Source organism: Antechinus flavipes, chromosome 4 (genome assembly GCF_016432865.1).
Source record: "Antechinus flavipes isolate AdamAnt ecotype Samford, QLD, Australia chromosome 4, AdamAnt_v2, whole genome shotgun sequence".
Classification (NCBI taxonomy): domain Eukaryota; kingdom Metazoa; phylum Chordata; class Mammalia; order Dasyuromorphia; family Dasyuridae; genus Antechinus; species Antechinus flavipes.
Window position 1 is genome coordinate 178,493,574 of NC_067401.1, and position 144,179 is coordinate 178,637,752.

The 144,179-nt window shown below is 34.6% G+C and overlaps 1 protein-coding gene and 1 long non-coding RNA gene across 5 annotated transcripts; one reads left to right on the top strand and one right to left on the bottom strand.

Moving 5' to 3' along the window:
- Positions 1-9,290: 9,290 nt before the first annotated feature.
- TEKT3 (tektin 3) lies at positions 9,291-49,959 on the bottom strand. 4 transcript variants are annotated; one of them, XM_051995596.1, is made up of 9 exons: positions 49,885-49,959; positions 43,026-43,632; positions 39,655-39,738; positions 25,893-25,963; positions 21,645-21,788; positions 19,481-19,703; positions 16,626-16,780; positions 11,502-11,573; positions 9,291-9,623 (listed from the first exon to the last, which is right to left on the bottom strand). In XM_051995596.1, exons 2-9 carry the CDS (start codon positions 43,602-43,604, stop codon positions 9,407-9,409), a joined length of 1,545 nt encoding a protein of 514 aa, XP_051851556.1. In that variant the 5' UTR covers positions 43,605-43,632; positions 49,885-49,959; the 3' UTR covers positions 9,291-9,406. The 4 variants fall into 4 exon arrangements, with proteins under 4 accessions (XP_051851556.1, XP_051851554.1, XP_051851555.1 ...); XM_051995594.1 differs by lacking the exon at positions 49,885-49,959 and adding an exon at positions 49,753-49,875; XM_051995595.1 differs by lacking the exon at positions 49,885-49,959 and adding an exon at positions 47,387-47,567.
- On the top strand, positions 33,620-107,563 carry LOC127560768 (uncharacterized). The gene is made up of 3 exons (XR_007953401.1): positions 33,620-33,706; positions 101,068-101,282; positions 107,185-107,563. It is a non-coding gene; the product is annotated as an uncharacterized LOC127560768 (long non-coding RNA).
- The last annotated feature ends 36,616 nt before the right edge of the window (positions 107,564-144,179 follow it).

The window sequence follows — 144,179 nt, forward strand, 5'->3', positions numbered from 1 at the left end:
AAATCTGAGAGTGTAAGATTGAGAGCTCCCACTATTATAGTTTTGCTGTCTATTTCTTCTCGAAACTCTCTTAACTTCTCCTTTAGGAACTTAGATGCTATACCACTTGGTGCATATATGTTTAATACTGATATTGCTTCATTGTCTATAGTACCCTTTAGCAAGATATAGTTTCCTTCCTTTATCTTATTCTGAAAGTGCAATATTGAGATTTCCCACTATTATAGTTTTGTAGTCTATTTCTTCTTGCAACTCTCTCTCTCTCTCTTTTTTAAATAACTTTTTATTGACAGAACCCATGCCAGCATAATTTTTTACAACATTATCCCTTGCACTCTCTTCTGTTCCTATTTTTCCCTTCCTTCCCTCCACCCCCTCCCCCAGATGGCAAGCAGTCCTATACATGTTAAATAGGTTACAGTATGTCCTAGATACAATATATGTGTGTAGAACTGAACAGTTCTCTTGTTGCACAGGGAGAATTGGATTCAGAAGGTAGAAATAACCCGGGAAGAAAAACAAAAATGCAAGCAGTTTATATTCATTTCCCAGTGTTCTTTCTTTGGGTGTAGCTGCTTCTGCCCATCTTTGATCAATTGAAACTGAATTAGCTCTCTTTATCGAAGAGATCCACTTCCATCAGAATACATCCTCAAACAGTATCATTGTTGAGGTATATAATGATCTCCTGGTTCTGCTCATTTCACTTAGCATGAGTTCATGTACGTCTCGCCAGTCCTCTCTGTATTCATCCTGCTGGTCATTCCTTATAGAACAATAATATTCCATAACATTCATATACCACAATTTACTCAACCATTCTCCAATTGATGAGTATCCATTCATTTTCCAGTTTCTAGCCACTACAACCAGGGCTGCCACAAACATTTTGGCACATACAGGTCCCTTTCCCTTCTTTAGTATCTCTTTGGGGTATAAGTCCAGTAGAAATACTGCTGGATCAAAGGGTATGCACAGTTTGATAACTTTTTGAGTATAGTTCCAAATTGCTCTCCAGAATGGCTGAATGTATTCACAATTCCACCAACAATGTATCAGTGTCCCTGTTTTCCCACATCCCCTCCAACATTCTGCATTATCTTTCCCTGTCATTCTAGCCAATCTGCCAGGTGTGTAGTGATATCTTAGAGTTGTCTTAATTTGCATTTCTCTGATTAATAATGATTTGGAGCATATTTTTATATGACTATAAATAGTTTTAATTTCTTTGTCTGAGAATTGCCTGTTCATATCCTTTGACCATTTATCAATTGGAGAATGGCTTGATTTCTTATAAATTAGAGTCAATTCTCTATATATTTTGGAAATGAGTCCTTTATCAGAACCTTTGGCTGTAAAAATGTTTTCCCAGTTTATTGTTTCCCTTCTAATCCTGTTGGAATTAGTTTTGTTTGTGCAAAAACTTTTCAATTCGATGTAATCAAAATTTTCTATTTTGTGATCAGTAATGATCTCTAGTTCTTCTTTGGTCATAAATTCCTTCCTCTTTGACAGTTCTGAGAAGTAAACTATCTTATGCTCTACAAATTTATTTATAATCTCATTCTTTATGCCTAGGTCATGAACCCATTTTGACCTTATATTGGTGTACGATATTAAGTGTGGGTCAATGCCTAGTTTCTGCCATACTAATTTCCAATTTTCCCAGCAATTTTTGTCAAATAATGCATTCTTATCCCAAAAACTAGGGTCTTTGGGTTTGTCAAATACTAGATTATTAAAGTTCTCGGCTGTTTTGTCCTTTGAACCTAACCTATTCCATTGATCACCTAGTCTATTTCTTAGCCAATACCAGATGGTGTTAGTAACTGCTGCTTTATAATATAATTTTAGATCTGGTATAGCTAGGCCACCTTCATTTGATTTTTTTTTTTCATTAATTCCCTTGAAATTCTTGACCTTTTGTTTTTCCATATGAACTTTGTTGTTATTTTTTCTAGGTCATCAAAATAGTTTTTTGGGAGTCTGGTATAGTGCAAAATAAATAGATTAGTTTAGGTAGTATGGTCATCTTTATTATATTTGCTTGCCCAATCCAAGAGCATTTAATATTTTTCCAGTTGGTTAGATCAGACTTAATTTGTGTGGAAAGTGTTTTTTTTAGTTTTGCTCATAAAGTTTCTGATTTTCCCTTGGCAGATAGATTCCTAAATATTTTATACAATCAGTAGTTACTTTAAATGGAATTTCTCTTTGTAACTCTAACTGTTGGGTTTTGTTAGTGATATATAAGAATGCTGATGACTTATGGGGGTTTATTTTGTATCCTGCAACTTTGCTAAAGATGTGGATTGTTTCTAATAACTTTTTAGTAGAATCTCTGGGGTTCTCTAAGTATACCATCATATCATCAGCAAAGAGTGATAATTTGGTTTCCTCATTGCCTATTCTTATTTCTTTAATCTCTTCCTCAACTCTTATTGCCAAAGCTAGCATTTCTAATACAATAGTAAATAGTAATGGTGATAGTGGGCAACCTTGTTTCACTCCTGATCTTATTGGGAATGGTTGCAGTTTGTCCCTGTTACATATGATGCTTACTGATGGTTTTAAATAGATGCTACTGATTATTTTAAGGAAAAGTCCATTTATTCCTATACTCTCAAGAGTTTTTAATAGGAATGGATGTTGGATTTTATCAAATGCTTTTTCTGCATCTATTGAGATGATCATTTTTTTTTGTTCATTTGGTTATTAATATGGCCAATTAGATGGATAGTTTTCCTAATACTGAACCAGCCCTGCATTCCTGGTATAACTCTTACTTGATCATGGTGTATTATCTTGAGAATGATTTTCTGTAGTCTTTTTGCTAATATCTTATTTAAGATTTTAGCATCAATATTCATTAGGGAGTTTGGTCTATAATTTTCTTTCTCTGTTTTCAACCTTCCTGGTTTAGGTATCAGTACCTAATGTCTGTGTCATCAGTACCATGTCTGTGTCATAAAAGGAATTTGGTAGGACTCCTTCATTCCCTATTTTTTCAAATAGTTTATAAAGCATTGCGGCTAATTGTTTTTTGAATGTTTGATAGAATTCACATGTAAATCCATCTGGTCCCGGGGATTTTTTTTAAGGGAATTGATTAATAGCTTGTTCTATTTCTTTTTCTGAAATGGGACTATTTAAGCAATTTACTTCCTCCTCTGATAATCTGGGAAGCCTATATTTTTGGAGGTAGTCATCTGTTTCACTTAGGTTATCAAATTTATTGACATAAAGTTGGGCAAAGTAACCCCTTATTATTTCTTTAATTTCCTCTTCATTGGTGGAAAGTTCTCCCTTTTCATTTTTAAGGCTACTAATGTGATTTCCCTCTCTCCTTTTTCTAATCAGATTTACCAAAGGTTTATCAATTTTATTGGTTTTTTCATAAAACCAACTCTTAGTTTTATTTATTAATTCAATAGTTTTTTTACTTTCTATATTATTAATTTTTCCTTTTAATTTTAGAATTTCAAGTTTAGTATTGATTGGGGGGTTTTTATTTGGTCTTTTTCTAGCTTTTTAAGTTGCAGGCCCAATTCATCGATCTTCTCTTTCTCTATTTTATTCAAGTAAACTTCTAGGGATATGAAATTTCCCCTTATTACTACTTTGCCTGCATCCCATAAATTTTAGTATGATGTTGCAGTGTTGTCATTATTTGAGTGAAATTATTCATTGTGTCTATAATTTGCTGTTTCACCCAATCATTCTTTAAGATGAGATTATTTAGTTTCCAATTACTTTTTGGTCTATTTACACCTAACTCTTTGTTGAATGTAGTTTTTATTGCATTGTGATCTGAAAAGAAAGCATTTACTATTTCTGCCTTCCTGCATTTAATTTTGAGGTCTTTATATCCTAATATATGGTCAATTTTTGTGTAGGTTTCATGAATTGCTGAGAAGAAAGTATTCTCCTTTCTGTCACCATTCCGTTTTCTCCAGAGATCTATCATACCTGATTTTTCTAATATTCTATTTACCTCTTTAATTTCTTTCTTATTTGTTTTGTGATTTGATTTATCGAAGTCTGAGAGTACAAGATTGAGATCTCCCACTATTATAGTTTTGCTGTCTATTTCTTCTCACAACTCTCTTAACTTCTCCTTTAGGAAGTTAGATGCTATACCTCTTGGTGCATATATGTTTAATACAGATATTGCTTCATTGTCTATAGTACCCTTTAGCAAGATATAGTTTCCTTCCTTATCTCTTTTAATGAGATCAATTTTTGCTTTTGCTTGATCTGAGATAAGAATGGCTACCCCTGCTTTTTTGACTTCACCTGAAGCATAATAGATTCTGCTCCAGCCTTTTACCTTTACTCTGTATGCATCTCCCTGCTTTAAATGTGTTTCCTGTAAACAACTTCTGACTTTTGATCCAGTCTGCTATCTGCTTCCTCTTTATGGGAGAATTCATCCCATTCATATTTATGGTTAAAATTACTAATTCTGTATTTCCTGCCATCGTAATATCCCCAGATTATGCTTTTCTTTTTCTTGCCCTCCTTTCCTCCTTCCCTAGTATTAAACTTATTGGTTCCACTTGCGTCACACAGTTCTCCCTCTTTAGTATCCATCCCTCCTCCCTTTGAATCCCTTGCCCTTTCTTGTACCCCTCCATTATTATATTTTTTTTCCTTTTCCCTTTTCCTCTCCCACTTTTTAATGAAGTGAGAGAAGATTCTCTGTAAAACAAATATGTCAATTATTTCCTCTTTGAGCCAACTTTGATGAGAGTAGGATTCACATTATGTTCCTCCTTCTCTCTAAGTTCCCTCAGATTTGATAGGTTTCCTTTGCCTCATTGTTGCATGTAGTTTCCCTCTTTTTATCTCCCTTTTCCCTTTTTCTGACACTATCCTCTTTCCATTTCTACTTCCCTTTTTTATGTTATATTGGTAAAATCAAATTATACATGTGGTTTTTATGTATATCCACAGTAGAAATACAGTTCTCAAGAGTTCCTTTTATCTTTTTCCACTTCTCTTGAGTCCTGTTGTTGGAGATCAAATTTTTTGTTTAAGACTGTTTTTTCCCTAGAAATAAATGGAATTCCTCTGTTTCATTAAATGTCCATCTTTTTCCATGGAAAAAATACTCAGCTTAGCTGGGTAGTTTATTCTTGGCTGCATTCCAAGTTCTTTTGCCTTTCCGAATATCTGATTCCAGGCCTTTTGATCCTTTAATGTTGAGGCAGCCAGATCTTGTGTGACCCTTACTGTGGCAGCTCGGTATTTGAACTGTTTTTTCCTGGAAGCTTGTAAAAATTTTTCTTTAGTCTGAAAATTCTGTAGTTTGGCCACAATATTCCTCGGAGTCTTCATTTTAGGGTCTTTTTCAGAAAGTGTTTGATGAATTCTTTCAATGCCTGTTTTCCCTTCTGGTTCTATTACTTCTGGGCAGTTCTCTTTGATGCTTTCATGTAAAATAGTATCTAGGCTCTTTTTTTTCATCATAATTTTTGGGTAGTCCAATGATCCTCAGGTTATCTCTCCTAGATCTATTTTCCATGTCTGTTGTTTTTCCAAGTAAATAGTTGACATTTTTCTCCAATCTTTCATTTTTTTGGTTTTGCTTGACTGATTCTTGATGTCTCAATGAATCAGTCACTTCTAATCAGTCAGTTTTGATTTTTGGTAAGTTATTTTCTTCATTAACTTTTTGTACTTCTTTTTGTATATGTCCAATTGAGTTGTTTTGCTCTATGGAATTTTTTTTCCATTTCACTAATTTTTTTTTTTTTTTTTTTTTGTTTAGTGAGTTATTTTCTTTTTCCAATTCACAAATCCTACTTTCTTGGGAATCTTTTCCAATTCATAAATTCTGTTTCCCTGTCCTTCTTGGGAGCTTTTTTACCTTTTCCAATTCTTATCTCAGGAAGTTGTTTCTCTCTTGTGTAGCTTCTCTTTTCTTTCCCCATTTTCTTCTAGTTCTCTTTTAAGGTTTTTAAACCTTAAACTCTCTTCTAGGAGAGCCTTTTGTGTTGGGGACCAACAATTATCTGGAAACTGTCTTCGATTAGTCTCCTCGAGGTTGAAAACCTGTTCTCTTTCTGTATAGAAGCTATTGATTATCCTTTTGATTTTTTAAATCATTTTTTAAAAATCCTGTAGGGTCTGCCTTCAGGGCCAGGAGATTACCAGCTTCCTCTGCAGAACATGGATAGGTGTATGGAAGGGTAGCTGTCCTGTGAACTGGTTACAAAGAGCAGCAAGGTACAGGTGTGCTCTGAGAAAGAATTCCCCACCAGAAGTAACTCATGCCTGCTGAGCTGCAGAAGTGCCCTGTGAAGACCCCTGTTGTGTGGGTTAATGACTGCTCTGGGGCTAGAAGTTGATCAGTGAAAGTGTCACTCTCCAGGCCAAAGCCTGCCTTGGGGCTATGAGTTTTAGTGGCTGATTAGTGAATAGTCCCATACGGACTGCAGTGTCCCTGTCCAGGAAAGCATGGTCATGCTGCAAAAATTCTATTGCCCCAGGCTGATCCCCCCACTGTGCAGATTAGAGGCTGCTCCGGGCTGTGCCCCTCTGCCGTGCAGATTTGTAACTGCCCCCACAAAAACCCCATACTGCAGAATGTGGCTGCAGGGCTATGTTATAGTCTGTACTGAGTCAGTTCCAGTTTTGGGTGTTTATAACCAGATCTTATTAGGTTCTGGCATTTTTTAGAGAGTACCCTCTGTCTTTGGCTTTAATTTCTCTGCTGGTTTACTGCTTTATAATTAAATAGAGCCTATGGGAGCTTAATTAAATAGAGCAGGGCAATGAGCCTATGGGAGAGTCATCTCTAGCCACAGAGGTCAACTCCACTTCTGGTCCGTTCTGTTTTTTTCCTATCTCTCTGCCTGTGCTGGTCTGTTTCCACCCCTCAGGACAAATCTGCTCTGATGATCTTTCAGATTATTTTCGGCTGGTAAATTGATGTGCTTGTAATCTTCATGAATTTTAGCAATCAAGTGCTATTTTTGAGACTGAATTTAATAGTTGGTCGTGAGGGTATAAGAGGAGCTTAGAAAGTCACATGTGCCTTTACCATCTTGGCTCGGCCCTCATTCACATTTTTAATAGTGTTTTTATTTTTAAAATATGTATGCAAAGATAGTTTTCAACATTTATCCTTACATAACCTTGTTATCCAAAATTTTCTTCCTCCCTTCTCTCCAACTTCCTCCCCTATGCAGCAAGTATTCCAATATATCTTAATCATGTACATTTCTTCTATACATATGTCCACATTTATCATCCTGCACAAGAAAAAGTAAATCAAAAAGGGAAAAATGAGAGAAAAAAGCAAACAACAAAAAAATATTAAAATACTTTGTGATCCATATTTGGTCCCCAAAGGCTTCTTTCTGGATGCAGATCCCTCCATCACAAGTCTACTGGAATTGGCCTGAATCATTTCATTGTTGAAATGAGTCATTGGCATCTTTCAATGTCACACCATCTGGTGCCACTACCAAATCGTCCTGACTCGTCATCACCTCCCTGAGGAATTTGGCACATGGTCTTTCTAGGCAAAATATATGTCACAGGAAGTAACAATGCCCACCAGCTTTCTTCCCATGGTGTCTCTCTCAGTTATTGAGATGTCTGAGAAATCATGCAACATCTTGGCCTCTAGAACATCACTGTGAAAAGTTCACCACCACCAAATCTGTGGTAAAACCCAATTCAAATTTCTTGATTTTGCACACCTTGTTGGCCTGAAACTCAGGAGTACAGTTATTGTAGATAAAATCAGTGCCATGAAATCCACTTCATCAGCTATGAAGTCTGTGAATCCTAGCAGGATCAGGAAATCATTGTAGATGAGGCCATTGGAAATGGCAAAGAGTTGCTGCACTGTGAGCCTGGACTTGGACACAGAGCCAGTGCTGCTGATGATAGAGTAGATCACCATGCCAGGTTGTGTTGGGATTATCTATAGTGGCTAGTGGCTTGGACAGGCTAGGACTGCAGCCCTACCTCTAATTCTCCCAGAGGCTCCTCAATTCTAGCTCCACATTGCACATTCTTTTGGATTTATTTTGTTTCTTGATTTCTCATAGTCATTAATTTCCATTTGCTCAATTCTAATTTTTAAAGAATTATTTTCCCTCAGTGACTTTTGTACCTCCTTTCCCATTTGGTCAATTTTACTTTTTAAGACATTCTCATTTAGCTTTTTGTACTTTTTGCATCGCTTTCATTTCTCTTCCCAGTTTTTCCTCTGCCTCTTAATTTTCAGAATTCCTTTTGAACTCTTCCATGGCCTGAAATCATTTTTTTTTTGGACACTTTGGATAGATTTTTCAGAGATTCTTTTGGGAACCTGTACTTTTTCAGTTCTTCTAAGATGATATGATCTCAGGAGAAGTGTGTTTTAAGTGACCACAAGCACTCTCTTCTTCCCTGATATTGTGAAGAGGGTCCTGCTCCATTGTGGTTGTTAAGTTCTAATGTGCGAAAAATAAGAGAGTCCTTCCTCAGTGCTAGTAAAGAGACTTTCTTTGGACAAGTTCAACCCCCTTACCATCTGTTAGCTGAGATTTCTGGAAGCTACTGCTGCTGCTGATTCAGTGGCTCCTAAGGTCCACTATTAGTTTCCTAGGACTCAATCTGTGCTGGCATTGATTTTGCTGGGCTGAGCTTCCCTGTCCTGCGTGACCACCTTTCCTGCCAAATTTCTAAGTGGTCTTTGGTGTCTGTGGGCTGAAAGGTCTGGAAATCACTACTGCTGCCACCGATTCAGAAGCTCCCAAAGACTTCTAGTTTGTTGGTACTGGAACCATGCTGGTACAACCTGTGGTACTGCATTCTCACCCTGGTTTAACAAATTTTTCCTGTGATCTAAGTTATCTTCATCTGGAAAATTGTTTTACTCCCAACTATCACTATTCTTTGAAAAGTTTTAAATTTCCTATCTTTGCACTTATGTTGAAAGTTTTCCCTGCACCTGGACTGCTCTCTTTTTTCCACTTTATAGATTCTACTCATTCTTTTCAAGGTTTCACTCAAATTCCAAGTCTTTCATATTCACCTTCACTCACTTGCCATTCCCCCCAATTCTACTTACCACCTATCACACTTATTTAGCATTATTTACTGCCTTATAAGTATCTTCATATGTCTATGACTTATTTTGCAACTAGATTATAAGTTCATTGAATGCAAGGTTGATTTTCATACAGTTCCTAGAGCCCTTGAAAACTTTAGTAGTCACTAAAAAATACCTCTGAATGCATTTATCTTGAAAATAACAAAGAAAAAGTAATAAAAGGCAGAATCATCTATTTTGTATTGTTTTCTTTAATGAGTCAACATTCTCACACTGTTTTTTATAATCTTGAAACAGAACCTTCAGAATCTTGTTTCAGTTTAATGGTATTAAATGCTTGGGTAAACACATTTATGAATATCCTGCCAGTCTGAGTGTGCTAGGGTAGCTTTTGCGCATTCCCATGCATTTTTCCTGGTCAATAAAAAGAGAATTTGATTTGACAATTAGGTCATGTTCCAATGTAGCTTTGGAACGGACCAATGCTTGTAGGATGTCCTCAGAATCTCTTAGTCGCTGCTGTAGACACTGGATTGCATCATCAATTTCATGAACCTCATTAACAAGGCTGTGAAATAATAATAAACAGAAGTGATATGGTTAGGAACTCTACAGTCCCATGGCTGGTTTCCATTTAAATTTCATGTGATCATAGGATATATAGTTATTATTGTTCTTGTGTGTGTATAAATAAATAAAACATGTGTGTGTATAAGAAACAGCATTTCATAGTGTTTTGGGAACACACAAGCATTAAAAAATGAGTCAAAGGAAGAAAGGAAGATAATATGGTTTAGCAGAAAGAACACTGGACTTGAAGTCATGAAACCTCAGGCTAAAACTCCAGTTCTCTGACTCAAATCAAAAATTTGCTCAGAAAATTCTCTGATTAGCTTTTCTTTATATTTTTGAACACTGTGTTATATTTAGCTTCCCTGGACTAAACTAAACATCTTTACTAATACCCTTGGGATTTGGAAGTTATTTTATTTTTGTATTTTTTTCTGTTGATGCTTTTTTATTGTCCATCATAATTACCCACATGACATTTATCATATCAGGAACACAGGTTAATATTAACTAAAGAGACTTTGGAGAACATCTAATTCCTTCTCAACTTGAAAAACTGGAGAACAGAGAGAATAAGTGGCAGAGCTAGAAGTTGAATACAGGAACACTGACTTCATACTTTGTGTTGTTTCCACTATGCCATGCTGGCTTTTTACCACAAACTACCCTCAAGATAACTAAAAGCTTGTTTCTTTAAGATTCAATGCCTTAGTCTTACTATTTAGGAGTTTTCCATCACGGATCTTGGATGGTAGATCTTCCAGAAAAGTTGGGGAACATCAACTACTTAGATATCACCTACCCTCCTGAGGCTTTTAGATTAAAGGTTCTTTACCTTTTTGTGTCATTGACCCTTTGGCACTTGGGTGAAACCTATTGACTCCTCAGAATAATATTTTAAATGCATAAAATAGAACTTGTAGATTTGCAAAGGAAACTAATGATAATGAAATATTGTTAAGAAAAAAAAATCAAATGTACAACCCCAGATTAAGAACTCCTGTTTGAGTTTTTGTAGCCTTTTATCATAAAAGCGCCTTTTTTTTCTATTTACAGATGTTAGACAAAAGCCCACATGGTTCAGTGGGAAGATTGACCAGTGAAAAGATTAAAAGATTTTTAGTCCTTTCTGGTTGATCCTACAAGTAATAAAGATTTGTCTCAAAGTTTGAGCCACACATGTCTAACGTATAAGCAACTAGTATAGTACAAATGTGAATAGTTCGCTTACCCATTACAGTTTGTTTGAAAATACACCTCACCCTCCAACTTTGATATCTGTGATAATTCTAAATTGAATATATACTGATAAGTGCTGGCCTATTGGAAAAAAATTAAATTCCTAGGAATCCAAAAAAAAAAATTCCTAGCAACCATACTCCAGATCTAGAGCTTCAAAGTCAAAGATGTAAACATGCAGCAAGTTCAAGAAATGAGAAGCCACAATCAGGATCACAAAAAAGTGTAGTGGCCATTCCTATGAGGGAAAAAGAGCGTATAATATAATTTTCTAAGAGACGAAGACATAGGCTTATAATCAAGAATAATTTACCCAGAAAAACCAATATAATCTTACAGGAGAAAAAATGGATCTTTGATAGAATAGGGACTTTTCTTATGCTTCGATAGGTATTTGTATTTAGACACAATCAGTTCCTTCTGTGGGTATGGGCAGCATTTTTCATCATAATTCCTTCACAGTTGTCTTGGATCGTTGTATTGCTGAGAATAGCAAAGTCATTCACAACTGATTATCTTACAATAGTGCTGTTACATTATACACAGTACATTTCACTTTTCATGAGCTCACATTCTTCTGAGAGCATCCTGCTCATCATTTCTTATAGCACAATAGTATTCCATTATAATCACATACCACAATTTATTCAGCCATTTCCCAATTGATGGGCATCCCCTCAATTTCCAATTCTTTGCCACCAGAAAAGAGCTGCAATAAATAAAATAGGGACTTTTAAACATTCCTGATGAAAAAAAAAAACAACAAAACAAAACATGAACTGAATAGAAACTTAGAAATACAAACAAAAGAATCAAGAGAAATATAAAAATTGAAAATAAAAATAAACATTTAGAAGGGACCATACAAAGAAGGAAGTAGTTTTGTTTCTTTCTCCCTGTTAGAATGCAGTTTCACCTAAGAACAAAATGTCAACAGGATTAACAGAATGAGTTACAGTGAGATAAAAGCCTTTGGAATAGTTCTGTCATGTTTAATCTTAAAATAGGAAAGGAAAGGGAAAAGGAAAAATGGTAGGGGAATTTATTATCTTACATAAAGAGTATGAACAAATAAAGCACACATTACCCCTCTCACTCTGAAAAATGGATGAGGCATTGAGTATTACTTAACCTTACTTTCATATAAACTAGTCAGAGTAGGATAAAACACACGCAAAATTTAATATAGACATTCATTCAATTGGAAGGAAAAAGGAGGAGAAAGAAGTAAGAAGAGGGGTTCATTTAGGGATATATCAGTCATAAAGAAAATAAACTCTAAACAGAGAAGGTTGGTTGTGAAGAGAGGTTTCCAAGAAAAAAACGAGTGATACTGAAATTGAAGTTTGGGTGAGAGGAAGAAGTAAAAGGAGTGGAAATAAAATTACATCAAATATAGATTATATTTCTTCTCTACCATTATTCTTGTCTTTGTAAAGATGGGATTAGAGTGCAAAGAGAGGAAAAAGTATTAACAATCATAATTTCTTTGAATTATTTCCATAATTCCTTGGAATAGGAATAAGATCAACCCATCTATAAAACAGAAGAGAAAGGAATATTAGATTATAAAAAGGAGAATCCAACAAATATTATTCATAAGAAACACACTTGAAACGAATATTTGTGAAGAGTTAAAACAAGGGGTAGGAACAAAATTTCTTATGCTTCAATTGTGCCACATGCAATAAATTATTACAATACTTACGGCTTATGTACAGTACAGCATCTAAGTATAATAAACCTATATAAGTTGGAGAGCATGACATACTTCTTGTAGAATTACACAAATCCAGCAACAACAACAAAAATAAGAAATAAAATAAAATTTGTTAGATATGATAGCTCTCTGGTAATTAGTGAACAGGAATAGAAATGAATATAATTATTTCTCAGCTCTATATGGCACCTTTATAGAAACTGATCATTCCTTAAGGTATAAAAACCTCACAAATTCAGAGAAACATATTAAATCTTTTAAAGACAACAGGGTAAAAACAATTATGATCAAGAGAAAACACCTGAAGAAATAATTTAAAATAATTAACCTAAATCATTAAAACTAAAAAACTTGTTTACCAAAGAAACAATCATAGAAAAGAGTTAAATAAAAAAAAATAATGAAAATTATTTCACATCACATACAAAAAATTTGGGGAGCAAGTTATATCTCTAATGAATTTCATCAACAAAAGGAAAAAGATCAAATCAATGAACTGCACATGTAATAACAAACAAAAACTCCTAAAAAATCTGAGGAAAAAACCCTTATAGAAAGTAGAAATTCTGAAGAGATTAACAAATCAAAATAATAATAAAAAACTATTAAATTAATAAAACCAGGAACTTAAAAAAATAAACAATTTGATTTTAAGAGACAAACCAAATCATTATTAAAATGAAAAAAAATCAGAATTATTAGAAACTATTTTGTCCTATTACATGTCAATAAAATTGATGAGGTGAGATGGATAAATATATACAAAAATACAAAATGAACAGATTAACAGTACAATGGAAAAATAGAAGAACCTAATTTCAGAAAAAGACATTAAACAAGCTATAATGAACACTGAAAAAAAAATGTAGGTTCAGATAGCCTTACAAATGAATTCTATCAACCATTTAGAAAACAATTCCAATATTATTCAACTTACTCAAAAAAGCTTAGGAAAAGGAGGGCATCAACCAACTCTTTTACATGCTATAAATATAGTCTTTGGTTATTTAAATCAGAAAAGAGTCAAATCAGAGAAAAAAAAAACCATAGATCAAAAGTCCTAATGAACATTAACACAAAACATTTAACTAAAAAATAAAATTGAATATAATTAAGATACAGCAACATTTAGCAAATATTATATACTATATTCATGTTGAATTTATATCATGAATGCAGAGTTGTTACAATATTAGAAGGCTCTCAATGTAAAAGATTACATCAAAAATAAGAATAACAAAAATCATACAATTATATAATAGAGGAAGGAAAAAGCTTTCAAAAAGATGCGATACATGCTCCTCTTTTAAAAAAAATAGACCAGGGTCCCCTCATCCCCTTATTTCTCTACCACAGCAATTAATTTTACCAAGGGAACAACTAAAGTGTCTCTGAGACCTGATTTGCTAAGGTCTCCCTTGATACATGTTTTGGATTATTTTAGGGCCCATTAAAATGAATATGATGCCCCTTTAAGTTTGCCTTGAGTATCTTTTTATATATCCTTGTTGATAGAGCTGACGTTATTTTTTAACTGTTCAGTGACTTTCAACTACCTCATTTCATTCTAACATCAAACCTGAACTAACAGGATGCTGGTATTATGCCCACCAACAAAATTAAATGGAATTTTCCTTAATACTGTATTTATTATCTATCTAAAGTGAAAAGCCAGCATAATAAATAATAGGGATAAACTAGAAGTCTTTCCAATAAGATCAAGGATAAAGCAATCATGTCCATTGTCAATACTACTAGTTGACAGGGTGTTAGAAACATAAGCAATAGCAATGCCAAATAAGAGAAATTGAGGGAATAATCATAGGCTAAAAGGAAACAAAAATACTGCTTTTTGCTGATATGATGCTTTACTTAGATAAGTCTAGTGAGTCAAGGGAAGTTTAATTGAAATAATTTCACCAAACTTGAATGATTCAACATAAATCCATATAAATAATCATCATTTCCATATTTTCTGAACAAATCTAGCAGAACAGATGAAAAGAGAAATTTCATGTATAACTTGCTTAGAAGGATACCTACAAGGATATAAGGAAATGATATGACTCAATTCTAGGAAACAGGCATAAATAATCTAAGATTATTAATTGAGTAGGCTGAGTCAATAAAATAAAATTACCATACTATTTGAATTAATTTAGTTATTTAGTGCTGTATCAATTGAACGATGAAAAGAATGCTTTAAAGAACTAGAAATAAAATTTTTCTGGAAGACTAAAAGAATGAAGAGAATTAAGAATTTCAAGAGAAATAATGAAAAAAACTGAGAAAGGAGGTCTAACAGATCTAGATATCAAATTATTTTCACATGCACTAAACTTCAAATTAATTTGGTACTGATTAAGACATGGGGTGACTGGAAGAACTGTGTATATAATGTACAAAAAATATGAACATAATGGCCCAGTTTTTGTTATTTCTAAATACTCAGGCTACTGGGGTACGAATTCACTCTTCAATAAAAACTGTTGGGAAAACCATAAAGCAGCCTGTCAGAAATTAGGTATAAATGCCATTTACCACTTACCACGAAAAACTTCAAATGTATATATGACTTGAACCAAAAAGATGAAATTATAAACAAATTGGAAAAATAAGGAAATTTCTTTTTATACTTATGAATGGGAAAACAGTTTGTGACCACACAAAGAAAAAAGATCACAAAAGATTAATGAATATCTTTGATTACATAATTTTTTAAATGACAAAAGCAATGAAATGAATGAAGGGATGAAAGTTCACTGGAAGAACCAACATTGGGGGCAGCTAGATGGCGCAGTGGATAGAGCACCAGCCCTGAAGTCAGGAGGATCTGAGTTCAAATCTGATCTCAGACACTGTCTAGCTGTGTGACCCTGGGCAAGTCACTTAACCCCAATTGCCTCAGCAAAAAAAAAAAAAAAAAAAAAAAAAAAAAAAAAAAAGAACCAACATTGAACCTGAAGCTTAAATATTTTAGCCACATAAGAAGAAGATAGGATTCATTGGAAATGAGTTGGGATGCTAATAAAGATTGAAAGCAAAAGGAGAAAAGAAAGCAGAGGATGAGATGGGTAGGTAATGTTATGGAAGTAATGAACATGATCTTGGACAACCTTTGGGAGATAGTGGAAAACAGAACAGCTTGGTATGGATGGTCTATGGGGTCACAAAGAGATAGAAATGACTGAACAAATACAAAAGAATAGTTTAAGAGAAGCTGGAAAAACTTGTATAAACGAAAATCAAAACAAGTTATATACATCTGTTAGTACAATTTTAAAAACACAACACAAAGACTTTAAGAACTCCTATCATTAGACCCATGGTCCATGGAACAGTTTATGAAACAGAGGTAATAGATTCAGAGTGTTAAATAAGACATTTCTTTTGATACAACCAATGTGATCATTTGTTCTGCCTGACTGAATATTTGGTACAGTAATTTTTCCCCCCTCGGTTGGAGAATGTAAGAAGCCAAGCAAATAATCATTCATTATTTCATATTTCCATTGAGTGCAGAATAAATTGAAATAAGTTTAAAGTACAAATGAATTCAGGTTAGATATGAGAAAGAACTAAATGACCATAAGATTTGCTAACTGTTAAAGTTGATCAGAAAGTCTAGATTTGTAAATCATCCTGAAATGTTTAGTGTATCATAGGAGTTAATGTTGAATTGAAATACTATAAAATTTATGACACTGTAAACCACACTTAAAATATCCAAATTGAATTTCTTTCTAGGAAAATCCTATAATTCTAAAAACTCAAACTGAGATTTATGATTAAGTCATTTCAATCAAGATTTCATCAAATGAAGCCAAACTACTCTTACCTTCAAAAAAAGTTTCACATTTAATATTTCAATCTCCTTCCAAATTTTTAATTCTTCTTTAGAAAAAAATCATTATAAACATATAGGCATATGCACAAAACTACAATCAACAATGACTGGTGAAGTCAAATATGAATGAAAAGTATCACAAGTACTTTCTCCATTTATAAGTAGTCATTTTGCACCATGAATTCTTGCCTTACCGTAGTTGGGCTGTATCTCGGCACAATTCTACATTTGGTCTTCTTGTACGCTCATCTAGTCTAGTGTGTGCCACCTTCAAAGATGCTACTTTGTCCTGAATGGCTTTTCGGATTGCTTCTATGGCCATTTCAGATTGGAAGAGTTCTTGTAATGTCTAAAAGATTATAAAAATATAAATGTTAAATTCCATTTGGAATTTTCTCCCAGCTCATCTTTCCCCCTAATCAGCAATAACTGTATTGCTTCTCCATGTCAAGTGCTACCACTGTTTTTCTTCTTTACCATGTAAAATATGGACAAGGAATACAGGAATTAATTTGAGAGGGGAAGACATTAGCAATGACATGAATGAAAGATATGTGCAGGAGGGTAGCAAAGGAAGAGTAAAAGGAACCAGGAAAGACTACTTAAATGCAAAATGTAGTATTTTATATGAATGTTGGAGGAAGCCAGGGAAGCAAGGAATTGGAGGTGTGGAAAAAGAGTTTGGGATAGGGGACAGTAAGTGTAAATACAAGAGGCTGAGAGATGAAATCTCTTGTGAAAAGAAGCTAGGTCACAGATTGTGTGCATAGGAGTATAATAAATATAATAAGTATAACAAAGCATAATAAAACCAAAAAGTAAGAAGAATCTAGGTTAGGAAGTATTTTAAAGGTGAAATAAAATTTTTTCTGGATAATAGAGAGTAATGGGAGTTCATTAAGCAAATAAATGACATGGGTATATCTAGGCTTTAGAAAAATTACTCTGGCAACTAAGTGGAGAATGAATTAAAATGGAAAGAGATTTGAGGTACACTAATTAGAAAGCTATTGCAGATTTTTCTAGGTGAGATATGGTGAAGTCCTGAGCTAGAATGGGTGCCTATAAGAGTAAAGAGAAAAAAAAATGTATGTGAAGAGATGTTATGAAGGTAGAAATGACAAGATTTAGCAGCAAAAAAGATATGTGGAGTGAATGAGGAGAAGTCAAACGTCATACTAAGGTTGCAAGTCTGTTTGATTGGGAGGAAAGTGCTATCTTCAACAGTAATAAGAAAGTAGAAAAGAAGAGAAGAAGGTTGGGAATAGGGGGAGAAGATAATGAAGTCTTGCTTTCAAGAACAAAAAAATCCATTACTCTATAGCTAATTTGGTAATGGACCTTTCCAAATTTAGCTCAGTTGCTCTTTAGTTGACAGATAACATCTGTCACTATTAATGCTCTTTCTCATTGGTAGGACTTGTTAGAATTTGCAATCTGTTGACATTTCTTTCATGATCTTAGGGTCACCACCAGGAATCACTTAAAGGAGCCACTTAAAGCTTCAGTGAGAGCTACTTGTTTAATCAGCTCTGTGAAATAGTGCTACCTATTTTCATTATTTTAAAAATTGTTTAAATGTTGAATAAATGAATCCATTTTTTGATGAAGACAATAATATGACTACTAGAGGAATGCATTTAAATAACAGGTTTAAAAAAGGACAATGAGATCTGTTTTATACATGTTAAATTTGAAACAACACAAACATTCAGCTTGAAATACAAACATAAAAAGGCAATTGAACTATATGACTATAGTTCAAAAGAGATGATAGGGTTGTATATATAGATCAGGGTATCATCTTCATATATAGAACTGAATCCATGAGAGCTGATGATATCACCAAATGAGAAAGTGTTGTGAGAAATGCTGAAATGTTGCAAGCTTTGAGGTAGTGTGGAATTGGGATAGTGGGTACCACTGACCAAGAGGTTTTCAGAATGTGAGAAGTTAAGGAAGATTAGGATTCATAGAACAATTAAGTGATCAATAAAAGCCTAGAGAAAACAAGAAATTGCGGGGCTAGGAAGGCACAGGTGGATCCAGCCAATCAGAAAGAATCTTGTGGTTTTGAGAAAACTACAAACTTAAGATCATAGCCCATCCAGCCCAAACTAATAAGGGTCAATGACCTGGCTTGATCAAATCACTACTGCCCCTGTTTAATAGGCTAATTGAAAATTAAACAACACACCCCAAAGGAGTAATTTCCCACCATTTTTGAACATGGGATGTATGATGGGGGGGGGCATGTTTTATAGATATTAAGGGGAAACATGTAGTGGGCTTATCAGAAAGACTGGAACCCGAATAAAACAGACCAATCTGCTCTCTGAAGGGAGGAACTGTGTCACCAATCTGCTCTCTGAAGGGAGGAAGTGTGTCACACGAGCAAGGAAACTAGAGAGAACATTGACCAACAGAATCAAGTGATGCAATGAAGTCAAGGATGCAAATTGAGAAGAGATTTAGATCTGGCAATGAAGTCACCACTGTAACTCTAACGGGAGTAATTTCAGTTGAATGACAAGGTCTGAAGCTGTACGAAGAGTATTTAAAAGTAAATGGGAAAAAAGGAAATGAGATACCTAGTTTTGATGGCTATCTCAATGAAAAGAGAAGGAAAGTTAGAGGATCATAGGAATTTTAAGGAATGTTAAGATCAAATAACATGTATCCTTTTAAGGTCTGCTGTATAGAAAAGATACAACAATTGCTTCTTTAATGTAAAATATATATTAATTATTGGTTATAGCATTTATTTTTGAGGTATTTTGCTCTATTTAAGTAAACACAATGTCATTTTCTATCTCTCTTATTTATACCTTTAGTGGACAAGTTTGGGATTTTTTTACACATTCAGGATAGATTTGTACTGATTCATAAATCTTTTTGTGAAAAATAGCATGTGTTTCTGGGAGATCTGACTTTGTTTTAGATAAAGTGATGACAATTGAGCTGCATGATGACAAACTCAGGATTCTTGGCTTATTTATTTCATACTGTGATCAAATGAGTAATTAAATACTAAAAAGAGCTTGTTTACCTTTGCTAAATGCCCCTGAATCTTATTTTTGGCATCTCCTGTCTCAGCAATGCGATTGGTCAATGCAACATTGACTGCATTGAACTGATTCCACATCTCATTTGCAGTCACAACCATTAGGTTTTCTATATCATTTCTCAATTTGGAAGAAGCTGCCCTCTCACTGTGAGAATGCAGAATGTTATCATCAGTAAACTTGGCCCATGATTCTGGCACTGAGATCCTAAGAGAATTAAGCAAAATCAATGTTGAAGTAGTTCAGACAGGCTCTAGGCAATTATATGTTGTATTAATAAGGCACCCAGATAAAAATTACAATTGATGTTGATTACATTTTAACATAATTAATTTCAAATTATTTAAATTTATTTAGAACTAGGATAGCTGAAATGAGACTAGAAATGAAGGATGAGGAATAAACCACAGAAGTTGGCATTGGAGAGCTCCTGGAAACCCATGGTCAAGATACATATAGAAGAAAGAAATGAAGAGAAACCAAGCAAACAGTTATAGTTCAGGGTACATATATGCATTGAAAGCCTAAGAAATAAGGCAAAGAAGATGGGGGGGAAAACAAGCTGACATGGGCCATGGGACCCATTTGTACATGAGGTCAGGGTCAGTTAAGGGCTCTGAACAAGTCTGAACTAATTAATATTTAGTTAGATTGTACATGTATAAACTATATTAGATTGCTTGCTGTCTTGGGGTAGGGGAAGGTAAGAGAAGAGGAATAATAAATTTGGAAGTCAAAATCTCATAACAATGAATGTTTAAAACTACCTTTATACAGAATTGGAAAAATAAAATACTATTGAAAAAAATTTTTAGTCAAAGAAAATACTATTTGCTTTGGAATGAGAAGACCTGGGCTCAAAACCTATTTCTGATACTTACTCTTACTGTGACCCAAAAGTCAGGTCACTTAATCTCTGTGGATATCAATTTTCTTATCTGTAAAATTAGAATTAAGAATAAACAGCCTCTGAGTTTGCTTTGTCCAAAATACATGAGGTATCCATAAAAATTAGGCCAAGGCCAGGTAATGGGTTATAAAATAAGGAAGCAATTATAAACCAAGAAAGTAAAAAAAAATAAAAGTTTTAAATAAGACAAGTTGATGGTGATTAGACAAGTAGTTAGGAAATGGGGACATGGAAGTGCTGGAGATTAAAGGCAAAAGAACTAGGGAAAAATCAGGGAAACAATGAAAAAAAAAGATCTTTAAAATGAGGCAATTGGTGGCCTCAGACACTTAACATTTCCTAGCTGTGTGACCCTGGGCAAGTCACTTAACTCCAATTGCCTCAGAAAAAAATGAGGTAATTAGAAGTTTCAGGTTAAAAAAAAGTGTCACTACCAGGGCTCAAACAAACCAGAGATGGCAGGTAAAGAAAGAGTTGAGCTAGTTCTAAAAAAGATGATCATTGGATTCAATCTGGCTAAAGTGGGAAGTGGAAAGTGTGGGGTCAAAGAAAAGGACAGATACAAAATTATAAGATAATTATTATTATTAATAGCAATAATAATATATAGTATTTTATATAGCAATATGTTAAAATATACTTTCTAAATATATTTATATACTATATTTAACATGTTTACATATATTAAATACATTTATACATATTATATATATTATCATTTGTAAGGCATTATACTTATTATGATTTTATTTTATCTGCACAACAATATTGGGAGCTACTATTATTATCCTTATATAATAGATGTTTAAACACTGCACAACCATTTGAGGCCAAATTTGAACTCAGGTCTTCCTAACTTTGGGTCCACTGCTCTCTATTCACTAGCTAGTTGTTACATCATAACATTGGTTATTCTCCAAACAGTCTATATAATAAACTTTCTTTGAAAAATTCTAACAATGATGATTAATGTACTAATTCAATTTAGAAATCATCATACTACAGGACTAATATTCTTATACTATGATTTACATTAGTTGACATCAAATCTTTTATAAATCAAGTTTATGGAAAAATATATGACAGTATAATTTGACCATTTTATTGGAGATGGAGATTATTCTATAAATTATTTGGCTATACCAATTTATGTTATTCCTAAAGACTATTAGCAATGGCCACATAAAATCCTTGCTTAATCATCAGGGATAGTCACTTCAAAAACATATTTGACTTACGCGGCATCAAAATGTTCCACACCTCTATAATAACTAATACCATCTGAAGTATTTCGAAGGTGATGATTCTTATCATCAATCCGAAAGGCTGCCTGTTTATCACTGAGATCTTTCTCGAGCTCATGTTGGGCTGCTCTGTTAGCTCTGAAACAAAAGAGGAAAAACTTCAGGATTTATGTTAAAATTGATACAACTAAATGTGATTACAAAATTTGTATCTTAATGAAATTTTCTGTCACATGATTTCATTGCTCAAATGTAATTTACCTTTTAGCTAAAAATAGCCCTATTTGGAATGCAAATATTTACATACACATAATCTATTTATCCCCTACCAATCCTTCTCCAAGATATACTTTGGTAAAGTGTTAAAAGTAAAGAAGCACCTTCCCACAACTTGCCCTCTTCCAAAAGACTTAGTAATTAAAAACATAGTGTTATGCATTCTGTTCCTTCTCCTTTCTTGTTTTGTTCTCCTTTCCTTACTGCTTGAGTATGGTTCACTTCTTATCTCTTAATACTTCATTACACCATTCTCAAACTTAAATATTTGCTTGCTTAAGAGGGGAGTTAAGGAAAGGGAAAGACTACCCTGAAAGGAAATGGCTGGAAAAATCCAAAATTGGGCCAATTAGAATGAAAAGCTCAACATTTCTACTATAAGTTACAATCAATTAAGTATAAGAAATATTGTAGAATGAATATCTATACTAAATAGCAAGTGAGGCTATATGATCCCTAAGAACTTTCCAACTCTGGATTTTGTGATTCTTTTGATTTTTAAGACAAATTATTGGCAATAATGTTGTGATTCATATAAGGAGAAACTATAGCTCTAGGATAGAATATAATCATATAAAATACAAACATATTGCATTTAAGATCTTTTTATATTTTTTTCCCAAAATGCATTAAAACATTTCTTTCAGCAACTCTGCAATACAGAAAAAGTGGATAATATTTCAGATGTTGATACTAAAAGTTCAGGGAAGTTAAGTAAATTGACCAACATCCCTAGAATGTGTCAGATTTAGGATTACAAATCAGTTGTCTTAGGTCCAAGTCTTCTTTTTATATAATTTCATGTAATCTGTTTTTATATCATTTTACTTCAAGTCTGGTTCTGCCATAGAAGCCATCTCAGCAATTCAATCTTGTTTTTTACTATTCCTATTTCTATGAAGCTTTCTCCATTACTCTTAATTCTTTGAATTCTCATAGCACTTTAAATCTATACATAACACTCTAATTAAGATATTAAAACAAAAGAGATTCCAATTAATTTATGGAGATCCAAATGGTTCTTGCCAACTTACTTGGAGAGTCATGAGAATATAGTGAGAGAAGAGAAGTTGTTTTACTCCTGTCCTTGTTGATCACTTAATTGAGATGGTGCTCATTATCCCTATAATAGTTATCCATGTTATTTTATATTTTTCTCTACTTTGTATAAGGGAAAGTCTTTAAGAGTAGAATACATACTCTTTTTATATCTTCCACAGCCTTAGCTGTGTTGAACACATAACCAATCACTAATCAAGATTATATTCAAAGCAGTAATTAGGGTCTAAATTATTCACATATACATTTATGTGTGTATATATTTGTATGTATACATACACATATATATATATGTATGAGTGTGTATGTATACATATAGCTATAACTATATATCTTCTAAAATCTTCTTAAAACCAAACAGATAAAACTACCTATTTACTGACTCACTACTAGGTATTAAGGACACAAAAGAGATGTAAGACTGTCCTGTCTTCTAAAATCCTACAATTCAATTGGGGAACAAGTACAGTACATATTAAATAGCTAAACAAAAATGTAAGGTAGTATATAATTTGATGTTAAATGCCAAGCTAGGTAATAAATAATTACTGCTAAAGGAATTAAGAAATTTAGATCAACACAGAATTCTCTGGTCAAGGAAATCCTCAGAGTTAGCTTATACCCACCCATACCTATTTACCCACACATACATATTTGTATGTACATATGTAGACACACATGTTCTATATATCACATTTGTCATATATTTCTATGTGTAATACTACACATACTATAAATATGCAATTTGTGCTGCATATATATTTATTTCTGCATATAAATTATAAACTTTTTAATGGCATGTCCTTTTTTGTTTTTGCCTTTATGTTCCTTATGCTCAGTACAGTGTCTGGCTTATAATCAGAGCTTAATAATAATTGTTTATTTACTGAAGGATAGGTAGGATTTGTAAATACAGACAGGAAGGTGAAAAGCATTTCAGAGAAGGAATAGGCCATAAGAGCGTAAACCTGTTAATATTCTGGTACAATAAGAAGATTGGCCTGGCTGCAACAAAGTATTCATGCTGGGGACTAGTGGGTTAGGGTGGATCAAAGTTAAAGAAAGCCTTGATTGCCAGATTAAATAGTCTAGATTTTACTGTAAGCAACAGAGAAGAACTGGTGATTCCTGAACAAAGGAATAACCTCTTATTGCTGTTTTAAGGAAATTAGTCTGGAAATGATATGTAAAACATGTTAAAGGGAGGGGGGAGAGACTAGTTCCCGTGGGAAAAGAAAGGATGGAACAGATGAAAGAGATATTTAAAGGGAAGTATCTAAATAATTGTTATTAATTTTATAATAATAGGGCAAATTTCTATAGGATTTCAAAAATATCTTCACAAAAATCTTGTGAGGGTAAATTGTACAAGTTGGTGGCTTCCTTATTTTATAGATGAATAAATGAGGGGTAAGAGAAGTCATGCCTAATATAACTATAAAAATTAGCATCACAATCAGGTCTTACACTCAAACCATCTGAATGAATTTTAGTGCTTTCCCTAAAATACCACTCAATAGGGTAAGGATAGAAAATAACTTTCTTCAGTTTCAAACCATTTAAGCAGTCAATTCAATGTATTTTACATAAGCAGAAACTTTCAAATGGTTTCCAGGATTTTTAAATTCAGAAAGCTGAGGGGTGGGTTTTCAGTAGTAGGGAATAATGTATTTGCAAAAGAAATTCCTAATTATCTTAAAGACTGGTTACAGAAGAAAAGAGGTATAGGAGAAGCTAAAAGTCAGATACTGAAAATTTTCCCTTGAAGGACTCATTCATGGGATAATGGAGAAAATGTAAAGGAGAGGGTGAAGGAGGAGCATGTAAAGTTATTTATCGCTTGAATTTTCCTTTAATAAAGAAATACATTTCCTATAGTTGAGTATGAGTCTATTTTGAATTAATTCTAGAGCTTTTGTTTTCAGGTACCCCACATGAGTAACCCAGGAAATTCTGAACATTGAGAAACTTTCTTTGAAAAATTCTAACACTGATGATAAATGTACTTTAAATTTAGAAATCATGAGAATGACTTAAACTCATATGGATCAACATTAGCAGGGATAACTAACATGTTAGGTGATATAATTAAGAGTCAAAGAAATATCTGATTTGAACTTTGGGCTAAATTTAATAGGAATAGTTGTTAAGTTTTACCATTATGTTAAGAAAAATTAACTTCACAAGTACAAGAGAATGAACTATGAATAGTACTTCAACTGAAAAAGCATTAAAGATTTTAGTATAATAAAAACTCAAAATAAACCAGAAAAAGAATATGAAACTTTAGGCTGAATTAAAGAAGCACAATACCTAGGATTAGGACATGCCAATCCTTTTACACTTTTTCTAATCAGGCCACATCTGAAGAACTGTGTTCATTTCATATTTTAGAAACAACACTGAATATTCAGAAAAGAATAATGGAGAAGGTGGAAAATAGCTTTAAAGACCTTGTCATATGAGGATCAATTGAAAGAACTGGGTAAGTTTAGTATGGAAAAGAGAAAATTTAAGGGATATGTGTTCAAATAAATTTTATCTTGTGGAAAAGGGATTAGATTTATTCTTCATCTGACAGGGTAGAACTAGAAACAACAGGTGGCAGTTATAAAAGAGATATAAATGCAATATAAGGAAGAGCTTCCAAACAGATGAATCCAAAATTTAAATGATCTGCTTCAATGAAAGTAGGAAGTAGGTTCTCTTCTTTCTAATAGTCTTGATTGGATGATTCAAATTTCTTTGTAAGCAACAGATTATTTTCAACTATAATGGGCATATTAGCTTCTTGTAGAATTTTATTATATTTTTGTATTAAAGTTGAAGAGATAGAAGATTATTTAAAAATATAGATTGCAAATATAAAAATCCACTAATAAAAGCAAAGGTAAAATTCTTTCTTACGCAAGTTGAGCAATAATCTTCTCCTGATGTAGCCTCATTCTTTCTTGACAACATTTAATAACATCAACTTCCTACTCAATTGAAAGAAAAATATCATTAATGCCTTCTATTATCAATTTACATATTATTCAAAATCATTTAACAGAACATCAGCAATAAAAAAGGAACAAATTTATTTCACCTTACCAACTAATTAAATACAAGTAGTTACAATGTCAAAAGTTAGGATCATAACCTCTTATTTTCATTTGTACATACTCTTCTGAAATAGGTCCCTTGGCCTGAAAAGAAACCATGATAGAAGTCATATAATTCACAGGTATTCCCTTTTCTGAGTTCTGCTATTATGGCTGGAACTAAGTAGAAGGAGGAAATGTTATCATACCTACAATTTCTAATAGCTACAAGATGAAAATGATAGTTCTAAGTATAATCTAGTATAGCTATGTTATGCTGAGTATACCTGTATAGCTAAAAGTTTAATTCTTAACCTCTTCTTTTCCTCCATCCATATTTTTTCTGGAATTGTTCACTTAGACCAAAAGAAAAAACAACAACAAAGAACCTGGTGTTTTCAGCAAAAGACATTGGTCTAAATTTTTCTGACATTGCTGGGTAGAGAAAGAATTGATAAAATAATGTGAACAAGAAAACAAAATTTCAACATTTAACCATGTTTGAATTAATGAGAAGGAAAATTTCCTCTTTCATTTCCACAGAAACTCCAAAAAAAGAATCTAAGAGCAATGATGGGAGTCTTTTAAGGATACTGATGTTAGGGTACCCATAATATTTAATAAGTAACACATATCAATATTACATTTCAATACATAATGGCTAATTTCAGGAAAATTCTCCATTTCTCCATTCTCCAATACCACTATAGGTATTGATTCCTTCCTCCTAACTGTGATCCTTACAAGTACAGTTGTAATTTATAACCATATCATTTCACGTGACTCAGTTTATGATTGTCCAATTTTGATGTGCTTTGTGTATCCTACAGTATAACTTTTGTTTATGCTAGTCATTTTTTTCTTGGATTATAATGTGCGCTTATTGAGAATTCCTGATTATATTATAGAAATAATACTTTAATGAAGCTCTTGGAGTGACCACAATTTTTAAATAATATGAATATTAATAGTGATAGAAATTTAAGAACAGAGAAGTTAGTGGAAATGGGAAAAGTTTAAACCCCAAATCTTGAGACGCGTATTTCTATTCTATTAAAAAAAAATACTTCTGTACTACTTACTTGAATATAAAGAGGCTTAATTACCATGAAAGAACTCTAAATTAGTGCTATGTTGCCCTCTTTAGAAATTGTTTTAGGTTGCACAATGAAGAGAGCACTGAACCTAAAGAGTCAAGAACACTTGAAATCAGCTTTAGATACTGTGTATCCTAGGGCAAGTCACTGTCTATTTCAGTTTCCTTATCTGTAAAATGAACATAATAAAAATACTAACCTCCCATAGTTTTGTGAGGATAAATGGACACATTTGCAAACTTAAAGTGTTACATAATTGCTAGCAATTGTTATTATTGAGTTTTTTTTCTTGTTATATCAATTTGGAAATCATTTGTAAATCTACAGAGCAGTAGCAATATGTATCCCTGCAGTATCTTAACTAAAGAATGATCTAAAGATTTCTTAAAGGTGAAAGGGAATGGTAGTGGTATTGAAATGTGAAAATAGAACAAGGATCTAATTATATGTTCTGTGACTAGGATAGGATCATTTCCAAAAGGCTGTTATTAAATGCTTGCATTTGGTTAAGAGTAAGACAGAAAAAAAGGAAGATAATAGCTAATACTTATATGGGCAGATGGAATTGAGGTGGATCTATAATTTCATTAGTATAGGGAACTCCAATGAGGAATATGTATATATTCATAAAGTATTTTCTAGTTGTCTCCCAGTTGTATAAACACTCTGTAGTTATTTTGAATGGAATTATCCTTTCTGCTTCTTTTCTTTCGTAATAAACAGAAATGTTGATCAAATTGTGTGGATTTATATATATTGCAACTTTACCTAAATCATTATTTCAACTAATTTGTAATTGATTTTCTATGTTTCTCTAAATAATGGTATTACCTATAAAAGGTGATACTCTAGTTTTCTCTTTCCCTAAGTTTATTCCCTCAATTTCTCTTTCTTGTCATTGCTATACCTGGCATTTTAAATATTATATTGAAGCAGTGGTGGTGATAATGGACATCCTTGCTAACCCTGATCTTAGTGGGAAATCTTTTCATTTGTTCTCATTATATATAATGCTGGCTCTTGGTTGCTGTTGTTTTTTGTTCATTTATCTTGGTTTCAAAGGAGTACACTGGAATTCACAACTATTATAGTTTTCCTTTCTTCTCCCTATAACTTATATTGCTTTTACTTTAAGTATTTTGATACAATACTATTCAATCTTTACATATTAAGTATTGATATTATCTATGGCCTAGTTTCTTAAATTGCAATTCATACTCCCCATATAGGGTCTTATAAATGAATGTAGGGATTGTATAATTATGATTTGTTTTCAGTAAATGTTTGATTGGTATATTTTATATATTGTTTTGTTATTGTATTATTGTATATTATATATTATATATTTTATATATTGGTATATTTTGATTGGTATATTTTATATACCTATGTATCCAGGATCATGTAAAATTTTTTGGATGAAAAAGGGTTAGCAAAACATATATAGGATTGCTTGCCATCTAGGGGAGGAGGTGGAGGGAGGGAGAGGAAAAATCGGAACAGAAGCGAATGCAAGGAATAATGTTGTAAAAAATTACCCTGGCATGGGTTCTGTCAATATAAAGTTATTATAAAATAAAATAAAATTTTTTGTATTATTTTATTTTATTTTATTTCATTTTTTAATAACTTTTTATTGATAGAACTCATGCAGAGTAATTTTTTACAACATTATCCCTTGCATTCACTTCTGTTCCAATAAAATAAAATATTTTTAAATAAAAGAAAGAAAAAGGGTTAGCAAGTGATAAAAGATTAAGAAGCCTTTATGGGTTCTTTTCAGTCAGTTAACTTTTTTGTTTAATCCTTTTTAAAATCAAAAGCTTATTTTTGCTATTGTCTTGTCTAAGATATTGATAATGCTGATCTTTTGAGTTCAATAGAAACAAAATAGATTTTTTAGTCTAATTTTAATTGTGTGTAATCTTTGTTTCAAGTTTGTTTCTTATTTTTAAAAAAGTATTGCTGCATTCTGTTTCCTAATCAACCCTGCTTTTTTATATTATTGGTAAATTCATACCCTTCATATTCATCATTAGGATCATTGTCTATGTCATATGTTTTCATCCTATTCTCATCCTTTCTTTTCTCTGCTTTTTCATTCTCTTTACAAAAAAGAGTGATGAGACAAAAGTATTTTCAGTATCTCTAATTGATATTCTTCTGCTCCCCATTGCTCTTCTAGATCCCAAATGGTGATCTTAAACTTTTTCTTTTCTTTTTAAATTATTCATGATTAGTCACAATATTAGTTAGTAGTTAGTAGATTAGTTAGTAGATACTCAAGTTAGTATTTACTCTGCTTATGATGAGACTTTCTCCCTTTTTCATTCCCTCCTCTTTCTCTATGGAGTTAAATATGTTTCTACATCAAATTCTTCATATGTATGTATTTGTAGATTCTATCCTATTTTGATTCGTTCAGATGAACCATAATAATGAGCCCATAGCTTCCCTTCTCATTTTTCTTTGTTTGTATAATCTGCTACATGTATATTCTGATTATATGATATATATTGTTTCTTCCCTTTTTTCTTCCAATTTGTTAGAAAATCACATGAATACTCCCAGATCAAGGTGACAGGAAAAGATAATGATAAATATTGGAAAGGGTGTGGGAAAATTGGGACACGAATGCATTGTTGGTGGAGTTGTGAAGTGATCCAACCATTCTGGAGAATAATTTGGAAATGTGCCCAAAGGACTATCAAACTGAGCATGCCCTTTGATCCAGCAATATCTCTACTGGGTCTGTAATCCAAAGAGATCATAAAAAAGAGAAAGGAAATCACATATGCAAAAATGTTTGTAGCAGCCCTTTTTTGGAGTTAAGGAATTGGAAACTGAGTGGCTGCCCCTCAACTGAGGAATGGCTGAATTCATATAGTATATGAATGTAATGGAATGTTATTGTTCCATAAGAAATGATGAACACGCTGATTGCAGAAAACATGAACTGATGGTGAATGAAGTGAGCAGAACCTACATTGTACACAGTAACCACAAGATTATGTGATCAACTGTGATAGACTTGACCCTTTTCCATAATGAGTTAATTCAAGACAATTCCAATAGATTTGTGATGTAAAAAGCCATCTCCATCCAGAGAGAACTTTGGAGACTGAATGTGGACCAAAGCAAAGTATTTTCATCTCCTTTTTTTTTGGTTGTTGTTTGCTTGGTATTTTTCCTTATTTTTTTTTCCCTTTTGATATGATTCTATTTTCTAGTCCTGCATTCCCTCCAACATGTATCATTATTGTTTCCTATTATTTTAACCAAATTGAAAAGTATAAAGTGGTACCTCAGAGTTGTTTTAATATGCATTTCTCTAATCAATAATCATTTGGAGCATTTTTTATGACTATGAAATGTCTCCAATTTCTTCATCTGAAAATTGTCTGTTCATATCCTTTGACCATTTATCAATTGCAAAATGACATGTTTTATTATAAATCTGAATCACTTCTCTATTTTAGAAATGAAACCTTTATCAGAAATACTGGCTGTAAAATTATTTTCCCAGCTTTCTGCTTTCCTTCTAATCTTGGCTGCATTGGCTTTGTTTGTACAATTTTTTTTTAATTTGGTATAATCAAAATATCCATTTTGTATCTCAGAAGATTATCTATTTCTTTTTTGATTATAAATTCCTCCCTTCTCCACAGATCCAATAGGCAGACTATCCCTTGCTCTACTAATTGGCTTAAAGTATCATCTTTTATGTTTAAATCATGAACCCATTTTGACTTTATCTTGGTATAAAGGATTAGGTCAATGCCTAATTTCTGCCATACAATTTTCCAATTTTCTAAGCAATTTTTGTCAAATAATGAGTTCTTATTCCAGAAATTGGAGTCTTTAACCCATGTTCTCTCCAATAATTACTTTAATTTATTTTTCATTGGTGATAAGTTCACCCTTTTCATTTTTCATACTGGCAATCTGGTTTTCCCAATTTTTCTCAAACATATTAACTTTTCTAGATTTTTCTCCTTTTCGGTGTATTTACATGTCAAAGTTTATATTCAACTCTGGTCTTTTCACAAGACATATTAAAAACCCTCTCTATTCTATTAAAGATCAATTATTTCTTTTCTAATTATAAGGGGTATATGTTGTTATGGAATTGTTTGGACCATGCTGGTTTCACACACACACACACACACACACACACACACACACACACACAAGGATCTTGCAAGGAGGCAAAAGTAGAAATTTCCTAGCACTTCCCTCTTTACATTCTTCTCCAAAGAAAACTTTGTTTTCTTCCAAGAGGAGTACTAGAAGGTTGGGGCCAGAAGTTGGCAACTCTGCTTTCCTTGAGGTGGTGTGTGTCTGGAATTATAACTACCTGTTCCACTAAATATTATTAGTCTAGGGTTGAGGAGGAAGGTTTTGGGCTCAAACAGCAGCTTCTGATCATTATTTCTTAACAGGAAGGAACATTTCAATCTCTGTTTTGAAGGAAAACAGTTCCACAATGAATACACACAGAATATAGCAAATAACCTCATTTATCCACACAGATTAAAAAAAAAAACAGAAATTAGAGAAAGTATATCTCTATATTAGACAATATAAATTGTATGAGTAAGATAATTTTGGAAGCAAAGTAATTGGGCTCAACTAAGAGATAATCCCAGATCTCACCTAAGAGAAGTTCCTTAAAGTCTTAAAGGAAGGTAAGGATAGGGGTCATCATAGAGAATGCCAATTCTTCTTCATGTCAATTTCTTCTCAGAGTCGTTCTCTTCCTCTAATGATCTCTGGGATTTGGAATAGTGCTTCTTCTTTCTCAAAGCTGGAAGCTACAAAACCCTAAATCTCTGTTCTTTTCCCTTCCCATTATGTCTGCCTGTCACTCAGGAAGGCATGAGGCATTGTATAAACAATTTTCACCAATGATGACAGAGTCCCATGATATATTGGCCCTTTGAGCCAAGAGTTTCATAGTATGTTCACTCTTGCCTATTAAATTATGCTTTCTGTAATTTCTTTTTCAAAGATTTTTACAATGATAGCTCTTGAAAATATCAAGTTCTTTTTAAATCACATAACATTTAAATAGTAAGCATTTTATATATTATTTCATTTGATTCTTTTAACAACTCTGTGAAATAAATATTATTTTCTTCATCTTATAGGTGAGGAAATGAGGCTTTGGTGGGTAAAATGACTTGCCTATGGTCAAACAACAAAATGTCAGAGGCAGGATTCAAACTGAATTATTTCTGTCTCAAAGTCATTTTTCTCATCCACATGCTATTTCCCCTAACTTTTTAAACTTAAACAATTCTTTCATCCAATCATCATAGAACATGATCTTGAGTTTTTCACAATCCTCATTGTCTTTCTTCTGAACATCTCTAGCTTCACCAATATGCTTCTTAATGCCATAGGACACACCATTAAACATAATTTTTTGAAAACATCCAATGAGGGCAGAGTATTGAGTAACTGATACTTCCTTATTCCTGGAAACTATGACTCCTTCAATGCAAGTTCAAATCTCATAAGCTTTTTTGGTTGTTACATAACACTAATAACTCATATTGAGTTTGCCATTCACTAAAATGCCCAGATTCTTTTCAAATTGTTGCCAAGCAATGCCTTCCCCATTCTTTACTTACTAAGTTGATATTTTTGAATGTGTCAGTGCCTACATTCATCTCTGTTGAATTCCATCTAATCAGATTCATTTCAATACTTTTTGATCAGGGGATTTTTATCTTTAAGTGACTTGTACTCCTTTGGCAATCCATGAAGCCTCTGGGCCCCATTTCAAAATAAAACATATAGGATAATAAAGGAATTGCATTAAAATAGAATTATCGAAATATTTTTTAAAAACATGTTTTAGCAGTTAATTTTTTTTTTTTTGGATACTAGGTTTTAACTATTCCTTCTTTCTTTCCTTCTTGCTTTTCTTTCTTTCTTCTCTCTCTCTCTCTCTCTCTCTTTCTTTTTGCTGAGGCAATTGGGGTTAAGTGACTTGCCCAGGGTCACACAGTTCGGAAATGTTAAGTTTTTGAGGCCAGATTTGAATTTAGGTTCCCCTGATTTCAGGTCTGGTGCTCTATCCACTGCACCACCTAGCTGTCCCCATTTATTGATGATAATGATAAATAGCACAGTGTCAAATATATATCACTGTGTGTTACCTTAATACTAAACTAGATACTAAAATATTATTCTTTAAATCTGGCCACACACCAGTCCTTAATTCATTTAATTGTATGTTCATCAATTCTATATCTCTCCATATTCTTGACAATAGTATGAGATATTTTATCAAATGCTTTGCTAATGTAGCTTCTTTTCTGGGAAGGTTGCCAGTGAGATTCACTAGTGCCAAATGTATCATGGCAACAGAGTAGACTTTTACCCAGAATACACAGCAACTGTGACATTTTGAACTTGGTATTGAGAACTGTGGGAATAAGAATGCAAAGAATCCATTCTGATAAAACCACACAAAGCAGCAAGGCAGACTGGGGTAGAGTTCAAGAAGGCAGACTGATACTTCTCTCACAAGGTATTTTGTTTCTGTCTCCACGTTTGGTTGTTGTCACTGATGATGGTTATCTGAACTGAACTATTGGTCCAAAGAGATAGCCTAGAGTTGGTGTGATAGGGATGACGAGATTGAAAGAAGTTACTGAGATACACACATACCCCAAGACCCCAACAATTTCCTTCCCTTCTGTTCTTTGTCCTCTGTCCCTGTAGGAAAGGCAACCCTCTATTAACTGCACAAATGATTCAATTCCTGCCTGCCTCCCCACATCCCAAGAGAAATTAAGGGAAAGAAGCCTATTCTATTTTCTCCTGGCTGCAAGGCCCACCAGCTGGCATTCCAAACAGTTATTTCTCAATTGTTTACACTTCTTTAATTTCTAATAAATTTATTCCTATTATGATAAAAGAAAAAAAAAGTAAACAAACAATCTGCTGGTCACCAAATTCTGATTAGCTAATGTGCTTTTATTTTCTGGCACAGATGGAAGAGTTTTTGTCCTTAAAAAAAAAGGAATATTCTTCAGTGGAAGGTGGTTTTGAATCATGAGGAGGGGAGGGGGGGGGGGAAGAGGGATGGTTGGGGAATGAGAGGGAAAAGTCCTAGTGTGTATGTAATCATTATCATTCTAGATCCAAATTCAGAAATCCTGCTGAGCCACAGCATGTCTAATTAAGGTGAATCCTGGAGAAGTGAAATTGCTGGGGCTTTCTACTATTTTAGCCTAAGGCACTAGTGCTACAATGTTATTTGGGGACTAAGGCTGCTTGGCTATGAAACTGCTAATGCTGGCTAAAACTTTTCGCTTTGCTCTTAACAATGAAAGGATTTCTGTTTACCCATGCCCTAGTTTATGAGGAGCCATTTAGTCTCCAATTCTTTGCTACAGCAAAATGTGCTGTTACATTTTATGCATTTTGCCCTTTTCAAGTCTACTGGTAATATAGGACCGAGGATATACTTCTTTAATTTTCATTTTAATAATTATATTTAATAATTATAATAATAATTAAGTACCATTTTAAAAAATTATCTGTTTTCCCACTACAGCATCCCATAACTAAATCATAGCTAAATCAAATCCAAACAAATCACTCAATATGTGGTTACATAGTCAGATAAAACAAACTTCCTCAGGTCTGAAAATAATCAATCAATATTAAGTACCTGCTATGTGCCAGGCACTGTGATAAGCATTGGAATTAAAAAAAAAAAAAGGCAAAAGACCATTCTTGTCCTAAAGGAACTTATAGTCTTGTCAAGAAGACAACATGCAAACACATACATATAAAGCAAGTTAAATACAAGATAAAGAGGAAATAATTAGGAGAAGTAAAATACTAGATTTAAGAAGGGATGGGGAAACCTTCTAGTAGAAGAAAAGATTTTTGTTGGGACTTAAAAAGCAAAAAAGGTCAGAAGGTGAAGTGGAGGAAGGAGAATATTCTAGGAATGGAGGACAGAGAAAATGCTGAGTCAAGACATGGAGTATCTTGTTTGTAGAATAGCCAGGAAGCCAGCACTGCCAGATCAAAAAGTATTTGCCAGGAAATTAAGGTGTAAGAAGACTGGAAAGGTAAGAAGGGACTAGGTTACAAGGGCTTTGAATGCCAACGAGAACAGTTGATTCTTGATTCTGGTGGCAATAGGGAGCCATTAGAGTTTATTGAGGGGGCTGCTAGAGGACTTTTTAGAAAATCACTTTAGGGGGCAGCTATATAGTGGATAGAGTGCCAGCCCTGAAGTCAGGAGGACCTGAGTTCAAATCCAACCTCAAGACACTTAATACTTCGTAGCTCTGTTACCCTGGGCAAATCACTTAACTCTTAATGCCTCAGCCAAAAAAAAAAAATCACTTTAGTACCTAAATGGAGAAGAAGTTCAAGTTTATATGGGCTTGCTCTAGAGTGGTTCCCAGTGCCAGAAGAGATAATGTAGTGTATTTGAGAGAGATGCTGCAAAAGTGAAACTGACAGGTCTTAACAACAGATTGGAGTGGGGGTGGGGTGGGGGGAGGGAGAGAGAAAGAGAGAGAGAGAAAGAAAAAGAGAGAGAGAAAGAGAAAGAGAAAGAGAGAGAGAGAAAGAGAGAGAGAGAGAGAGAGAGAGAGAGAGAGAGAGAAGAGAGAGAGAGAGAGAGAGAGAATTTTTTTTTTCCTGTAAAGGTTGGGTTAGTGTATAATATTGTTTCAGTTCTCTTCATTTCACTCAATCTAAGTTAGGTCATAAAGATCTTCCCAGTTACCTCTGAAATTGTTCATTTCATCATTTCTTATGGTAATATTCTTATGGCAATATTCTATTGCATCATTTATCACAATTTAGCCATTTTTCAATATAATACTTTTTAGTTACCAAATTTTGGTTACCATAAAAAAGCTGATATATTTTTGCATATATAGATTTCTAACCTCCCCCTCCCCCCACACACACATCTTTTTTATTTCTTTGGAGTATAAACTTAATAGTAATTTAGTTGGATCACTGGGTATATACAATTTGCTAATTTTGTGGGTATGCTTCCAAATTGCATTTCAGAATGACAAAAGTGCATTAATGTATGTCTTTTTGCACAGCTTGACAACATTTATCGTTTTCCTCTTTTGTCATCTTTTCTACTCTGATATGTGAGAGATAGAATTTCAAAGCTGGTTTAATTTGCATTTCTCTAATTGTTAGTGATTTGGAACATTTTTTATATGGTTGGATTTCTTCCTTTATTGGGGAATGGATCTTATAAATTTGAATCAGTTCCTTATGTATATTGGAAATGAATCTTTTATTAAAGAAACTTACTGCAAAAAATTTCTCTCCCAGTTGTTTGTTTCTTTTCTAATTTTTACTGCATTAAATTTGTTTGCAAACAATTTAAAAATCATCAAAACTGTCCATTTTGACTTGGGACCTGCCTTAACTCTTTTTTGAATTCTTCTCCTACCATAGATCCAGAAGATAATTTCTTCCTTGTTCCTTTAGTTTATGATGTGATTTAAAAATATATTTAAGTTCTGCATGCATTAATGAGCAGGACTAGGAGATGATTATATACTTCAACAACAATACTATATGATGATCAATTCTGATGAATGTGGCCCTCTTCAACAATGAGATGAACCAAATCAGTTCCAATAGAGCAGTAATGAATTGAACCAGCTACACCCAGCGGAAGAACTCTGGGAAATGAGTATAAACCACTACTTAGAATTCCCAATCTCTCTATTTTTGTCTGCCTGCATTTTTAATTTCCTTCCCAGGTTAATTGTACACTATTTCAAAGTCTGATTCTTTTTGTACAGCAAAATAGCTGTATGGACGTGTATACATATATTGTATTTAACACATACTTTATTTTTTTATGTTAAACTTGGTAGAGATATATGTTAAATCCAATATATACATACATATTTATACAATTATCTTGCTGCACAAGAAAAACCAAATTCAACCAGAAATAAATGAGAAAGAAAATAAAATGCAAGCAAACTTGTGAGCCACACTCAGTTTCCACAGTCCTCTCTCTGGGGATAGATGGCTCTCTTCTTCACAAGCCTATTGGAACTTGTTTAACATATACTTTAACATATATGTTATGTTATGTTATGTGGGGGAGTGGGTGGGGGGAAGGAGGGAAAAATTGGAACAAAAGGTTTTGCAATTGTCAATGCTGAAAAATTACCCATGCATATATCTTGTAAATAAAAAGCTATAAAAAAGATCATTGTAATATATATTTATATATGCACATATTGAACTTAAGATATATTTTTACTATGTTCAACATATATTGGGTTATTTGCTATCTATAATATATAATTTGGTTATTTGGGAGAAGGGGTGGGGAGAAGAGAGGAAAATTGAAACACAAGGTTTTGCAAGGTTTAATGTTGAAAAATTATCTATGCATATCTTTTGAAAATTAAAAAATTTTAATTAAAAAAATAAAGTTCTTAAATAAAAACAAGTAAAAGGGATTACGATGATCAACTTTGAGAGACTTAACTTTTCTCAGCAATATAGTGATCTAAGACAATTCCAAAAGACTCATCATGGAATATACTATCCACATCCAGAGAAAGAACTATGGTGTCTGAAATTAGATCAAAGCATAGTATTTTCACTTTTTTTTTTTTTATTTTTCATGGTCTTTTCCTTTTATTCAGATTTTTCTTTTACAACATGACTAATGTGGAAATGTTTTATATGATTAACCTATATCAGATTGTTTGCTGTCTTGGAGAGGAGTAAGTGAGAGTGAGGAAGAAAAAATATTTGGAAATCAAAATCTTTTAGAAGTAAATGTTGAGGGACATCTAGATGGTGTAGTGGACAAATCACCATCCCTGAAGTCAGGAGGACCTGAGTTCAAATCTAGCCTCAGACATTTAACACTTCTTAGCTGTGCACTAGGCAAACCACTTAACTCCAATTGACCCAGCAAAAAAACAAAAAAACAAAAAACAAAACCCATATGAATGTTGAAAACTATATACATAGTTATTATATACATATAATAAAAAAATTCTATTAAGTGAGGAAAATAAATTTTTAAAAAGAAGTAAATGAAGGATTTGGAAGAATTTATTTTACATATCCAAAAATCATGATAAGTGTTTGCAAAAAGAGCGCCAGAAAATAAATATAGTTGGTGTAACAACATTGGCCACAGAGGAGGAAAAAAAATTCTACAGACATTAATTTAAAAAAAAAAAAAAAAACTCCAAGTCCTTAACTCTCATGTTAACTAATGAATGAGAAAAAAACTAGACAACTTAGTACAAAACATATATATTAGGCCTCAAGAGCATATTATACCCTCACATCCTATCCAGTCATCTCTACCAGTCCATTTTGTTATGTGCCTCCTGCTATATTTATCATTCCCCTTGCCATTGTACTTCTCTTCTTGCTTTCCACCTCTTGCTCTGGATAAAGTAATCAAATCAATGTATGTATGTATGTATGCATAATGCATATGCATGTATTTATATACAAAGGCACAAACATTCCATTATACATTTACATGCACATATATCTACATTAATGTAATACAGATGTGTATATATTGAAACATATTGAAATATATGTGTATATATGTATACCTGCATGTTCATGCATGTGATGTATATCCAAAAATATACTCATACAGTCTTCTCCTACTAGATTGTCAGCTCTTTGAGAGCAAGAGCTTTCTTTCTTTTTGACTTTGTATTCCCAGGGCTTAGTGTACAAACTGGCACATAGCAAATGCTTAATAAGTGCTCTTTTTCTATTCATTCATACTATATGTAAGCACATTTATATTTTAGATAATGATTAGATCTTTTATTTATTTTCTGCTAAATAGAGCTAATCCTAGTTAACATAATAGAAATGATAATAGTAGACAGTTTGTCTTCTAATTGCCAACTTTCTTTTTCTGTGCCTTCAATCCTTTTTCTTCACACTTCCCTCCTACTCCCTTCCCTCTCTAACAATGCTTAATCTTGTCACATTCATTTTCCCTTTTTATACTTGTTTTCTGTAAAGGTTATTAAAATTATATTCATACTGAAGATGTAAATGATCAATGAAGTTTATTCTATTGTCTTTCTCAAGAATGTTTGCATTTCATGGAAGATAAATCCAAATAAATGAATTTCCAATAGTGGACTTGCAGTGGGAAAGGTAGCTTTAGGGTATGGCATTCCTCTCTCATACCCTGAAATCAAATATGAAAAATGTTGTGTGATATTATTTTAAATAGCTATGTATACTGAACTGCTATATGTATTTTGTTAGATAGTTAACAGTTTTTAAAATTAGTAGCTAAGTGCCTTATTGTGGTGGTGTCTTTGATTGCCTAAAGTTTTAGATATCTACTATGATGGCTCATCATCTTTTATTGAAATAAAATTCTATTTTCCATAATAAATAATTCCACTAATATTTTCTTTTAATTGTTGGCTTAAAGGAGTAAACAAAACTTACCATCAAGAGTTGTTTTTCCACATCATCATGAACAAGATCAATGCCCATTCTTTTCTCTCTATGAAATAAACATTCTTCGGCTACCTATAAATATAAAAGGAATCACTGAAGAATATTATCCATATGATAACTTTTACCTATATGATAAATGAATAATGATTTTTTTAAACTTTTTTTTTGCTCAGGCAATTGAGGTTAAAAGTGACTTGCCCAAGGTCACACAGCTAGGAAGTGTTAAGTGTCTGAGGCCAGATTTGAACTCAAGTCCTCCTGAGTTCAGGGCCAGTGCTCTATTTACTGTGCTATCTAGCTGCCCCATTATTTTACTTTAATAATAATTTTAAAAATCGATTCCAATCTATAGGAATTATAAAAGATTAATTTTTTAAATATTAATTATGAAAGTTTTTATCAATCTCTAATCAATTTGATGACCCCACATACACACACCACCCTACACTCCCCAGTTAACTTGGTGAGATTAGAAGGTATGGACCTTTATTAGGAAGGATACTTCTCATAGAGGTAGATATAAACCTTAGCTCCATGACTTCAAGATGATTGGTGACTAAGAGCCAAGGAGGAAAAACTCCAGCTAAAAGTACCCATCAAGGTAAGCTGAGGGGCCAGCTTTGCCTTTTGTATTCTATGTCCCTTGGACCTACAATAAGGTGAAGAAGAGGTGATTTCTTTTCTCTATGTTGAAAATGGCAACTAAAAGGAAAAACTCACAGTTATCTGCTTGTGCTTTTTTATTCATGAGGCCTGAGAGGAGGTTCATAGACTGAATTCCTGGTTACTTTCTCCTTTCTATTTCTTTTTTCTTCCTTCCTTTCTTTTTTTTTTTTAAGAAATGGATTACCTTCCTAGGAAATAATCTTATGAGTATGAAAAGCCAGGAATTCTTGAATTGGCATTAATATTCCAATAAGAGATGTTCCCTGCTACTAAACCATTTCTCAGATGAGAAAATAACTGTCAGCAGTATCATTCTGAACTAGAAAAGAATGAAAGACCACACCTGGATGACCAAAAGATCTAGACCTTGAATGTTATTCTTAACAGTAAAAAAGTAAAATAAATGTTCACATGTGCACTTTAGTCATTTTTTGATGGAGGAGATAAATAGCTGTGCTATACCTGATCGCTATATTGTATTATGAATCTGGCATCTGTTAGGATACCTTGTTAAGCCTTTGGGAAGATACCATTGATATGAGCCATATTTATTTTAGAGATAAATTTTCCCTGTAGTTCTATTCCTTGGTGGAGACATAATAAACAAAAGAGGTGAAAGAAGCCTGATACCACCTCTTTGCCATTGGGTTGTCTTTAGAATGAATCTGGTTCCTGAGCTCAAGACAGAAGTTGTGGAAGAGCTATACCTCAGATTAGACAGAAAAAAGAAAGTTTATTTTTGGAGGGGGGAGTACAAAGTGCAATTAAACCATCTCTTTCACTACCACTGAACAATGTATGGCAATTCAGTGGATTAAGTGAAATTATTTTTTGCACTTTGTAACGTGGTGTGAAGCACAAAAAGACCCTTAACAAAAATCAAAACAAAAATCAATCCAGGTATAGTTGAAAACTGATTTATAGCTAATGATTATTTGAGATAATTAGAGAACATTATTTGATATTTGATTTTTACCTTCTTTCTGAAGGAACAGAAAAATTAATGATTGTGTTTTCCTATAACAAAATTAATTTTTTTCCATAGAAAAAGTATCCAAGAAATTGTCATGTAGATATGGTTGATTAAATTTTTGCAACAATGAGAAAATATAGATATAAAATTAATTATATGTTAAAATAAATTTCCTCTGATAATGTCATGGAATAGGAAATGGAAATATTTATTTAAAGTGCCTGGTGCATGTACCAGGTACTGTGCTGAGCACTTCACAAATATCATCTCATTTGATCTTTACAACAACCTTGAGAGGAAGGTGCTATTATTATCCCATTTTGTAGTTGAAGAAACTGAGGCAAACAGAGGTTAAGTGACTCTTCACAGAGTTACATAGCTAGTTAAATGTCTGAGGCTGGATTTGAACACAACCTCCAGGCCCATCTACTCTATACAAGAGGCATCAGACACTTAAGAGGCCTGCAGGCTTCATTGCATCTACCATACTCTGGAATTAAGATGTAATTAGGATATATTTAACTAATTAAAAATGCAACACCACACAGATAATATTGAATAATATTACAATTTAAGACTAAGGAAATACACAACCTCTAGCAATCTTTATGTAAAGATTAGGCACTCTGTTACTATACTGTACCACCAGTACTGTACTGTAGCACCAAGCTGAATATGAGAACCAGTAAGAACTGTTTAACACTGATGAAAAGTTAACAAAGGAAAATTTTGAACTAAATTAAAATAAAATATTGGTAATAAAGTAAAAATTCCATTTGGAATTTGCCCAAGTTCACAGAACAAGTATCAAGAGTAGTTTATCTAACTCTGGCAGTTTTGTAAAGTTTATGTAGAAAGATGAATTAGGTCAATGGTTCTCAATATGTGTCTGGGAGATTATACTAATTGTCTATAATTACAAACATTGATAATACATAGTATTTAATAATTTTTAAGACATCTATGTAAAAAATAAAAAAAACAGAAAAAAAATCTCTCCCCCACAAAAATTTGTGTACCAGAAAAAGCAATGTTATTTTTTCCTTAAATTCTGGCTTGTATTTGTGAGAGAGAAAACAATCTCCTTGAATTTTGACTTATATTTGAGATTTTTATCATCTGACAGTAAGCAACAATAAAGATCCTTAAGTTTTACATATATGTATGTATGTATATATATATATATATATATGTATATATATATATATATATATATACATATATATATATATATATATATATAATCTGATAATGAAGACACAGTTTTAAATTGCAGACTACAGAAAGGCAGAGATGACTTAAGCAGAAGAGAAAGAATTGAATAATTAAGCCTGATTATTTAATGTTTTATATTGTGCTAAACATGACATTAATACTATTGTATGTATATACATCTCATGTAGCAGATTATATTTTTCCTCAATATACTATCAGAAAGGATTATGCTAATTTTGTTTCATTGTATGATATAACAGTGAATCTTTTCTCCATACTCGAAGGCATATTTGAGTAATTCTTCTGTATCCTCCTAATCTACAAAATTTACACTATGTAAAATGGATTAGATGATAGTCATTTTAAGTTATGGTAAATTATAATTAAGTGTATTATTTATGCTATCATTAATTTACTTAAAATATTTCAGTAGATACAAGAAAGTAATCTACTGGATTGCAGTATGTAACATAGAATAAATTTCACCACCAAATATAATATTTACCTGAAGAGGTGCTTCTGTTTCAGCCACAGCTCTCTCCAGCTTTTTCTTAATATCTGTAAGAGCATTTGTTTCTCCAATCATCTCATCCAACTCACGAATAATTTCTGATTTCCAAAATCCTATGTCATTGACTCTTTCTCCTAAGTTTTTGGTGCTACCTGATTGGGTAGTTCTTGTTTGTTGATCTTTATCTTGAATCATCCGAGATGTATCTACTCTTAGTTTTTCTGCATTATGTCTGGAACTTTCAGACTCTTTGTAATTTGTTAGACTGGCTTTGTACCAATCATCTCGTGTATATTTTGTGAAAAGTCCTGCTCTATTAGAAACAAAGGGAAGCATCCTTTTCTCACCCAATCCCTCAGTTCCTCTGGATAATGTAGCTAAAGTAGGTGAGTGAGAAGTTCCTTTACAATATGTGCTTGGTCTCCCTGAAAGGCTCAAGCTATGAGTCAAGGCATAGTTAGGAAATCGATTCTTATAACTTGAAGCCATGGTACTGATGGCTGGTAGAAAATTGGGAGGTGTTGGGCTAGGTTGGGCATAAGTTGCTGTTAAGGTAGATCCTAAAAGCTCCATGCTGGGACAGTCGTTATCTAAGTCTGTCCTGTATAAACCAAAACAGAAAAAAAGATTATTTAGTTCACAATAATCTACAGTTAAAAACTAACATTTTTATCTTTATGCTGTATGGTAATTCCTATTATTATTATGGGGGTTATATAAAGCTAAATATAGGTTGGAAAAGCAGTTTTCTTCCTGATTATTACCTCTACTTTGATCATTTGTAACTATATCCCAAATATAAACTTTGAATTTCTAAGTACTCTTAATATGAAAATAGCATTTACTCACCAATATAATTAGAAAAAATTCTATTGAATTAAACACAAATATATCATATTTTTCTTTAGAGCACATGTAAATAATTTACTTTGTGGTCAATAATAATTGTGATTAGTTACTTCAATACAATGTCTAATCCTATACTATTGAAATGTGCTTAAACCAAGTAATGCTGAATATATGAAAAAAAAAGTACAGTACAACTTTTGTCTTTTTCAGCTAATCCTCCCCTGAGTTGATGATCTCAAATACTTTTAATTTAATTTTTAAAATATTAATAACTCCCTAATATGTTTAAGGCTCCACACAAAACCAAAAATTTATAACAGTCCTTAACTTCAATGAAATCACAGTACATCCTCTACTTAGACAAGTTTTGAACTGTGGCAAAGACTAAAAGTGCCTCTGTTAAACTATTTAATTTTATTTCAGAAATTTAAGATTGAATACTTGGCTTTTGGACCGAAGAGCACAAAATCTCATAGCCTGGGAAATAAGTTAGGACCTACCTAGTTTATATCTATTTGAACAAGAACCCCATCTCCAAGAAGTAGACATCCAGTCTTCATTTAAAGATTTTTACAAAGGGAGCCTAATTCCACTTTTGGATGTTTCTAAGGGTTACAAAGTTTTCCCTGGAAAAGTCTACCTGTCTGTAACTTCTACCCATTTTTTCCATCGTCTGTCTTCTCACTCAGGTCAAGCTTAAATATCCTCAATTTCCTCAATTGGATGCTTGTGTGTTATGATCTTCAAGTTTTCTACCAACTTATTCTCTTCTACATGAATAGATGAAGTACTCACAATTGAACATAGTACTCCAGATGAAGTCTGACCTGAGTAGAGAACAATAATTCCAAACCATGATCCTCTATCCCTACCTCCTCACAGGAACCTTGAACTCTGAAAAACCTCATACCTAGTGATCCACCATCTGAAAGGAATATGCCACAAGTTACTCAGAAGAAATTGTTAAAGGTGAAAGTTTGTATCTGGGAATGAATTAGAAGTTAGATCTTGGCCTCTGCTTAAGGTAGGATCCTTCTGACTCAATAACCCAGTGGTATTCTTTTGAATAAGAATCCACTTGATTATTCCCGTGTCTGCTTAAGGTGGAATTGTTAAAATTAGGACAGTTACCTGAAGTAAAACTGAGTTAAGGATACTTTATCCCATAGCCTGTATGTGTTTTCAGGTCAAGACCTAAAGGACTTCTTTTGATGCTATCATATCTCTGCTTTTTTTTTTCTCTAATAGCAAGTTTTTATAATCAGGACAATTGGTCAGTACAAGCCATGAGCACCATTCAAAAAAAATGTGGTCATTATATTCTAAAGTGAGTGTTGACCTTATCATCCATCTGTTGTTAGGTGCATATGTTTGTCTATTTTAACACCTCTGTTGTTGCTGATTTTTGTGGTGGGAGTTGAAAACATGTATAAACTTTGGTGTGAGAAGCTTTCAAATGAGGGGGGAATTGAATGAAGTGAACTATGAAAGCTGTCTCACAAGATAGAGACAGTGTTCTAAAGAGTGAGTGAGGGTCAGCTAGTGCCCCAGGGACAGGTTTCTCTCTCTAGAAATCACATGGGTTACAAAGAGTGGGACCTTTTCTTTGTGAGACTAAGTTGGGGCCACCTTGGTATTAAAATTCCCAAATAAGGTAAATTAGTAATTCTAAAGATGTGGTTAGGTTGAAAGTTTTCCTCATCCATGATTTAGAATGTGAGGTCATTTGTCCTGGCTAATCAGGGCAAAGATCCAGCCTATAGGGAATGTTAGCCAGGACCCTATATAATTCTTGTCTGTTAACTGGGCTTTGTCTCTCCTTGCCTATCTGCTTATGTGGGGAAGGAGACACCCTTTCTCATGAGATTGTAATAAAATTCCTTTCTGCTTTTGCCTTGAGGAAAAAAAAATCCTCATATCTAGTGTCTGTCTCTCCCACTCTGCACTCCCATTCCCTTAAACTCTTAAAGGTGAGCTTTCACCTTATCTTCTACAGAATATCTATTGGTTGATAATATGATATCTTACATGAAAAATCCTAGGGAATCAGCAAGGCCACTAATTAAGAAAAATAATATTTTAATTAAGTTTCAGGCTTCAAAATAAATTATCAAAAATCAAAAACATACACATAATACAATAATACTAAAGGGAAATTTTTATTTAAAATCACTATAAAATATATCAGTTATCTGTGAATCAATCTACCAAAATATACAACATGCCTGTATAGGTTTCATTACAAAATAATCCTCAAAGAATGAAGAACAATTAAAATAACTAGAAAATATTTAGGGTCCCTGGTTGGGCTGTGGCAGAGTAATAATGACAATACTGGATCCTCTGCTATCAATGATATAAACATATAAGTGAAGCAACTCTCTCTACCAATGCATATCAATACTTTCTTTGCAATTTGTAGTTTCAGATGAAGTGACTTGCTGAAGGTGACATAATTAACAGTATCAGAGGTGGCACTTAAACCTGGATCTTCCTGAGTTTGGGGTCAGCTCTCTATCCATTATGCCATATTATACCAAAATAAGTTGTCAAATATTTGAAAATAACTACCATATGTAGGAGGAGTTAGGAAAAGTGAGTCCTAATTCCAGCTTTGACCTAGGAAAAATCAGTTTTACCACCATAAGTCAGTTACATCATGCAAAATGGGGTGGGCTACATGATTTCTAAAGGTCTTTGCCTTCAAGGAATTTATATTATATGCATTCTAATAAACAATAATTATAATAAAAATTTACCTATAATCTTTACTAGCCCTAGGTCATCAATGGAAAGGTCTAGTTATACATACAATCATAAAAGTATTTTTAACTCTCATTCTTTCTACCAATTTTCCAACTGATAAAAATCTATGGATTTGCACTTCCTTAAAAAGAAGATAAATACAGAAAATCTAAGTCACTTGTTTAAAGTTCTATTATACAGCAATTGTTACTCCAAGGCCTTTCCTTAGTCCTCAGACTGGTGGTGTAGTGGGTAGAGAACTGGTTCCCGGAGTCAGTACCTGACTTTAAATATGGCCTTAATTGCTTAGTAGCTTTGACTCTGAGATCAGTCACTTAAGTTCTGTCTGCTTCCATTTCCTCAACTATAAAATGGGAATAGCAATACCCAACTATAAAATGGAATAGCACCATCCTCCCAGGGTTGTTGTGTTAAAATGAGATATTTGTAAAGTATTTAACAAAGTGCCTGGCACATAGAAGGTGCTTATTAAAAGCCAGTTTCCTTTCTTATTATATTTCTTAAGATGCTAGCATTTAAAGCTGCTCTATTATTTATTTGCATGCTAAATAAAAATGAAAGGTATTGGCAGAAACCTTGCCCCTTTGGAAAATTATTTATTTGCTTAAAATAAAAATATATATTAACTACTGCTAAACTATTTTTACAAGTTACAAAATTTAAAGATAAAAGAGATAGGTTTGACCTATGCTAATAAACAAATGTGGAAATCAGACTGCTACATTAAGAAAAGTTTTTACCTGAAATAACTGGATAGGTTATCTCAATATCTTAATTGTTATATACTAGTGTAGCTCTTCTCTTTGCTTTAGTTGAGAATGAAATATAAAAAGGCAGTATACTTGAAGTTTTACTTGAAAGGTTAAAATTTATAACATGTTGTGTCCAAATCTATGTAAATAATTATTTAGGTATCTTTTGATCTATAAGGGGGCTGATGAGAAGTGTAGTTTTTCCCCAGACAGAACTAAAGATCACAGAAGGCAGAAACCTGGAACTTACTAGCTTAGATCTCCTTGGCAACCTGAATTCAATATAGTCATGAGAAGTCTGGAGCCTGGTCTGGCTTGACACACTTTAAATAGAGTTCTCTTCTTGAACAGACTTTGCTTTCTCATGGGAATCTGATTATTTCCTCTTCACTTTCTTCTTCCTCCTTTATCTTACAACTATTTGACAAATTGGCATTGTGAATCCTCATAGTTTCCTATTCTCTTATATCTTGCTTATTTGCTATCTGTAGTTTTATAATGGGTTTGTCTCGAGATAAATATAAGCTGATTTTTATTACCTTCTGAACAAGTGTTTACTATAAATTAAAGAGAATAAAATATAATGGACAAAGAAATCAAGCGGAGTGAAGAGGAAAATGTATTGGGAAATAACTAACAAAAGAAAAGCAATAAAATATTGGTGTTACATGGTTTTTTAAGTGATTAAGTGGTAGCAGGAATCCTGATATATGGTTTAGTGATCCCCATATCTATTTGTTTGATATCAGTGCCTTAGACTAATAACATTAGATGTCACCTACACTAAAGTCCTATTCCTCTCGACTTTCTGTATCTGTCTCTGTCTCTCTCTCCCCCTTTCCTTCCCTTGCCTCTGCCCCCCCGCCAGAGTTTCATGTATAAAACAAGAAATGTGTATTATATGAATAGCTCTGAGATGCTATTTCAAAAGAAATTTTATTTTAAATGCATATAATACTTTGATCACCTCAGTAATGATTAAAGAGAATATGTTCCTGTGATGTATTATATACAATTTGATTGTTAACCTCTCCCCTCTTGTGTCTATAGAAAGTGTAATATAGGTTGACAATTTTTTTCTACTTAAGCTTCACAGGAATTGGCTTCATTTAAATGTGAGAATAATGAAAATATATTCTTCATATCTCCTCCTCCCCATTTCCCCTTCTTACCCATTCCTCTATAGAAAACACACATTCAGAATGCAATAAAAGTGGACTTATCTTTACCTAGAGATAAAAAGATACTTTAAAGGTACAGATAGAAAATAAACAAAGTTGCAAAAAAGGGGGCAAGAAGAGGTAATTTATCTTTCCCTATGCTTCAATCTTTCCTTCCCATTAGAAAGGTAAACTTACTAGCAACATCAACTGCCAATATGGGACATTCAGAAGAGGAAAACAAATAGATATTACATCCCATCCCGATTTCTTTTTGTCTTAAGCAATAGGGGGAAAGAAAAATAATACTGCTAGCTGCTTTTAAAATATGCTGAGTTGGAGGCTAAAAAATGTCATTCTGTGATTTTCTCTCCTTGTTTCAAAAAATAACGAACAACTGGATAATCTCTTATTAAAATGTTGTCCACAAATGCAAATTTAAAGTTATAAGGAAAAGAAAATGCAATGGATTTAAACAGACTAAGGGAACCTGGAATTGGTAGGAATAGGGACTCTAGTAGTTTTTAGTTGGCAAAGCAAAGTGGAAGAATTTGCGGGGGGGGGGGGGAGGAGGGAGGGGGGAAGGGGGAAAGGAGGGGGAGAAGAAAGTATGTAGATTATCAGGAAATGCAGAGATTTTTACAGAACAAGAATACGAAGCCAATGATGAAATAACGCTCAAGATTACATAGACAATCAGTAGCAGAATTAAGTCCCAATTTGGTAAAATGGCATGTATAGATAGATAACCAGACTTGGAGGGAAGAAGACCTGGATTCAAATCCCTTTCAAGCCTTCTTGGTTTTATGACTGGGCAAACCACTGAAACTCTCTCGTGACTCAGTTTCTTCATCTGTGAAATGAGAACGGTAGTCTAGATAGCCTCTGATATCTCTTCTAGTTCTAAAATCTGAGATCTGTGACTCTCTAGATTCAAATATCTTTCCATTAAAGTCGCTTCTGTTTTGTTTTTCGTGTATAAATCGGGCTCTGTCCAAGTCAGGGTCAGGTCTGTGTGGGTTGGAATTGTGGGGGAAAGGAATGTACTGCCCTTAGCAATAGATTTGGGAAGAGAAAGAACTGCTCTACGGGGCCTCACAAGAGCTCCCTGTAATGTGATTCCCGACACTCCTTGCCCCAGGAAGATAAACTTGGACGGTTTGAGGAAAGCTGGTGTCATCTGGGGTCACTCACCTCTCAGCAGTTTCACCTCTAAGGTGTGACCAAGAAAAGGAACGAGACAGAGTCAACCACCCCCCTATGCCGGGCTTGTGGCTCCCTTACTCAGGGATGCCTCCCAGCTCCCTCAGATTGAGATGAACCTACTTCAGCCAGTCTCCTACTTTGTGACATTAGGCTCTGTGGAGTATTCAACTGTCTCCCACGCGCAGCACTGGCGAGGAGCCGATTGGTCAAATGGGAAAGAAGGGTGGAGGGGGGCGGGGCGAAAACTCTGGACAACGAAATAGCAACAACTGTGGCAGTACAGGAAGCGCCCCCCTTCCCAATTGAGAAACACATCTAAAAGTAATGAGTTCAATTAGGGTATAAATAGGGAGCTGAGTTTACTAGTTTCCTCGATCCAACATTACTGCAAAACAATCTCTTGCTAGAAACTCTCATCTGAATGGATTTTATTGTATCTTCACAGTATCTCTTGTATCATTCTTATGCTCGCAACTCAACTATTTCCTTTGTTGAAGTCTTGTCATTTAGATTATTACAATACACTGCTCTGTACTCCAAACCCTTCAGTCTCTTTCTCCCGGCTGTCTTCAGTAACGCTGCCCAAATATCTTCCTAAAATATCATTTGATTATAATGTCACTTCCCTTCTCTAGAACCTTGAACTGGTCCCTATTGTATCTAGGACAAAATAGAATTAAAAGCCCTTCAGAATATAGCCATAGCCTACTTCCAACCAAAATGAAATTTGTAGTTAGTTAATTTTTCCAAGTGTAGCTTTCCATTTCCATTATCCAAGCATTTAAAATAGCATGTTTCTTAATACCTGGAAAACATTTCTTCCTCTTCTATATCTCCAAGAATACTTAGTTTCTTTCAGGTATTACCTTCTGCAGGATTTCTTTCCCAGACCCTCAGTGGTTAGTAGTGTTTCCCCCTTCATAAAACAAAAGCCCTTAAAAGGAGAGTATTATACAATTTCATAAACAAATAATGAATTAGAAACAAAGTAATGCATTGGATGCAAAACTTTTTTAAAAATCTAGGAAGATAATAAATAAAAATCCATAACTAAACATAAAATTGATACTTAAAAATCAAAGAAAAGAAGGGAAAAACTCAAAAAACTAACATAAAATAGCTGAATTTTAGTGGAAAAACTGACAAAATGAAATATTCATTAAAATGATTTAAGAAGAGAAAAGAAAATCAAATGATCTATATCAAAATTGAAAAAAGCCTCAATAAATGAAAAGAAAATTAAGGGAATTTAAAAAATGATTATGTAATTAAATGCCAACAAAATTGACAACTCAACCGCCTCAAACTAACAGAGCAAGAAAAAAAATGATTACATTGAATTTGTCAGGGAAATTAATAAACATAGGGAAGAACAAATTTATTTATTTTTCCAAGTACATGCAAAGTTAATTTTCAATGTTCATCTTTGCAAAATCTTGTATTTCAATTTTTTCTCTATCTTTTCCCTCCTTTCTATTCACTGAGACAGCATGCAATTCTTGATTAAACATGTGCAATTCTTCTAAACATATTTTTATATTTGTCATTCTACACAAGAAAAATCAGAGCTAAAGGAAAAAAAACAAGTAAACAACTAAAATGTGAAAATACTATGCTTTGATCTATATTCAGAATCCATTGTTTTCTCTTTGGATTCAAATGGCACTTTCTATTGGAATTGCCTTGAATCACCACATTGTTAAAAAAGAGTCAAGTCTATCACAGTTAATCATTACATAATCTTGTTATTGTTTACAGTGTTCTTTTGGTTCTTTTCACTTCACTAAGCATCAGTCTTTCCAGGCTTTTCTGAAATCAGTCTGCTCATAATTTCATATAGGATAATAATAAGGAATAAATTAAATAACTCATTTTTGAGGGGGGGAGTATTAAGCTATAAAGGAAATTACAAAGGGGGAAAAATCAAACCAAATTTTGTCTAAATGAATTCTGTGAAACATTCAAAGAACAATCAATTCTAATGTTACATAAGCTTCTGCAAAAAATCATAAAAGGAATCACACCAAATTCCTTCTATAGTGTTCTTCTCTAAAATATAATCATTCTCTGTGAGCAGCTTTCTTGGGGGGCTTCTAGAGGCTACCTTAATTTCAGTTCAGTGTAATAATCACTCCAAATACAGCCAGGAGTTAAAGTCCAGTCCTTTTTTGTCTCTTCCAAAATAGCCCTGTTAGCTTTCTTAGAGGCCTAACTCTCTCCCTGGTTCTGAGAGCTCTTGCCATTTGTCCTTTGCCTCTGCCAACTTTAGCCTCTAGCTCCCTCTGAATCCAAAGCCTCCAGCCAGCACAAAGGTGGAAAATGGAATGAATGTCTTGCCTCCTTTAGTGGGCTCCTCCTCTAGTAGGCTCCTCCTCTAGTGGGCTCCTCCTTTAGTAGGCTCCTCCTTTAGTGGGCTTGTCCTTCTGACTTGTGAATCTCTTGCACTTGTGACTCTCTTGACTGAATCCTGACTTATGAATCTCCCAGAGTCCCTAGTGGGTTTGTCCTTTAGTGGGCTCCTCCTTATATAAACTCTCTTAAAAATGTGTGAACTCTCCCAAAGGTGTGAACTCCAAAAGTGTGAATCAAGTACATAAGCATTGTTTCTATCAATTCCAATGACTTAGCACCTCGTTTCAAGTTCTGGCCCATAACACCTTCTAGGAAAAAAAATGACTTTGTTATCTAAATGAAGAAAAGATAAAATAAAGACCACCATTTCTAGTGAATATTTACCAAAAATTACTTAATAAAATCCATTAGTAGTAGACATCACAGTGGAGACATCACAAAACATTTAACTTTTTCTACTATTTAGTTCCTTCTAGCAAGAAATAAAACTATCCAGCAGGCCTTGCTAATATCCTCCTTGGGGAATGGTATGACTTACTTGGTTAATAATCTCCTTTCAGTCTTCTCTTTTAGGTAAGAAGCTGTAGATTTGATGAATCCCACCCCATGATAACAATAAGCTCACTTCTAGTCTGGGGACAGTATAATGAGCCTCAGGTCCATATGATACTTGTCTCTAATATTGTATAAGGCTTGTTTTTTGTCCTTTGTTTTTGAAGATTAATGATATTGCAAAATATCTTGACTCATGTGAACTGTATTTAAATGAGGCAAAGTTGAACAAAGTTGCCAGCTTCACTCTCCCTTTCACAGTCATGAAGTCAAACAAAAGTCTGATTGGTAATGGACCAGAACGTAGTAGATGATCTTAGCATTTTCAGTGTCTGAACAATCTCTAAATGCTCCATAGTAACAACTTCAGCACCTGTTTTCTCAAAGACTGTGAATCTTCTTCAAAAGTACTAAGTATAAATCCAGTCTATCTTTTGTATTAAAGATGATGGTAGTTCAAATCTCTCTCAGAGTTGAATGGGAATGCTCATTACTCTGAATTCCAAATCCCAAAATGTTAGCACATTTTATTACACAAATACTAGCAAAGAATTTCTATCAGTGGTTCAGGTTTGGTTCCATGTTAGGAAAACAACATAATGTGATCTATTGATCACATCAATTTCAAAACAAAAGTCTGAAAAAAATTCAATGGCTATTTCTTCCCCAAAATACTAGGAATCATAAGAATATATAGACCTTTTCTTAATATGATGCATGCTATCTATCTGAAAGTGAGAGCTAACTTTATATTCAATGGTGATAAATGAGAGGTCTTTCTAATAAGATTGAGAGTGAAAAAAGAATTTCATAATCACCAATGTAATTCAATCGTAGATATGCTATATTTGTTATATGCTATAACTGTGGCAATAAGAAAAGAAAAAGTTATTGAAAGAATAAGAATGGGTGGAGAGGAAATGAAATGATCATTTTTAATAGATGTTATAATATTTAAGTTAGAGAAACCTAAAGATTAAACTAAAAACTGAGACAAAAAAAAGAGCAGGATAGCTTACATAAGTCCTTAGCTTTTCTGTTTATTACAGGAAAGAAAAAAACAGAAAAAGAAATTCCATTTAAAATAATTACAACTGGAAACTGAGTCGATACCCATCAGTTAGAGAATGGCTGAATAAGTTATGGTATATGAATGTTATGGAATATTATTGTTATATAAGAAATAATCAGCAGGATGATTTTAGAGAGGGCTGCAGAGACTTACATGAACTGATGCTAAGTGAAATGAGCAGAACCATTGTACAATAATCAAATCTGATGAACGTGACTCTTTTCAACAATGAGATGATTCTGGTCAGTTCCAATGATCTTGTGATGAAGAAAGCCATGTATGTCCAGAGAGGACTATGGGAATTGAATGTGAACCACAACATAACATTTTCACTCTTTTTGTTGTTGTTTATTTGCATTTTATTTTCTTTCTTATTTTTTTTCTCTTTTGGATTTGATTTTTCTTGTGCAACAAGATAATTGTATTAATATGTATGCATATATTGGATTTAACATGTATTTTTTTAACCATGTTTAACATATATTGGATTACTTGCCATCTAAGGGAAGGGGTGGGGGAAAGAGGGAGAATTGAAACACAAGGTTTTGTAAGAGTTAATGTTGAAAAATTATCCATGCATATGTTTTGAAAGTAAAAAGCTTTAATAAAAATAATAAAATAAAATAATTACAAACTGTATAAAATATTTAAGATTCCAACTACCAAGATATACATTGGAATTCTATTAATATAACTACAAAACAATTTTTTAGACAGACCAAAATAATTATATAGAAATCAGTTGCACATAGCTGATCTCTTCCTATACTATAAAATTACATTATCTAAATTTATTCACTAATACTCAATTGAGTCTTGAAGGAAGAAGCTAGAAAAGACAAAAAGTTGAAGGAGGGGAAGTATTCCAGGCATAGATGAGAAATAATCTATGAAAAGGAAGTCAGGAGACAAAATCTTGTGGAAGAAACAGCAAGGTCATTGTGGCTGTAGGGTAAAACATTCAGAAAGGGAGAAAGTATAACAAAACTAGAAATATAGGAAGAAGCCAGGTTGTAAAAGGAAAAAAAAAAATCGAGGGTTTTATATTTGATCTTGGAAATAATAGGGAGCTATTGAACCTTCTTGGGCTGGGGAGCTCAGGTAGAGTAAACTGGTCAGAACTAGAGTTTAGAAAAATCACTTTTTTTCTTTTTTTATTGTAGCTTTTTATTTACAAGATATATGCATAGGTAATTTTTCAGCACTGACAGTTGCAAGTCCTTTTGTTCCAATTTTTCCCCTCTTTCCTCCACCCCTTCCCCCAGATGGCAGGTTGACCAATACATGTTAAATATGTTAAAGTATAAGTTAAATACAATATATGTATACATGTCCAAAACAGGTATTTTGCTGTATAAAAAGAATCAGACTTTGAAATAGTATACAATTAGCCTGTGAAGGAAATCAAAAATGCAGGTGTTCAAAAATAGAGAGATTGAGAATTCTATGTAGTAGTTCATGATCATCTCCCAGAGTTCTTTCACTGGGTGTAGCTGATTCAGTTCATTACTGCTCTATTGGAACTGATTTGGTTCATCTCATTGTTGAAGAGGGCCTCGTCCATCAGAATTGATCATCATATAGTATTGTTGTTGAAGTATATAATGATCTTCTGGTCCTGCTCATTGCACTCAGCATAAGTTCATGTAAGCCTCTCCAGGCCTTTCTGAAATCATCCTGCTGATCATTTCTTACAGAACAATAATGTTCCATAATATTCATACACCACAATTTATTCAGCCATTCTCCAATTGATGGGCCTCCACTCAGTTTCCAGTTTCTGGCCACTACAAAGAGGGCTGCCATAAACATTCTTGCACATAGGTCCCTTTCCCTTCTTTAAAATCTCTTTGAAATATAAGCTCAGTAGTAACACTGCTGAGTCAAAGGGTATGCACAGTTTGATAGCTTTTTGAGCATAATTCCAAATTGCTCTACAAAATGGCTGGATGTATTCATTATTCCACCAACAATGGATCAGTGTCCCAGTTTTCCCACATCCCCTCCAGCATTCTGCATTATCTTTCCCTATCATTCTAGCCAATTTAACAGGTGTGTAGTGGTATCTCAGAGTTGTCTTAATATGCATTTCTTTGATTAATAATTACTTGGAGCATCTAGAAAAATCACTTTTGCATCTTAAATGTCAACTGTGGTAAACATTCTTACTTCAACAAAAACTGCTAGGGAAATTAGGAAGAAGTCTGGAAGAAATTAGGTTTAGAGTACCATCACATACCACAAGTTTCAAATTGGTGCATGACTCTTCTTCTGAGATCTATGATCTTTTAAGTTGTCACTTCACAACTTATCTTTGAGATCAACATGTTTTGCTTGTATGGAAACAATTTTTTTTTCTTTTAATGTTACTACTTTTTATTTTTCCTTCTTGGAGATGAACCCTCACTTCTGTGTGTTTGGTAGAGAGTTTGGGAGAGAAAGAAATCTTTATGCAAGATATTAAGATCCTAGAATCAATAATATTTGGTAAATGATTGTATATGAGAAAACAAAGAGAGTGAGGCATTGAGAATAACCCTATGTAATTGACCAACTGTGACAATATATGTAATATTTTCCTATGTGAGCAAGGTGGACAGCTTTGTTCTAAAGTTATTCTGGAAATGCATAAGGGCTCAGATTGGCTCAGAAATATTTGATTGCTACAGTACACATATGTATAAAGGAGTGTTCTTTCTCTTCTTTCTTTCTTCTTCCTTTTTCTTCTTCTTTCTTCTTCTTCCTTTTTCTTCTTCCTTCTTCTTCCTTCTTCCTCTTCTCTTCCTCTTCTTCCTCTTCTTCTTCTTCTTCTTTTTCTTCTTTTAGTCTCAAAAAAAGGACCTTGAAAAAGGTGACTGAAAAGAGAGGTAAGGCATAGGTTTTAAAATGGTGAATTGGAGTCCTAGAGTCAATCAATTTTTATTTATTTATTCATTTGTTATTATCATGTTTATTTACTAAGCTTTAACGATATGCCAGGCACTGAATGTACCACTGGATCCACAGATATGTAGAAGAGCTGGCCCCTCAGGTAAATGAACTTCCAGGGCATGTGTTACTAGAAAATAGATTCTTCTTTTTGAGATAATTTTCTCTTTCCTATTTTGAGTCTCTCTCAGCAGTCTGCCAGTCTGCCAGTCTGACTTCAGTGCTGGAGACAAGAGAGCCACCACAATGTTGGTCAAAGATAGAATGTCTGTGACTGACTTTGTCCTCAATTTAAATACCCTATTACAATTACATCAATTGTAGAACTATTACATCACCACGCTAAGTACTAAGTATATGTAAACTAGATAATCATTGTTTCATCAATTCCATTGAGTTAACACCTTGTTTCAAGTATACTTTTCCAAAGTTCTGCCCTCTACAATCCTTGGGTGGAATAACAATAGAAATTTGTTGGAGGACATGATCAAGAATTTCATAGGATGGGCTATGTGTGAATTTGGTCTTCATTGTTAGAAGTGCTACACACATCAATGAAATAAGACTCACATACTTTAGTGGAGTCTAAAATATTCCCTTCTCTTTGTGTAGATGAGATAGAGTTTAAACTACCTTGGTTGATGAACTGGAAGACAGGGTGTCTAATGGGAGGTTGAAGTAACTTTGGATAGAGAGGAATTCCATGAAACAAGAACTGACACAAGAAATTGTGAAAGGAGGCAGTTTGACCTAGAGGTTTATAGATGACAAAAAGGATTTAACAGGGTGATAGTTGGAGGGGATCATAATGGAGAAGATTTGCTAAGTGCTAACAGCAGAGGTATCTAGAAATGTCACTGGGGAATGAGAAATATGTCAGCTTCTCGTTCTAGCTCAAAATATTGTCATAAATAAGAGGAAAAAGAAATTAGCACTGGAGAGGCTGTATCATCAGATACAGTGTCATCCTGAAAAAATTAGTTTTCTATGAGTACTAAGAAATAGAATGTAAAAGAAAGAGATCTGCAATGAATTGGAGTTTGTAAACGATGGGAGTTTTTCTAAAGAGAGGAGAGAAGAAGGAATTAAGGAAAAAGGCAAATTTAGAAAAGAAATGAGAATGTGTGTGTGTGTGTGTGTGTGTGTGTGTGTGTGTGTGTGTGTATGTATAAAACTGACCACAGAAAGATGACTTTAATGGATCACAGAGTGAGTAATTACTCATATTACCCGTATGTGAGAAATTTGGTTTTTGAAAGGACATAAAAATCTTTGTATTAAATAAAACATTAAATTAATGTGTGGAATATATAGAGTTCTGCTCCTTTTGTGTATGGATTGGTTTTCTGATTGGGGAGAAAGAGAAATGAAAAAAAACATAAAGTCTGTGGGTGAAGAAATACACATTTCCCACTAAAATATGAGGAGACTCTTATGAGAAGAACCTAATAGAGAACAATCTCCTCAGATAAATAGACTAAGAGGAGCTCACAATCTAATGGGTTGGATTTCATGAGTTTTATATTACAAAGGAAATATATGTCACTTGCCACCCATAGGCAAGTCATTAGATACAGAGGAAAAAAACCAGCAAGTGCAGAAAAGTTAAGAACATAGAAGGAAAGGAGGTATAGAGATGCCAGTAGATGCTATCAGGTGACAGGAAAGCTTCATTGCTTGTCATCTGATAAGAAAAGTACTGTTTTGCAGATTGGTTATAGAAAAGACTAGGAGCCTGCTAGTGTAGGAAAAATGAGCTTTGTAGACATTTCAGTTACTTTTCTTTTTTATTTTTTTTTCATAATTATAACATTTTATTGAAGAACCCATGCCTGGGTAATTTTTTACATTATCCCTTGCACTCACTTCTGTTCCGACTTTTCCCCTCCCTCCTTCTACTCCCTCCCTTAGATGGCAAGCAGTCTTATACATGTTAAATATGTCACCATATATCCTAAATACAATATATGTGTGCAAAACCAAACAGTTCTCTTGTTGCACAGGGAGAATTGGATTCAGAAGGTAAAAATAACCCGGGAAGAAAAACCAAAATGCAAAGTTTACATTCATTTCCCAGTGTTCTTTAAAGAAAGAACTTTCTTGTTCTTGTTCTTGTTTCTTGGGTGTAGCTGCTTCTGTCCATCATTGATCAATTGAAACTGAATTAGATTTCTTTGTCGAAGAAATCCACTTCCATCAGAATACATCCTCATATAGTATTGTTGTTGAAATGTATAATGATCTCCTGGTTCTGCTCATTTCACTTAGCATCAGTTCATGTAAGTCTCTCCAAGCCTCTCTGTATTCATCCTGCTGGAGTCAGGAAAAGTTGAGTTTAAATCTAGACATTTACTAATTGTATGACTATGGACAAGTCACTTATTTTTATCTCAGTTTCCTCATCTGGCAAACTATTCAAATATCTTTGCCAAAAAACAAACAAACAAACAAATGGAATAATGAAGAGTTGAACATAACTAAATTATAAATAACAGTAAAAAAGCTTCTCAGAGATGTCTATTTTTCCTGTCACCCTCTTCTTATTTGAGAAAAAAAATAGAGAGGAAAGACTCTGCAGTAGTTTTGCTATTAGTTATATAGGCTGGATGCTGATTTAGAAGTTTTACTGTGAGTTTGGTTTTGTAACAAGACATTAATTACTGATATATAATTCAATTGAGAGAGGAGCAATCTGATCGTATATTGCCCACAGAGACAATTTATGATGTTTTGAAGTTCTCTGACTTGTTTGTTACTATATAATATGATAACACTTGTTTAGTATGTTTTAAAGGGTAATTGTGAGTAAAAATAACTTGTCGTTGCTTTGTGAGTTAGAGAGTAGAGAAGAGGGAGATTTATCTAACATGAGAGGAATGAGGAACAAAAAAGGAGAAACTAGCAAAGAAGTGGCTTAATGTGGGGACAGATTTTTCATGAGTAGACTAAAATGTTAACACCTATAGTCCAGAGTTTAAGTTAAGCTGAACTCATGGGTTTTCTTTACTCATGTATCTCTGTTAGGTTAGTGAGATTGTATTAGACAGACACATGTATAGGTAGGAAAGTTTAAGACCCAAAGTTAAAATATCCAAATATATGTATACACCATGAGTTACTGAATATGCAATACAATAAGCATTTATTAAATGTCTCCTATGTTCCAAGAACTGTGCTTAGCAGTAAGAATGAAGATAAGAAAAGAAAAGACAATTTTTGCCTCAAGGAGCTAATGGAAAAAGACAATATACAAAAGCTAGCTAAAATGGGGAGAGGGAGAGGAATCAAGGATACTGTTATTTATACCTGTTGAAGGCCTACCTGCACTCTCACTTGTCACTTCTCAAATAATTTTCCTAATGCTTAATGTGTTACTCAAGTCATCAAAAACTTATAAACTTTGTTCATTGCCTAGAGAATAATATATAAATTCCTTACTCTACATATTGCCAATTTAGGTCAATAAGTATTCATCAAGCACCTTCTATGGGTAAGATATCATGCTAGATGCTGTGGATTCAAAGAGAAAAATAAACATATACTGTAATGTTCGGGCTAGCTTTCTGGAGGTCCTCCAGAAGGGCCTTGGTCTCAGAAAGGCAGGATAGACACCATGAGAATGGACAAGAATAGAGTCCAAAGTCTTTATTGCCTCTTACACAGTCTGTGTCTATCATAGTCTGACCCAGTCTCCTCTAGCAGTCTGCCAGTCTGACTTTTGTCTGACTTCTGACTTCCTGTCCCCAGTTCTTATATACTATTACAATTACATCATTACAACATACTGAATATGTATGAATTAGAGAACTATTACATCACCATGCTAAGTACTAAGTATATGTAAAGTAGATAACCATTGTTTTGTCAATTCCTCTGAGTTAACATCTTGTTCGAAGTATACTTCTTTCAAGTATACTTTTCCAGAGTTGTGACTCTCTAGTGAAAGAGCATGATATTGGTAGAGTCAAAACCAAGCAAACTAGCTAATAGAAGATGAAGAATTGTCTGGAAATTCTGAAACCTCTATAAAAGGAGGCTTGGGGAGTTTTCTGTTCTACACTCTAGAATTAATGAATATATTTATATTGAATAGCTGTACAGTTGTAATTATTTTTGCTTTTGCCTTATCATTTCTTAAACATTTTATGTTTAAAAGCTAAAAGTGTAATAGTGATTGATTTTTTAAAATAACATACCATATCCAAGTAGGGCTTATGATCCACAATGGCAAGTATTTGGAATGTATTTACTCCTACTTTACTCAAATCCAATAATGTTACCCCTAAAACTCAGAAAAAAACCCAGAATACCATTGTGGGAGTAGATTGGGATAAGTAAGCTTATTCCAAATAGCAAACAGTTCAAGTCAGTGATAGAATCATAGATTCAGAGCTGGGACTCCTATTTTTTTTTTTCATTTAAGTTAAATACAATATATGTATACATGTCTATATAATTATTTTGCTGTACAAAAAGAATCAGACTTTGAAATAGTGTACAATTAGCCTGTGAAGGAAATAAAAAATGCAGGAGGACAAAAATAGAGGGATTGGGAATTCTATGTAGTGGTTCATAATCATCTCCCAGAATTCTTTCACTGAGTATAGCTGGTTCAATTCATTACTGCTCTATTGGAACTGATTTGGTTCATCTCATTGTCTTCAACAATGAGATTATTAATCTTCAAGGGCCTCTTCAAGGGCCATGTCTATTAGAATTGATCATCATATAGTATTGTTGTTGAAGTATATAATAATCTCCTGGTCCTGCTCATTTCACTCAGCGTAAGTTCATGTAAGTCACTCCAGGCCTTTCTGAAATCATTCTGCTGGTCATTTCTTACAGAACAATAAAATTCCATAATATTCATATATCACAATTTATTCAGTCATTTTCCAATTGAAGGGCAGCCACTCAGTTTCCAGTTTCTGACCACTACAGAGGGCTATCACAAACATTCTTGCACATACAGGTCCCTTTTCCTTCTTTAGTATCTCTTTGGGGTATAATTCCAGTAGTAGCAATGCTGGATCAAAGGGATCCAGTTTCATAACTTTTTGAGCATAGTTCCAAATTGCTCTCCAGAATGGCTGGATGTATCAGTGTCCCAGTTTTCCCACATCCCCTCCAACATTCCATAATATCTTCCCCTGTCATTCTAGCCAATCTTACAGGTATGTAGTGGTATCTCAGAGTTGTCTTAATTTGCATTTCTCTGATTAATAATGACTTGGAGTATATTTTCATATGGCTAGAAATAGTTTCAATTTCTTCATCTGAGAATTGTCTGTTCATATCCTTTGACCATTTATCAACTGGAGAATGGTTTTATTTCTTATAAATTAGAGTCAATTCTCTATATATTTCGGAAATGAGGCCTTTATCAGAATCTTTGACTATAAAAATGTTTTCCCAGTTTATTGTTTCCCTTCTAATCTTGTATGCATTAGTTTTGTTTGTACAAAAAACTTTTCAATTTGATATAATCAAAAATTTCTATTTTGTGATCAATAATGATCTCTAGTTCTTCTTTGATCATAAATTCCTTCCTCTTCCACAGGTCTGAGAGATAAACTATGCTATGTTCTTCTAATTTATTTATAATCTCATTCTTTATGTCTAGGTCATGAACCTATTTTGACCTTGTCTTGGTTTAAGATGTTAAGTGTGGGTAGGACTCCTATATTTTAAAGGAAGTCGAAATTCTGAGAGGTGAAATGACTTGCCTAACTTTACATAGATGGTAATAACCAAGCCAGTATTTAAACCCTGATTCTCTGAGTCCATATTCTACTCTTTCTACTCTTAACACATTGCCTCCAGGGATAGTATCACACTTCATGAACTAGAGATCACTACACACCTGTCAGATTGGCTAGAATGACAGGGAAAGATAATGCAGAATGTTGAGGGGGATGTGGGAAAACAGGGACACTGATACATTGTTGGTGGAATTGTGAACACATCCAGCCATTCTGGAGAGCAATTTTGAACTATGCTCAAAAAGTTATCAGACTGTGCATACCCTTTGATCCAGCAGTGTTTCTACTGGGCTTATACCCCAAAGAGATACTAAAGAAGGGAAAGGGACCTGTATGTGCCAAAATATTTGTGGCAGCCCTGTTTGTAGTGGCTAGAAGCTGGAAAATGAATGGATGCACATCAATTGGAGAATAATTGAGTAAATCGTGGTATGTGAATGTTATGGAATATTATTGTTCTGTAAGGAATGACCAGCAGGATAAATACAGAGAGGACTGGTGAGACTTACATGAACTGATGCTAAGTGAAATGAGCAGAACCAGGAGATCATTATATACCTCAACAACGATACTGTTTGAGGATATATTCTGATGGAAGTGGATCTCTTTGATAAAGAGAGCTAATTCAGTTTCAATTGATCAAGGATGGACAGAAGCAGCTACACTCAAAGAAAGAACACTGGGAAATTGAATATAAACTGCTTGCATTTCTGTTTTTCTTCTCGGGTTATTTATATCTTCTGAATCCAATTCTCCCTGTGCAACAAGAGAACTGTTTGGTTCTGCACATATATATTGTATCTAGGATATGCTGTAACCTATTTAACATATAAAGGACTGCTTGTCATCTGGGGGAGGGGTTAGAAGGAGGGAGGGGAAAAATCAGAACAGAAGTGAGTGCAAGGGATAATGCTGTAAAAAATTACCCTGGCATGGGTTCTGTCAATAAAAAGTTTAAAAGAAAAAAAAAAAGGGTCACACTTCATGATATGAGAAGAATATGTCAAGCTCCTTTTGCACAAATTTCTCCATTTGTAAATAACTGTCCTAGATCAGTTTTGCAAAAGGTCAGATAATCTCGTAGGATTATTCAAAACAAACTGAATTGTCACCTTTTGAAATAGGATTAGGTATTGCACCTTTGATTTCATAAGTATAGAATTTATCAGTTAAACTCAGTACCTTTATATAAACAATTTTCTGATGAAGAAATGGAAACCACCATAATCATAGGAAAAATATTTTAAATCACTATTGATTAGAGAAATGCAAATTTAAAAAAACTCTGGGGTATTATCTCATATCTCTCATATTGGCTAAGATGACAAGAAAAGATAATGATAAATGTTGGAGGGAGTGTGGGAAAACTGAAGCATTGTTAGTGAAGTTGTGAAATGATTCAAACATTCTGGAAAGCAATTTGAAACTATATCCAAGGAGCTATAAAACTGTGCATACCCTTTGATCCAGCAGTGCCAATCCTGGGTCTGTATCCCAAAGAAATTATAAAGAAGGGAAAAGGATCCATATGTGCAAAAAATGTTTGTAGCAGCTCTTTTTGTGGTAGCAAAAAAATGGAAAATGAGGAGATACCCATCAATTGGGAAATGGCTAAATAAGTTATGGTATATGAAGTTAATGGAATGTTATTGTTCTATAAAAAATTATAAACAAGCTGATTTTAGAAAGACCTGGAAAGATTTCCATGAACTGATGCTTGGTGAAACAAGCAGAACCAGGAAAACATTGTACCAAGTAACAGCAAGATTGTGTAATGATCAACTATGAAAAACTTGGTTCTTTTCAGGGGTTCAGTGATCCAAGGCATACTTTGGTTTAAACTTTAATAAACTTTGTATCTATCCCAATTTCAATGGTTTCCACCGTATCCAGAAAAAAAAATTGTGGAGATTAAATGTAAATCAACACATGTTATGTTCACTCCTTTTAAAATTTTTTTTCTGTCTCATGATTTTTCCCTTTTGTTCTGATTTTTCTCTTCCAACATGATTCATAAAAAATGTGTGTTAAAATAAAGTTAATAAATAAAACAATTAAAAAATAAACTCAGTATCTTTCTGGAACTTCGTTCTTTAGAGAGTTGTCTTGAAGAGTTATCTTTCATGTTTGAGATGATTTATCCAAGGTTATGCAAATAGAGGTGTCATAATAGAACTTGAATTCATATCTACTTGGCTTTGAGGACAACTCTCTATTCTTTGAAATATTAATAAAAATTCCTCTAACTTGAATAAAGTAACATCAACCCAATAATGAACATTTTACAAGGAGGTATCATTTTGGAGAACTTGACTCTGATAATTTTGCAGGAGGAATTGCTAAAAATCATCTTCCACTTGGTCAGAGGATGTGTTAATGCTTTTAAAATCAGGTTCTAATGGTTCTAGTGATTATTTTAGACAATCAGAATCAATCCAATGATTCCCAGTGGGATATATTTATTAATTTATATACAGGTTTTCACATATAAGATATCTTACCTTGATTGAATTTAATCTGCTTTCCCCCAAAAGTTTGTAGATAAAGAAAGATGGTATTTTTTTTTTTGCATATCAAAAGCACAAATCCTACAAATGGTGTCCAAGAACTAGGAAACAGAAATTGACATCTTTTCCCAGATGCAGAACTTAATAAAAGAAACATTGACAGTTTTGATAGCAAATCAGTAAAGAATCAATGCAATGTGGCATAGGAAAAATATAAGGGGATTTTTTGTTCCAGCTGTAATTTGCGCATTCCAGCAAAGCCAGTGCTTGAGCTCAGGACCTTTATAGAATGGTCTTTGTCAAAATACTCCCATAGAAAATTTCAGACAGTGGGAGTTACTATATAGGGCAGAGAACTGAATGTAGATTCCTAGATATTTCTTTCTGTGGTTAACTATGCCAGGAATTCATATTTATGGTTTCTGCAGAGAGGCATAAGAAAACATCTTCTTGAAAAAAGGTATGATTTTCTAAGTATCTATCCACAAGGACTGGATATAGACCTAGGTAAATTGTGTTCCAGGAGTTCAATATTACTTTTTTCTTATAGGAACAATCACTTGGGGACACCAAAATGGAGAAAAAAATTATTTCTTGAATTGGATTTGGGTTTTGACTTGTGCCAACTGTTTTATACATACATATGGGGACACACATACACATTATACATTTGTGTATATAAGCATATATATCCAATATATAAAAATATATTTCTTCTTCTAAATATAATTTATAAATATGCTTATGTGTACATTATGCATATATATTATAAAGATGAGGCATAAATATGTGCATATATATTTATATTTATCAATAGATATAGTTCTTCATCAAACTGGCCTACGACTACCCACAATGTGAGAATAATTTTCTGACAGTTCTATGAAGAATATAGCCAAAATTGATCTTTACCTATAGACACTAAAAAACAGACAAACATCAGAGATCCCACCAGCAGAGATACCCAGCCCTTGCCACCTTCCATTTCCTTTGATTTATGGAAGTTTTAGAAAGGTTATAACTATACTTTCAATAGGCATATTTCATTTTTATTTTTGAAATAGTTTTAAGGGCTCAGATCAGGCCATTATATAGTGTAGTGGATAAAGAGAAAGGAATAGAGTCAGAAAGACCTGAGTTTGAAACCTGCCTCAAAAACAGTTATATGTCCCTGGGAAATTTAATTTCTGTCATTTCTTTCCACTTTTCTAAAATGGAAATGATAGCACAGCTACCTGATAGAAATATTGTGATGATTAACTGGGATAACATATATAAAATACTTTGCAAGACTGTTTACTAGCTAGGATGATGATGATCATGATAATGATGATGCTGATGATGCTGGCAACTCATAGTTTACATAGAAGTCTGAGATCTTTTTAGGTTGAATGAGGCTCACATTCCCTCCTCCTCCCATCTTTAAAATGAAACTGTGAGAAAGAGTTGCTTATAGAGTTAAGAAAGAGGCAGAGCCAAGATGGCGGAAAGGGCACACATTTTTTCCTGACCCTCTCCTACAACCTTCAGACTAACTAGCAAATCCAGCCTCTGAATTAGTTCTGGATTGGCAGAATCCATGAATCAATATTCATGGGAATGTAACAAATTACCAGCAGAAGATAATTTTGAAAATCACCAGAAAAGGTCTGTTTCAATCAGAATTGGAGGGAGGCGGGCCAAGTGCAAGCAGGCTGAGCACAGATGCCAGTGCAGATAATGCAGAGCCAGGGCAGTGCAGACTCTGCAGGATGGTGCAAACTCCACACTGAGGAGAAGCTACAGCAGTGTTGACAACTCTGCCCTGGTTTCAAGCCAGTAGATCAGCAGAGAAGTTATAAAACATCCAACACAAACACAAAAGGTAAATAGTGAACCCCAACAGGCTCTAATCTCATGGGACCTGGCCATGCCCACTCAGCACCGGGAGTGAGTCAGCACAGGCTCAATGTAGCCACTGTTACTTGTAGATGAAGCTTGGAAAACCTCCCCTGCCCAACAAAGCAGACCTTAACTTTTTAAAAAATGAGTTAAAAAGCAAAGAGAACTTTCACCATAGACAGTTTTTATGGTGAAAGAGATACACAGATTTCAAACCCTAAGGAGACTAAAAGCCCCTCCAGATGAAGCCCCAAAAGATGATATAATCTGGTCCCCATCACACAACACTCTCCTCAAAGAAATTAAAAAGGATCTTAAAAGACAGCTAGAAGAAAAATGGGGAAGGGAAATGAAAACTTTGCAAGAGGGTTTGGAAAAGGCATATAACTCATTAAAAGATAGAGTTGATAAAAATTAAAAAAGAAAACAGCTCCCAGAAAAACAGAATTTATGAAACAGAAAAGTCAAATAACTCCTTAAAAAACAGAATTTGTATTTAACATGTATAGAACTGCTTGCTATCTGAGGGAGGTGGTGGAGGCAGGGAGGGAGGGGAAAAGTCAGAACAGAAGTGAGTGCAAGGGATAATGTAATTACTCAGGCATGGGTTCTGTCAATAAAAAGTTACAATTATTTTTAAAAAAAACAGAATTTGTAAAATGGAAAAAAATTCCATAGAGCAAAACAACTCATTTAAAAATTCAATTGGACAAATACAAAAAGAAGTTTAAAAAAAGTAAATGTAGAGTTAAGAAAGACACTGTCATCTTCTGTAATTCAGGCTGGCTGTCTTACTATTCCACAAACTGTATTTTCTTCCTTTACTCACCAGCGATCTTCTTACATGCTTCTTAGGTTGTGCAGCACTAACTTTGGAGAACACTGGAGTAAAGGAATTGCTTAGGGTGTGGTGGGGTTAATTTGGGACTTAACTTTAATAATTTTTTAAAAGAAAATTTCTTAGCCAAAAGACTATTCCTTAACTTATTAATAACTCTATCCATATTAGACTGCTTATTGTTGATGCCCTAAATATCCTTTGAACCTTCATACTTTTGTGCCTTTGTTTACATGGTTTTCTCCACCTGAAATGTCTTTAATATTATATCTTAAATACTGAAATACTTTAAGATTCGTCTTAAATGTTTCTCTGTTCATGAAGTTGAAAATAATCTTTCTCTCTTCTAGATCTCTATAAGATTTTTTTGTTAATACAACTCATGAGTAATTGTCATGGGTTTCTTTGTTCTTTCTGTGCATATTTTATCTCTCATATTAAGTTGTAAACTCCTCAAGGGTAAGGATCATGGGAATGCAGTACAGTGATTTAAATAGTAGATTTAATCTGTGGGAGGCTGGAGGAAAGGATTGGGAGAAAAGAAGAAGATAAGACAATTGTACATGTTGTCCAATGATTTTGAGATGAAGAGCAAGGGCGAAAGGGAAGCAAATAGTTTTATAATTATTTCATTTAGTTATGCAAAGTATTTCCCTAGGAGTTTCATATAGTGCAAAATATGTGGATTAATGTAGTGGGATAATAATTTTTATTATATTGGTATGTCCTGGCTATGAACACAGAATATCTTCTCAATTATTTAATATTTTTTCTAAAAAACATGTTTCATACTCTTATTTTTAAGTTCTATGTGTATCTTGGTAGTTTATTTCCCCAAAATTGTATACATTTTGTAATTATATTCATAGAATGTCTTCCTTATTTAAAAAAAAATTGGACTGAATGTGTGATTTCTTTCATGTAGGAAATTCTCTTATAAGGAACTCTCTCAGTCATGCATATTAGTATACCTATTTTTCAACTTATAGTTTTAGATATTTTCCTGAAGCGCTTGGGAGTTGTTTAAAGTCACATAGCCAGTATATGGTCTTTTTGACTCTTAAGTTCAGGTCTATAAACCTTTTAATAATTGTTATTTTCATGTGGATTTATGCCATTAATTCCCTTAATATATATATTTTTCATTTCAAGCTCCAGGTTTTTGTGAAGAAAAAAAATTCTCTAATTTCTGTGATAGTTTATCTGAACGTAAATCTTTACTATTAAAGATCAAAATTATATCAGGATTGTCTACCGTCACTAATAGATTTGAAACCCTAATATACGTCTCTATATCCATTTAGCCTTCTCTGAGACTTAGTTTGAAAATCATCCATTTACAAATATTTGAGAGTCTGTCTTGTTTAGTGAATTAGGATTATAGGATTTATTTAGAGCAGAAAGGAGATTTTTATACCATTTTGTCCAAACTCCACATTTTATACATAGAGAAACCAAGGCCTAGAGAAGATAAATGACTTATTCAAGATCCTAAGGATAACACATAACAGGCAGGATTTAAATCTATTTAAATGTATTAACATTTCTACTTCCATACATTTCACATTTATCCCCTTTCCCCCACTCCTACAGCTATCACCTTAGCTAAGATTTTCATAACCTATCAACTAAATAGATCACTCTCTTGCCTCATTTCTCCTAAATGTCCAGTACATGTTGCTAAACTAATTTACTTAAACATAGATCTAACCATGTGACTTCCCTACCCAATCATCTCCATTGGTTTCCTATTGCCACTATGATAAAAGATAAACTCCTCTTGTTAAGCTTTCAAAGCCCTATACAACCCATCCTCACTATATCTTTTCTGACTCTTCAGATATTAATCCCTTCCCTCTGGTTAGTGAGTCACCAAGACTGGCCTTTTCTTTGTTCCTCACATATGATACTTGATCTTCTATACCTGTGTACTGGCCATCCCACATGCGTAGAATACATTCCCTTCATATCTCTACTTCACAGAGTACTTCTAAGACTTTTAAGATTCAGATAAAGCACTATGTTCTTGAAGCATTTCCTAATTTTCCCAAGGACTAGGCTTATCCCTCTCAAATTATCTTGTATTTCACTACTTTGTCTATATGTATATTTATGAACTTTATATTTATTATATTTATGTTTTATAGATACTCATTTTCTTATTATAATGCAACCTTCTTATGAGAAGTAGGAATTGTTTTATTCCTTATATTTGTATTCCTGGTGCCTCACACATAGTAGATCCTTAATAAGTACTTATTGTTATTTATATGAAAAACACTCCATGCCTCTAATAAGAAATGAAAATAAAATGTATGTATTACTTCACTCAGACTGACAAAGATCATGATAATGAATGTTGGAAAATTGTGGAAGGACAAACAGGTCTAATTATGATGGGAAAAAATTTAGAATTATGAGGGGAAAGTTGGTAAATTCACAACGCTAGCTCTTCCAACCCTTTGTTTTTCTTTCCCATATCTTTAATAGTCTCTTGTCTAATCCTCTTGTCACCTTGAAATATGATAACTTTTTCTCATATTTCACTGAAAAAGTGAGGCTATTTTTCAATTATTCCATGTTCTCCTTTCCTCCTCATCTCAAATCATTTAAATGCCTTCTTTATGATTTCTCTCTGGATATGTCTAATATAAGAAATGACCTTTCTCCTTGCAAAGGCAAACCCTTTCACATGTGCAAGTCATTTCATTCTATTCTGTTTTTTCTAGTAGATTACATTCTTTATCTTCCTTACTCTTTAACAGTTGGTTGAGTCTCTATAAACATGTCTATATTAACCTCACTTAATCCACCTACTACTTAGCATCCTTTATCCTCCTCGATTTCATAGCTAACCACTTTGAGAAGAACATCCATAATCAGTGTCTCTATTTCCTTTCTTGTTCTTAACTCTGCATCTAGCTTTTAAATTCATTATTCATCTGAAATTGCTTTCTTCAAAGTTATCAAAACTATCAAGAGCAATATTATCTTTTAAGTTTCTCAGGTTTGCAACCTAAGTATTGTTCTCAATACTTCATTAACTTCCATGTTCCAATATCCAATCTGTTGCCAAAGCTTGTAGATTTCATCTTTGTAATATCTTTTGAATAAGTCCCCTTCTCTCTTCTGATGGGTAACCTGAGGTGGTGCAGGCTCTCTTCACCTCACATTTGGACTATTACAATAGTCTGCTGGTGGGTCTGCCTGCTTCAAGTCTTTTTTCACTTCAATCCATTCTCTTTGAGCCATTGAAGTGATTTCTGAAACTAATATCCTCTCATGTCATCTCTCTACTTAAATATTCTGATTATCAAAGCCCAACATTACCTAGCACAGATTTTCTTTAATCTTTTTATACCCTACTCCTGCAATGACATTAGTCTCTTTGCTATTCTTTGAATGAGATATTCCATATCTTGGTTCTAGGTGTTGTTACTGGCTGTTTCCCATGCCTGGAATTCTCCTTCTCCTTATCTCTGAATGCTGGCTTAACTGGCTTTCTTCAAGTTTCTGCTAAAATCACCTTTTCAACAGGAAGGTTTTCTCACTCTCTCTTAATTCTAGCACCTTCTCTCTCTTAATTATTTTCTGTTTATCCTGTAGTTAATTATACAGGACATTTTTTATTGTCTCCACATTATTAGAATGTGAAGTTCTTGAGGTCAGAGAAAATTCTTCATCCTCTTTTTTAAAAAAATAGATTGGGGATTCCAGGAATGAAGGACAATCTAGATGAGTAAAAACAAAAAACTAACATTAAGAGAAAGCATGATATTTATGAATTTGTACAAAACATTGATTTACAAAATAGGAGTGTAGAAACAACTTAAGTATCATGTCTCTCAGAAGAGCAAAACAAATTAAAAAAAAAAAACTCAACACCATAATGCATATAAAAATACAAGATACCTTCCCAGAACTTTAAAATACACAAAATAAAGTGCCAACCAAAAGAATACACAGATCATATAAATAAAAAAATTTAAAAAACCCAAAACCCTTATTCTGAAAACTTCAAGACACAGAATAAATTTAATAGTTCCAATGACAAATAACAACTTTGAAAGTGACCAGGAGAATGACCTCCAAACAAAAAGGAAACTAAATATGAATAAAACAAAAACATTCTATACCTCCTTTAAACAAGAGAAGGAAATGGAGCATTGTATTTCAAAGAGCAAAACTACTCAAGTTGCAACCCCAGGTGATATATGGTGCAAACTTGAGACTAATCATCAAAGCAAAAAGATGGATATTCAATAAGAGAGAGGTATTTGAAGCATTCCCTCACACAAAAACAGAGACTTGAAAAAATTGCTTGATTTCCAAATACTTTAAAAAACAAAGTCCAAGAAAGGTAAACAAATAAACAAATGCAGGGGAAATATATATATATATATATATATATATATATATATATATATATATATATATATATATATATATATATATATATATATATTCACCTCCAAGAAAAAAATAGGGGGAATAAAAGATACTATTAGACTTAAACAAGAACAAAACAACAGAGAGACAACTAAGGGGTTTCTTTCTAAAAAAAAAAAAATACTTAAGGATATAAAGGCAAATGAAAGTGCAACTTAATGGAAGCACAGGCCTGAAACATGAACTAAAACTCATAACCACACAATCTACATGGAAATAAATATTTGTTGGAGAACTAAATTGAAGAATGGTAGGTCACGTAAAATTGCAGAGGAAAGAAGGAAGATAGTGGGGATGTGTGATGTATCATAATCAAGTCACTGAAAAATGTTAAATGAAAACATTTTTTTCTGTAGTTTCTATAGTATCTCAGGAAGAAGATGGCCTATAGACTACTGGGTGAGGTGGCAAAGGGAGAGACTGAAAAAAGGAAAAGGAAGAAAGAATTTTCAATTCATTAAAGGGAGCTGGTCCTACTGATGTGTAATCCCATAAGGGGATAAAAGTTTTCTATAAAGGAAGATGGGAATTATATAGAAGTTATAATTTCAAGGGTTTTGGTATTTAGAAATATCACTATCTCTGAAATATTGTTTGTTTCTATAAATAGGATTCTCAAAAGAAAAGAGGAATCAGAATTCCTAGGGGAAACTGACATTCAAAAGAGTATGGTCTCAAAGAGAATTTTCATGACAAATGGGGGAAAAATCATCATGGGAACTATACAATTGGAGACATGTAAATTTTAATGGCATAATACTAGTATCTTCTCTATCTTTGCAGGAACAAATAATTTTGTGTGGAATAGAACAGGAAAAAACAAATAGTGGGCATATTAAAAGGCAATTACAGAAAATGTTGAAAAGAAGGAACTAAATATTGGTATTTTTAAATGCTTTGATTTCATGAGGAATACAGAGACTAAAGAAGAACCATTAATCAAATAATAAAAGATTAAAATACACAGAAAGGGAAGAAAACTAGGGAAATATTCATTTTAGAAGACAGTTCAGAAAATAAAAATAAGTTGAAGGGAGAGAAAGAAAAATTTTACTTTAATGCTTAATTGAGAAAATGAAATAAATTATACAATTAAGTAAGTGGAAGAAAGAAAATTAATTTTAAAAATTACATAAAACTTTAAAACTAAGCAAAAGAGTGACAAGAGAGAACAGGGGGAATGAGATTTCCTTAATATAGGTTAAACAAAAATAACTGAACAAAGTACTATCATTATAGAAAAAGATGAAAAGGAGTTCATCAAACAATTCAAGGAGTATGTGTGAATGTGTGTGTGTGAAATAGGATTTTAAAAATCCAATAAAATGTAAGAGTGACAGATAAAGAGAACAAAGGCTATAATCTGTTACTTATAATAAACTAATCTAAAAGAGAATAACATTGAGAAAATATTGTTCATCAAATGAATTAGAAAAATGAAGAGTTACAACTATAATTTCAGATAAAGCAAAAGCAAACATTCATAATATAAAAAAAATAAAAAAAATAAATTATTCTAAAAAGGAATTTTGGAAAGCAAACCAATATGAATATTAAAATTTCATCCAATTACTTGGCATCTAAATTAATGAGTTCAAAATTTCAAAGAGACATAACACAATAATAACAAGTGACCTTAATGTCATTTTCTTGTCTTAAAAAATCTAACAGAAAGATAACTAAAAGGAAAATATACAATTGCATAAATTATTGGAGAAATTAAAGCTAAAAGACTTATGGTGGGGCAGCTAGGTGGCACAGTGGATAGAGTACCAGCCCTGAAGTCAGGAGGACCTGAATTCAAATCTCTTCTCAGACCTTAACACTTCTAGCTTTGTGACCCTGGGCAAGTCACTTAATCCCAATTGCCTCAGCAAAAAAAAAAAAAAAAAAAAAAAAAAAAAAAAAAAAAGACTTATGGTATCTTCTGAATGGGACTACTAAAGAATATACATATTTCTCAGCCTTATATTAAAACTTTACTAAAGCTGACCATATGGAATATTGAAAAAATGTTAAAAAAGCATAAATAGTAAACAATTTATCATAATAATAACAATAGTTAACAGTTCAAGGAGCACAAAAGACCCAGATGAAGACTTAACAATGAAATACCAAATAATGACACAAATACACACACACACACACACACACACATACACACACACTATGATAATGAAAATGATAATGGTGAAACCACATGTCAAAATATATGGATATAGCTAAAGCATTTCTTAGCATAAAAATTATATCCATAAAAACAGATATAACAAAATAGAAAACAGATGAAATTAAAGAACTGTTTTAAGATTTTTAGAAAACCAACAAAAGAGGAGATATTAATCATCAGAAGAGAAGCAGATAAACTGAAAATGAAAGAAACACTCACAAAATGATAAATTTAAAAGATGATTCTTTGAAAAGATTAATGAATTGATAAACCTGTAGCCCAGTTGATTAAAAAAGAGACCAGAGACTTCCAGGGGCGGAGCCAAGATGGCAGAGAAGGCACACACGACTTTCTAAGCTCCTCTCATTCCCCTCATAACCAACTATTTAATTCAGCCTCAAAAACAGCTCTTCACTGCTTAAATTCACGAAGATCACAACCACTACAACTTACTGGCCAGCCGAAGTCAATCTGGAAGCTCGCCAGGAAAGGTTTGTCCTGAGGGGCCAGAAACAGACTAGCAGAGGCAGCGAGAGACTAGCATCCTGAGCAGACCAGGGGCGGGAGTGATCTCTGTGGCTAGAGAAGTTATAGAGACAATTCTGCTATAGGCTAACTGCTCTGCCTTGACTACAAAGCAGTAAACTGGAAGAGAGATTAAAGCCTAAAACAGAGGGTACTCTAAAAAAAAAAAAACGCCAGAACCTAATGAGATCTGTCTGTAACCACTCAGACCCGGAAGTGACTCAGGGAGACTTTAGCGCAGCCCTGCAGCCACATCCTGGAAGAAGATGGACATTTAATGAAACAAAGGAATTCCATTTGTTTCTAAGGAAAAAAAAAACCTGACTTAAACAAAAAATTTGATCTCCAACAACAGGATTCAAGAGAAGTAGAAAAAGGTAAAAGGAACCCTTGAGAATTGTACTTCTGTTGTGGATATACATAAAAACCATATGTATCATTTGATTTTACCGATATAATATAAAGAATAATAAAAAGAAAATAACTCACTAAAAATCAGAACTGAACAAATAGAAATGACTGATTCATTGAGACATCAAGAATCAGTCAAGCAAAACCAAAAAAATGAAATATTGGGAAAAAATGTCAAATATTTACTTGGAAAAACAACAGACCTGGAAAACAGATCTAGGAGAGATAACCTGATGATCATTGGACTACCTGAAAATTATGACAAAAAAAAAAAAAGAGCCTAGATACTATTTTACAGGAAATCATCAAAGAGAACTGCCCAGAAGTAATAGAACTGGAAGATAAAATAGGCGTTGAAAGAATTCATAGAACATCTTCTGAAAAAGACCCTAAAATAAAGACTCCAAGGAATATTGTGGCCAAACTTCAGAATTTTCAGACTAAAGAAAAAATTTTTACAAGCAGCCAGGAAAAAAACAGTTCAAATACCAAGATGCCACAATAAGGGTCACACAAGATCTGGCTGCCTCAACATTAAAGGATCGAAGAGCCTGGAATCAGATATTCCAAAAGGCAAAAGAGCTTGGAATTCAGCCAAGAATAAACTATCCAGCTAAGCTGAGTATTTTTTTCCATGGAAGAAGATGGACATTTAATGAAACAAAGGAATTCCATTTGTTTCTAAGGAAAAAAAAAAAACCAGACTTAAACAAAAAATTTGATCTCCAACAACAGGATTCAAGAGAAGTAGAAAAAGGTAAAAGGAACCCTTGAAAACTGTACTTCTGTTGTGGATATACATAAAAACCATATGTATCATTTGATTTTACCCATATAATATAAAAAAGGAAGTAGAAATGGAAAGGGGATAGTGTCAGAAAAAGGAAAAAGGGGAGATAAAAAGAGGGAAACTACATGCGACGATGACGCAAAGGAAACCTATCATATCTGAGAGAACTTAGAGGGGGGAGGAACACTGTGTGACTCCTACTCTCATCAGAGTTGGCTCAAAGAGGAAACAATTGACATATTTGTTTTACAGAGATTCTTCTCTCACTTCATTAAAAAGTGGGAGAGGAAAAGGGAGAAGGAAAGAGAGTAATAAGGGAAGGGAACAAGAAAGGGGAAGGGATTCAAAGGGAGAAGGGAGGGATACTAAAGAGGGAGAGCTGCGTAACACAAGCAAGACCAATAAGTTTAATACTAGGGAAGAAGGGAAGGAGGGCAAAAAAAAGAAAAGTATAATTTGGGGATATTAGGATGGCAGGTAATACAGAATTAGTAATTTTAAGTGTAAATGTGAATGGGATGAATTCTCCCATAAAGAGGAGGCAGATAGCAGACTGGATCAAAAGTCAGAACAATATGTTGTTTACAGGAAACACATTTAAAATAGGAAGATACATACAGAGTAAAGGTAAAAGGCTGGAGCAGAATCTATTATGCTTCAGGTGAAGTCAAAAAGCAGGGGTAGCCATCCTTATCTCAGATCAAGCAAAAGCAAAAACTGATCTAGTTAAAAGAGAAAAGGAAGGTAACTATATCTTGCTAAAGGGTACTATAGACAATGAAGCAATATCCGTATTAAACATATATGCACCAAGAGGTATAGCATCTAACTTCCTAAAGGAGAAGTTAAGAGAGTTGTGAGAAGAAATAGACAGCAAAACTATAATAGTGGGAGGTCTCAATCTTACACTCTCAGATTTAGATGAATCAAATCACAAAACAAATAAGAAAGAAATTAAAGAGGTAAATAGAATATTAGAAAAATTAGGTATGATAATCTCTGAAGAAAACTGAATGGTGACAGAAAGGAGCATACTTTCTTCTCAGCAGTTCATGGAACCTACACAAAAATTGACCATATATTAGGACATAAAGACCTCAAAATTAAATGCAGGAAGGTAGAAATAGTAAATGCTGTCTTTTCAGATCACAATGCAATAAAAAGTACATTCAACAAAAAATTAGTTGTAAATAGACCAAAAAGTAATTGGAAACTAAATAATTTCATCTTAAAGAATAATTGGGTGAAACAGCAAATTATAGACACAATTAATAATTTCACTCAAGATAATGACAATGGTGAGACATCATACCAAAATTTATGAGATTAAGGGGAAATTTTATATCCTTAGAGGCTTACTTGAATAAAATAGAGAAAGAGAAGATCAATGAATTGAGCCTACAACTTAAAAAGTTAGAAAAAGACCAAATTAAAAACCCCCAATCAATTACTAAACTTGAAATTCTAAAATTAAAAGGAGAAATTAATAATATAGAAAGTAAAAAAAGTATTGAACTAATAAATAAAACTAAGAGTTGGTTTTATGAAAAAACCAATAAAATTGATAAACCTTTGGTAAATCTGATTAGAAAAAGGAGAGAGGGAAATCACATTAGTAGTCTTAAAAATGAAAAGGGAGAACTTTCCACCAATGAAGAGGAAATTAAAGAAATAATAAGGGGTTACTTTGCCCAACTTTATGCTAATAAATTTGATAACCTAAGTGAAATGGATGACTACCTCCAAAAATATAGGCTTCCCAGATTATCAGAGGAGGAAGTAAATTGCTTAAATAGTCCTATTTCAGAAAAAGAAATAGAAGAAGCTATTAATCAACTCCCTAAAAAAAAAAAAAATCCCCAGGACCAGATGAATTTATATGTGAATTCTACCAAACATTCAAAGAACAATTAACCCCAATGCTATATAAACTATTTGAAAAAAAAGGGAATGAAGGAGTCCTACCAAATTCCTTTTATGACACAGACATGGTACTGATACCTAAACCAGGTAGGTTGAAAACAGAGAAAGAAAATTATAGACCAATCTCCCTAATGAATATTGATGCTAAAATCTTAAATAAGATATTAGCAAAAAGATTCCAGAAAGTCATCCCCAGGATAATACATCATGATCAAGTAGGATTTATACCAGGAATGCAGGGCTGCTTCAATATTGGGAAAACTATCAGGATAATTGGCCATATTAATAATCAAATTAACAAAAACCATATGATCATCTCAATAGATGCAGAAAAAGCATTTGATAAAATCCAACATCCATTCCTATTAAAAACTCTTGAGAGTATAGGAATAAATGAACTTTTCCTTAAAATAATCAGGAGCATCTATTTAAAGCCAGCAGTAAGCATCATATGTAATGGGGACAAACTGCAACCATTCCCAATAATATCAGGAGTGAAACAAGGTTGCCCGCTATCACCGTTACTATTTAATATTGTATTAGAAATGCTAGCTTTGAAAAAAAAATAATAAAAAAAAAGAAATGCTAGCTTTGGCAATAAGAGTTGAGAAAGAGATTAAAGGAATAAGAATAGGCAATGAGGAAACCAAATTATCACTCTTTGCTGATGATATGATGGTATACTTAGAGAACCCCAGAGACTCTACTAAAAAATTATAAGAAACAATCCACACCTTTAGCAAAGTTGCAGGATACAAAATAAACCCCCATAAGTCATCAGCATTCTTATATATCACTAACAAAACCCAACAGTTAGAGTTACAAAGAGAAATTCCATTTAAAGTAACTACTGATTGTATAAAATATTTAGGAATTTATCTGTCAAGGGAAAATCATAAACTTTATGAGCAAAACTAAAAAACACTTTCCACACAAATTAAGTCTGATTTAACCAACTGGAAAAATATTAAATGCTCTTGGATTGGGCAAGCAAATATAATAAAAATGACCATACTATCTAAACTAATCTATTTATTTAGTGCTATACCAATCAGACTCCCAAAAAACTATTTTGATGACCTAGAAAAAATAACAACAAAGTACATATGGAAAAACAAAAGGTCAAGAATTTCAAGGGAATTAATGAAAAAAAAATCAAATGAAGGGGGCCTAGCTATACCAGATCTAAAATTATATTATAAAGCAGCAGTCACTAAAACCATCTGGTATTGGCTAAGAAATAGATTAGTTGATCAGTGGAATAGGTTAGGTTCAAAGGACAAAACAGCCAATAACTTTAATAATATAGTGTTTGACAAACCCAAAGACCCCAGTTTTGGGATAAGAAAACAGTATTTGACAAAAATTGCTGGGAAAATTGGAAATTAGTATGGCAGAAACTAGGCATTGACCCACACTTAACACCATACACCAAGATAAGGTCAAAATGGGTTCATGACCTAGGCATAAAGAATGAGATTATAAATAAATTGGAAAAGCATAGAGTAGTTTACCTCTCAGACCTGTGAAAGAGGGAGGAATTTATGACCAAAGAAGAACTAGAGATCACTATTGACCACAAAATAGAAAATTTTGATTATATCAAATGGAAAAGTTTTTGTACAAACAAAACAAATGCAGATAAGAGTAGAAGGGAAACAATAAACTGGGAAAACATTTTTACAGTCAAAGGTTCTGATAAAGGCCTCATTTCCAAAATATATAGAGAACTGACTCTAATTTACATGAAATCAAGCAATTCTCCAGTTGATAAATGGTCAAAGGATATGAACAGACAATTCTCAGACGAAGAAATTAAAACTATTTATAGCCATATGAAAATATGTTCCAAATCATTATTAATCAGAGAAATGCAAATTAAGACAACTCTGAGATACCACTACATACCTGTCAGATTGGCTAGAATGACAGGGAAAGACAATGCGGAATGTTGGAGGGGATGTGGGAAAACAGGGACACTGATACATTGTTGGTGGAATTGTGAACACATCCAGCCATTCTGGAGAGCAATTTGGAACTATGCTCAAAAAGTTATCAGATTGTGCATACACTTTGATCCAGCAGTGTTTCTACTGGACTTATACCCCAAAGAGATACAAAAGAAGGGAAAGGGACCTGTATGTGTCAAAATGTTTGTGGCAGCCCTGTTTGTAGTGGCTAGAAGCTGGAAAATGAATGGATGCCCATCAATTGGAGAATGGAGTAAATTGTGGTATATAAATGTTATGGAATATTATTGTTCTATAAGAAATGACCAGCAGGATGAATACAGAAAGGACTGGCAAGACTTACATGAACTGATGCTAAGTGAAATGAGCAGAACCAGGAGATCATTATATACCTCAACAACGATACTGTTTGAGGATATATTCTGATGGAAGTGGATCTCTTCGATAAAGAGAGTTAATTCAGTTTCAATTGATCAAGGATGGACAGAAGCAGCTACACTGAAAGAAAGAACACTGGAAAATGAATATAACCTGCTTGCATTTCTGTTTTTCTTCTCGGGTTATTTATACCCTTCTGAATCCAATTCTTCCTGTGCAACAAGAGGACTGTTCGGTTCTGCACACATATATTGTATCTAGGATATACTTTAACCTATTTAACATATAAAGGACTGCTTGCCATCTGGGGGAGGGATTAGAGGGAGGGAGGGGGAAAATTGGAATAGAAGTGAGTGCAAGGGATAATGCTGTAAAAATTTACCCTGGCATGGGTTCTGTCAATAAAAAGTTTTTAAAAAATTAATTAATTAAAATTGGAAAAAAAAAAAAAGAACAAGAAAAAAGAAGAGATCAGAAAAACCAACAAAGTAACAAATGAAAAAGGTGAAATTACAACAAAATTGTAATAAAGAGAATTATCAGAAACTTCTGTGCAGTTATATGCTAACAAAACTGAGAATACAACGAAAATGGAAAAATGCCTTCAAAATAGGAAATACCCAAACAAATAGAAGACAAAATAAACATTAAATAATATTAATTATCTACTCTTTTTTCTTTTTTCTTTCCTTTTTTTTTTTTTTTTTTTTTTTTTTTTTTGCTGAAGTAATTGGGGTTAAGTGACTTACCCAGGGTCACACAATTAGGAAGTGTTAAGTTCCTGAGACCAGATTTGAACTTAGATTCTCCTGACTTCAGGGCTGGTGCTCTATCTACTGCACCACTTAGCTGCCCCTATATCTATGTCTATCTCTATATTTATCTATATGTAATCTAGTCTCTTAAAGGAAATAGATATGGTACATGTTTTCATGGGAAAAAAACATTAAAAAAAAAAAAAGGAAAATAGAGTTGGCAGGAAAGGAACTATGAAAAGGAAAAATAAATCTCCTAATCCTAATGGTTTTGAGAAGCTATCAAACATTTTAGTAGTTTTGCCAAGAAAACCCTGTGATGTAGTCTAATACAACTGAGCAGCTCAATAACAACAATAGACACTATGTACGAGATATTGTGTAAAAAGCTAAGTATTAAAAAAAAAGATAAAAGCTGTCACTTCTCTTGAATAGAAAATATCAAATATATATATATTTTTAAATTATGTTACCCACTTACAAAATTTGGGGGGTTATACATGTACATTCTATTTTTTTAAACATATTTTCTTATGAATCATGTTAGGAAAGGAAATTTAGACCAAAAGGGAAATACCATGAAAGAAAAATAAAAATAGAAGAAAAAAAAAGTGAACATCACATGTGTTGATTTACACTCAATCTCTGTAGTTTTCTCTCTAGATGCAGTTAGTGTTTTCCATCCAACGTTTATGGGATTGTCTTGGATCACTGAAACACTGTAAAGAATCACGTCTATTATAGTTGATCATTGCACAATCATGCTGTTACTGGGTACAATGTTTTCCTGGTTCTGCTTGTTATGCTCAGCATTAGTTCATGTAAATCTTTCCAGGATTTTCTAAAATCAACCTATTTATCATTTTGATAGAATAATAATATTCCATTAAAATCATATATTATAACTTATTCAGGCATTCTACAATTGATGGATATTTACTCCAATTCTTTGTCATCACAAAAAGAGCTACTACAAACAATTTTGCACATGTGGGCCCTTTTACTGTTTTTATGATTTTTTATGATTTAGTAGTGGCACTACTGGATCAAAGGTTATGCAGTTTTATAGCCCTTTGGGCATAACTCCAAATTGCTCTCCAGAATAGTTGGATCACTTAAAAACTGCACGAACAATGCGTTAGTATCCAAATCTTCTCATTAGAGGATTTCTGTACCAGCCCAAACAAATCCTGATCATGGGTGAGGAATAAAGGAGCGGAACTCACAAGGAGAGTCATATAGGTCTGTTTATTCAAAATTTTCTCAGCCTTATATACCCCCAATACACTTATATAACTATAACTCACTGCATGTGCTAAGTATAGGATACTGAACATGTAGGACCACATAAATAACTTGCTATTATGTGCAGATGTTTCCTTGCCACTTTAGTATAACTCTGCTTTAATTATAACACAGATTGTTATACCCTCTGACTTCTCAAGAAGGCCAAGATGCTCTTAAAGGGAATGGGGAGCCAAACCAGACACTGTCAGTAAGGTTCCTTACTGGACTAAAGGGTCTTATACCTCACCCAGGGTTCCCCACTATCTGTGGTTCTCTACACATTAATATCCCATTTACTCACATCCTCTCCAACATTTATCATTATCTTTTCCTGTGTCATCTTAGTCAATCTGAGATGTGTGAGGAAGTATCTCAGAGCTCTTTTAATTTGAATTTCTCTAATCAATAGTGATTTAGAGAATGTTTTTGCATGACTATAGATGGCTTTAATTTCTTCATCTGAAAATTGTCTGTTTATGTCCTTTGACCATTTATCAATTGGGGAATGATTTGTATTCTAATTTGATTCAGTTCTTTATATATTTAAGAAATGAGGCCTTTATCAGAAAGACTAACTATAAAAAAATTTCCCCAGCTTTCTGCTTCCCTTCTAATCTTGGCTGTAGTTGGCTTTGTGCAAAAACTTTTTAATTTAATGTAATCAACATTTTGCATTTCATAATGTTCTCTAGTTCTTCTTTGGTCATAAAATTCCTCTTTTCTCCAAATATCTATTACGTAAATTATTCCATGCTCACCTAATTTCCTTATAGTATCACCTTTTATTGCCTAAATTGTATATCTATTTTGACCTTATTTTTGGCATGGGGTATGAGATGTAGATCCACACTGAATTTCTGGCATTATTTTCCAGTTTCCCCAGCAATTTTTTGTGAAATAGGGAGTTTTTATCTCAGAAGCTGGAGTTTTAGGGTTTATAAAACAATAGATTATTATAGTCATTGACTATTATGTCATGTGTATTTAACCTATTTCACTGATCCATCACTATTATTTAGTCAGTACTATATGTTTTTGATGACTGCTACTTTATAATAGAATTTTAGATCTGGTACTGCTAGGCCACCATCCTTTCTAATTTTTTTTTCATTAATTCTCCTGATAGGCTTGACCTTTTCTTCTTCCAGATGAATTTTATTAAGATTTTGCTAGCTCTATAAAATGATTTTTATTTTATTGAGTAGACATTTTATATTAGCTTGGCTTACCTTTGATATTTTTCCAATTGTTTAGATCTGACTTTATTTGTGTGAAAAGTGGTTTGTAATTGTATTCATATAATTCCTGGGTTTGTTCTGCAGATAAACACCCAAATATTTATTTTCTCAACAGTTATTTTAAAATGGAATTTCTCTATCTTTTGCTGTTGGTTATTATTAGAAACAGAAATATTGATGATTTATTTGGATTTATTTTATATCCTGCAATTTTACTAAAGCTGTTAATTGTTTCAAGTAGGTTTTTGGATGATTCTCTAGAATTGTCTAAGAAAACCATCATATCATCTGCAAAGAATGTTAGCTTTATCTTCTCATTGTCCACTTAATTCCTTCAATTTCTTTTTCTTTTCTTATTGCTAAAAACCAACATTTCTAGTACAATTTTGAATAATAATAATGATAATGTCATCTTTGTTTCACCCTCCCGATCATACTGGGAATACATATAGTTTCTTCCCATTACAAATAATCCTTATTGATGGTTTTAAATAAATGCTTATCATTTTAAAGAAAATACTATTTATTTCTATGCTTGCTAGTGTTTCTTTTTTTTTAAATTTTTATTTAATAATTACTTTATATTGACAGAATCCATGTCAGGGTAATTTTTTTACAACATTATCCCTTGCACTCATTTCTGTTCCGATTTTTCCCCTCCCTCCCTCCACCCCCTCCCCTAGATGGCAAGCAGTCCTTTATATGTTGGATATGTTGCAGTATATCCTAGATACAATATATGTTTGCAGAACTGAACAGTTCTCTTGTTGCACAGGGAGAATTGGATTCAGAAGGTATAAGTAACCCGGGAAGAAAAACAAAAATGCAGATAGTTCACATTCGTTTCCCAGTGTTCTTTCTTTGGGTGTAGCTGCTTCTGTCCGTCATTTATCAATTGAAACTCAGGTCTCTTTGTCAAAGAAATCCACTTCCATCAAAATATGTCCTCATACAATATCGTTGTCGAAGTGTATAATGATCTCCTGGTTCTGCTCATTTCACTCAGCATCAGTTCATGTAAGTCTCGCCAGTCCTCTCTGTATTCATCCTGCTGGTCATTTCTTACAGAACAATAATATTCCATAACATTCATATACCACAATTTACCCAGCCATTCTCCAATTGATGGGCATCCATTCATTTTCCAGTTTCTAGCCACTACAAACAGGGCTGCCACAAACATTTTGGCACATACAGGTCCCTTTCCCTTCTTTAGTATTTCTTTGGGATATAAGCCCAATAGAAACACTGCTGGGTCAAAGGGTATGCACAATTTGGTAACTTTTTGGGCTTGCTAGTGTTTCAATAGGAATGTGTGTTATATTTTTTCAAAAGCTTTTTTTTTGCATCTATTGAAATTATCATATGATTTCTGTTAGATTTGTTATTGATATGGTCAATCATGCTGATAGTTTTCCTGATATTGAACCAGCCCTGCATTCCTGGTATAAATCCCAGTTGGGCATATTGTATTATCTGACTGATAAATTGTTGTAATCTCTTAGCTAATATTTTAATTTAAATTTTGCATTCATTTCATTAGGGAGATTGCCCTATAATTTTCTTTCTCAGTTTTGGCTTTTCCTGGTTTAGGTATCAGCACCATATTTATGCCAAGAAGGAATTTGGCAAGATTCCTCCTTTACCTATTTTTCCAAATAGTTTACATAGTATTAGAATTAGTTGTTTTTTAAATGCTTGATTGAAGTCACTTGTAAATCCATTTTGCCCCGGCCTGCGGGACAGAGAGTGTGTGTTGGCCCTGAAAGAGAAGAAAAGGGGCAAAAGACAGGAGACGCGTAGAATGGAGACAAGACAGGCTTTCTGATCAAGTCTCATTTATTGTGAGCAAAAGTACAAGTATTTATGGTGGGTTGTAAGGGAGTGGGGGTCGTGCGAACTCAGTACAGAGGGAGCCCTAGACAAAGGATTTATTTTCTGCCAAAAGATGAATTGATCAGGGGCCTTTGATGATGTAGGAAGCTCCAGGAGGCATCTAGATGTCTATTTATTCAAGGTTAGAGTAGTCTTAGGAATGTGGCCTTATCACCTGTAGATTAGTGCTGGCTCCCCACAGGTCCCCATTTTAGTATTTATATAAAGAATCAAATATAGAATTTTTCATTTCCCAACCTGTGCCTGGCTTAGGTTGTCCCTATGGGGAGAAGTCTTACCTGTCATAGGAAGGATGTACAGAAACACCTCTTCCTGGCTTAGGTTGGCTCGTCCTTGAGGAATCTTACCCGTCATTGGCTAACCAGGTCTCGATGTTTTTTGGAAATTTTTGTTGCTCATATGAGCATCAAGGGGGTCATCATCAGTCTCAAGGCAGTGATAATGTATGTGGATGGGTTTTGCTAGTGCACTATCTATCTGGAATTTTACAAAGGACGTGATTTTCCGGAAAGCCCAGGGTCCAAAGGACAAAAGTACGAGAAAGCCAATTAAAGGCCCAAGGATATAAGGGAGGATCCCATGGAGCCCACTCCAAAGAGGGTTATCAAACAGTTCTTGGAGCCACTTAATCAAATCTTCCTGGAGTCTCCTAATTTTGTCTCTAACAATACCGGATTTGTTTGCAGAGAAGCAACAGCATTCTTGGAGGGCTAAACTTATCCCTCCTTGTTCTGCCACAAGAAAATCCAAACTGCGTCTATTTTGTAATACCACTTCTGTCAAGCTATCGATTTGATCTTGTAGGTCATTAATGGTACTAGAGAGTGCCAGAATATCATCAATAATCTGATTTGAAAGTTTGGTATTTGAATGCACAACAATCCCTAAACCCGCTGACCCAACTGTGCCAGCTATACCAAGGCCCACCAGGTAATGGTATGAAAAGGGCAGCTCTTTTTGTCCTGCCACTGATGGAATCGAGGCTAGGGAGGGGGACTGGTTCATCCCCCGGAATGATGTCAATATCAGGAAGAATAACAGCTCGAACACAAGTTCCTGTCCAATTTACCGGTAGGGCTGTGAAGGCTAAATTACCTCTGCACACAAACACTTGACCGGCCGCAGGGCAAAGGGGGGCGGGGGACTCAGGGAATACAACAGAAACAATTGAGGAGCAATTTGCAAAGGTTACAAACCCCACATCAACATCAAAAGAATTATTGTGAGGGGCTTGTTCTAAGCATTCTGATTCTATGAAGCCTACAGGTTGTACACGAAAAGGGAGCACAATAGTACTATTTTCTTCAGGCCGATAGCTATTTGTATTATTTACTGGGATAGCGATAGGCATGGGGGTACCAAGGGTTATGCATAACCAGCAGTCTTTGGCTAAAGTGGGATTGGTTGCGTTTAAGTGTTCCAAACCCGGCTTCTAAAATGGAGGAGGTCTGGGTGTCTAAGTCTATGGTCCGAGACTTTGGTAGTTGTAGAGGGTGGTAGTGTAAGGTGGGGTACATTTGCCTGATAAGTTCTTCTATTTGACGTTGGACTATGGCTTCCCTTACCATATCAGTTGGACCTCCCCCTTCAGAAATATATATAGGCATGGTAACAGGCCAACAGATATCTTTTCCAATAGTACCCAGACAGGAAGCCTGCTGATAGGGGCTGTGGCCAGTAGGGTTAGAAAAATCCCAATCCCCAATCCCCATGATCTTTGGAGTATAGCTGTGAGATAGACTTTACTGTCCGTATGAGTACATTGTTGAACATGGTCATAGCAGGAAGAATGCATTGCTAGTGCAAAATAGCAATGGGTGGGACACAGCTCAGGGCAATCATTGACGGAGGGATGATAGTGGGTTTCTTCATGTACTTGTAGCTGGTCCACGTGATAACACCTCTGGAGAGGGTTTCCATGGTCAGGTGGGCTACGTGAGAACCGCAATCGGTGCCTCCAAAATGATACCGAGGTTTGACTGTCGTGTATCCCCCTTTGCATTTGCAAGGAGCTCCATACAGCTGCCTGAGCAGCTTCTCTCGATCTGGTGGTGGAGTGAAACTGCCATAAAGGTAGGGGAGGGCAGAGATAATCATAACAAGCAGGATCAGGTAGTGAGACATTCTCAACACTGTAGGAGAAAGGAGAAAGAGGTATCTCAGGGAGAATCATCTTCCCTGGAGGGTATGAAGTTATTTCCTGAGTTGTCCTCAATCTGTTTAACCAGACACTCTGGTAACCACCTGGCAGATTTTAGTTCTTTGGAATAAATGCAGACAGAGCCTCGTCCCCAGATAAGGACCGGATCAGGGCCCTGCCATTTGTTGGTTAGGGGATCTTTCCATAGCACTTTGGCATAGCTATAAGCAGTATTAGAGTGCCAAAAGCGGTCTGCTGCAGTTTTACCCTTTGAATCCAGGTGTAAAAAGTTTAAAATGAATAGGGCATGATTAACAAGGTTCCGTGGGGACCCTTTTTATAGGATATAGGATAACCCTTTTAATCTTATAATAATGTTTTTAAGGGTTTGATGAGCCCTTTCCACCATGCCCTGGCCTTGGGGGTTATAGGGAATGCCAGTGACATGCTGAATGGAAAGGGTAGCACAAAAGGCTTTAAAGGCTTGACCAGAATATCCTGGACCATTATCAGTTTTAAGAGGTAGGCAGGCCCATGACCAAAAGGCAGGCCAATACATGGGCAATTACATGTTTACAAGCCTCACCAGTTTGAAGTGTAGCAAAAAGGAACCCACTGAAAGTATCAATAGTCACATGAAGGAATTTAAGTTTCCCAAGGTCTGGTAAATGAGTGACATCCACCTGCCATATCTCATTAGGGAATAATCCCCATGAGTTAACCCCAAGATGGGGTGTGGGTAGAAAAGTGACACAAGCAGGGCACTGCTTAACTATTTGTCAGGCCTGTTCCGGAATAATCTTGAATAGAAGACGTAATGTATGAGCATTTAGGTGATGGAGAGTGCGCATGCTGTGCCTCATGTAAGGCAGAGGAGAGGAGAATGTAGCATGAGCAGGTACCAATGTCAGCAAGAGCATTTCCTTCTGACAATGGACCAGGAAGGCCGGTATGAGCACGGAGGTGGCATAGATAAAAGGGGACAGAACAGGAGCGAATGGCGGCCTGTATTTGAAGGAATAAATCTATAGCAGTGGAGGCGGGTTTGATATATGCAACAATTTCAAGGAGGGGGACAGATTGGGCAATATAAGCACTATCGATATAGATATTAAGGGGTGTTTGGGGGTATGAACGGAGTACAGTGAGGACTGCAAAAAGTTCAACAAGTTGAGCAGAGGTGTAGGGTGTAGGGATGGAAGTGATGCGGCCATGGACAGCATAGGCAGCAATGCTAGTACAAGAGCTGTCCATGAATACAGCTAGAGCTGAAGGCAGGGGATGGGAGGAGGTTTTATTTGGGAAGACAAAAGGGTGAATTCTGCAAAACTGCAAAAGCTTATCAGCAGGATAATGATTATCAATGACACCAGGAAAGGAAGCACAGGCAATAGGCCAAAGATCAGTGGTCTGGAATAGTCAGTCCACCTCTGCTTTTGAATATGAATGTATGACCATATACCAAGATAAGATCAAAATGGGTCCAAGTCCTAGGTATAAAGAATGAGATTATAAATAAATTAGAGGAACATAGGATAGTTTATCTCTCAGACTTGTGGAGGAGAAAGAAATTTGTGACCAAAGATGAACTAGAGGTCATTACTGATCACAAAATAGAAAATTTTGATTATATCAAATTAAAAAGCCTTTGTACAAACAAAACTAATGCAAACAAGATTAGAAGGGAAGCAACAAACTGGGAAAACATCTTCACAGTTAAAGGTTCTGATAAAGGCCTCATTTCTAAAATATATAGAGAACTAACTCAAATTTATAAGAAATCAAGCCATTCTCCAATTGATAAATGGTCAAAGGATATGAACAGTCAATTTTCAGATGATGAAATTGAAACTATTACCACTCATGAAAGAGTGTTCCAAATCACTATTGATCAGAGAAATGCAAATTAAGACAACTCTGAGATACCACTACATACCTGTCAGATTGGCTAAGATGACAGGAAAAAATAATGATGAATGTTGGAGGGGATGTGGGAAAACTGGGACACTGATGCATTGTTGGTGGAGTTGTGAACGAATCCAACCATTCTGGAGAGCAATCTGGAATTATGCCCCAAAAGTTATCAAACTGTGCATACTCTTTGATCCAGCAGTGCTACTACTGGGCTTAAAAAGCCCAAAGAGATACTAAAGAAGGGAAAGGGACCTGTATGTGCCAAAATGTTTGTGGCAGCCCTGTTTGTAGTGGCTAGAAACTGGAAATTGAATGGATGCCCATCAATTGGAGAATGGCTGGATAAATTGTGGCATATGAATATTATGGAATATTATTGTTCTGTAAGAAATGACCAGCAGGATGAATACAGAGAGGCTTGGAGAGACTTACATAAACTGATGCTAAGTGAAATGAGCAGGACCAGGAGATCATTATACACTTCGACAACGGTATTGTATGAGGATGTATTCTGATGGAAGTGGATTTCTTTGACAAAGAGACCTGAGTTTCAATTGATAAATGATGGACAGAAGCAGCTATACCCAAAGAAAGAACACTGGGAAACGAATGTGAACTATTTGCATTTTTGTTTTTCTTTCCGGGTTATTTTTACCTACTGAATCCAATTCTCCCTGTGCAACAAAGAGAACTGTTCGGTTCTGCAAACATATATTGTATCTAGGTTATACTGCAACATATCTAACATATATAGGACTGCTTGCCATCTAGGGGAGGGGGTGAAGGGAGGGAGGGGAAAAATCAGAACAGAAGCGAGTGCAAGGGATAATGTTGTAAAAAAAAATTACCCTGGCATGGATTCTGTCAATATAAAGTTATTATTAAATAAAATAAAATATTTTTAAAAATGAATATGATTGTATGACCTTGTCAGGGTCTTTTACAAAATGCTTTATACTAGATTCTCTAGCCAAAATAATAAACTTAGCAACCAGAAGGTAGTAAGGTATAATGACTTTGTCAGGAGTAGCAGAGAGATGGATCCATAAAATAGGAGAGGACTGCCAAAAAACACCTATGGGAGTATGGGGGGTGGCACAAATGACGAATCGGAGGAGTTCAGAATAATTTATAAAGGTGACAAATTGTTTTTGAATAGCATGTTCTCCTCTAGACAGGGCTTGGTATACCTTCTTTAATCAGACTCCTAGGTGACTTAGGGTCTGGTTCTCCCTTGAGTATGTCAAATAGGGATTTCAAGTCTCCTGTGGTAAGTTTGAGGTAGGGGCGGATACAATTAATATCTCCAAGGAGCTTTTGAAAATCATTTAAAGAAATCAGGTGGTCAGTTCTGATCTTAAGGTTATGTGGCTTGATGGCTGTTTTATTGAGGTCAAAGCCTAAATATGTATAGAGGTCTTTGAGCTGAACCTACTCAGGTGCCACTTGAAGGCCTTTTAAGCGGAGATTTTGCATCAAAGCATCGCAGCAGGCTAGAAGTTCGGAGCCATCCCTTCTGGCTATAAGTATATCATCCATGTAATTAATGAAGGATATACAGGGAAGGCCAGTGGTCCCTTATGGGGTTGACAGCAAGCGCCACAAATTTTTGGCACAGAGTAGGGCTATTTGCCATTCCCTGAGGAAGGACTTTACATTGAAAACGGGACATGGGTTTTTGAAAATTAATGGCAGGGAGGCTGAAAGCAAAACACTGACGATCAACAGGGTGAAGGGGTATAGTGAAGAAGCAGTCTTTAATGTCGATTATAATCTTGAGAAAGTTATGGAGAATAGCAACTGGAGAGGGCAAACCTGGCTATAAGGTGCCCATTATGACCACTGTTTTATTCACTGCTTGAAGAAGACATCATTTCCCCGATTCTTTTTTATCACAAAAATAGGAGTATTCCAAGGAGAATAACTGGGCTCTATGTGACCAGCTGCGAGTTGTTCCTGCACTAACTGTTCAGCAGAGGTCAGTTTTTCTTTAGGAAGTGGCCACTGATCTACCCAAACAGGTTCGTTGGTTTTCCAAGAGATTCTATCTGCATGGGGAGAAGGCTCATCAGTGACCATTACAGAAAATTTCCCAATCCTAGGCGGTCGAGGTGGCATTGGATTGTTAAGGATTTCTTTATGCCTTGTGAGCACCTGCTGAAGCCTTGGCCAGGCAGGAACCCTTGCCTAAGCATCTGGGAGGTAACATTCTCATTGGGACTAAACATAACCAGGCTAATTTGGGAAAGGAAGTCCCTACTCCATAAATTATAGGGGAGGCCAGAGAGGACATAAGGTTGTATAGTGCCTGTATTTTTCTCAGAATCCTCCCATATAAGCATTTTAGAGCTTTGTTCAGGATTAGTATTTTGTCCAATGCCCTGAAGGTGAGTAAGGGCAACAATTAATGACCAGTATTTAGGCCATTCTTCCTTTCTTATGACCTTGCATCCTCACCAGTATCTATAAGGCTTTTAAAAGATCTGCCATCAAGTTTAAGCCTTAGCAGGGATTTCTGAGGGAGAATATTCTGAATCCAATAAGCTTCTGATGAGCCTAAACTGCCTGTGCCACAATGAGTGGTCATGATAATCCCACAATCATTATTGATAAGCAGGAGGAGGAGTTGAGCAATCCTGACTCCTGCAGGGACAGATACAGGGAAGGATAGGGCTCGAAGCAATGAGTTTAATTTCCCCCTGAAAGTCTTTATCTATGACTCCTGGGTAAACACTAAAGCCAAGCAAGAGAGGAACTGGCTCTTCCAAGGATTAATCCAAAAAACACTTTTGGGCGGGGCCTAACACCCCCGTGGGCAGGACCTGAGGGCCCATTTCTGGAGTTAGTACGGCTTGGGAGGTGGAACAGAGGTCCAATCCTGCGCTTCCGGGGGTGGCTCTGGTGAGCTCAAGTGATGCCACGAGGGTGGGCTGGACTGAGGTGGGGATTGTCGAAGTGTCCCAGCCGATGCACCCCAAGGTTGGGTCCCTGACTCACTGACGGGGCCTGGGGTGGGCCCCACAGGAAGTTTTCCTGCTCCTGCAACAGTTGGCCATTACTATCGGGTTTTGAGCCGCACTGAGAAGCCCTGTGCTTTCCTTTCCTGCACCTAGGACAAATGACGGGGTGCTCCACAGTTCCCTGTCTGGGGAAAGTACATTGTTTTGCGAAATGATCACCACCTCCACAATTAAAACATTTACTCTGCGTGGGGCAGAGATAACCCCCACAAGAAAATCCTGGATAGCAGCCCCAATGGCAGCACCTATTTGGCTACTAGGTCCAATGTCAGCACACTGTCGACTATAATCAGAAAGTGTGCCCTGCCTTTTGAAAAGACGAATAGCGGCCTGACAAGCGGAATTAGCATTTTCAAAAGCCAATCGGTGAATAAAGCCAGCCGCTTCAATAAGACAACTGATAGAATCTGCTTAAGATTCTTCTGCTCCCAGACTTGATACTAGCTAATGAGGTGATGGCAGACCCCTTAGGGGGGAATTTTCTCCAAGCCTTAGTGGCTGCATTCTGAATTTGAACAAATAGCCCACGGCATATTGGGCCTGTGCTTCCTTTGTATCATAGCGGGGGATTGCCAATAAGCATTTCAAAGGTCCACCCGGCACTTTCACCACCAGCTTCAACATTTCTGCTGCGGTTTCTTTAAAATTCTCTTTAAATTCAGATTTCCAGAGTACAAAATCTCCCCCATTTAATGTGGCTCGTGCAAGGTAATACCAATCGTTAGTAGGGAGCTACATGGAGTCGAAACCCTCTAGGAACAAGAGCGTAAAAGGTGCAGTAGGACCATACTTAGACTCTGCTGATTTTAGTTCCCTCAGTGTTTTGTAACCAAAACGTTTGTATTCCCGAATGGGTCAATCTCTTCGTTCCCATCCAAAAGATTAGGGGAGGTTGTTTCTATGACTGAGGAAAAAATGAAAGGTGTCTGCAAGATACGAGCAACGGCTAGTCTGTGGCCTTTTATCTAATTTTTTAATGGGATCGGCATCTGGTTCAGATTTTCCGGTAGTAAAGGTAACGTCAGGAACCTCCGTTTTATGAGACAAATTAAGATTGCGTCATTTCACGGAGCGACTGTACTTCCGCTTTTAATTCTTGTGGATTGAAAAAAAGGGGCACAGGATATGACGGAAAAGGGGTGCATAGTGCAATACTGAGGCGGGGATTGCGAATTTATGGGGCAGGGACCTAGGGACTGCGACTGGGATTTTGACTGTGAAATTTGCTGATTATTAGAGACCAGGGGAAAAGCAAAAGCCGTGTCACTACAATGAGCAGCCTTTCTTTCCGATTCAGCAGCTCTAGCGAGATCTAAATGCTCATTGCCTGGGGCAGGGGAATCAAGGCAGCTGAGGGAAGGATAGTGCTTTCTGTAAGCAGGCTTGCGAGGGGAATGAGGGGGTGGGGCATTATTAATCGAAGTTAGGCTGATGTTTTATCTGAGTCCTCTAAAGGAATAGTAATTGAAACAGAATCCACATCTTTTTCATCCTTAGTGGACCCGAATTCAAATCTAGAGTTGGTGCGTCTTAAGGCACCTTTTAAAAAGGAGGAACTATCCTGAATAACTCTATTAACATCGTCATCAAGTTGGTGGGCAGAAAGTAAATCATTTCTACAATTCCAGTAATTGAAAGAAGTGATAGGAACCTTCTCAGGACCAAAAGTCCTATAAAAATCATTAAGGCAATCTCCAATTCTTTTCCAACTTTTCTCATCAATGGTTCCTTCCTGTGGGAACCATGGGCAGAGATCTTCTAAAAACTTAAAAATTTTTACAAGTTCTTTTTTCTTAACCCTTACTCTGTGCGTCCTTAGTGAGTCTTTGAGACCCTCAATAAATCTATCATGTACACTAATATCCTGTCCCATATCAAAACCTCACTCACCTGGTCTCTATTCCCCAGGGCAGGTGGACCCGTGGCGACCTTATTCTCTTTATTCTCCAGGACTGCGCAGTCTTTTTTGTTCAGAGGTTCGATCTAGCAGTGGCTACTCCTTACTCCAAAATCTTTTAGGCCCCACGTTTGGGCGCCAATTGTCCCGGCCTCCGGAACAGAGAGTGTGTGTTGGCCCTGAAAGAGAAGAGAAGGGGCAAAAGACAGGAGACGGGTAGAATGGAGACAAGACAGGCTTTCTGATCAAGTCTCGTTTATTGTGGGCAAAAGTACAAGTATTTATGGTGGATTGTAAGGGAGTGGGGGTCTTGCGAACTCAGTACAGAGGGAGCCCTAGACAAAGGATTTGTTTCCCGCCAAAAGACGAATTGATGATGTAGGAAGCTCCAGGAGGCTTCTAAATGTCTGTTTATTCAAGGTTAGAGTAGTCTTAGGAATGTGGCTTTATCACCTGTAGATTAGTGCCGGCTCCCCACACCATTTGGTCCTGGAGATTTTTTTCTTAGGGAGTTCATTGATGGCTTGTTAAATTTCTTTTTCTAAAATGGGATTATTTAAATAATTTATCTCCTTTCCTGTTTATCTGGACAGTTTATATTTTTGTAAATATTCACCCACTTCAATTAGACTATTGAATTTGTTGGCATGCAGTTGAGCAAAATAGCTCCTAATCATTGTTTTAATTTCTTCTTCATTGGTGGTAAATTTTCATTTTTGATGCTGGAAATTTGTTTTTTTTCCCTCTTTTAAATCAAATTAACCAAAGGTATATTATCTATTTTATTTATTTTTCATAAAACCAACACTTAGTTTTATTTATCAGTAAAGTAGTTTTCTTAGTTGCAATCTCTCATTTGAGTTTAAGAATTTCTAATTTAGTACTCAATTAGGATTTTAAAATATGTTATATACACATACAGATACACACGCACATAAACACATACACATCCATAACACCACACACATGTACATTCACACACATAGACCACTCACATATACACGTACATATCTATAAACACACATATATATACACACACATATATATATATAACCTGCATACATATCTATATATACTCAAATATATATATACACACACGCATTTGTGTATGTAAACATGCATCTAAAACAATATTAATATGGCTGACATACAATGTAAATTTCTCTTTTGATTGAATTTTTAAGTTTGACTTTGCCTAAGACCAATGATTAATAGCCATATTTTTTCCTAATAAATTCTATTCCTGATCCTTGTTATAATGTTTGTGTATACCTCTTCTTTCCTATCCCTGATAACTCTTTTACTTTAATTCTGTTCCTTAATTTGCCTTACTATTACTTAACCTCCCTCGAATCATGGACCCCTCCCTTATCTTCTTCCCCTCTTTACTTCCCCCTTCAGTTCATTCCTTGCCCCCTAATTTCTTTATAAATTTTGGAGATGCTATACTCTTCCTGGTTTATAGGTAGTATTGTCTATTTAACCCATTCCCAACATGAGTAGGTTTTCAGAACTACAAGCGCTCTTCCTCCCTCTAATACCTATACATCTATTTTTCCTCTGCACCTCATTTTTATAACCTGATTACTATTTTTTTTACCTTTTTTTCTAGGTAGTTTCATTTCAGAATCAAATCATAACTCTGCTCCAGTTTTTCTTTTGAGCTGTTCAATTGCTGATATCAACTTTAAAGATATATACATTTCCATGTAAAACAAAGGAAAAAACCAAACAATTTGTCTATATTAAGGTTTTTTTTTAATATTGATCTTTGATATTAGCTCTTATATGTTAAAAATTTCTACTAAGTTTGGGTTTGATTGAAAGAAAATCCTAAAAATCTACAATTTCATTGAATGTACATTTTTTATTGAATATTATCAATAATTTTGATATTTTGATATGATATTTTTGGTCACAGACCTACTTCCTTTGATTGCCATTATGATAGAAGGACCTGCAGTCTTTTATCATGGTTGCTGTTAACTACTATACAAATCCAATTTCAGCTTCAGTGTATTTGAATTTTTTTTTTCCCCTTGGGTTTTTTTTGCAGAATTTTCTCTTTGATCTGGGAGTTTCAAAATCTGGCAATAATATTCCCATGTTTTTTCCACAAAGGATCTCTTTGAGGTGGTGATTGGCAGATTAAAGAATCTTTCTACTTGGCCCTCCTGTTCTTCTACTCCAGGATAATTTTCTCAAATTTTCCTAAGACCCCTTTTCACTTCCAAGCCTTCTTTTTCTTTTTCACCAATCTATGTTTGCCCTAAAGTGCAAATTTGTTCTGTTTGTGGGACAAATCAAGAGAGTTTTACATTTGTTGATCTATTCCACTATCTTCCTAGAATACTTCCACCAATTATATTTTTAACAGAATTTTTGTCAATTCCGTTTTTGTCCTTCCTTTTCCAAGCTGTTGAATCTCTCTTGCATACCTCTAGTTTCTTTTCCCTATTTTTCTTATACCTCTCTTATTTGCCTTTAAAAATCCTATATGAGTGCTTCCAAGAAATCTTTTTGGACTTGAGACTAATTCAAATCACCCTGTGATATTTCCCATGTAAATTTTTGTTCTCTTCTGAGTTGGTGTTTTGGTCTTCCTTGTCATCATAGTGGCTTTCTGTTTCTTGCTCATTTTCTTTCTTTCTTTTTCTTATTTTGTGACTCTTAAGGTTAAGGTCTGCTTCTGAGGTACAGGGGCACTGTCCCAAACTTACTGTGTGGTTCTAAACGTTGGCTTTGAGCATAGGATCCCCTTGTGTTTGATGTCTTGCTCACAGTAGAAGGTAGCCCTACCCGCTCTCTCTAGGCAACAGACTAGTTTCCTTGGCTGGCAATTTGCCTTCTGAGCTGGAATTAGAGGCTGCCCCATTGGTCTGCTAGTAGTAGTCTCATTGGTCTCAGTAGTAGTACTGAGCCAGGACAGAGAATATCAGTTGCTTATATGTGTTTAAGATCTTGTCAGTGGCTTTCCCAGACACTGTCTGATCTATGCTGAACACACTTTTGCCCCATTGAGACTAACTTTTCTTGATGTTCTTCTAATCTATCATGAGTTTGAGAGTAGTTTCATTCCATCAGACTCTGTTCAGAGTTTCATATTGTTTCATATGATTTTCGAGGGAAGCTGAGAAAGCTCAAGTAGCTTCCTGGCTTCACTCCACTATCTTGATTGTATGATTTTTTTTCCTGAATATGATATTCTTGAAGGAAAAGTAGCTAGGATTCCAATCAAGAATAACCTACTCACCAAAATTAATCCTCCTCAGGGGAAAAAGTAGATATTTAATGAAATAGAAGACTTTCAAGCATTCCTGATGAAAAGACCAGAGCTAAACAGAAAAACTGACATTCAAACAGAAGACACAAGAGAAGCATAAAAAGGTAAACATGAAAGAATAATCATAAGGGACTCAAAAATAAATGAATTCCCTATATGGGAAGGCGGTACATGTAATGCCTAAGAACTTTATCATTATTAGAGCAATTAGAGACAGTTTATATAGACAAATTAACATGAGTTAATTTGGTTTGGATTATTTTTTTAATGGAGTCAGAAGAAGAGATGCACTGGGAAAAGGGGGAAAAGAGAAGTGGAATGGAGAAAATTATTTCATATAAAAGAGGTATAGAAGGAAGAGCTTTTACAGTAGAGGGGAAATGGTAAAGATGGCATACATTGATTAAATCTCACTCATAAATTTGGCTCAAGACAGAATACATACACATATGCATGTGTACATGCATACACACACACACACACACACACACACACACACACACACACACTCAGCTGGTTATAAAAAGCTATCTTATCCAACATAGGAACAAGAGGAAAATGGGGATAAAAGAAAAAGGAGTGTGGATAAAAGTGAGGGCAAATTAAGGGAGGCAGTGATCAGAAGCAAAATAGACTTTTGAGGAATGACAGGATCAAAAGAGAGAAAGAAAAAGAAAAACAGAAGCAAATAGGATAGAGGGAAATATACAGTTAATAATGATGATTCTAAATGTGAATGGTATGAGCTCACTCATAAAATGGAAGCAGATTACAGAATGGATTAGAAACCAGAATCCGACAATATGTCATTTACAAGAGACATACCTGAACCAGAAACACTATATGAGCTTGATGCAAAGGGAAATGTGTAGAATAAGAGATCATTGTACACAGTGATAACAATATTGCAATGATGACACTGTAAAAGACTTGGCTATTCTTAGCAACACAATGATCCAAGATAATTCCAAAGGACTCATGAGGAAAAATGCTATTGATTTCCAGAGGAAAAAACTGATGAACTCTTAGTGCACGTTGAAATATAGCTTTCTCACCTTATTTTTCTTGCTTTTTCTGATATGGCTAATAGAAAAATGTTAACTTATCTTATTAGTGGATAGGCCAGAAGCAGGGACAGGAGAGAGAGAGAATTTGAAACTCCAAATACTTTAAAAAATAATGGTAAAAGTTAACTGGGGAAAAATATTAAAGAAAACAATATAAAAAAAAAAGAATGTTAAAAGTAAATTTAAAATGAAAAACGCAGGAAACAAAATTTTGTATCAGGCAAATCCAAAAATGATGTGATTCAATCTTTAACCTATGCTATCAAGATGTGCATACTTTACTTTTTCACCAGTCATCTAGACATGATTACAATTTCAAAGTTATATCCATTTTCTCTTGATTTTGATATCTTTATTGTGCATGATATAATACAAGTATTTACAGGTTTTACTAAAACTGTTCTTTTCATAATTTCTTACAATACAATAGTATTTCATTACATTCCTATATTATAACTTATACATTCTGCAACTGATGCCCATTCCATAGTTTCCAGTTCTTTCTTACTATAAGAAGAAAAAAAAAAGAATTCCTACAAGTATATTTAAACATTTAAGTCTTTTCCCTTTTTCTTTGATGTCTTTGAGATGAGGGTCTAGTAGTGATATCAGCCAGAATTCAGTTTAATAAAATACTGAGCATAATTCCCATGTGTACCCAAAGTGCCTATTTTCCCCAAATCCCTCAAACATTTTAAATTTCCCTTTTTTAATCACCTTTGCCAATGTGATGAGTGTGAAATAGAAATTGAACTGCTTTAATTTACATTTTTGCAATGAATAGTGATTTGAAGCACTTTTTTTTTTCCATTTACAGCTTACATTGCTTTCTTTGGAAATGGCCTAATTATATTGAATAGCTATTATTCTTATAAATTTGAACAAGTTACTTTGGAACTTAGAGATACCTTTATCAGAAAAATCTGCTGGAAAGATTTACATGTGTGAGAAATTATATATAATTTTTGTTCCATTGCTTTCCAATTTTCTTGGTTTTTGTCAAAAATATTTATCCTAGTAGCCAGAATCTTTAAATTTAATAAATGCTAAATTATTGCATTTTATTGACTTTTATACATTGTGTACCTAATGTGGTCCACCTGATAGATCTTTCTATTTCTTATTAAGTACTAAATAACTTTAATCATGATTATTGCTTTGCAACATAATTTGAAATGTGGTTTTATTAGGCCACCTTCCTTTCCATTAAAAATATTTCCATTGAAATAGGTTAGTTTTGACATTTTTTCTAGTTCTATAGACCTAAAAAATGATTTGGTTGGTTGATTAGTATGGCAGTAAGTTAATTTAGTTAATAGGTATTTTGTAATTATAGTCAGATATTTCCTATATGTGTCTTGATAGGTAGACTCAAGCATTTTATACTTTCTGTAGTTATTTTACTTTTAAAATAGTATTTTATTTAATAAAATATATGCAAACATAGTTTTCAACATTTATTTTTGTAAAACTTTGTGTTTTAAATTTTTCTCTCTCCTTCCCTTACCTTCTTTTTCCTCCCCAAGACAGCAAGCAATTTGATATAGACTAAATTTGTACAATCCTTTTAACCATATTTCCATATTTGTCATGTTGTGCAAGAAAAATCAGATGAAAGGGGCGGGGGGAGAAGAAAGAAAGAAAAGAAAGGATGAAAATATTATGTCTCAATCCTTATTCAGTCTCCATAGTTCTCTCTCTGGTAGAGATTGGCATTTTCCATCCAATTCTATTGAAATTGCTTTGAATCACTTCATTGTTGAAAAGAGTCAAGTCCATCACAGTTGATAATCACACAATTTTGCTGTTATTGTATATAATGTTCTTCTGATTTTTTTCACTTCACTCAGCATCAGTTCATGTAGGTCTTTCCAGGCTTTCCCGAAATCAGCCTGCTCATCATTTTTTATGGAACAATAATATTCCATTACTTTCACATACTGTAACTTATTCAGCCATTCCCCAAGTCAATATTTAGTTCCTTGCCATGTTGTTATTTTAAATGAAATATCAACTATCTATTCCTATTATGTTTCAGCATATTGGTAATATGCTGAAATGATGGTGATTTATGGGGATTTGTTTTATATCTTTCAATTTTGCTAAAACTATTAATTTTTTCAATTATTTTTAGCTGGCCTTCTAGGACATCATCATATCATTTCAGAAAAGTAGTAATTCTGTTTCTTGTTTATGCTTACTCTCTTAATAGAAAAATAGTAGTGCTGAGGAGGATTCTGGGAAGATGGCAAAGTAGGTTAGTAAATTTCAAACTCTCCACATTTTCCCCCTAAACAGAACAAATTTGTGCCTCAGCATGAGCATAGTCTGGTGAACCCAAGAAGACCCCAGGCCCAGAATCCTGAAGCTAGAAGTGTTTGACTGGAGATGCAGCAGGAATCCAGAAATTTCACCTCACAGACTGCATGATTAGTCAGAGGTCTGAGCCCAAGAAGACTGATGAACCTCACCAGACCCAGCTGTGATGCAGAGATGCAGCCCTGGGCAAGAAGGTGAGTGCAGAGGCAACGGGGCAAAGATGTGGCTGACTGTGGGCACTTGTAGGAGAGTGGAGCTTTTAGTTTGGTGTTCCAGGAGAAAGATGAGTGAAGCTAGAGTCACCATTGCCCTATCCCACAATTAGCTTACACACTAATACTTCACATTAAAAAAAAATTAACCAGTCCTAAAGCAGAAAGGATTCAACCATAAAATCTTTCTATGGGAATAGGGAAGACTGGGGTTTATCTTCAGAGGAGGACACTGAAGTAATATAAGCTTCTTCTACATCAAAGAGTAATATTAAATGGCTCTTCACCCATAGATAATTTAGAGAAATTTATAAAAAATAATTTAAAAATCAAATGAGAGATATTGAGGAAAAATAGATAAAATAAATAAAATTATTCAAGAAAATAAGATTCTTGAATATTCTTGAAATTTGGAATTAGGTAAGAGGAAGTTAGCAAAGCTATAAGAAACCAAGAAATAACAAAATAAAAACAAAGAATGAAAAAATAGAACAGAGTGTGAAACATGTAAGAAAAACAACAGAACTGAAGAGCAGATCAAGAAGAGAAAATATAAGAATAATTGGGCTACCTGAAAGCTGTGACCAAAAAAAGAACACAATAATGTATTTTTGACACAATCATGCAAGAAATTAATCAAAGAAAATTATCCTGGAGTGGATAAACTGATGGAAGAAGTAGAAATGAGAGAAAAATCTACCAGTCACTACCTCAAAGAGTGGAAAACATATGGAAATATTATTGCATAATTTTAAAACCTCCAGATCAAAGAGAAAATTTTTCAAGAAACAAGAAAACAAAACAATCTAAATAGGCAGGAGCAACAATTAGAATTCTATAGGACTTATCAGCAGTCACAATAAAAGACTGCAGGGCCTGGAATCCTATCTAGTGGCAATCAAAGGAAGTAGACTTGTGGCCAAAAATATCTTATCCAGAAAAATTATCTATAATATTCAAAGGACAATCAGTGAACTTGCAGATTTTCAGAACTTTAAACCAAATCCAAACTCAATAGAAAATTTAAAATATTAGAGCCAATATCAAAAATTAATGTTAAATAACAACACAGACAAGTTGATTGTTTTTTCATATGGAAATGTATATCATACATTTAAGATTGACATTAGAAATTTGGTAGCTCAAAAGAGTTGGGGCAAAGCTGAGTATCTGACTCCACAAAGCAAAACTCTCTAGGGCAGGGGTCCTCAACCTGCATGCTGAGGACGTTTAGGTGGCCTGCCGGTTATGGCAAAATCAGACTGGAAGTGACATTCAACCTAAACTTGCCTTAGCAATGCACACTTCCAGCACTGGGCTGAGGCAGTGGAGACAGAGTGAGAGGCAATATCGAGGTGAAGTGAGTTCCCAGGCCAAGGTGTGTGGTGTGGGGAAGGGAGAGAGATGCAGAAGATGGACAACTGATGGTCCGCAGCCTTGTACAGTAACAGCAGTCACCACAACAGACAGGGATGTACAATGCATGCTGTGCATGTCACGGCTGCTGCAGGGGGAATTCACTGCAGCAGTGAAGGTCAGAAGCAGGAGCGCGAAGAGCAGGAGAGAGAGTGCGGGAAACGGAGGTATCACAGTGGAGAGGCAGCTTGGAAGAAATTGGGCATTGCAGTCTGTATATCTCTATGCGGGCAAAGTTATTGCTGGTATATTGTTTTTGTAGCGTTGTATATAGATATTGGTATTTTACTAATAGCAATTTGGAATCCCTAGGAAATAATGATGTCAAGAAAAAAGAAAAATTGACTCGGTGTGCAAGATATTCAGAAAACAGTGGACTTATGATTACTTTTTCATGCAGTACAAGGAAAGAGCTGTGTGTCTGATATGCCAGAATATAGTATCTGTGTTCAAAGAATATAATTTGCATCAACACTATGAAACTCAGCATAAAGATAAATATGATTGTTGGGTTGGAGAAGTGAGAAAAGATAAAATATTAAAACTGAAAAATACATTGACAACTCAGCCAAATACTTTTGTGAAGCAGAAGCAGCTAAATATTTCACCACTGTAAGCAAGTTTTCAAGTTGCCATAATAGCACACACTGGCAGACTATTTGTGGAGGGAGAATTTGTTAAAAAATGCCTTCTTTCTGTTGCCAAAGAGATGTGTCCAGAAAAGGCCGATTTATTTAGTACAGTGAATCTTTCAGGATCTACAATTACACGGAGGATTGAAGAAATGGGTGACAATCTGCATCAGCATTTGCAAAACTCCATTAAAAAAATTTCATAATTTTCCTTGGTACTCGACAAAAGCAATGATGTTTGTGATTCTGCACAACTTCTAATTTTTATTTGTGGGACGAATGATTATTTTGAAGTCATAGAAGAGCTTGCTGCACTGCAAGGCATCAACGGAACAACTAGAAGAGAGGATATCTATGAAAAGATTTGCTAAACTCGTAATGATTTGGAGCTGGACTGGTATAAACTAGCCAGCGTGACAACTGATGGTGCTCCTAGCATGGTGGGGTCTAAGAAAGGAGTAATTGCTCGCATTAACCAAGAGATGGACAAACATAACCATTCTCATCCAATAGCCATACACTGCCTCATCTACCCCAAGCGCTATATAGTAAATCACTGAAGTGGGACTCTGTTATGAAAATTGTGGTATCTTGTGTTAACTTCATTAGAGCTAATGCACTAAATCACAGACAATTTCAGGAATTTCTGTCTGAGCTAAATGTTGAGTATGAAGATGTTCTATATCACACAGAAGTCCATTGGATGAGTTGAGGGAGAGTTTTGAAACATTTCTATGACTTACTTCCACAGATTACAACTTTTCTGCTTTCAAAAAACAAAGAAGTACCAGAGCTCAATGATGCAGAATGGAAATGGCACCTTGCCTTTCTGACAGATGTAACAGAGCTACTCAACAATTTCAATATGCAACTTCAAGGAAAGAGGAAATTTATCTGTGATATGCAATCACATGTCAAAGCATTTGAAGTAAAATTAGGCTTCCTCATCAAACAAGTGAAGGAGGAAAACTTCTGTTATCTCCTCACAACTCAAAATCTATTAGCGGAAAAACTGCTGATTGCATTCCCAAACAAAACATGTGTGGATTCACTGGAAAAATTGCAAAAGGAGTTCCAATTTAGATTTAAAGAGCTTCATCTCCATGAACAGGACATACAGCTTTTCCGTAACTCATTTTCTATTGACATTGAAAATGTGGATACAATTTACCAAATGGAACTGGCTGAACTGCAGAATTGTGACTCTCTGAAAGATGCATTCAAGTCAAGCAGCCTTCATAATTTCTATGCATCTCTTCCCTCTGAGACATATCCTCATCTCAGGAACCATGCACTCAAAATGGCAACCATCTTTGACAGCACTTATGTCTGTGAACAGACTTTTTCTAGAATGAAACATTTGAAATCTCCAATCAGATCAAGAATAACAGATGCACACTTGCATCACCTGTTATGACCAGCAGTGAAAAATATGGAACCAGACATTGACCATCTCATTAGCCAAAAGCAGGCCCATCGTTCCCATTGAAGTTTGTTGATTTAACTTTACTTCATTTTAAATATTGTATTTGTTCCCATTTTGTTTCTTCACTTCAAAATAAGATACATGCAGCGTGCATAGGAATTTGTTCATAGTTTTTGTTTTTATTATAGTCCAGCCCTCCAACAGTCTGAGGGACAATGAACTGGCCCCCTATTTAAAAAGTTTGAGGACCCCTGCTCTAGGGAAAGGTAAAAATAGCAATTGTTATACAAATGAAATACACAGGAAGAACAGACAGAATCATTAGAAGGGGAAGAAGGGCTAATAGTTCTCAAACACATTGGGAATGGGTTAAATAGGCAAAACTACATATATATCATGAAAGGTATAGCACCCTCCAAAATCTATAAAGAAATAAAGAGAAGAGGGGAGGGAACAGGATAAACTGGAGTATGGAGGGATGTTTGTATTTATGGCAGTGAGACAAGGTAGGTAGATTAATGAGGAGAGATAAAAGAAAAGTGGGATACAGAAGGGTGTGTAGATTAATGGGAAAGGAATAAAAAAATGTAAAGGGTAATATAAGATAAAGTGGGGGTATGGAAGGATGTTTAGATTAATCTGAGTGGGATAAGGTGTGTAGATTAATGGGAATGGGATAAAGAAGGAAGGAAAAGATGGGAGAAAAGATAAGAGAGGGAGTGGGTGGGGGGAGATTAAGTAATTACAAGGCAAGCTAAGGAACAGAATTAAAGTAGAAGAATTAGCAAGGATAAGAAATAAGAGATATACAGAAATACTATAATAAAAATCAGGAGTAGAATTTACTAAAAAAAAATTGGGGCTAATATAATAATAATATTATATATAATATAATAATATAATAATAATAATCTTAGATTGTCAAACTTAAAGATGCAATCAGAAAAATCTGTGTGATGTGTTAGTCTCAATTTTTTCATTCGTAAATTGATGAGACTAGATGAATGTTAAGATCCAATTCAGTTTTAAGACTAGGATCCTACGATAACAAGAGGAAAAAAGAGATTAAAAACTGACAAGATAAAGGAAATAAGATTGTTGGAGCCAGGTGGTAGAATACAGTAGGATACAAGTTTAGGCATTAGCCTTTATGAGGTATATTTGGAAAATGATGATAAGAAGTTTTGAGACATAGAGGGGAAAAATAAGGACACTCATGCCAGATGGTGTCAGTCTTTTCTATATAGAATAAGTATATATATATATATGCCTGAGTATATGTGGGCATGTATGTATGCAAGCCTATGCATGTGTGTTTACAGACATATATATGTGTGTGTGTGTCTTTGAGCGGGCGTGAATGTGTATGTGTATGTATATATAAATATATCTGTGTTTAACTGTTGCCTGCTTGAGAGAGATGGAGGAGGGGAATGAAAGGAGGAAAAAGAATAAAAATTTTCTTAGCAGAGAACAAAAGAATAGTCCTACAAGGAAGCAAAGTAAAGATGGATACCCATGAATATAATTTCTTCTATTGTTATATATGCTTTCTTAAAATGGAAATTTATTGTTATATGTGTTGAATCCTCTTTCATGTTCTGCTGGGCACATGACAATGTTTTGTTTTGGTTTTTATTTTTCTGTTCTGTCTTTCTTTTTTCTAATCTGTTTTTTTCTTATTTTGTATTTAGTTCAATAAAAAGAAAAAATTAAAAAGAAAGAAAAATAGTAGTGGTGATAATGGACATCCTTGATTTACCCTGACCTTAATGGAAAAGAGTATAATTTATCCTTATTAGATATAATACTGGCTCTTGGTGTTAGATAAATACCACTTAGGTCCATTCAGTCTTTCATTTTCTAGTGTTTTAAAAAAGATGGATGGAGACAGTTATGGGACACAGTGGATAAAGTGCTGGCCCTCTAATCAGGAAGATCTACGTTCAAATACACTCTCAAACATTTGACCCTTACTTTCCTGAGGATCATATGATCCTCAGGAAATCACTTAATCCTCATTATCTTGTTGTTGTTGATTAGTCCTATGGTCAATATCAATATTTCAAAATCTTCAAGTGCAGTGCAAGGTTGAGGTCAATTTTATTTTTTGTAACAAATACTGGAATGAGAGCAGAGGCAAGGCAAACCAGCAAAGACTGTAATATCAGCAGGGAAATTGCCAAGTTTGTCCAATGTACATGCTTCTGGGATGGATAATATACCCTCTTAGAACTTGAAAGTTAGGGTAGTGTTAGGGAGAGATTTACTGAGTGAGCATGTTAGGGATTAGATTTCTTCACTATTAATTAATTCATAATGTTAATTCAAAACTTTGTTAAGTTTCTTGGTTTGTTTGCATAGCATAATTATTCTACCTCTGGTGAATAATTATTTTTATTTTTTTCAGAGTTAAAGAAGACTGGAGAAAATATCCAGTCCTTCTATATTGTTGTCTACAAACCTGAAAATCCTGCTGCTTATGCTTGAGGGAGATGGAGGGGAGAATGAAAAGGGAAAAAAAAATAAACATTTTCTTAGCAGAATAAAAGAATAACCCTACACGGAAGCAAAGTAAAGATGGACACTCATGAATATAATTTGTTTGTCTCCTGCATTAAAATGTAAACTTATGAATAGAATTGTTTTGTTTTCTGTATTTGTATCTCTTAATGCTCAATTATAAACAACTACTAGTTGATCATTGCTTTATACTATGTCTTGATTGGTTGATTAACCTGATTCAAATCCTAACTTTGTCATTACCAGTGTAAAATTAGGAAAATCATTTAATAATTCTGGGCCTCAGCTTTTCCATTTGTAAAATAAAAAGATTAGATTAAAGTTAAAATCTCATGCAGTTTTAGGGCTAGAATTGTATGATACCAAGAGGAATGGAAGAGATTAAAAACTGACAAGAGATAGGAAATATGATTGTTGGAGTCAGGTGAGAGAATACAGTAGAATACAAGTTAAGGAATTAGCCTTTATGAGATATATTTGGAAAATAATGACAAAAAGTTTTGAGAAATAGAGGGGAAAAGTAAGGACATTCATACCAGATGGCCTAGTCTTTTTACATGTGGAATAAGGCTAGGTTCTGTTTCAAAATGTAGAACATGCATTTAAGTAGCTTATAGCTATCATTTTTATAGTGCTTTAAGATTAGAAAAGTATTATAAAATATTATCTCTCATGAAAGCTTAGCTGGATACTATTGTGCCCATTTTACAGAGAAGGAAACGAGGCAGGTAATGGTTATGACTCACTCAGAGCCCCACAGGTACTAAGTAATCTGAATTCAGGTTATTCATATTCCAAACTAGCACTCTTTAATTCTGAATATTCTGAATAGTCATTACATAGAATAAGATAGTGAAAGTAGAACAGAAAAAAAGTAGTAAAGAACTAACAGAAGTAATATACCACTTTGTGCTAATACCTAAAATGATATATGTAAGTATATGTGTATCTATCTTCTGTGATGTAACTAACGATTCCCAGACCATCAGCTTATATTTTCAACTTTTTCAGTTATTTCCCAATTTCTCACAATTATTTCTCTACTCTGTAAGTACATCAAAGGGACCTCAGTCTGTTTATACCAGAAAGAGGAAAAGAGGTCCCTTATAGAAGTGCCTTATATTTTTGGACACCAAAGGAAAAAAAGGATTCAGTGTTCAATTTGTTGTTCCATCTTCTAGTCTGATCTTAAATTTTACTGCCCAGAATAAGGCCCTGTGAATTAAAAGAAAAAAAAAAAAGATTTTAGCACTTAAAGAATTTTTTCTTTCTTTTTTTTTTTTTTTAAAGGATTTTCTGAAAGAGTTTTCTGAAAGGGTCAATTAATGCATTTGCTCCCTTGCACCAAAATTGATTTCTTAGAAATTAGCAGAGCTACTTCCCAGCCCCATTATGTTGTTTTTATTCTATGCAGGTTGTTACTCTTCAGAGATCACAAGAAGCTTCCCTGGGCTTTTGTCCAAATTCCTCTTCCCTGTAGCTAATTAGTACAGCTTAGTTTCCATCAATTTCCACTGAGAATAGAATCTTTAAAATGAGTACAGCTAGTAGTTGGCTTATGAAAAATTAAAAAGAAAAATCTATCTGTAGATGCATTGTCCATATACCAAGATGTTATCTGAATTGTTTCTTCTGATAATGAAAATTGGGTGAGTGAAGTCATATACACTTACTTGTTCTGCTTTCCATTGTTAACTATGCTAGAACAATTCTAGAATTAGTTAGATAAATTGTCTAATCAAACCTTCCTATTCTCCCAAGCAATCTTAATATATAGAAACTGAAACCCAATGAGAAAGTAATTTGCCCAAGATATTATAGATGGAAGATCTGGGGCTCTAATCTAGATCTCTATACTCCTTTTCCAAGTGTTTTGACAAAATACTCTTTTCATTTCAATATGCTACTAAATGGCAAATACTGTACCTTCATGAATTAAGTCACCTCTTTAAAAATTTTAAAGGCAACAAAATGTAACAACTCACTGAGGTATGTATTTTGCAGAAAAATACAAGTAAGAGGGAAAATATCTCCATAATGAAAGTGTGGGCAATAGCAGCCATTGTCACAGCCTATGCTAAACAGAAGACTTTTTATACAGTCACCGAATTTCGGTGTTTATAACTCCTGTGAGTTGCCAGTATGACATATATTCTTTGAGGTAGCTGAATGTGGGTGACAGTGACAAGCCTCCAGGGAAGAATGCTCCAGACAGAACCAATGTCCTGAGTAGGGGATGGAGGTCTCCCCAGTGCTTGATATATACAAAGAGGCATGTGTCTGGCAGGTAATCAAATATGAGCTTTCCAGAACTCTTGAAGCTGGGTGATTACATGAACTTTTCAACAGACTCCTTTCTATTTTATTCCACCAAAAACAGTTCTAGAAAGCCTGCTGATTTTTTCATCATTCCCACTCCCTAGATTTCCAGGGAAATGGGCTGGAACTGTATATTGTATAAACTTTAGAAATTGAAGAGACATTAAAAGTAATTTATTCCAGTCCTTTCATTTTGTAAATGAGAATACTAAGAGTTAAATGAGGAAAATGACTTACTTAAAGCCATGAAAGTAATGAACAAAAGATTTGGGATTTGAATCCATTTCTCCTGGATCCAAATATATAGGCCTTTTTCTATATGGCTTCCCTCAATTATATTTTGTGACTGTGAATTGTTTGACAACAGCTTCCTAGTTATTTCTTGATTTTTGAAGTCACTTTTATAATTATTAAATCTACTCTTCACATAGGAAAGGCCAGCCAAGTGGTACAATGGCTAAAGCACTGGGTTCCAACTTGAGTTCAATTCTGGCCTCTGACCCTTCAAGTCCTGTTTGCCTCAATTTCCCCATTTATAAAATGAGCTAGAGAAGGAAATGGCAAACCAATTCCAGCATCTTTGCCAAGAAAACCCCAAATGAAGTCACAATGACTCTTACACAACTGGAAAAATGACTAAACAACATATAGGAAAGCCAAATCTTCTAGTAAAGATTTTTTTAAGATCATTCAAAACCTAAGTTCATGACCCATGGATTATTTTGTTGCCAATTACTATCAAAGCAGACAGAAAGTTCAGAGAGGTGAATAAGTAAAATCCATATATTCACATGAGTTGTCTCACGGGTGACTCATAGGAAGGCAATAATACCTGGACTCTTTCCTACCCTTTTCCAAGGCAAATTTAGATTCTTTCCTAGAGGAGAGGAGGAGAATCTTGTTTTTCTCTGATGGATTGGAATTATATTTATTTGCCCCCCATCCCCATATTGCTGATCCAGGAAAATGATTTTTTATTAAAGTTCATGCTATTGAACTGATGCTCATGAAGTAAGTAGAACCAAGAGAACATTGTACATAGTAACAACAAGATTATGTGATGAATAAATGTGATGGAATTGGCACTTTTTTTCCTTTTGTTTAAATTGTTACCACTTTCCCTCTTTATTCTTTGATTGAGTCTTTTTTTAAAATTTTTTAATAATTTTTTATTGATAGAACGCATGCCAGGGTAATTTTTTACAGCATTATCCCTTGCATTCACTTCTGTTCCGATTTTTCCCCTCCCTCCCTCCACCCCTTCCCCCAGATGGCAAGAGTCCTTTACATGTTGAATGGGTTGCAGTATATCCTAGATACAATATATCTGTGCAGAACCAAACAGTTTTCTTGTTGCACAAGGAGAATTGAATTCAGAAGGTATAAATAACCCGGGAAGAAAAACATAAATGCAAGCAGTTTATATTCATTTCCAGTGTTCTTTCTCTGGGTGTAGCTGCTTCTGTCCATCTTTGATCAATTAAGGCTCTCTTTATCAAAGAGGTCCACTTCCATCAGAATACATCCTCAAACAGTATCGTTGTTGAGGTATATAATGATCTCCTGGTTCTGCTCATTTCACTCAGCATCAGTTCATGTAAGTCTCGCCAGTCCTCTCTGTATTCATCCTGCTGGTCGTTTCTTACAGAACAATAATATTCCATAACGTTCATATACCACAATTTACTCAACCATTCTCCAATTGATGGACATCCTTTCATTTTCCAGCTTCTAGCCACTACAAACAGGGCTGCCACAAACATTTTGGCACATACAGGTCCCTTTCCTTTCTTTAATATCTCTTTGGGGTATAAGCCCAGTAGAAACACTGCTGGATCAAAGGGTATGCACAGCTTGATAACTTTTTGAGCATTATTCCAAATTGTTCTCCAGAATGGCTGGATGTGTTCACAGGAATTGGCACTTTTCAACAATAAGATGATTCAAGACTTCAATAGACCTGTGATGAAAAGTGCTATGTGCATCCAAAGAGAGAACTATGGACACTGAATGTCAATCCAAGCATAGTATTTTCACCTTTTTGTCATCATTGTTGGTTTGTTTGCTTTTTTCTTTCTTATGTTTTTTCACTTTTGATTTGATTTTTCTTGCACAGCATAATGAATATGAAAGTACATTTGCACATGTTTATATCAGATTGCTTGCTGTTTTGGGAAGGGAGAAGGTGAGGGGGAGAGGGAGAAAAATTTGGCATCTGCAGACATACAAAATTTCCCTTAAGAACTACTTTGGCTGCATCCCATAAATTTTGGTATGTTGTTTCATCATTGTCATTCTCTTGGATGAAATTATCAATTATTTGTATGATTTGTTCTTTCATTTACTCATTCTTTAGGATTAGATTACTTAATTTCCAATTGGTTTTTAGTCTATCTTTCCCTGGCCCTTTATTGAATGTAATTTTTATTGCATCATGATCTGAAAAGGATGCATTCACTATTTCTGTCTTTCTGCATTCGATTGTGAGATTTTAAAGCCCTAATAAGTGGTCAAAAATATCTCTCTACAACTCTCACAAACTTCACTCCCCCATGTTTAAGATCATTCTCTCTACCAATATGTAATCATGCTTAGGTAGCAACACATTATGACCTATTTAAAACCAGTTATATATTCATCTGTGAAATCCCATTACAGTGAATTTCAAGATATTATTAATATCATTTGTTGTACTAAAATTGTATCTTTTATAATCTTGTTTAGAATAAACAGGGCATTACCTAGTATTAAAATATATGTTATGGGATGGGGGAAGGCCAGGGTTAAGAAGACTCACAATTCCTTATATTGGCATAAGTTTGTTTATTGGTATCCATGAGTTACTATCCATTCATAATTTGGGGACATTAGTATTTAAACAGCAATTTTAAGAAACAACTCTTTATTTTCAAAATAAATTTGCCCACTCTCACTATATTAACTCCTCAGTAGCTCAAATACAATAGAACATTTAACTCAGTGCCAAATCTTTTCCACAGAACTACCAGTAGATACTGATAGTTTAGATATTTATATGATTTCTTTTAATGGTATGTCCCTCTAAAATATTCCTCTGAATATGCTGATTGTGAAAAAATATTTTCTTCCTGCTTAAGTAAGTCATAGAGAATTTTTATGTAGTGATGTAGAAATCCCCCCAAATTCGGTTAAGAATAGTTCTCTGAAGTTTTAATTTACTAAAGCATATTCAAGTTAATAGACCAAAGAGACACAAAATAAAACTGAATGTTCACAATTTATCTTGATATTCCAAACATGTCTACTTAGTTCCTTGGTTAGGAATATTGGATTTGGATCTGCATGATACTTCAATATTGACAATAATGTTTTAGCATTTCAGAAAAAATCAGTCTGCAAACGTGAGTTTCCCAAGGATGCTGGCATATGTACATCTGAGAGTATAGTGAAAAGCTGAGAAAAAGAAGTTAAAGAGAAAATTTTTGGAGGAGGTAACAAAATGGAAATGTCTAGCCAAAATCTCCTTTTATAGCTGAGAAAGCTGAAGTTCAGAGAGATGAAATTATTTGCCCAAGATCATACATGTTGTATAGCCAGAATGAAAATCCAGCTCTTTTAGTTCCAAATCCAGAACTCTTTCCACTATCTCATCTGCACAGTATGCTTGTTTCACATCACCTACTATTCATAAAAATATTTTGAACTTCTTTGACAACAAACTGAAGGAATCACTACTATCCCAAGCTTTATACTTCTAAACATAGCTTCAGCATTAGGAGGTTATATAAGTACAGATTTATTTTCACCTAAAATGTGCAATATGTATAGGGTACCTGGTTTTGGAATTGTGAGCTTAAGTATTATTCTCCTTGATTAACTGAGAAGACATCACTATGCTCACATTTCAGCCAACAACTCATTCAGGAGCTAAATAAAGCTTCCCAGTAGAATGACATAACCTTCCCACAGAGAGTCTTAATCATTCTAAGAATTCAGAAGGCTAACAATATTGAGAGCTTGTTTTCTAACCCATAAGACCCATTGTAACTGAAACGTTGACATTTGGGTTGTTCTGTACTTTTCTGGAAAAGTCTAGTGGAAGCTTTTAGGATGGATCCTCTCTTTATTTGTATGTGTCATGGCTAAGAAGAATTATGTTCTCACAGCTGCTGGGATAGTGTGTGTGTGTGTGTGTGTGTGTGTGTGTGTGTGTGTGTGTGTGTGTTTGTAGACACTTTTTTTTAACCAGGAGTCTTGTCATTCCAGGCCTGCAACCCCACTAATCCCTTCCTTTTCACTCTTGCAAATGGATTAATAGTTAGCTATTAACTATTAACTACACAGAAAAGAAAAGACAAACAGCAAGGGTTTTATTTACCATAACAATGAAAAACCACATCCTCTCCATTCACCCCCACAAAGAGAAATACTATAGCTATAGCACCTCCAAGAGCTAATTGAAAAAACGAGGGTAATGCTTCTTCAGTTTCTTCATCTGAAAAAAAAAATCTGAATAATTCTTGCACAGAGTAGCTATGAGGGAAGCACTTTGTAAACCTTAAAGTGGATGTAAATATGAGTTATTTTTGGAGTTGTGAAAAATGAAATTCAAAGCAAGGCATTCTGACTTATCTAAATACTCACACATTCAGAAACTTTTAGAGACCTTTAATTTCAAGTCTTTTGATTTTAATCTTAACGTGAAGATATTCCTTCTTCCCATCCTCTGTTAATGGGAAAACACTTCTTCCTCAGGGTTGTGTTTCTTCCTCTTGACAGTCCTCTAAATTATATAGAGAGTAAAAAGTGTAGTATCATACACAAAGGCTTGACAAAATACAGAAGGGACGTCTCAAAATACCAGATGGCAACTCACTTAAAGAAAATATTCCTCACTCAAACATCTTGTTCTCAGAATCTCTATTGCAGGCACAAATTTACTTTCTCTTTCTTTGTATGTTTCAGGAAAAGTATCAGGAAAATTAACAGTTGTCTTGTTATCATACAATAAAATATCTGGTTTAGTAAGAGGTAAAATGATAAAATCTGATACAGACTTTTAAAATTCCTCAACCTCTTTTGCCTCCCTGTATTATTTCTCTTCCAACTAGAAATAATCCCTCTGTTCTTGAATCACTCAAGCAACTTAGTTGTTTTCTAACTTGTATTATAGTCATTTGTGCAAATGTACTATTTTACTATTAGATAATAAACTTCTTAATTTCAATTTTGTGTAATTTGTGAATTTAAACTTTTTATTCATATGACTTTAAATCTATATTACAAGATCTGAAATTTATTGTTTATATTATATATATTGTTTACTGTCCCATCTTCCAATTGCCTGATAGATATCTCTACCTGGATGTCTCTTTAATACCTCAAATGCAGCAAAGATAAAATTGAATTCATTATCTTTTCCCCAAAACTGAATTTTATTTCCAGCTTCCTTTTTTTCTATCAGTGGCACCTACCCGCCCAGTCATCTGAGCTCAAAAGTCTTCCTTATCCCCTCATTTTTTATAGGTAATTAATTGCAAAATCTGTTTTTTCTCTTGGCAATATATTTCATATACATTTTTTAAGTGCTCATCTTAGATAGATTATTATAAAACTTTCTTCGTTAGTCGATGTTAGGGTTCTTACAAGATGCCAAGTCAGTGGAATTGATGAGATAATGATCTCTAATTCACATGTACTTAGTACTTACTATAATTCCACAAAGTTCACACATTTGAGAGAGCATATATAAGAAGGAGCTCTCAGGGCCAAAGAAGAGAAGCCCACCAGAAGCTCTGAACCTCAGCCAGGATTCAGTCAAGGAAATTCACAGGCCAGAGAAGGCAGCTTAAGCTCTCGGAACTAAGGAGAGAGATAGGCCTCTATTAAAGCTAACTGGGCCCCAGGAAAAGAGACCTGCTTGCCACGTTGGGTGCCAAAATGTAATTTTCTTCTCTAAAATATAATTTCTCTGGGAGCAGGTTTCTTGGGGGGCTTCTGGAGGCAGCCTTAGTTTCAGTTCTGAGTAATCACCCCAAATGCAGCCAGATAGTAAAGTCCAAATCCTTTATTATCTCTTTCCAAGTCTTATCTCCTTCACTTGGGACTTGGCTAGTTTTTCTTAGAGGCCTTCTGTAGTCTTGGTTCTGAGAGCTTAAGCTGCCTTCTCTGGCTTGTGAATTTCCTTGACTGAATCCTGGCTGAGGCTCAGAGCTTCTGGTGGGCTTCTCTTCTCTGGTCCTGAGACCTTCTCCTTATATACCCCCACACTGAGTATATACCAATCATTATATCATTAGGAAACTATTATTTGTTGTAGGATTAAATCAATGCTAAACTAGATTTAACCACTGTCTCCTCAATTCCACTTAGTACCTTTTTTCAAGTTCTGGCCCATAACATCTCCTTGTAGGATCAGATCAACCATGCTAAATTAGATAATTATTGTCTCTATCAATTCCAGTGACTTGGCACCTTCTAAGAATCCTAACAAGTCTCCATGCTTTTAGCCTTTCTCATCTCTAATCTTCCATTCATAGAATAACCAAAATAATCTTTCTAATGTATGCATTGATGAATGCACACTTCACTTTGGTGAAGATGCTGACAAATCATAAAAAATAATCATAAGCCTAGTTTCCCTAAGAAATCTCAGAATAATACTTAAAAGGGAGCTAGATAAAGCAGTGATCAATAAAACCAAAGGAAACATCCTCTAGCTCAGGACCACACAAGAATATAGTGAAAAGGTTGCTGTTGTGTTACAGGGCCCTAAGGTCAGTGAGATCTCCAGTAAATAGGGCCTGAATTGATAAAGAACTTTACTTTTCATAGCTACAAGAAAAGACAAATACAGTTGTTATAAGATCAAGGACACAGGGTTATTCCCCTGTCATTGATTGTAAGACTTGAGGCTTTCCAAGAGATTTGAAACCACTGTTATATTGGATAACATATTGGAGTCACATCAGGGGAAAGAGTCAGTTTCTGGTAGGAGGACTCTCCCAAAATATAAAACTAGGTCAGCACCTTGAAAGCATATGGGAGAGGTGAGAGAGAAAGGTATTCCAGTTGGTCTGAAGTTTGAATGGTCTACAATATTCACTGGCAACCCTAAAGTGCCAGGGAAATATATAGGTGAATCAGAAGTTCTCAAGGACTATCCCAAAGGCAGGAAAACAGCAGAATCAATGGTATTGGGGTGAATCGGAAGGGATTAGAGAATGATTATGCAAGGAAATGGAAATTGAGGCTGAGGCCAGCGTTTTACACTGAGTTTTGAAGAGAAGGAGAAAACAGCCCAGGGATTGAGGCAAAGGCCAGGACCTGGTTCCAGTTGTAGATCTAAGTCACTAAGGATAATGTTTTAGAAGAAGGAGGGAGGGAATGACCAAAAGGAAACTACCCCATGAAGAACTACAACAGACAAGCAGGAAAGGCATCCAGACTACAGAGAAGATAGAACCAAAGATGGAAAATACTCCAAACAACTTGCCCAAGAATGAAAGTGAAGCTAGAGATATGAGTAAAAATATGAAAACTCTGAATACAAAGAAGAAATACTGTGGGTAAAAAGCCAAAAAGTAAACACAAAGGAAAGTAATTCTACTTGTGGAATAAAGCATCAGGAAAAAAAATTAATTGGCCACAAAAATTCCAAAAATTTATAAAAAGAAATAAAGAACAAAAAAGAAAAGTAAAATTAAAATTATTGAGAAAAAAATTAGAAACAGAATAAATAGGTTATAAGGGCAGTTAGGTGAAACATTAGATAGAGTGCTGGGCCTGGAGTCAGGGAAACATTTTTTCCTTTAGTTCAAATGTGGCCTCCAACACTTACTAGTTGTGTGATCCTGGGCAAGGCACTTAATGCTGTTGCCTCTATTTCCTCATCTGTAAAATGAGGTTGAGAAGAAAATGGCAAATCAATCAAATGCCAAGAACACTCTAAATGAGGTCACAAAAAGTTAGACACATACAACTGAAATGATAAAGAACAATAAAAGATAGCTAATAATAGGAAGTGGAGTGCATGACCCAAGTAGTAGATTCTCTGAAAAATGGAATGGAAAAACAGAACTCAGTGATTCCAAAAGATAATAAGAAATGATAGAACAAAGCCAAAAGACTGAAAAATTAGAAGAATGTGTGTGGTTTCTACTACAAAAATAAATCATCTGAGAACAGGTCAAGGAAAGACTATTTTAAAATCATTAAGATGCCAAAAATTCTTTTTTTTTTAAACCAATTTATTTATTTATTTTTGTTGTTGTTGTATAAAATTTAAATAGAAGAAGGATTCTGGAATGATGGTGGAGTAGGATGATAAATTTTAAGCTCTCCAGATTTCCTCCATAAATAGAACAAATTTGCATCTCAGGGCAAACACAGACTAGTGAAAAATCAAGAAGACTTGGTACAGAACTGGGGTTCTCTTTTTTTTTAAATTTAAAATTTTTTATTTTATTTAATACTAACTTTATATTGACAGAATCCATGCCAGGGTAATTTTTTACAACATTATCCCTTGCACTCGCTTCTGTTTCGATTTTTCCCCTCTTTCCCTCCACCCCCTCCCCTAGATGGCAAGCAGTCCTATATATGTTAGATATGTTGCATTATATCCTAGATACAATATATGTTTGCAGAACCGAACAGATCTCTTGTTGCACAGGGAGAATTGGATTCAGAAGGTAAAAATAACTCAGGAAGAAAATCAAAAATGCAAATAGTTCACATTCATTTCCCAGTGTTCTTTCTTTGGGTGTAGCTGCTTCTGTCCATCATTTATCCATTGAAATTCAGTTAGGTCTCTTTGTCAAAGAAATCCACTTCCATCAGAATACATCCTCATACAATACCGTTGTCGAAGTGTATAATGATCTCCCGGTCCTGCTCATTTCACTTAGCATTAGTTCATGTAGGTCTCTCCAAGCCTCTCTGTATTCATCCTGTTGGTCATTCCTTACAGAACAATAATATTCCATAACGTTCATATACCACAATTTACCCAGCCATTCTCCAATTGATGGGCATCCATTCAATTTCCAGTTTCTAGCCACTACAAACAGGGCTGCCACAAACATTTTGGCACATACAGGTCCCTTTCCCTTCTTTAGTATCTCTTTGGGCTTTTTAAGCCCAGTAGTAGCACTGCTGGATCAAAGGGTATGCACAGTTTGATAACTTTTTGGGCATAATTCCAGATTGCTCTCCAGAATGGTTGGATTCGTTCACAACTCCACCAACAATGCATCAGTGTCCCAGTTTTCCTGCATCCCTTCCAACATTCATCATTATTTTTTCCTGTCATCTTAGCCAATCTGACAGGTGTGTAGTGGTATCTCAGAGTTGTCTTAATTTGCAGTTCTCTGATCAATAGTGATTTGGAACACTCTTTCATATAAGTGGTAATAGTTTCAATTTCATCATCTGAAAATTGACTGTTCATATCCTTTGACCATTTATCAATTGGAGAATGGCTTGATTTCTTATAAATTTGAGTCAGTTCTCTATATATTTTGGAAATGAGGCCTTTATCAGAACCTTTAACTGTAAAGATGTTTTCCCAGTTTGTTGCTTCTCTTCTAGTCTTGTTTGCATTAGTTCTGTTTGTACAAAGGCTTTTTAATTTGATATAATAAAAATTTTCTATTTTGTGATCAGTAATGGTCTCTAGTTCATCTTTGGTCACAAATTTCTTTCTCCTCCACAAGTCTGAGAGATAAACTATGCTATGTTCCTCTAATTTATTTATAATCTCATTCTTTATACCTAGGTCATGGACCCATTTTGATCTTATCTTGGTATATGGTGTTAAGTGTGGGTCCTTGCCTAATTTCTGCCATATGAATTTCCAGTTATCCCAGCAGTTTTTATCAAATAATGAATTCTTATCCCAAAAGTTAGGATCTTTGGGTTTGTCAAACACTAGATTGCTATAGTTGACTATTCTGTCTTGTGAACCTAACCTTTTCCACTGATCAACTAATCTATTTCTTAGCCAAATACCAAATGGTTTTGGTGACTGCTGCTTTATAATATAATTTTAGATCAGGTACAGCTAGGCCACCTTCATTTGATTTTTTTTTCATTAATTCCCTTGAGATTCTCAACTTTGTATTGTTCCATATGAATTTTGTTGTTATTTTTTCTAGATCATTAAAATATTTTCTTGGAAGTCTGATTGGTATAGTACTAAATAAATAGATTAGTTTAGGGAGTATTGTCATCTTTATTATATTCGCTTGGCTTATCTAAGAGCACTTACTATTTTTCCAATTATTTAAGTCTGACTTTATTTGTGTGGAAACTTTTTTGTAATTTTGCTCAAATAATTCCTGACTTTCCTTTGGTAGGTAGATTCCCAAATATTTTATGCTATCAACAGTCATTTTGAATGGAATTTCTCTTTGTATCTCTTGCTCTTGGATTTTGTTGGTGGTGTATAAAAATGCTGAGGATTTATGGGGATTTATTTTGTATCCAGCTACTTTGCTAAAATTATGAATGATTTCTAATAGCTTTTTAGTAGAATCTCTGGGGTTCTCTAGGTATACCACCATATCATCTGCAAAGAGTGATAGTTTGGTTTCCTCATTGCCTACTCTAATTCCTTTAATCTCTTTCTCAACTCTTATTGCAGAGGCTACTGTTTCTAATACAATATTGAATAATAATGGAGATAGTGGGCAACCTTGCTTCACTCCAGATCTTACTGGGAAAGGTTCCAGTTTTTCCCCATTGCATATGATGCTTACTGAAGGTTTTAAATATATGCTCCTGACTATTTTAAGGAAAAGTCCTTTTATTCCTATGCTCTCAAGTGTTTTTATTAGGAATGGATGTTGGATTTTATCAAATGCTTTTTCTGCATCTATTGAGATGATCATATAGTTTTTGTTTGTTTGATTATTGATATAGTCAATTATGCTAATAGTTTTCCTAATATTGAACCAGCCCTGCATTCCTGGTATAAATCCTACTTGGTCATAGTGTATTATTGTGGGGATGATTTTCTGTAATCTTTTTGCTAATATTTTATTTAAAATTTTAGCATCAATATTCATTAGGGAGATTGGTCTATAATTTTCTTTCTCTGTTTTCAGCCTACCTGGTTTAGGTATCAGTACCATGTCTATGTCATAAAAGGAGTTTGGTAGGACTCCTTCAATCCCTATTTTTTCAAATAGATTATTTAGCATTGGAGTTAATTGTTCTTTAAATGTTTGGTAGAATTCACATGTAAATCCATCTGGTCCTGGGGATTTTTTCTTAGGGAGTTGATTGATAGTTTGTTCTATTTCTTTTTCTGAGATGGGAGTGTTTAGGATATTTACTTCTTCCTCTGTTAGTTTAGGCAAGCTATATTTTTGGAGGTATTCTATTTCATTTAAGTTGTCGAATTTATTGGCGTAAAGTTGGGCAAAGTAACTTCTAATTATTGCTCTAATTTCCTCTTTGTTAGTGGTGAGTACTCCCTTTTCATTTTTAAGACTAACAATTTGATTTTCCTCTTTCCTTTTTTTAATAAGATTTTCTAAGGGTTTGTCTATTGTGTTGGTTTTTTCATAGAACCAACTCTTAGTTTTATTAATTAATTCAATGGTTTTTTTACTTTCAATTTTATTGATCTCTCCTTTCATTTTTAGAATTTCAAGTTTAGTGTTTGACTGGGGGTTTTTAATTTGTTCCTTTTCTAGCATTTTTAGTTGCAAGCCCAATTCATTGACCTTCTCTTTCTCTATTTTATACAAATAGGCCTCTAGAGATATGAAATTTCCCCTTATTACCACTTTGGCTGCATCCCATACATTTTGGTATGATGTCTCATTATTATCGTTTTCTTGGGTGAAGTTATTAATTATGTCTATGATTTGTTGTTTCACCCAATCATTCTTTAGTATGAGATTATTTAGTTTCCAATTAATTTTTGGTCTACTTTCCCCTGGCTTTTTGTTGAATGTAATTTTCATTGCATCGTGGTCTGAAAAGGATGCATTTACTATTTCTGCCTTACTGCATTTGAGTTTGAGGTTTTTATGTCCTAATATATGGTCAATTTTTGTATAAGTTCCATGAACTGCTGAAAAGAAGGTATACTCCTTTCTGTCTCCATTACATTTTCTCCAGAGATCTGTCATATCTAATTTTTCTAGTATTCTATTTACCTCTTTGACTTCTTTCTTATTTATTTTGTGGTTTGATTTATCTAATTCTGAGAGTGCAAGGTTGTGATCTCCCACTATTATAGTTTTGCTGTCTATTTCTTCTTGCAGCTCTCTTAATTTCTCTTTTAAGAATTTAGATGCTACACCACTTGGTGCATATATGTTTAATATATCTACTATTATCTAGTATCTACTGCTTCATTATCCATTCTATCCTTTAGCAAGATATAGTGCCCTTCCTTATCTCTTTTAATTAGATCAATTTTTGCTTTAGCTTGATCTGAGATCAGGATGCTACCCCTGCTTTTTTGACTTCACCTGAAGCATAGTAGATTATGCTCCAACCTTTTACCTTTATCCTGCATGTATCTCCCCACTTCAGGTGTGTTTCCTGTAAACAACATATTGTAGGATTCTGGCTTTTAATCCATTCTGCTAACCGCTTCCTCTTTATGGAGGAGTTTACCTCGTTCACATTTATGGTTAAAATGACCAATTCTGTATTACTTGCCATCTTGCTAACCACTGGAGTTCTCTTGATATAATTCAAAGAGATCTGAAGAAAAATCTTGGATTGGGGATTAAAATAGCTGAAGGGCAAATCCCTCTGGACTAGCTCTGCAGAAATATCAAGTGGGGACCCCTCCAGCTAGCTACCTGAGCTAGACTTTCACCTCCCGGACTGTTTGTGAAGTTGGAATATGAGTACTGGAGGACTGAGTGAACCTCTAATGATAAGGATCATCAGGCCCAGCTGTGCTACTGAGACCAAGAAGGAACCAGCATCTGGTGAGTGCAGAAACAGTGGGGCAGGTATGCTGCTAGCTATGGGCACTTGCAGGAGGGTAGAGTTCTTGGTTTGGGATTCTTAATCAGAGGAGAGAGCTGAAAGGAAATTTGAAGCACCATCCCTCCACTCCATGATTAGAGATGCTTACACTAACACCTCTTATTTTAAAAAAATGAATTGACAAAGAAGAACCTCAACATAGAAATATATTATGAGAAGGGAATACCTAGGAGAACACTTTAGTAAAAAAAAAAAAAAAAAAAAAAGCTTCTAGCAATGTGAGTAATGTGAAATGGCTCTCCCCTCCCCCCAAAAAGAGAATTTATAGAACTCAAAAAATCATTTAAAAATCAAATGTGAAAAATTGAGGAAAAATTAAAAAAAATAAAAATCATCCAAGAAAAACAAGATTATGAAAGAAAAGTTAACCAATTAGAAAAGCAGGTATAGAGTCTCAAAGATAAAAATAATTCTTTGAAAACTCTTGAAAAGAATTAGGTAAGGGGAAGCCAGTGAAACTATAACAGACCAAGAAATAACAAAACAAATTATAAAGAATGAGAAAACAGAACATAATGTGAAACATAAGAAAAAAAAACAGATTTGGAGAACAGATCGAGAAGAAAAAATATAAGAATAATTGGACTGCCAGAAAGTTGTGATCAAAAAGAAAACCTTGACACAATAATGCAGGAAATAATCCAAGAAAATTGTTCTAGAGGAATAGAACATGAGGGCAAAAGAGAAATAGAAAAAAATCCACCTCAAAGAAATCCTTTGTGGAAAACACACAAGAATATTATTGCCCAATTTCAAAACCCCCAGATCAAAGAGAAAATTTTGCAAGTAACAAGAAAAAAAGCCAATTCAAATATGCTGGGGCTACAATTAGAATTGTACAAAACTTATCAGCAGCCACAGTAAAAGACCACAGGTCCTAAAATCATATCTAGTGACAATCAAAGGAATTAGACCTGTGGCCAAAAATATCATATCCAGCAAAATTATCTATGATATTGAAGAAGAAAAAAATGGATATTCAATGAACTTGCAGATTTTCAGGACTTTATATGAATCAAACCTGAGCTTAACAGAAAATTTAACACACAAGAGCTAATATCAAAGATCATTTTTAAGGAACTCAACAGGGACAAATTGTTTATGTTCCTTTTACATGGGAAATGTAGACTATATATATGAAATAGAAAAAGAAAAAAAGAAAAAAGTTATCAACTGCACAGCTGAACATAGAATTCAAAATATGTAACAATGAATTTCCATTTCCATAAAGTATATATAATAATAAAACACATTGTATTCAGAACTATCCATTTTTTCTTTACTTTCTTGTAGGCTTTCTTTTTTTCTCTTCTTTTTTTATTTTTTACTTTAATCTTTTCCCCACCTTTTTCCCCCTGAAGCAGGTTACAGTTAAGTATGAATATATTTATGTTTATATATATGTGTGTGTGTGTGTGTGTGTAATATGCATGTATGTACAAAAAAATATGTGTAAGTATACACATACATATATATACACTCACACATATATTTGCATGTTTGTTTCCTAGCTTGCTTCTCTATTATTAAACTTCCCCCTTCCTCCACTTTTACCCTCTCTTTGTATCTCTTTCCCGTTAATCTTCATATTCTATATTTCACTCCCTTTAATTTACACATCCTTCTGTACCCCCACTTTATCCTTTTCCCTACATCTCTTATTTCCTTATAGATTTTGGAGGGCGCTATACCTGTCTTAATGTGTGTGTGTGTGTGTAAATAGTATATAGACTCAACAACCACACACCTAAAATTTAGTAAATGAGCTGTGACTATCTGATCAGGAGACATTCTTAGGACAGTGGCCTAAATTTTAAGACTTGAACAAAAGTAACTCTTACTATAGCAGAAGAGTTATCAGAAAGAAGGAAGTTCTGAAACTTGTTTTTACCTGAACTTTAAATTTATGGGAGAAGCAGCATTTGGGGAATCTAGAAAGACTAGTAGGAATTGTCTTAAACATGCATGAAAATAACAATAAAATACAATCTCTTTGAGGACAAGGAATACCTTTTTATCCCAACACCTGGCACATTTATTATTTTAAATCCTATTCCTGCTTCTATCAGTTCAAGAAAATTTCAATTGAAAAAAATTTGGTTATTTCAATTGTGCCTGATTCTTTGTGATCTCATTCCAGAATTTCTTGGCAAAATGCCAAGTGGAGTGCCATTTCATTTTTCAGATGAAAAAACTGAGGCTAAAAGGGTTAAATAGCTTGCAGAGTCACATAGCTAGGCAGTATCCGAGGTCACATTTGAACTCAGGAAGATATTCATCTTCTGACACCTAATTGCATATTACACACAGACAAACATATATACATGCAAATATACACATACATATATTCACAAATATGTACATATACATATATACACACACACATATACACACTTTTTATACATTGAGTCATCTGCAAAAATCCCACTCAAGTCAGATGTATAACCTGCAGCAAATTATTTTGTTATACATTTTTCATTAATATTATTCTTAGTTTTGTTGGATATAATATTATCAGCCACAACCCTAATTCTTTTGATTGTCAATATATATATATATATTCTAGGACCTGCACTCTTTTATTGTAGTACTAATAGGCCTCCAGCATATTTGAATTGTTTTGGCAGCAATGGGGGGGGGAGGGGGGTGGCTTATAAATTTTTTTCTTTGATCTAAGAATTTCAAAATTTAGCAATGATATTCCTGTATGTTTTGCTTGTAAGATCTCTTTTAGGGAATGATCGATAGATTTTTTCCTATTTCTACTTTCTCTCCTTATTCCATTACTTCAGAACCATTTTCTTTGCCTAGTTCTTGTATTATTATATCAAAGTTCTTTTCTTAGTCATAATTTTCAGGTAGTCCAATTATTCATGTTTCCCCTTCTTGATCTGTTCTCTAGATCTGTTGTTTTTCTTATGAGATTTTTTTTCATTCTTTATATGTTGTTTTGTTATTTCTTGATCTCTTACAACTTCCTCATTTTCCCTTGACCAATTCTAATTTTCAAAGCATAATTTTCTTCCTTAAGACTCTGGATCTCCTTTTCTAGTTGGCTGACTTTCTTTTCATAATCTTGTTTTTCTTTACTTGTTCTTTTTTTTTAAAGTTTTTCCTCAATCTTTCTCAATTGATTTTTAAAGTCTTTTTTGAGTTCTCCTATAAATTCTTTTGGGGCAGATAACCATTTAACATTACTCTTTGGCATAGTAGAGAAGGAAGGATTTATGGCCAAAGATAGTGTTACAGCATATAAAATGTATAGTTGTGATTATATTAAATTCAATTAACTTAAGAAGGTTTTTTTGTACAAACAAAACCAATATAGGTAAGATCAGAAGGGCTGCAGAAAACTGGAAAATAATTTGTATAGCAAGTCTCACTGATAAAGGTCTCATTTCTCAACTATATAGAGAAATGAGTCAAATGATAAAAATAGATAATAGATAATATTATAGACAAATTTTGGTCAATAGGTAAATCATCAAAAGATATGAACAGGCAGTTTGCAGAAAACCAAAGTTATCTATAATCATATGAAAAAATGCTCTAAATTGCTATAGATTAGAGAGATGAATTTAACACAATTTTGAGTACTACCTTACAACTATCAACTTGGTAATATGACAAAAAAGGAAAATAAGAAATATTGAAGAATATGTGAGGGGGAATTTACTGTTTGGTGAAGTTGTAAACTGATCCAACCATTCTGGAGAGCAATTTGGAACTTTGTCCAAAGAACTTACAGAACAATAATATTCCATAACATTCATATACCACAATTTACCCAGCCATTCTCCAATTGATGGGCATCCATTCATTTTCCAGTTTCTAGCCACTACAAACAGGGCTGCTACAAACATTTTGGCACGTACAGGTCCCTTTCCGTTCTTTAGTATTTCTTTGGGATATAAGCCCAATAGAAACACTGCTGGATCAAAGGGTATGCACAATTTGATACCTTTTTGGGCATAATTCCAGATTGCTCTCCAGAATGGTTGGATTCGTTCACAACTCCACCAACAATGCATCAGTGTCCCAGTTTTCCCGCATCCCTTCCAACATTCATCATTATTTTTTCCTGTCATCTTAGCCAATCTGACAGGTATGTAGTGGTATCTCAGAGTTGTCTTAATTTGCATTTCTCTGATCAATAATGATTTGGAACACTCTTTCATATGAGTGGTAATAGTTTCAATTTCATCCTCTGAAAATTGTCTGTTCATATCCTTTGACCATTTATCAATTGGAGAATGGCTTGATTTCTTATAAATTTGAGTCAGTTCTCTATATATTTTGGAAATGAGGCCTTTATCAAAACCTTTAACTGTGAAGATGTTTTCCCAGTTTGTTGCTTCCCTTCTAATCTTGTTTGCATTAGTTTTATTTGTACAAAGGCTTTTTAATTTGATGTAATCAAAATTTTCTATTTTGTGATCAGTAATGATCTCTAGTTCATCTTTGGTCACAAATTTCTTTCTCCTCCACAAGTCTGAGAGATAAACTATCCTATGTTCCTCTAATTTATTTATATTTGTCCAAAGAATTAAAAAACTGAGCATACCCTTACTACTATCATCCATACTACTATATGAAGAAGAAAGAGGAAGGGAAAGTGGAGAACGTTCTCATTTTACATAGTTTCACACAAAGATATGAGTTCAAAGACATCACCAATTGGTCTCAGTATTTAATATACAGCACTGAAATGGTCCTATATCAGAAAGGGATATAGTTTTTTTTTTTTTTTTACTAAATGTGTGGATATTTTTGTCTACCACATAGCTGCATAGGACCTTTCCATGTTACCTGCGGCTGAATATTCTCATATAGATCATCTTCCTTTTTTAGAAAGCTTTTTAAAAATAGAGATAACCTTATTTTTCTATTTTTATCCCCAGGGCTTAACACAGAGCTTTCCACATAATGACTGCTAAATAAATGTTTTTTTTTTCATTCATTATTCATTATTACTTGTCTATGTATGAAGTTTCCTCCTCTGATTGTAAGAAGTTAGTAGATACTCAGAATATAATTCATGAATGTTTCATGAATTACTGAAACTATATTGAAATCATATTACCTATAAGGATACCCAACTCATACTTTCCTAGGCTGACTTTTTATTCTGTGTGATTCTTGCCTATGCCTTTCCAGATCTCATTAATTAGAATGGGAACTCTTTCAGGATCCATTTCATTTCTGAGGGAACAATGACATATTGTTGCCAGAAAATAAGCAAATACTCTGAATGATAGTTCATGGATCTTATTGACTCATAACGTATTTTTGGTTATAAAATACTAAATTTTTGTTATTCCTACTTTAATTCCTTGGAATTAGATTGCCTATCAATTTGGGAAACTGATACTACAACAGAAGGTTATGATTCTGAACTAGATAGAGCAAATTGATCCTATTCTCTAGCTCCATCCCCTCCTCCCACACACAACTCGAGTACCATACCCAGGCCATATTGATATTGATTTGGGGTTAAAGTCAATTTTGTGATTATAAAAGTACAGGAATAGTCTTGAAAGAGGAGTCCAAGATGATATTTTTGAGGAATCAGATCTTGCTGATTGGGATGTCAAAGTAAACTGAAGCTGTCTAGTTTGAGAAATATAATCAACCATAGACAAAACCCATGGCAAAGGACAGAATGACAATTGCACAAAGGCAGCCTGTTCACCCTCAAAAACTATGAATATTCTGTTTAGAAATAAGCAGAGGTAGAAAAATGTCTAAATATCTATTTCTGCTTCCTACACTTCACCCACTACAAACATTGACATCATACCAGGCTCCTACTAAGCCAATGCGCTTTCTAAGACTTAAAAGGACTCTGTGATTCTCCAGCCACCTACAAGGAAAAGTTTAAAATAGCAGCTTTTGGTCCAGAGTGAGTTATGCTCCTTATTCTACTCACATAGAGAAAAAAAGTCAATATTAACTCATACTCGTATAAGTTTTGAAGGTTTACAAAGCATTTTCACTAGCAACCCTGAAAGGAAAATAGTGAAAGTATTTTGGGGGTAGAATTCTGAATGTGTGGTTTCATCATTGTAGAGAAATCTGGTAAAGAAACTCTTTCTACCAACATAGATGTACAATTATTCTGCAACTATTTATCTTTGAGTAGAGCATGATCCACAGAAAGATTAAGGACTTGCCTAGAGTCAGCATCAGTATGTATCAGGGGACTTTAAACTAAGTCATCCTGAATGTGAGGCTTATCTATCTACATTATATTGTACCATTTTACAGACTTTTCCTCAAGTTATGATGTCAAACTTCTGAAGTTAAATTTCCCCAATAAATCTGCCTATGACTCTTGACATCTTTGCAGAATAGCTTTTGGGTTAGCCTGTCACAGCACTCTGCCTTGTGGTGTCTTTCTCCTTATCTCTCACCCATATCTCATGGTGTCTTTCTCCTTTTTAGAGCTAACTCTTTTAGGGTACTAAACTCCTCTATGGATTTACTCTGCCAGTCAATAGTGTACTCATGGAGTATATTTCAGTTCTCCTGGGCTAATTGTGAGTTCCACTAGGGAACTTGTCGTTTTCCATTGTTAATTGTTAAAATCCCTTTCCTTGTTAATTATATGTCTCTTAAATCTATTTTTATTTGCCAATTCCTGGTGTCTATTTTACCTCTTCATTTCGTCTGTAATCCCTTCTCATAAATCCTACCCTTTACCCAAAAGAAAAACCATTGTGAATTCATCATATGAAGGAACCCCAATATTTAGTGCCAATTGCTTTCCTCAATCTCATCAATAATTATACAAAAATCAATAGACTATGCAAACCCTTTGATCTAGCAGTGCCACTACTGGGTCTGTATCCCAAAGAGATTATAAAAAGGAAAAAGGACCCACATATGCAAAAATGTTTGAAGCAACTCTTTTTGTGTTGAAAATTGAGTGGATGCCCATCAGTTAGGGAATGACTATTAATTATGGTATAAGAATGTTATGGAATATTATTGTTGTATCAGAAATGATGAACAGGTTAATTTAGAAAAGCCTGGAAAGACTTACATGAACTGATGCAGAGTAAAGTGAGCAGAACCAATAGAACATTGTACACAGCAACAACACAATTTTCAACAATTCAAGAAAATTCTAATAGGATGGAAAATGCCAATCACATCCAGAGAAAACCATGGAGATTAAATGTAGACAGAAACATAGTATTTTCACCTTTTTTTCTTAAATCTTAAATTTTCCATTTCTTCTGTCTATAAGATCTTCCTGAAACCTGACATTTTACTGATGATACAGCCTTTGTGATTACTCTTTCCAGTATTGGCTGTACCTTCATTCATTCTCCTTCCCATTCTATTCCTGGGGAATAGATCCCCAGCTGAGGAAGGGGAGATAGAATATTCCTGGCTCCTATTTCCACTTTTCTATCTTCACAATATCTCCTCTTTGTATTTGCTCCTCCTTTGGGATCTACGCAAGCCATCTCTACTATTCAATCAAATCTCCATGTAATAAACATCTACAAATCTCCAAATTACTTCTGTTCCTTTCTCAATGAGTTCAATACATGGCTCACAATTTTCAGCTCCTCCTTAACTCTTACCCTCATATTAGGGGACTTCAAAATATGTATTGAGTCTCTCTTAAAAACTCTAATCTTTCAGTTTCTCAGCCTACTTACTTCCCATGATCTACTCCTCCAATCCATCTCAGATATACACAAAGATGATCATACCTCTAATCTTACCATCACTCACAAATGTATTACCTATAATAATTTAATTCCAGAATCTCCTTACTTCACTATAATGTATAGGATTTCCAACTCTCCCTCTCTCTCTTTTTTTTTTACCAAATCCTACACAGCCTGACCTCTAGTTGTCTTACAGGTCATCTTCTCTGCACTAACCATGACTTCCTCTTTGCCCCATCTTTTTTGAAAAATTTTATCTATTTTTAACATTTTTAAACAACATTTTCAGTTCCAAATACTCTCCCACTCTTCATTTCCTTGCCCACATGCTAAGAAAACAAGCAATATGATATCAGTTATGCATGTGATGTCATGCAAAACGTATTTCCATATAAGCCATTGTAGAGGGCCAGAACTCTGGAAAAGTATACTTGAAACAAGGATACTTACAACAAGGTGTTAACTCAGTGGAATAGATGAGACTATGGTTCTCTAGTTTATTTAAATACTTAGTACTTAGTATGGTGATGTAATGGTTCTCTAGTTCACACATACATAGTGTACTGTAATAATGTAATCATACCAAGGTATTTAAGGGCTGAGAGGACTGGAAATGAGAAATTCCATTTTTGACCATCCTCCTAGTGGTTCTCCTGCCTCTTGCACTACTCCACTAAGATCAAGGCTGGTCCTGAGATGCTTCAAAAGGCTAGTCTAGACATTATAAGCCATACTATAAAATAAATAAATAAATAAACAAATAAATAAAAGCAAGAAAAATAAAGTAAAGTAAAGTAAAGAAGAAGTCCTAGTTGACTTCTTCTAATTGTCCTAATAGACATATAGAAATATAAACAATTGAACTTTATTGAGTCTCTTAATGATTTCTCTTTCATGTTTACTTTTTTATGCTTTTCAGATCTTATATTTCAATATGAGATTTTCTGTTCAGCTCTAGTTTTTTCATTAGGGATACTTGGAAGTCCTCTCTTTCATTAATTATTTATTTTCCCTCTGAAGGATTATACTAATTTTTGCCAGATAAATTGTTATTTGTTATAATTCTAGCTCCTTTGTCTTTCAAAATTTCATATCCTAAGCCACAAATTTAAAGATATATCTGCTTCAAATGTTCACATGGAGTATTTGAGGCCTCCATTCTTGTATTGATCATATCAGCCAGTCAGACACACTGCACTTTGACCCCAACAATGTAATGCCATTTTGTTGCTCTTTGAATGTGAAAGACAACTATTACAAGCCTCCAAGCCATATTCTGTTTCATTAATATGGAAATAGTCAAATTTTGTGTGTTTCTGACTCTAGTTTCACAATATTTGAATGATTTCTTTCTTGTTGCTCGTAGTTCTTGATCTGGGAGTTTTCATTTGGGGATCATTTCTGAAAGATGGATTCTTCTAATTTCTTTTTACCCTCTTATTGCAAGATATCAGGGTGTTTTTCCTTTGGAATTTCTTAAGATATGGTTTCTAGGTCTTCTATTATGGCTTAAAGATAGTCCAATAATTTCTAAATTATATGTTTGATCTATTTTCCAGGTCAGTAATTTTTCTAATGAGATATCTACATTTTCTTTTTTTTTTTTTATTCTTTCAATTTTTTTAAATTGGGGTGATAGGGATGTTTGGGACAAATAGACCTACCCAAATTGACTACTACAGAGATCACTCATAGAAAGCAGAATTATTTATTAGACTCTCGAGAAGCAACCCCATCCTGCTCTGCGTGCAAAATTTCACAGCAGGATAGGGCCAGAGCCTTGAAAATGCTTACAGCTGACTTCCGGCCAAGATGGCGGAGAGGAAATACACTTCTGTGTAATCTCCGTGTTTTTCTCTCACTATTCATTTCATTTCATGCCTCTGAATTAATGCTCGACTGAAAAAAAACCATACAATTACTTACCAAGAGAAACCATCCTTGAGACTCGTCAAGAAAGGTCTGTTTTTGCGCGAGGGCGGGGACGGTATTTGGAAGCAGTCTGCGGGCAGCAGCGGCAACCAGAGCACAGATAGCAGCTCAGAACCGGGTGGAGCGGAGTGGGGGCAGGGCGCGATCGCAGCCGTCTCTGCGGTGAGAGCTTTGCTATAGGAGCAAGTCAGCAGCCCAGCAGAGAAGCTAAAAACACCGGGGTGAAGAATAAAACCCCAAACAGCTGGAGTTTCTCGGGACCTGGCCACCCCTCCCCCACAGTGTCTTAGCCCGCTCGGATCTCAGAGCGCTCGGATCTCAGTGCGCAGGCGCCATAGCACAGTAGGACCCGTGCCTCACGAATACCCTGCCCCTCCCCCAAAGAAAGCAGCCTCCATTCAAGGGGTTTTTTTTCCTTCTGTTTCTTTGATAGTTTGTCTCTGATAAATAGACAGAATGAGCAAGAAACTGAAAAAGAATTTAACCCTGGACAGCTTTTATACAGATAAAGAGCAGACTCCAAACCCTGAGGAGACTAAAAACAAACAGTCCCCAGGTGAATCCCCGAAGGAAGAGACCTTATGTCCCTCAGCACAGATGAATCTCATGGAGGAAATTAAAAAGGCTCTCACAAGGGAGCTAGAAGAAAAATGGGAAAAGGAGAGGGAGGCTCTGAAAAAGGAGAGGGAGGCTTGGCAAAAGAGCCTGGAGAAGTCAGTTAAAGAGAGAGTGGATAAAGAAACCAAATCCTTGAAAAATAGGATTAGTGAACTGGAAACAGAAAACAGCTCTCTAAAAAACAAAATTGGCGAAATGGAAAAAAATTCCACAGAACAAAAGAACTCAATTGGACAATTAGAAAAAGATCTTAAAAAAGTGAGTGAAGAAAATACCTCACTGAAAATCAGGGTCGAACAATTGGAATTGAATGACTCGAGGAGACAAGAAGAATCAGTCAAGCAAATCCAAAAAAATCAAACAATGGAAAAGGATGTGAAATACCTTCTGGGGAAGACAACAGACCTGGAAAACAGATCCAGGAGAGACAACCTGAGAATCATCGGACTTCCAGAAAAGTATGATGAAAAAAAAAGCCTGAACACTATCTTCCAGGAAATTATCAAAGAGAACTGCCCAGAAGTCATAGAAACAGAAGGTAAAATAGACATTGAAAGAATTCATCGATCCCCTACTGAAAGGGATCCTAAAATCAAAACACCAAGGAATATAGTGGCCAAATGCCAGAACCCTCAGGCAAAGGAAAAAATACTGCAAGCGGCTAGAAAAACCCAATTCAAGTATCAAGGAGCCACAATAAGGATCACCCAGGATCTGGCAGCATCCACATTAAAGGATCGAAGGGCCTGGAATATGATATTCCGAAAGGCTAAGGAACTTGGTATGCAACCAAAAATAACTTACCCAGCGAGATTGAGCATCTTTTTCCAGGGAAGAAGATGGACATTCAACGAAATAAGCGAATTTCATCTATTTCTGATGAAAAAGCCAGAACTTAACAAAAAATTTGATCTACAAGCACAGAACTCAAGAGAAATCTAAAAAGGTAAAGATTAATCTTGGGAACTATATTTCGGCTGTAAAGATGTATAAAGAATACATGTATACCTTGTTCTAGAAACTAGTTGTGGAAAGGACATTGTACTAGAAAAAAGGAAAGTGGGGGTACTACATTTCATGAAGAGGCAAAGAAAACCTAGTAAATCTGAGAGAAAGAATGGAGAGGAATGAAAATAGTGAGTATTTTACTGCTTTCAGAATTGGCAGTAAGAGAAGAATTTTAGACATATTCAATCTATGGTGAAACTTCTCCCACCTCATTGAAAAGTGAGAAGGGAAAAGTGAAAAAGGAAGGAATAAGCTAAGTGGAAGGGAATACGGTAACTGGGAGGGAAAGGGGTAAGTTGGGGGGGGGAACTCTAAGGGGGGGGAGGGATACTGAAAAAGGGAGGGCTGTGAGAAGCAAGGGGAGCTCACAAGCTTAATACTGGGAAGGGGGGTAAGGGAGGGGGTAAGGGAGTAAGAAGGGAGAAAAGCATAAACCGGGGTTAACAAGATGGCAAGTAATACAGAATTGGTCATTTTAACCATAATTGTGAACGGGGTAAACTCCTCTATAAAGAGGAAGCGGTTAGCAGAATGGATTAAAAGCCAGAATCCTACAATATGTTGTATACAGGAAACACACCTGAAGCGGGGTGATACATGCAGGTTAAAGGTAAAAGGTTGGAGCAAAATCTACTATGCTTCAGGTGAAGCCAAAAAAGCAGGGGTAGCCATCCTGATCTCAGATCAAGCTAAAGCAAAAATTGATCTAATCAAAAGAGATAAGGAAGGGCACTATATCTTGCTAAAGGGTAGAATGAATAATGAAGAAGTATCTATATTAAATATATATGCACCAAGTAGTGTAGCATCTAAATTCCTAAAAGAGAAATTAAGAGAGCTGCAAGAAGAAATAGACAGTAAAACTATAATAGTGGGAGATCTCAACCTTGCACTCTCAGAATTAGATAAATCAAACCACAAAATAAATAAGAAAGAAGTCAAAGAGATAAATAGAATACTAGAAAAATTAGATATGATAGATCTCTGGAGAAAATGTAATGGGGACAGAAAGGAGTACACCTTCTTTTCAGCAGTTCATGGAACTTATACAAAAATTGATCATATATTAGGACATAAAAACCTCAAACTCAAATGCAGTAAGGCAGAAATAGTGAATGCATCCTTTTCAGACCATGATGCATTGAAAATTACATTCAATAAAAAGCCACAGGAAAGTAGACCAAAAAATAATTGGAAAACTAAATAATCTCATACTAAAGAATGATTGGGTGAAACAGCAAATTATAGACATAATTAATAACTTCATCCAAGAAAATGATAATAATGAGACATCATACCAAAATGTATGGGATGCAGCCAAAGCGGTAATAAGGGGAAATCTCATATCTCTAGAGGCCTATTTGTATAAAATAGAGAAAGAGAAGGTCAATGAATTGGGCTTGCAACTAAAAATGCTAGAAAAGGAACAAATTAAAAACCCCCAATCAAACACTAAACTTGAAATTCAAAAAATAAAAGGAGAGATCAATAAAATTGAAAGTAAAAAAACTATTGAATTGATTAATAAAACTAAGAGTTGGTTCTATGAAAAAACCAACAAAATAGACAAACCCTTAGTAAATCTGATTAAAAAAAGGAAAGAGGAAAATCAAATTGTTAGTCTTAAAAATGAAAAGGGAGAACTCACCACTAACGAAGAGGAAATTAGAGCAATAATTAGGAGTTACTTTGCCCAACTTTACGCCAATAAATTCGACAACTTAAATGAAATAGAAGAATACCTCCAAAAATATAGCTTACCTAAACTAACAGAGGAAGAAGTAAATATCCTAAACACTCCTATCTCAGAAAAAGAAATAGAACAAACTATCAATCAACTCCCTAAGAAAAAAACCCCAGGACCAGATGGATTTACATCTGAATTCTATCAAACATTTAAAGATCAATTAACTCCAATGCTAAATAAACTATTTGAAGAAGTAGGGATTGAAGGAGTCCTACCAAACTCCTTTTATGACACAGATATGGTACTGATACCTAAACCAGGTAGGCTGAAAACAGAGAAAGAAAATTATAGACCAATCTCCCTAATGAATATTGATGCTAAAATCTTAAATAAAATAGTAGCAAAAAGATTACAGAAAATCATCCCCAGGATAATACACTATGACCAAGTAGGATTTATACCAGGAATGCAGGGCTGGTTCAATATTAGGAAAACTATTAACATAATTGACTATATCAACAACCAACCAAACAAAAACCATATGATCATTTCAATAGATGCAGAAAAAGCATTTGATAAAATCCAACAGCCATTCCTAATAAAAACACTTGAGAGCATAGGAATAAAAGGACTTTTCCTTAAAATAGTTAGGAGCATATATTTTAAACCTTCAGTAAGCATCATATGCAATGGGGAAAAACTGGAACCTTTCCCGGTAAGATCTGGAGTGAAGCAAGGTTGCCCACTATCGCCATTATTATTCAATATTGTATTAGAAACACTGGCCTCTGCAATAAGAGTCGAGAAAGAGATTAAAGGAATTAGAGTAGGCAATGAGGAAACCAAACTATCACTCTTTGCAGATGATATGATGGTATACCTAGAAAACCCCAGAGATTCTACTAAAAAGCTATTAGAAATAATTCATAATTTTAGCAAAGTAGCAGGATACAAAATAAATCCCCATAAATCCTCAGCATTCTTATACACCACCAACAAAATCCAAGAGCAAGAGATACAAAGAGAAATTCCATTCAAAATAACTGTTGATAGCATAAAATATTTGGGAATCTACCTACCAAAGGAAAGTCAGGAATTATATGAGCAAAATTACAAAAAAGTTTTCACACAAATAAAGTCAGACTTAAATAATTGGAAAAATATTAAGTGCTCTTGGATAGGCCGAGCAAATATAATAAAGATGACAATACTCCCTAAACTAATCTATTTATTTAGTGCTATACCAATCAGACTTCCAAGAAAATATTTTAATGATTTAGAAAAAATAACAACAAAATTCATATGGAACAATAAAAAGTCGAGAATCTCAAGGGAATTAATGAAAAAAAAATCAAATGAAGGTGGTCTAGCTGTACCTGATCTAAAATTATATTATAAAGCAGCAGTCACCAAAACCATCTGGTATTGGCTTAGAAATAGATTAGTTGATCAGTGGAAAAGGTTAGGTTCACAAGACAGAATAGTCAACTATAGCAATCTAGTGTTTGACAAACCCAAAGATTCTAAATTTTGGGATAAGATTTCATTATTTGATAAAAACTGCTGGGATAACTGGAAATTAGTATGGCAGAAATTAGGCAAGGACCCACACTTAACACCACATACCAAGATAAGATCAAAATGGGTCCATGACCTAGGCATAAAGAACGAGATTATAAATAAATTAGAGGAACATAGGATAGTTTATCTCTCAGACTTGTGGAGGAGAAAGAAATTTGTGACCAAAGATGAACTAGAGACCATTACCAATCACAAAATAGAAAATTTTGATTATATCAAATTAAAAAGCCTTTGTACAAACAGAACGAATGCAAACAAGATTAGTAGGGAAGTAACTAACTGGGAAAACATCTTTACAATTAAAGGTTCTGATAAAGGCCTCATTTCCAAAATATATAGAGAACTGACTCAAATTTATAAAAAATCAAGCCATTCTCCAATTGATAAATGGTCAAAGGATATGAACAGACAATTTTCAGATGAAGAAATTGAAACTATTACCACTCACATGAAAGAGTGTTCCAAATCACTATTGATCAGAGAAATGCAAATTAAGACAACTCTGAGATATCACTACACTCCTGTCAGATTGGCTAAGATGACAGGAAAAAACAATGATGAATGTTGGAGGGGATGCGGGAAAACGGGGACATTGATGCATTGTTGGTGGAGTTGTGAACGAATCCAGCCATTCTGGAGAGCGATCTGGAATTATGCCCAAAAAGTTATCAAACTGTGCATACCCTTTGATCCAACAGTGTTTCTATTGGGCTTATACCCCAAAGAGATACTAAAAAAGGGAAGGGGACCTGTATGTGCCAAAATGTTTGTAGCAGCCCTGTTTGTAGTGGCTAGAAACTGGAAAATGAATGGATGCCCATCAATTGGAGAATGGCTGGGTAAATTGTGGTATATGAATGTTATGGAATATTATTGCTCTGTAAGGAATGACCAGCAGGATGAATACAGAGAGGCTTGGAGAGACCTACATGGACTGATGCTAAGTGAGATGAGCAGAACCAGGAGATCATTATACACTTCGACAACGATATTGTATGAGGATGTATTCTGATGGAAGTGGATTTCCCTGACAAAGAGACTTAACTGAGTTTCATTGGAGAAATGATGGACAGAAACAGCTACACCCAAAGAAGGAATACTGGGAAATGAATGTGAACTATTTGCATTTTTGATTTTCTTCCCGAGTTATTTTTACCTTCTGAATCCAATTCTCCCTGTATTAGTGACTAGGATATTATCTACACATTCCCCAGTTTCCCACATCAGTGTATGGATGGACACCGTTTTGTACATATAAAAAGGAGGTGAAATGGTCAAGCCTACTGTACCTGGAAGTAAGGGATCCATAGGCTGGAGAGGAACAGATTTCACCTCTCCAGGGGGTATCTCAGTTGTCCCAGCTGCATACAGCTCTATTCTCCCCAATTGTAATTCCTTTCTCCCATCAGGTTGCTTCCTGTCTGGTTCACTGTGTAATCCCCTTCTCCCATCATATGGCTTTCTGGCTGATTGGTCATGTCTGGGTACTGGACTTCTAGGCACTATCTGGGTGCACCATTGGCTGCCATCATGCCCCAAGTGTTTCTTTCCTTGAGCCTTGGGGCTGGGCCCCTCATCCCGTTTTCCTGAATCTGTCTACATTCTGAGGCCCAATGGAAGCCTTTGTTGCATTTTGGACATGGGGTATTAGGTCTTGTTCTCCCACCTTGTTTTCCCATTCTATCTCTATGCCAACATTGAGCTTTCAGATGCCCTACTTTTCCACACTGAAAGCATCTATGAGTCTCTCTGGAAGTCCCTTGTCAAGAGGGACTCTGTCTTCCCATGTTTGGATTTTGGGAAGTCTGCATCATAGCCTGGCTATAAAAGGCATCTGTGCCCACTGTGGCACAGGTCTTATGAGCTCCTCTAAAGGAGCATCCTTGCGCAGTCCTAGTATAATTCTTCTGCAAACCTCATTAGTATTTTCCTTAGCAAGTTGCCTTATCAAAATGTCTGTTATTGCATTTTCTCCATTTGTTCTTGTGATAGCTGTCTGCAAATGTCCCACAAAGTCAGCAAAGGGTTCATTTGGCCCTTGTGTTATTTTTGTGAAGGCCCCACCTTTGTTGTCTTTATTGAGGAGAGAAGCCCACGCTTTGATAGCATTAGCAGCAATTTGCTCATATGCTGCTAAAGAATAATTAATCTGTACTGCGACACCTGCATAAGGACCTACACCTGTTAGTAGGTCACAGGTGATTGCAGCATGAACTCCACTTTGACTATTTTGTTGGGCTTGTATCCTACAAAGCTCACTATATTCAGAAAGCCACAAGTAGTTTTGTCCAGGTTCTAGGCATATCCTTGCTATAGATTTCCAGTCATTATGGATCAAGATTTCAAAAGCCAAATTCTGTAATAACATTTTAACATAAGCTGATGTAGCCCCATAAAGAGTGCAAGATTTTTTCAGGTCTTTGAGGATATCTATATCAAAAGGAGAGTATCTTCTACTTTCTTGACCTGAAGAATTAAACTGTTGAATAATGGGAAAAATGTGGTCTTGACATTCTGATACATTTTTCCCTTCTTCTTTGGCCTTAATTAGTCCCTTTTGTAATCTACGCAAAGGAGAGGCTGGATGCAGGGGGGGAGGTGCTGGTGCTGTCATTGCCCCTCCCTCCCCCCCACTACCCCTCCTCGCTCCATCCCGGAGGGTGGAGTTGATGGAGGAGAGTCAATTACCTGCTCCTTAGGTGGGGCTGAAGCTGCCTCAGATTCACCCCACCCTTGAGTCTCACTTAAGTCTCCATGCCTTGTGGGGATATGGTCATTAATCTGTTCTTTGTCTTCCTCCTTTATCTCAGGCTTCCCCATTTGGCTATTCCTAGAGTTTTTTCCTTTTCTTCTAGAACTTATACAGTATCTTAAGGCCAACTGTATTATATTGTATAAATAGAATGCCTCGATGGAAATTGAATGAGGACCATTTTCTTTGTAATATGCAGAGAGCTGTTGACCAATCAATGCCCAGTTATCTAGAGAGATTTGCTCTTCCTCTAAGAACCAAGAGGAGGTGTGTTTTAATGTACCCAGAAGTCTAGCTGCCTGCTCCCAAGTTATAAGTAGTCCTTGATCTTCTATCAGCTTAAGCAGGCTTTCTATAGCACCACTCCTGGGTGGGGCTGGGGGTAGGGAAGTTGGGGTGGGGGATGGAGAATCTTTAGCTAGGATCTGTCCCATTTCAGCCAAAAAAGGTTACTAATTTAGTCTTTTTTTTTTTTTTTTTTTTTTTTTTATAAATTTTTTTATTTAATAATTACATTATATTTACACTCATTTCTGTTCCGATTTTTTTTTCCCCTCCCTCCCTCCACCCCCTCCCCTAGATGGCAAGCAGTCCTTAATATGTTGGATATGTTGCAGTATATCCTAGATACAATATATGTTTGCAGAACCGAACAGTTCTCTTGTTGCGTAGGGAGAATTGGATTCAGAAGGTATAAATAATCCGGGAAGAGAAACAAAAATGCAGATAGTTCACATTCGTTTCCCAGTGTTCTTTCTTTGGGTGTAGCTGCTTTTGTCCGTCATTTATCAATTGAAACTCAGGTCTCTTTGTCAAAGAAATCCACTTCCATCAAAATATGTCCTCATACAATATCGTTGTCGAAGTGTATAATGATCTCCTGGTTCTGCTCATTTCACTTAGCATCAGTTCATGTAGGTCTCTCCAAGCCTCTCTGTATTCATCCTGCTGGTCATTTCTTACAGAACAATAATATTCCATAACATTCATATACCACAATTTACCCAGCCATTCTCCAATTGATGGGCATCCATTCATTTTCCAGTTTCTAGCCACTACAAACAGGGCTGCTACAAACATTTTGGCACATACAGGTCCCTTTCCCTTCTTTAGTATTTCTTTGGGATATAAGCCCAATAGAAACACTGCTGGATCAAAGGATATGCACATTTTGATAATTTTTTGGGCATAATTCCAGATTGCTCTCCAGAATGGTTGGATTCGTTCACAACTCCACCAACAATGCATTAGTGTCCCAGTTTTCCCGCATCCCCTCCAACATTCATCATTATTTTTTCCTGTCATCTTAGCCAATCTGACAGGTGTGTAGTGGTATCTCAGAGTTGTCTTAATTTGCATTTCTCTGATCAATAATGATTTGGAACACTCTTTCATATGAGTGGTAATAGTTTCAATCTCATCCTCTGAAAATTGTCTGTTCATATCCTTTGACCATTTATCAATTGGAGAATGGCTTGATTTCTTATAAATTTGAGTCAGTTCTCTATATATTTTGGAAATGAGGCCTTTATCAGAACCTTTAACTGTGAAAATGTTTTCCCAGTTTGTTGCTTCCCTTCTAATCTTGTTTGCATTAGTTTTATTTGTACAAAGGCTTTTTAATTTGATGTAATCGAAATTTTCTATTCTGTGATCAGTAATGGTCTCTAGTTCATCTTTGGTCACAAATTTCTTTCTCCTCCACAAGTCTGAGAGATAAACTATTCTATGTTCCTCTAATTTATTTATAGTCTCGTTCTTTATGCCTAGGTCATAGACCCATTTTGATCTTATCTTGGTATATGGTGTTAAGTGTGGGTCCATGCCTAATTTCTGCCATACTAATTTCCAATTATCCCAGCAGTTTTTATCAAATATTGAATTCTTTTCCCAGAAGTTAGGGGCTTTGGGTTTGTCAAACACTAGATTGCTATAGTTGACTATTCTGTCTTGTGAACCTAGCCTTTTCCACTGATCCACTAATCTATTTCTTAGCCAATACCAAATGGTTTTGGTGACTGCTGCTTTATAATATAATTTTAGATCAGGTACAGCTAGGCCACCTTCATTTGATTTTTTTTTCATTAATTCCCTTGAGATTCTCGACTTTTTATTGTTCCATATGAATTTTGTTGTTATTTTTTCTAGATCAATAAAATATTTTCTTGGAAGTCTGATTGGTATAGCACTAAATAAATAGATTAGTTTAGGGAGTATTGTCATCTTTATTATGTTCGCTCGGCCGATCCAAGAGCACTTAATATTTTTCCAATTATTTAAGTCTGACTTTATTTGTGTGGAGACTTTTTTATAATTTTGCTCATATAATTCCTGACTTTCCTTTGGTAGATAGATTCCCAAATATTTTATGGTATCAACAGTTATTCTGAATGGAATTTCTCTTTGTATCTCTTGCTGTTGGGTTTTGTTGGTGATGTATAAAAATGCTGAGGATTTATGGGGATTTATTTTGTAGCCAGCTACTTTGCTAAAATTATGAATTATTTCCAATAGCTTTTTGGTAGAATCTCTGGGGTTCTCTAGGTATACCATCATATCATCTGCAAAGAGTGATAGTTTGGTTTCCTCATTGCCTACTCTAATTCCTTTTATATCTTTCTCGACTCTTATTGCCGAGGCTAGTGTTTCTAATACGATATTAAATAATAATGGTGATAGTGGGCAACCTTGCTTCACTCCAGATCTTACTGGGAAAGGTTCCAGTTTTTCCCCATTGCATATGATGCTTACTGATGGTTTTAAATATATGCTCCTGACTATTTTAAGGAAAAGTCCATTTATTCCTATGCTCTCAAGTGTTTTTATTAGGAATGGATGTTGGATTTTATCAAATGCTTTTTCTGCATCTATTGAGATGATCATGTGGTTTTTGTTTGTTTGGTTATTGATATAGTCAATTATGTTAATAGTTTTCCTAATATTGAACCAGCCCTGCATTCCTGGTATAAATCCTACTTGGTCATAGTGTATTATCCTGGTGACAATTTTCTGTAATCTTTTTGCTAATATTTTATTTAAGATTTTAGCATCAATATTCATTAGGGAGATTGGTCTATAATTTTCTTTCTCTGTTTTCAGCCTACCTGGTTTAGGTATCAGTACCATATCTGTGTCATAAAAGGAGTTTGGTAGGACTCCTTCAATCCCTATTTTTTCAAATAGTTTATATAACATTGGAGTTAATTGTTCTTTAAATGTTTGGTAGAATTCACATGTAAATCCATCTGGTCCTGGGGATTTTTTTAGTTTGTTCTATTTCTTTTTCTGAGATGGGACTGTTTAGGATATTTACTTCTTCCTCTGTTAGTTTGGGCAAGCTGTATTTTTGGAGGTATTTTTCTATTTCATTTAAGTTGTCGAATTTATTGGCATAAAGTTGGGCAAAGTAACTCCTAATTATTGCTCTAATTTCCTCTTCGTTAGTGGTGAGTTCTCCCTTTTCATTTTTAAGACTAACAATTTGATTTTCCTCTTTCCTTTTTTTAATCAGATTTACTAAGGGTTTGTCTATTTTGTTGGTTTTTTCATAGAACCAACTCTTAGTTTTATTAATCAATTCAATAGTTTTTTTACTTTCAATTTTATTGATCTCACCTTTTACTTTTAGAATTTCAAGTTTAGTGTTTGACTGGGGGTTTTTAATTTGTTCCTTTTCTAGCATTTTTAATTGCAAACCCAATTCATTGACCTTCTCTTTCTCTATTTTATACAAATAGGCCTCTAGAGATATGAAATTTCCCCTTATTACCGCTTTGGCTGCATCCCATACATTTTGGTATGATGTCTCATTATTATCGTTTTCTTGGGTGAAGTTATTAATTATGTCTATGATTTGCTGTTTTACCCAATCATTCTTTAGTATGAGATTATTTAGTTTCCAATTATTTTTTGGTCTACTTCCCCCTGCTTTTTTGTTGAATGTAATTTTCATTGCATCGTGGTCTGAAAAGGATGCATTTACTATTTCTGCCTTACTACATTTGAGTTTGAGGTTTTTATGTCCTAATATATGGTCAATTTTTGTATAGGTTCCATGAACTGCTGAAAAGAAAGTGTATTCCCTTCTGTCTCCATTACATTTTCTCCAGAGATCTATCATATCTAGCTTTTCTAGTATTCTGTTTACCTCTTTGACTTCTTTCTTATTTATTTTCTGGTTTGATTTATCTAATTCTGAGAGTGCAAGGTTAAGATCTCCCACTATTATAGTTTTACTGTCTATTTCTTCTTGCAGCTCTCTTAGTTTCTCTTTTAAGAATTTAGATGCTACCCCACTTGGT

What these genes read in the sequence shown, in the direction of transcription:
- TEKT3 (XM_051995596.1), bottom strand. Translation starts at nt 43,604, where the DNA reads ATGGAGCTTTTAGGATCTACCTTAACAGCAACTTATGCCCAACCTAGC. An exon ending in AAACAGAAGCACCTCTTCAG is followed by an intron (nt 39,739 to 43,025) that starts GTAAATATTATA and finishes TTATATTTATAG; the next exon opens with GTAGCCGAAGAATGTTTATT. An exon ending in TTCAGGGGCATTTAGCAAAG is followed by an intron (nt 16,781 to 19,480) that starts GTAAACAAGCTC and finishes ATAATCTTTTAG; the next exon opens with ACATTACAAGAACTCTTCCA.